At 46.8% G+C, this 134,692-nt stretch overlaps 2 protein-coding genes across 3 annotated transcripts; both read left to right on the top strand.

Annotated features, from left to right (window-relative positions):
- Positions 1-28,324: 28,324 nt before the first annotated feature.
- PIK3C3 (phosphatidylinositol 3-kinase catalytic subunit type 3) lies at positions 28,325-89,974 on the top strand. The gene is made up of 25 exons (XM_078617343.1): positions 28,325-28,738; positions 31,059-31,247; positions 32,938-33,081; positions 35,196-35,325; positions 45,023-45,109; positions 47,087-47,182; positions 49,788-49,859; positions 51,728-51,832; positions 54,082-54,174; positions 64,455-64,640; positions 70,688-70,845; positions 72,941-73,028; positions 73,819-73,886; positions 75,132-75,237; positions 78,917-79,033; positions 81,235-81,372; positions 82,592-82,720; positions 83,028-83,097; positions 83,576-83,640; positions 85,873-85,957; positions 86,254-86,328; positions 86,787-86,955; positions 87,353-87,443; positions 88,170-88,295; positions 89,424-89,974. Exons 1-25 carry the CDS (start codon positions 28,671-28,673, stop codon positions 89,436-89,438), a joined length of 2,670 nt encoding a protein of 889 aa, XP_078473469.1. The 5' UTR covers positions 28,325-28,670; the 3' UTR covers positions 89,439-89,974.
- Positions 89,975-92,704: 2,730 nt separating this feature from the next.
- On the top strand, positions 92,705-107,388 carry LOC144734904 (uncharacterized). Of its 2 annotated transcripts, XM_078617345.1 has the most exons (6): positions 92,705-92,884; positions 99,558-99,806; positions 102,222-102,410; positions 103,109-103,147; positions 104,475-104,553; positions 105,927-107,388. In XM_078617345.1, exons 1-6 carry the CDS (start codon positions 92,797-92,799, stop codon positions 105,994-105,996), a joined length of 714 nt encoding a protein of 237 aa, XP_078473471.1. In that variant the 5' UTR covers positions 92,705-92,796; the 3' UTR covers positions 105,997-107,388. The 2 variants fall into 2 exon arrangements, with proteins under 2 accessions (XP_078473471.1, XP_078473470.1); XM_078617344.1 differs by lacking the exons at positions 103,109-103,147; positions 104,475-104,553; positions 105,927-107,388 and having other exon boundaries at positions 102,222-102,712.
- The last annotated feature ends 27,304 nt before the right edge of the window (positions 107,389-134,692 follow it).

The following is a 134,692-nucleotide window of genomic DNA, read 5'->3' on the forward strand; positions in this document are numbered from 1 at the left end:
TTCTATGGATCCTCCGGTCTTTCCCTCCACATTTAGAATCAAGCGTTGAGAGTATTTAGCTGCTATACATTTCCACATGATAAGCCACTTTGTTGAGGTATTATCACGTGTGGCAAGGTCGCTTCTGGAAAACAGCTATGTAGTTCAATGAGCCATAATTTTAGATTTGAAGTTTTCGTGACTGCAAGGATTCATACGCTTTGGTATTTTCGGTAAAGTCACGTAGGTAAAAAAATTAATAAATGAAATAAAATGGAATGAAAACAATTTATTTTAGTTGTTTTCATTCCATTTTATTTCATTTATTAAATGTTTTACCTACGTATACATGGGCCTTACCTGGTAAAATAAAAAAATAGTTTAGTTTTATAATTTACTGGGTAATAGCTTTAATCATTATAATGTAATTAGTGCAATATAAAAAAATATATATAATAATGCCAGTGCAGTAGGTGAGTTGTGAAAATATTCTGAGCGAAAGTTACAAATATACTGTGAAAGTACGTAATTACCGATTCAGTCTTTCAATCATTTTTTTTGGCTGCCTATCATTTAACCTAATAATAGATCACTACAGTAATTACATACGTGTCTTTGAGGTAATTAAACACATTGCAACGATTGTGTAAATGTAGAACGATAACAATTTCGTGTGCAATTTTCATATTTTATTTCCAAGATGCCTTGGACATTCTGTCATCTGTGCATAACATTACGACAAGGAACAAAACAATGAGGACACGTAGGCTGCCCCTTGCAGCAGGTTTGTACTCAAAATCGGAATGCCTACGAGCAGGCCTTGTTACCGTGGCAACATTGACATTTCTTTAAAGGAGCAACGTTGTGGGCTTCGGTGCTTGTGATCCTGTATCACAAAAATCCATCAAAGGCGCGCTCGCTTGAGAGGTCTCCCTGAGAAATAAATTTGCCTTGTTATTGGCCCAAACGTTGACTTAATCAGAACCAGAATACTCTACCTCGTAGAAAGGGCATCATGAAAAGCTTCGCACTTCCAAGAGTGTTTGATGTCCGCCAAACGTGGCCTGCTATTTTCATTACCCGACACTAAAAATGTGAATTATACTTTTGCACAACGCCCCGAATACAGCGCAACCGATCATATTTCACGGGAAGCCAATTTTAGGTTTCAAAAAAAAAAATACACATTTGTCAGTAAAAGCTTGAGAGATCGAAGGTAATAAAAACCCTAGAACATAAACGTGTCATAAAACCCAAGAACGCCCACAAGGCCCTGCGGAAGACAGATTAGTCAGCAAATCCTCACTTTATGGGTCCTGTAGCCCTTCCGTCAATAAGACACGGTTCGCCAGCCAAGGCACAAAATCACTTAGCCGCTAATGTTAATGTTAATTTTGATGACTGCCGCATTTGCCTAAAAACCCCCTTTGCACCCCAGTTAAGTTTGAGCAGCAGATTGCCAATTAAAATTAATTTAGTTTCCCACCAACTTTTTCTATGGCACGCTCGGGACGCGCACACAGAGAGAGAGACGGGAAGAGTCGCGCGTGGCCGAGAGAGTGTGCGCGCATTAACGGTGTCTTATTGACCTTTCGGGAGAGGCGGGGTGGGGTGGGGGGCTTGGACAGGACACGTCTTTCGAAAGGATCACGGCCGGTGCTCTAACCTAAGGATGGAGTGACGGCCGAAGGAGATGATGCGCCCGAGAGAAAAATCCATCGCGTGGATAGAGACATAAAAAACATTAACCCGTAAAAGCAAAGTTTGTCACTATAAAAGTTTTATATGCGTGGCGGCTAGAGTCCTCTCGTCCTCTGGCTTGAGATGGCTGTCACTTATGGGTCAGATGATTGCCTGCCACCATTAAGCAATTGGTAATTAAATATCTTTTTTTTTTTCCTAAAAAGTGGAAAATTTAGGAAAAAAATTTTCACGAAAATAAATTGTCACGCACAACGAGTCTGTGTGCGAAATGTCAGCTCGATTGGATCACGGGAAGTGGGTTAAAAAACGACCGAAAGATTTGCACGGTCGTAAGCGCGCAAGCAAGTGAACTTAATATAAAGGATTTAACAAACCTCCTCTGGTGTGGGTGCAAGACGCATCGTAGCGTAGCGGCACTGCGAAAGGTGGCAGCTGCTTCGGGGAGGGCCTTCACCAGCAGTGGATCGATCATGACTGAGGATGATAATGATGATGTACCTGCATCTCACTTCGAATCAGACGACCTGGGTAACGATCGATGTAGCGTATTGCCCTGAGCTCAAAATGTCATCGTAGGACATCCATTTCCACCGCGTGTACAGAATGATCCAGCGTTAACGGATGTAAAAATGCTGTGCGGAGTCGATCACACTGATACAATTCTGTATATATAATAATACGAATTCCATTTGTTTACCGGGGAAAGCCTCACTGCTTAAGCTCGAAATTAATATTCAGGAGGATTCAGCATTGGGATGTCTGGCCGATTTCTTTCATGAGAGTTTTGCCATTTCTGTGGGTGGAATGATAGCACAGTGGTCGGTGAATGAGAATCTTCATTTAGACGGGAGGAATCAGATGAGCTATGAAGCTCTTTAATCACAGGTGTCCAGTATGGGCGGGTCAGCAGGTTACGACAGCGAACAATACTAAAATATGGCAGTGCACTGCCCTACGAACCCGGCGACCTGAGTTAGGGTTCCTCGCCAACGACAACATCAGCGGCGAGTGGCACGAATCCGAAGCGTGTCCTGGGTACCTCTTGCTCACGAACCTGCACCGACCAGCGCGGAGAAGTATGGTCAAACAACCCGCCACGGCCAACGCGTCTTGTGGAGGCCTAGCTGCGGTGCATTGACACGAACGCGCCGTAGATGATTACGAAATGCGTCGGCGAAACAGCATCGACCAGCGAGGCAAAACATCGGCAACGATCGACATGTCGCAGTGGGGTGCGTGGCAACGTCTATCCGTTTGCTTCGCACTTTTCTATCGGCGCTTTAATGAGGCCTTAATCCCTCTTTTTTATTTCGTTGCGCGCAAGAGCGATTTTCGTTTTATTGGCACAATGTTTATCCCGTTTCCCTGGGTCCAGGGTGCTTGCCCATGGCGAGGCATGTGGCCTAAACCCTCGTGTGAAACATTCTCCCCCCCCACCCCTAACAACAAAGGCACAGCAGAGGGCCGCTCGATTCTGTCAGGGTTACACACTCCTGCATGATCACAGCTCTGCTGGCAATACTTGCCCGAGCGCGCCGCAGACAATCCATCGGCTGCTTGAACAGACACATTATTGCAGACTGGTTTATTTTTTTTGGGAGGGGGGGGGGTTGCTCACTGTCCATTTATTAAGGACCCTGATGTAGTCAGTTTTCTGAAATGTTGATTTGCTGTTGTTGTGTTGTTGTTGTTGTTGTCGTATGCTGCTGTGCTCATACACCATCACGGATCTCCCACGTAGAATAGGCGGGCAACTGGCTGATCGGCTCAACCGAGTAACACATCAAATAAACTTAAAATGGGAAGGGGGGGGTTACTTAGGCTCGCGCTAGCAATATTACAATCCATAATTATGTTTTTGTTGTTAGATAACGTGAATAAAAATGGGATGCTTTTGTATTTCTCTAAATAAAGTATGGTTTAAAGCCAGCTTATTGCACAGTCAGGCGGTATGCATAGTAATATTATTATTATAATCGCATTTTTTATTTGTTCCATCAGTTGCGCTCGTCTCAAAGTACCAAGGCTAAATTCACATTGTCATTTCTGTCTGGCTTTGCATTTATAATTCATTAAGTGGTTCTCAAAATCTGCATCAACAAAGACAGACGAGGCCCTGCATAGGACACTGACTCACAGCTGTAAACAGATTTTCAGCGAAAATCTAGTTTTTATTTCGAATTCTCATTCTTGATTCTGTATTTGTTAAATATTCATTTTAAATCGTGCGTTCCTAAATATACGTAAATGTTTGTTGTTCTTGCGATTATTCACGAAATATCCAATTATCTCACTGCGCCCTCCAGTTGCCTGAGTGAAAAGTGCTGGAGCTATACGGGATCAGAATAGATATATTTATACTGGAGGAATTCAATGAGCTCTGAAGTTCTTTTTCACAGATTTCCTGTAGGACATACTCTTTGGTTCTTTCGGTAAAGTCACGTAGGTAAAAATAAAATAAAATAAATCACGACGTTTCGGGCGCAACACAAGCGTCCATCATCAGGTGGGAAAGCATGGTCTGCTGCTGACGCAGACTGTTGTAAAAGGTTTGAAATGGGTGTAGCTCAAGGGTTATAAAGAAGTGGCCGGGGCTAGTGATGTTAACGTGAGAAATTATTTACATGCTAATTTCTCACATTAACATCACTAGCCCCGGCCACTTCCCACCTGATGATGGACGCTTGTGTTGCGCCCGAAACGTCGTGATTTATTTTATTTTCTACCTACGTGACTTTACCGAAAGAACCAAAGAGTATGGATTCCTGCAGTCACGAAAGCTTCAAATCAAGATGTATTCCTGTAGGACATCTTAGCCAATCCTAGCCCAGCCTGGCTCAAACAGTCATGCGCACCACTCCACGTTCATTCGAGCAGGACACCATCCACGAATGGAGCAGAACACCACTTTGATTCCTCGTCGTCGTGATCGCATCGTTTGAGCAATGATGACAAGTTGTGATGGTCAGTCATGGCGTTGACATTGATTTTAAAGGTGAATGTTTACAATATTTTATGTACATATATGTATACAGAGACTCCTCTACTTACGAACGAGTTAGGTTCTAGAGGTCTGTTCGTAAGTCGATTTGTTTGTAAGTCCAACTTTACTCCCGTCGATTCCAAACATGTTGCACGTGCATGTACACTACATACGGGGAATTGCTTTAAAGTGTTTTATAATCTCCTGTAGATGTATGTGCCACTGGTTCTTCATGATCTGCAAACGTAGATGCCACTGGTTCTTCGTGTGGCATCTACATGACGTACGAACAGGTTTGTTCGTATCTCTGAAAGTTCGTAAATAGAAGCTTCGTAAGTAGATGAGTCCAAGTATATATATATACCGTTAAGAAAGGTATACGGGGTTTGGGCAAAATCACGTCGCCAGAAGAGACGACGTCCCGATGGTCAAAGATAGCGATGGAGCGACAGCCAAGCAATGTAAACATATTCTTAGGTTTTTTTTCGGTAAAGTCACGTAGGTAAAACATCAAAATTAATGAAAATAAAATAAAATAAAATAAAAAAACAAACAAAAAACAATTTTGATGTTTTACCTACGTGACTTTACCGAAAAAACCTAAGAATATGATTCCTTGCAGTCACGAAAGCTTCAAATCTAGAAGCAATGTAAAGCCGTCGGAGAGGGTATCCACCGGAGGAGGAGCGATTTAAAACCAAAAATCGCCACGTGTGGAAGGTTCTGGGTGGACCGTTACATCGCGGCGATCGCGGAAGATGGTTGGCGGCTTGGAGAGGCCTTCGTCCAGCAGTGGATTGACCAATGCTTCATGATCATGGCTCCATAATTGCTCAGATCACGGGCAACAGATGCCATCTTTTTACATTTTGCGTAAGGAAGGACTGTTTCATTTTAGTCACTGCTGCCATCTGTTGAACAAAATACACTGGTAGCATTTCGTGTGTACGGTATGGTATGTTCGTTGTCCCGATTTATGTCCGGAATATGAAACCGAAGCAGATCGTTCGAGAGGAGGGTCGACGGGTCACCCGAGGAAGGAGAAATCGTATCCGTATTAATTTGCACTGCCAGTCGTCTGGATATATATATTAAAATGCGTCCGTGCAAAATCAACGCTGCTGATGTGTTTCGCTTGAGTGTGAACTCTGGGGGAAATGCAGGAGGCCGAAGGTCATCCAGAAACGTTAGGGGGAATGTTTCGCCGCTCTAAGCCACGTGCATCGCAAGGATTTTTTAAATCTCAATTTGAAAAAAGCTAAAGTGTCGGCAACATGTTTACATCACGCATGGAATTGACAAGGAGCACTTCAACGCTCAAACATATAAATGGAACATTCCATCGGCCGTTCTTTCTGGCAAAATTTTCTATCGAAATACTGGGGGGGGGTGGGGAGAGATTTGAATCGTGACGAATCCTACAAATAAATCACCCCTAATTCACCCTGATCCCATTGTATTCTGGAAGCCAAAGTATGGTTGGGCCTGCTTAGTACTTGCACGGACGCATAGGCGGAGTTTGACTTCTATATTTGGGGGGAAGGGGCAGCCAGGGGTTCGCTTTGTCCTTCGCATTAGGAATCGCGGGTGCATAGAATTACGTTTGTTTTTATTTTAATTGTAAACAACAAAAATACATTATTAAAGGTGTCCAGTTTGGGAGGGGCTTTGCCCCCCCCCCCGCCGTGCGCCCCCGCCCCCGCGGCAAACGTCGCCCATTCATAGGCGACCACCGCCAGGGTTTGTCAGGTGTTATAGGCTCTGTCTCCACGGTGTCGCCCAGGAGATGGCAGTGCCGAGTGTCCTTGCCCCCCCCCCCCCCCGCCGCAACAGACGATTGTTTTTGCGTGGTGGGTTTTCTCCGGGCTCCTCTGTACCAGCGTGGACGGCACCCTCGTGTTCACCTTCTGAGGCGCTCGCTCGTCGCCGTGGCGTGCGCGATGACCACTACAACCACGTGACTTTTCTTTCGTATTGTGCGCGGTGCTTTTAGCGCCACAGCGCGTGGATTTGTAGCGTTTATTTTCACTTGTTTGCTGGTGACTTTGTGTATTTCATATCGAAACGCCTCCAGTGCTTTTGCTGCTGGCGGCAATAAAAGTTGTTTAAAAGTCAAGTCTCTCTCTCTCTCTGCTTTCCGGGCTCACCAAACTCTTCTCGTCGTCCAAATCGACCAAACATCCCAATGTGGCAGCAACCCTGATGTAGAAAAAACAAAAAGAGTCGTGGGTGACTCATTAATTACTCCCCTGACAAATGTAGCAAGCCTCAATTCTAGATTTGAAGTTTTCGTGACTGCAAGGATTCATACTCTTTGGTTTTTTCGGTGAAGTCACGTGGGTAAAAAATTAAATAAATTAAATAAAATGGAATGAAAACAATTTTATTTTAGTTGTTTTCATTCCATTTTATTTCATTTATTAAATGTTTTACCTACGTATAAATGGGCCTTACCTGGTAAAATAAAAAAAATAGTTTAGTTTTATAATTTACTGGGTAATAGCTTTAATCATTATAATGTAGGTAAAAAAAAAGTTTAAATAAATTAAATCACGACGTTTCGGAGGCAATACAAGCTTCCGTCTTCAGGTGGCTTGTGTTGCCTCCGAAACGTCGTAATTTAATTTATTTGAATTTTTTACCTACGTGACTTTACCGAAAAAACCAAAGAGTAGGAGTTAGCAAGCCTCGTTAACAATTCACTCCGGTGGTAGTAGAGTAATATGTCCTGCAACGTGAAGGCAAAGATTTTACGCAAAACAACGAATGATAACTTTCGCAGTAAAGTGGTTTTACAAAGCGATCATACGCTGATATAAGCTAGTGAAATGTACAAACGATCGAACCGAAATCAATCACAATCATTATTTCACGTCCGCAGCAACAAGGAACGAATACTTACATTTGAAAGCCACTTACAAGTTAATGTTTCAATCAGTGCGTGTACGTCATGACTTTTTATCAGCTCGGCCAAATATCGCATTCAAAACAAATGGTTCTGGTTTTTTTTTTGGCTCTCCATCTGCGATCCGCTGCCGTGGTTGTGTTTTCTTGTTCTTGTGCAGCAAAGATGGTTCTCCCACAGTCGCCGAAGCAACTAATGACCCCCTTTTTCTAAGAGGGCCTGGGCGTTCCACATTGTGAAATCACGGCGCCCGACTGACAAATCCTAAAAACTTCAGCCGCGTCTCTTCGCTCCAAAGCCGGCGCCAATTTTGAGCGACCAAAGGGCCTTGCAACTCACGCGGCTCTCTTAAGGCGCGGCTCCGGCTGGAGCACGCGTACCACACACATGCCGGTGATGTGCGCGTCTTCTTCGAACGCTGGGGAGCCGGACAAGCCCCTCTCTGTACCAGCGTGGACGGCAACCTCGTGTTCACCTTCTGAAGCGCTCGCTCGTCACCGTGGCGTGCGCGTTGTGCGCGCTGCATTTAGCGCCACAGCGCGTGGATTTATAGCGATTATTTATTTGTTTTCTGGTGACTTTGTGTATTTCATATCGGAATCGCCTCCAGTGCTGTTGCTGCTGGCGGCAATAAAAGTTGTTTAAAAGTCAAAGTCTCTCTCCGTGGCGGCGGCGGGCGACGTTTTTGTCTTCTCCTCGCACGCTCTGCCACGGCGACGGACACCGCTAGAGGCCTCGATGTGTCACCGCGCGTCAAAAGACACTCGCCCACCACGGCCGCCACCACGCGGAACGAACCTCCGTAAACGTGCGGACGTGTCGTTATCAATACCGTGGCGGTGTATTATTCACCGTTGCAACAACAACAAAAATACCGGTTTAATACATCGGCTTTTAGCGACCAATATTGTCCATAATAGAGGGTTGTTTTGGGGTTAGATCGCATGATTATAAATGTGTCGTTAAAAGCCGCCACCACAAGACACAGCCAATTAGTGAGGTTTGTCACGTAAACAGAACATGCCAACATCACACCGATGTATCAGAGGTCGCAATCGGGTACCCGATACCCGTACCCTACCCGATACCCGGCTACCCGTACCCGGCCGGGTACGGGTACGGGTACCCGTTTGCGACCCTGGTGCGGCCGGGTACGGGTAGGCCGTGAGTCACTGGTGAGTAACCGTTTGTCACTCATTTCCCAACGTCTTGTCTCTTCTCACAATTCAGGTTCCTAGAATCAACCCACCCGCGCCTGCAACATGGCTTCATCCCAGAGGTCGCAATCGGGTACCCGGCTACCCGTACCCGGCCGGGTATCGGGTAGGGTACGGGTACGGGTACCCATTTGCGACCCTGGTGCGGGCGGGTACGGGTACGGGTAAGGAATCAAAACCCGTTTGTGACCTCTGTGGTGTGTTGGGGAGTAAACCCACAACATTTACCACTCGACTATGCCTTTTTGCCGCTAATTACAACCACCCTCACGAGGCGACAGCCACAGTTGTGGAGAAATCCTCCTGTTTCGGTCTCAAATACTTCGCGCCATCTGCTTCACAGCGGACGTTAAATACCCCGTGACGTCATTCGCAAGAGGCGGCCGTTGTGTGCCAAGAGTGATGGTCCAAATTTGCCAAATTTGAAAAATTACACCACGGATTCTTCTTCTTCTTCGTTTTTTTTTCGTACGGCTGCTGATGTGGATGCAGAGCAGCAACTACAAATACATATTCAGGTGGTCAAGCCGAGATAACCGCATCAGGAGCACCGGAGTGTATCGCTAGCGATGTCTCTCTTTCGTATTTGTGGATTGGGCATTGCGTCGTTCTACGTTGTACGGTCTCTGTTCTGGATGACCGCAATCACACACTGGACAGTTTTTAAATTGTCCATTTGTGCATCAGGTATCCGCATCAACTGGCCATGGTTTGTGCAGTGAACGCGGCTTATGGTGAACCATGAACTTCGTGGAAGATCAAACCCCAGGAATCATCTGCGTTGAGTCTTTCACAACGAAGCGTTCGGTTGCGAGTTCTTTTGAACTCCAAGCGTCATCGGGGGGGTCGAACTCGCATTGTCCGAAGGCTAAAGCGCATGGGGTCAAAAAAGGGCTTTGCGTGACTTCAAGCGATGACGAGAGACGTTATCGAAGGTCCCGGTGAAATGCCACACGCACGTTGCAATCGTTGACAGCATTTACTGCCGACAACTTGGCGGGACCCTCCTGCAAAAAAAAGGGTCATGAGACTCGGTGAGGCTTTCCTGGGTAAACAAGTGTAGTAGTATCTTCTTGGTTCTTTCGGTAAAGTCACGTAGAAGGGAAATAATAAAATAATAAAAATAAAACATAATAAAATAATTCTCACGACGTTTCGGCCACAACGCAAGCAGCCGTCCTCAGGCGAAGAACAGGTCTTTCCGACAGACCTGAATGACGCTGTCTTTCCGACAGACCTATTCTCCACCTGAGGACGGCTGCTTGCGTTGTGGCCGAAACGTCGTGACAAATTATTTTGTTATGTTTTATTTTTATTATTTTATTATTTCCCTTCTACGTGACTTTACCGAAAGAACCAAGAAGCTGAATCCCTGCAGTCACGTCAGCTTTAAATCAAGTGTAGTAGTACATACTCTTTGTGTCTTTCAGTCAAGATTTAAGTGTACTAGTAATAATAATAAAATCATGTCGTACGGCGGTACGGTACAACTATAAAGAGCTGTGGAGCACAGCTGGAGAAACGTACGTTGACAACGCTCTCGTTAATTCGTGAGTGCGCACACAGCGGAGTGCCAATTAGGAATGTCAGCGATTGCATGTTCTTAGCGACGCTTAATGTGAACGTGGTGGCATTTTATGAGCTCCGAAGAGAAATGCAAAAGATGCACGCGTGCATTTGTCCGTATTTTAATTCTGATTTGGTTTCTGGGGACATATATATACATGGTAAATGTTCAATAACATTACACCTCGTGTGAACACAGTTCTAATAGCAGCAATACATGCATGTGTTGCATTGGGTGGCACGGTGGTAACCCAGCAAGAAGGACCTGGGTTAGATTCCGAACTAAGGCGTTTTTCCACGTTGAATTTAAATATTTTCCCCCTGTTCTGCATGGGGTTCCTCCGGGTTCTCTGATTTCCTCTCATAACAATTGAGTAATCACAGGTAAGAAAGGTTCTAGCGAAGAACATGTATGCTGATAATTAATATATTCATTTGCTCTCATTACAAAACAAAAATAACGTAAATTGTAACCAAACAAAAACTCAACACATGTCAATAACACGGCGGCTTTAAAATAATAAAAACAGAGACATCAGAGAGGCATCGGATGAACGTTGGATACTGCACTTAGCACCGTGGAGCATGATGAGAATACATTTTTGTAAGATTTCGAATTACCACCATTTTTTAATAGGCACATGAATAGGTGGTTCATTATTTTATTTATATTATTATTTCTATTATTTTTATTATTTATTTTCACCTACGTGACTTTACCGGAAAAAAACCTAAGAGTAAGAACATGAATAGGTACTTAATAGTAGCTATTCGGTCACAGACCAAACCTTTCAATGATCAAAAAGTATTTCAGACTGAAACCAAAAAAAAATTTGGTTAATTTTGAAATTTTACGAAATTTATCCAAATTGCTTTCGGAAAGAAAAAAAAGGAAGCTGGATTTGTTTTTTTTGTTGTTCCAAGTCGCCGTCTTGCGATTATCTGCGACGGGGAAGCGAGGAGCGAGTGTGCGGAGCGCGATGGTTAACGTCACGCTCCGATTTTTTGTTCACCCCCACCCCGCCGCCCTGCCCTGGTTGTTATCGTGAGTAGCGAGTGCGGCAGTTAACCCTGGAAACCCGGCTGTCTTGGCTCATTTCACGAGCCACTACGATAGGCCAACGCGCGCGACGGCTGACGCCACCGAGGGAGGGCCTGTCTGAGATAGCCGTGGCTCGCTCGAAGGCACGTGGGTTTGCTGACCTTGCCGTAGTCGCGATGAACGAAACTTTTTTAAAAAAAGTTTTGACCAGGTAAAGGCCGACTGGCACTATTTTGGACACACATATGTTGGTTGGACAACAACAGGAAATGAAACATTGTGTGTTTGTTTTGGGAAGTATGGAAGGAACCGGAAAGAGAGGAATACCTAACAGAGAATGGCTTGATGACGACGACATAAGAGTTTGGTGCCAGAAAGATATTTGCATGCACACTAAGTGAGCATATTGGCACAAGACAGATGAAAGTGGGAACAATTGACGAAATGTGCAGTGGACACCGACGGACTATCTGCACGCGGGTCGTGATGATGAAGGCCCACTGAGCTATAAAGCTATTTTGCAAAAGCGACCTGGCCACAAATGATAGCTCAACGAAGTGGGTTATCGTGTGCAAATGTATCACAGCCAAATACTGTAAACGCGTGTTTCTAAATGTGGAGGGGAAAACCGAAGGACCCGGAGAAAAATCCACGCGACCACGGAGAGAACATGCAAACTCCAAATGTAGAGCAGGCGTCAGGGTCAGGGTCGATCCTACTACCTCCTGTATAACAGGCGAGGTAGTTAACATCTCGCCACCGTAGCACCCCAAGGGGGTGGTGATCATCCATTGGGGGCCCAAAGGAGAATCTATACTTGGGCATGCACCCTTCTTTCAACGTATAAGCTCCGAGTGAGATAAGCAAGGAGATAATATCAAGAAAGAAGCAGAGATGTCGCGAGACCGCCGACAAAGTTAGATGAGAAAACAGAGTTTCCTAAAAATAATGATGACAGCCCAATTGGAATTTTAATTTGAGCTTGTTTGTTAGTGATTTCAATCCAAGTCGATATTTGATTCACCACGTTGTTTTTCATGAACCTAGGGCCCCTTTAGCTATTTTGGGCCCTATGCTTTTGCTTGATTTTCTTGGGTCTTGCACCACCACTACCTTGCTGCCTCCCCCAGGAAAAACCACACAGTTAATTTCACTGATACAAGACTGTGTATTGTCCGGGAGCAAAATGTCAATGATGCTGAGTTGACATTATTAAGAAAGAACCAAAGAGTTATTATAAAGTAAACTTTAAAATAAATAACACCCCTTTGTCAGCCTACTGCCAGATGAAGATAACGGCCTTCATAATATTGTGGTTGTCAAGGGTTTTGTTCTGTTTTTTTCTAACCGTACTTCACCACGCTGGGCAGTGTGGGTTTGTGAAGGGAGTAAGGGCCCCTGAACCGGTTGAGATATCGCTCGCCGCTAACCGCCGCAGACGTTTCTGCGGTTGTGCTGCTTGGCTCACCGTTGTGTTTTTATTATACGCTTTCATTTAACTCACTGTCTGTTGTTGTTGTTATCGTTGTTGTATCCTCAAATATTGTAACTAAATTTTAACCCATTTCCCAATGTGGTATCGACTGCAAACTTGGTATACTTATGTCATACTGATGACAATACTATATTGTATCATAAAAATAAATATTTTAAAACATTATTTCTTATATCTTCTGTTTCGGCTTGGGTCTAATTGTCCACATCAACTGACTTTGGCTGTAATTGTCCACTGTCCCTTACGTTGTGGCAAGCTTCGGAACCACTTCCTGGAGTCGTGTAGTTCTTCCATTACTAGTACGTTTCACAAAAGCGTGTTTAAAAAAACTTGTTTTAAATATTACTTATTTTGGGGTTGTGCCCGTACGTTGCGCCCTACCGCTTTTGCCGTTTGGCATCGAGTTGATTTAGTTCAACTGGGGGGTAAGAACTCAAGAGACCGGGATATGAGTCTCATTTTACAAGAGTGACTCTGGGACGTTAGTCTGCCGACAATAGGCGGTGGTGATTGGCACCGCTGCTGCTGCTGTGTGTGATCCCAATTGACAAAGAGGGAGCGGTAGTGTAGGGGTTAGCGCGCTGCATTACAGACCCGGCAACACGAGCTTGATTCCCGCTCATGGCCAACAACAGTGACGATTAGGTAAACCGGTATTGGGCCTCCCCGAGGTCGACTCAGCCTCAAATGAGTACCTGGTGCGGTGTGTAAACATTGCCACTGGGGAGACAAAGGCGGTCGGGCGTGGTGCTAGCCACCCATCTCCTCCTGTGCCGTGCCGGCCTTCATAGGTGCTCGCTAACAGCACTTGCCCCAACAGCCTGTTAAGGCTATACGGGGGATCTTTGTCTTCGATCCCAATTGAGTAATTTGCGGTGTAATTGTATAATTTGGCAAATTTGGTGCCTTGACACCGGCACACAATGGCACTGCTCCTGCGAATGACGCCAGGGAGATCTTTCGCGCTCACTGTGAAGTAGGTGGCGCGCATTTTATTACGGTCACTACACCGGCAGTAATTAGCGGGGTACGTACGTACACATATACAGTAAAACCTTGGATTGCGAGTAACTTGGTCTGCGAGTGTTTTGCAAGACGAGCAAATTTTTTTAATAAATATTAATTTGATAAACGAGCGAGGTCTTGCAATACGAGTAGTACGTGTATACGCTTTGTCTGCCGAGCGTCACGTGATCACAACTGATATACGAGTGCTTTGATATACGAGTGCTTTGATATACGAGTGCTTTGGACTACAAACACGTTTCCGGAACGAATTATGCTCGCAATCCAAGGTTTTACTGTATATTGTTGTTGCAACTTTCTGACGTCTGTGAAAAAGATTCCTCCAGCCTGAATAAAGATTTTGATCCTGATGTTCAACTTCTTTCGCACCGTACGTAGCCAACCTTGCTAATCGGAGGTGCCAGGGAAGGGCAACAAACGATGCACAGTTGTTGGCCGCTGTGTTCGAACCGTGGGCGTCTGTAACAAGTGGTGAACACGCCACTGCTAGGCCACGCCACTGCTTTGGTCATGATGTCCGACGTTTCTCGCCCAGCACGTGCTGAAAGAAGCTCTCGGCACGCGGAGTAAAAAGGTGGAGCAAAAGAGAGTCAATGCGACGATTAGTCACGCATGGGATCCAAACTCACGTTGCCAGGTTCATAGTGAATGGCGCTAATCACTTCATCGCCACTTCAACTTTATTTCACGATGTGGAATGGAAATTCCAGTGGCTCGGATTCACTTCTCCAAATTGCTCCCCGCCCCCCCCCCCGCCTAATTCAATTAACATTTTTTGTGAGGTACCTAACCTCAGAAGCGATGACACCCCCCCCACCCCCCCCCCAAATGAGTTTGTCAAACATTGCATAATTCGCCAGTTTGTTTTTATGGATCCATGACTTCGAGAGAACGTGCAATAAACAAAGCCCTCCAGTCAGTATCAGTCTATTTTCTCAAAAACCACACTCGCTGCAATTGCATTAAGAATTAACCACGTAGAGCTATTGTATCTATCGAGAATGCTCGTTAAAAAAAAAGAGTATTGCGTTTCGATTTAAAGCTTTCGTGACTGCAGGGATTCATATTCTTGGTTCTTTCGGTAAAGTCACATAGAAGGGAAATAATACAATAATAAAAATTAAACAATAAAATTCTCACGACGTTTAGATTGCAACACAAGTAATCATCATCAGCTGTGGTTTTCACACCTGATGATGATTGCTTGTGTTGCAATCGAAACACCGTGAGAATTTTATTGTTTTATTGTTTTATTTTTTCATTTCCCTTCTACGTGACTTTACCAAAAGAACCAACAGTATTGCGTTATTATTATTGCTCAGTGGTCGAAATGGGAATGTAGCAGCTGCCGTGTTGAAACGTATTCAAAGTCCAGCAGCAGCAGCATCCGCAGCATCACCCCATCCTCAATTCTGTCCCCTCTCTGCTGAAACTTCGCAGCATACGGAAGAGAAACTGACCTGAGAAGTATCGGGAATCTGCGCTGGGAGTTCTGAGAATTGCCGGCATGAAGGCCTCACGTCCTACACGGCCACGTTGGGACCACCTTTGTGACTCCTCCATCTTACCTTGACCAACACAGTCGATGTGCAGTTGGCGTAGCGAAGCACGCTAACCACTGTGCCACCGCTCTTCACCGTTGTACATATCATCGTCGTAAATGATCAACCATGATCAATACACGAGGGAAACAAAGGTGGACGGACGTGGTGCATGGCCACCCACTCCCTTTTTAGTGTTTACAGTCGTTTCTTGTCCTTTCCCCGATTAGCACGGTTGGCTATGTACGATGCGAAAGAAGTTCAACATACATACAAAATACTATACACTACACTATACACTACTACAACACTACACTACATTGAAAGCTCATTTCTTTAGAACTGCTTTTTGTGTTTAGTTTCTCGTCCTTCTCCCGCAGATCCGATTAGCACGATTGGATACGTAGGGTGCGAAAGAAGTTCAACATACGTACATACATATACGTACCATGCCGGCCTTCAATTGGTGCTCGCAAACAGAAATTGCCCCAAAGTCTGTTTAGCCTACACGGGGGATCTTTGTCTCTTTCGTTTTGTATGGATACACAATTCACTCTCAGTTGACAAAAAAAAATAAAAAGCACTGATGGAAACTGAGAAGCAAAATAATGAAAGGCACAACACGAGTTGCAGAAGGCTGCGTATCTAATCTTCCCCACCCGAGTGTAAGTGTTTCCATATCGATATGCTGGCATCTCGACAGGGGGCCTGATACCGCCTAAGAAAATACCCAGAGCCTTCTCAGGAAACACTTAAATGTCAGAGGTCCGTCACTGAGTGAAGGCTCATAATATAAAACCGTCTTGAGCCGTGCGCGCAGTGCCCTGGCAGTGACGCACTCAGCGCCGAAGAGAAATCGCCTCTTTTGGCAGACTCAATTGCCCGCGAGCAGAACATGAAACACGGCGGCCAAGTCGGTGGAATGGGTTGGGGCGGGCGGGGGGAGGGAAAGGCAAGTCTCTCCGGGCGGACGATGAGAATGCGAAACTCCGCATGAAAACGGAGAAGCCCTCCAGCTGCTTGAGCAAAGTGTTGCTCGCGAACGGTCTCAAATGAGTGCCTGATACGGTTTGTGTGTGTGTGTATAAACATAAGCACTGGGGAGACAAAGGCGGCCGGGCGGGCGTGGTGTATGGCCGCCCACACTCTCGTGTGCCGTGCAGGCCGTCATAGGTTTCTGCTCGATGACAGCACTTTTCCCACCAGGCTGTTAAGGCTATGCGGGGAATCTTTGTCTTTGTTTGTCTTTGTCGTTTGAAGCAAACGAAAAGTGAAGGGGTCTTGTCGAGACAAAACGGACCCTTACGCACTCTTCTGGATAAGCTTTCGCCGATTTATCGCTCTCTAATGTGTTTTCGGGTCGTACCATGCATTGGCTGAGTCCGGAATTGGGTGGAGGGGAGGGCATGTTTTGGCATCACGGCAAATATGTACGTATGTATGTTGAATTGTTTTCGCACCGTATGTAGCCAACCGTGTTCATTGGAGGTGCGGTGGAAGGACAACAAACTAAACACACAAAGCAGTTTCTGAATTAAAGAGTTTTCAATCGAGATTTTAATATGCGCAGCTCCTATGGCTTCCGAATATCGGAAGGGAAGAGCGTTCCAGACGGTCGTGAAAGCGCATCTGAAAGCGCGCGATGCGAGGACCGTCTTTGTTCGGTGGCCAGTCAAAAGCCGCTGCTGCTACAAGTGTAATAAACGACTGGACCACGATGTCTGGCTCAGTGTCCTTTATTATTCGGTTCGTGCTGTACACCCACACGGCTGTCTTTACTCTGTAGCTTCTCCACGGTGCTGACTCCAATGTCGGCCCGATCCACAACAGCAGCTCCGCTGCTGTTTCTCTCACACAGCCCCCCTTGGCTGTACTCGCTGCTGCTCTTCTCCCTCCGCAGCTCTCACAGCTTCTTGCTCTCTCTCTCTCTCTCCGCAGCTCCTCCTGGCAGCCACACCGCTGCCTCTAACAAGCAGCCCCCTCTCTCTCTCTCTCCGCAGCTCCTCCTGGCAGCCACACCGCTGCCTCTAACACGCAGCCCTCCTGGCTGTCTCCTCCGCAGCTGCACACCACTCCGCAGCTTCCTCTTATCTTCGGGGTTGGCTCCCGATGGCCGTCGGCGCCCCCCCCCTCTCCACACTTGCCCGCGTGGCCTCACTCTTTTCCGCTCACACCCCGACTGCCTTCCCCTTCCGGTTTACCCGCTTAAAGCCCCGAACCTTCCCCCCACGTCACATGACTCCACCCCCCGTGACGTCACCTCCGGAAGGTCGCTTACGCCCGCATTACACCACCCTCCCCCGTAGAAAAATCCCAGCCGACCTCGGCTGACTAATAGCAAATCGTAATGCGGCGAACCGAGCTTCCCCCCCTAAAGGACACTAAGCATACAATGTAACAGCAAGAACAACAACAACAACGCAATTAACATCCACGAGCGTACAAAAAGCATGCAATAAATACAACTGTAAGAAGAAAATAACAAGACAACAACACTCAACGAAACGTAAGCGATTTGGAACGTGTGCGGGTCGCCGGCCCGTCCCGGACGGTCGGCGGCCCACTCGCAGAACGGGAACGCGATGAAAGTCGAGGAACGACAGGGGGTAATCCCCCTGTCGCAGCTGGAAGTCCACCGCCGTCCCGTGTCTCTAAAGAGTTAGTCTTGGGCGTGTCCTGTGACCGTGCCCGCAGCTGGGTCGGAAGGGCTGCAGGGCTCGAAGGTCCCGCAGACCTGGCAGGCGTCCTCCGAGCAGGGCCCCTCGTCCCCCGCAATGTCACGGCCGGCCTGTCTGGAACAGGTACGACAGGCGCTCTAGCGAGATCAATGGACGCAGGCAGGGGAGAGTCAGCAGCAACAGACCCCGGCAAGGCAATATTGGGGGATGACGCATCATGTAAGGGAGCAACATATGGTTTCAAGCGCGACGTATGCACAACCCAGCGACGAGACCCAATCTGGACGCGTGCTGTCTGTGGGTTGGGAACCGCAATGAGGCGTACGGGACCATGCCAGGGTTTGTGCAATTTCGGCGAGGTCCCCGGACGTACCTGTGGACAATGAAGCCAGGCTAGGTCCCCAACCTTCCAAGGGCACTCCCCCTCAGACCGTCGCGCATATCGCTCGTTCCGGGCCTGGGCTTTGGCCGTAGCCACGCGGGCATTCTCCCGCGCCTCCGTGACTCGGCGAACCGTGTCCTGGATGTATTCAGGAAGTGGTTTCCGAGGTCCCTTCACCCCAGTTCCCAATTGCACATCCACCGGCGGCACGTTTTCCCGACCATACATAAGGTAAAACGGCGAATATCCTGTAGCCGCATGAGGCGTCATCCTGTACGCCGAAAGCACCCCGGGGATGTGCAGATCCCAATCTGATTGTTGTTCACTCACGGTATGGCAAAGCATGGCAGACAATGTCCTGTTCAGCCGTTCAACCATACCATCCGTCTGCGGATGGTATGGGGATGTCCGTACTTTCTTAGTCCCAAGGCCCGCGCACACTTCCGCCAATAATTTAGAAGAGAAATTCCTGCCCTGGTCCGTGAGGAGTCTCTCAGGCGCCCCCTTATCCATAATATACCCAAACAAAAAGGCGTCGGTAATGGCCGCGGCCGACTGATCGGGCAACGGCCAGGCCATCGGCCAACGGGAGAGGTACTCAACCCCTACCAGCAAATATTTATTACCCCTCGCCGATGGTGGAAAAGGTCCCAATATGTCCAGTGCCACCAATTCATTGACTCGAGACACCTGAATCGACTGGAGAGGCGGCACGTAAGGATGTTTCGGCGGCTTACGTTGTGCACACGCAGGGCACGCGCGCACGTGCCCTACGACATCTGTCGCCATGCCGTGCCAAAAATAATGACGTTGCAACGTCAACAAGGTCTTCTGCACCCCTAAATGTAAGAGAGTGTCACAATGGAGGGTTCTAATCAACTCGAACCGCAAGGACGTTGGTACCACCAGGCGCCAACGTTCCTGGAACCCCTCCCGCCACATAAGCAGACCATCTCGGAGAGCGGTTTGCGGCCCCACAGCCGTACTCGGACTCCCATTGTCCTTAGCAGACCGCTTCCGCAAGGACACCAATGACTCATCCATCATCTGTTCCCGGATCCAGACAGACCGCGGCAGATTCAAAACCCCGTCAGCCGGTCCCGGTTCCATCGGAGTGTCCGACTTCTCGACGGCCAACGTGAGCGGCTGAGGGGGGTTTGGAATCGGCGAACACCTATGCGTCCCCGACTCACATTTACAAGGGGCGCGCCGCGGTAATCTGGAAAGTGCGTCAGCGTTCGCATGGCGCACTCCCTTCCGATGTTGAATTTGGAAGGAAAATTCCTGTAGCGTGTCCAACCAACGTGCCAACTGTCCGGATGGCTGGTCAATTTTAAGGGCATATTGCAAGGCCGCATGATCCGTACGCACAATAAAAGAACGACCGTAGAGGTATGGTCGAAATTGCCGTAGGAAAAAAACAACCGCCAATAGTTCTCTGCGAGTGACACAGTAGCGGGTTTCCGCAGGAGACAAGACTCGGCTACCATACGCCACGACACGCTCTACACCCCCTTTAGACTGTGATAACACCGCCCCAATACCTGTGTCACTCGCGTCCGTATCAAGAATGAATGGGTGATCGAAATCGGGATAATCCAATGTTGGGGCCGTGGCCAATAGATCACGCAGACTCCGAAAGGCCGCCTCCTCCGGCTGTCCCCAAACAAACTTCCGTCCTTTACCCGTAAGGAGATGCAAAGGCCTCGCAATCGTCGCAAAACCCGGCACGAATCTTCGGTAATACGAGGCAAATCCCAAAAACCGCCGAACATCCCCCACGGTGGCCGGAGTCGGCCAATCCCGGACGCACGCCGTCTTTTCCGGATCCGTGGACACTCCCTCAGCGCTCACAATGTGCCCCAAATAGCGGACGGACCGTTGCAGTAGGTGACATTTCTTTGGTTTGAATTTCAATTTGGCAGAACGCATCCTCGTAAACACTGTCTCCAGCCGCGTCAAATGTTCATCGAATGTGCGGCTGAAGACAATGATATCGTCCAAATATATAAGACATGTCTCCCACTGCAACCCCGTCAAAACGAGCTCCATCAATCTTTGAAATGTAGCAGGGGCCGCATTCAATCCCATCGGGAGACAGTTGAATTGAAATAACCCCTGAGGCGTACGGAATGCGGTTTTCTCCCGTGAGGACTCGTCAAGGGGAAGCTGCCAAAATCCCGAAGAGAGGTCCAGTGTGGAAAAGAACTTAGCCCCCGACAATGCGTCGAGGGAGTCATCCATACGCGGCAGAGGGTACGCATCTGCCACCGATATCTTATTCAATTTGCGGAAATCAACACAAAATCGCAATTTGCCATCCTTCTTCTTAACCAAGACGACTGGAGCGCCCCATGGGCTGTTAGATGGCGATATAATGTCCGCAGCCAACATGTCTTCCACTGCCCCCCGTACGTGTTCTCGCTCCGCAGGACTCATCCGATGCGAATTTAATCGAATAGGGGCAGCATCGCCCGTCTCAATGTGATGGTAAAGCAAGGAAGTGCGGCCCAAATCCAAATCATCGGAGCTGAACACATCGGAATATGTCAACAACAATTTACGCAGCGCACCACGTTGCTCCATGGACAGGGAAGAATTTTCGTCACATAATTGAGCAACCCAACGATCATCCGAACTCCTTGGCTCGGAAACCCCAGCAACAACTCCCCGGCTATGTGGACAATCATGGGTCGCAAACGCCGTAGTGGCATGTGCCACAACCGTACCGGCCGGGACACGGACGTTTTCTCCCCCCGCATTAAGCACCTGTAAAAACGGTAATTGATCCGGCCGGACGATGGTCTGTGCCCCCACTAACGCCAACCCGGTTGTTATCGTGGCGGACGGTGACAACAAGACCCCTACTGCTCCTAGCCGATCAGGCAGGGGCTTCCGATACCGCAAGGGTATAAGCATCTGTGTACCAGGTGGGATGTCCACAGATGCGACGGACAGCGCCTGTACTTGTACGGCCGAAGCAGGTCGCCCCCAGGGCGACGGCAGAAACGAGATTTGACGGCCCCCCGGCAGTTCAATACAATTCTCATTGATTTTGATCAAAATGGGCATCTTAGCCAAAAAATCGGTGCCTAACAAACAAGGAACCGCCAAAGATCTCGATATCAACACAACACCCGAGGCCGACACATCCCCAATAGATATCTTAGCATCCACCTGACCCACGATGCCCATGCTACCCCCGTTCGCAGCGACGCACGACCCATAAACCGGACGCACAGCCCCCGACGGAATGCCCAACAGATGGAAAATGACATCCGATATAATAGTCGCAGACGCCCCCGAGTCGACCAAAATGCGCACGTCCACACCTTGTATGGACCCCGGTACAGTGGACGAACCCGTAGCGGCCGCGACAACTCTCCGTGCCAATTTGCGCCACTGCGTAACTGAATGACAAGGCCCCGTCGATGGCCTTTCTTTAACAACAACAATAGGATCGCGCAACACAGGTGGTGGGTGAGGTGGAAAGCCTTGCCGAGTGTCTGGTGCGTGCCGACATGCCTGTTTCGGAGGATCTTTAGCCGACTTGACCGGTGCCGAGGCCTCCTGCTGCGGCGGAGCCGGGAAGCGGGCCCAGCAGTCTCTGGCGTAGTGGCCCCTACGCCCGCAGCGGAACCATTCGGCCTCGTTGCGCCGAAGCGCAGGCCTCGCCTCCTGACGGCCCCGTTCTGGTAGCACCGCGCGCGGTCTCGGCCCGCCGCGTCCCGTCCATGGAGCGGAGGCGGCCGTCAGTTGTTGAGGGCCCCGGTCATCCGGAACATAGACGGCCTGCGCAGGGTTCCATCCCAGCGCATCCCCATCTTTGACGGGCCCCCCCGTCCACGCCGTCACTTGTTTCCAGCGACGGAGGTTGAATTGCGCATCGAGACACTTAGCAGCCATCCGGGAAGTTAGCTTCTCATGCCCACACACAGGCATGGGGATCCCTAGATCCCGAGACAGCTCCAACATTTTCCCTAATATGAGAGGCTCAAGCAGGTCCTGTGGCGTCTCAGGATAAGCTGCCATGGCCAGCTCCAGCACCGCACCCCTGAACGCCACGGGCGACTCCTCTGGTGCTCGTTGTCGTTGAGCGAATCGCCGATGCGCATCATCTGGTGGCTCATAAGCATCGGCCATTTCTTGAAAAACACCACATAAAGTTGCCTTCTTATCGGTCGCTATGGAACGGAAGAATCGGACAGATTCGTCGTCCAGGAGAGTCGGCAACACCTCCAAAGCCTCCGCATCGGTCCATCTTGCTGTGCGTACCGCCGCCAAGAAGCGGCAGGCGAACGCGCTCCAGTCCCCACCGACGGAAAATTCTTTAACCGTTGTAAGGTGGCGACTCCGACTCCTCTTCCCGCCGTCTTCCAATGGTGGTGGTTGTGATGGCAAATTCAAAATGGCGTCGGCCCGCGGCGTGGCCAAGATGGCGGTTTGGCGCCACGGAGCGCGCAAAATGGCGGCCTCTTGCCGCGTGGGCAATGGCGGCGGCAGGACAGGCAACGTGGCGGCCCGCGGAGCACCACTTGCATCATCCATCGTCCCTGGCGCGACGAGATGGCATAGATGCGCCAGGACGTCCTTAAGTGCCTCCAGTTGTACCGCCATCGCTTGCCATCGTTGATCCGCGTCTGATGATGTCGACGGACCCGCCACCGCGCCAACATCCTCCACTCCCGTTCCCGTGGTCGCCTCAGCCTGGCTCTCCTCCACCACCCCAACAGGATCCGTGGTTGGAGGGAGTTCGTCGTCGTCGGACGAAGAAGCCGATGCAGGCGCCGGATTAACTTTCTTCCTCACTTGTTTCGACATGCCGTTGCACTTCCGACACCAGTGTAATAAACGACTGGACCACGATGTCTGGCTCAGTGTCCTTTATTATTCGGTTCGTGCTGTACACCCACACGGCTGTCTTTACTCTGTAGCTTCTCCACGGTGCTGACTCCAATGTCGGCCCGATCCACAACAGCAGCTCCGCTGCTGTTTCTCTCACACAGCCCCCCTTGGCTGTACTCGCTGCTGCTCTTCTCCCTCCGCAGCTCTCACAGCTTCTTGCTCTCTCTCTCTCTCTCTGCAGCTCCTCCTGGCAGCCACACCGCTGCCTCTAACAAGCAGCCCCCTCTCTCTCTCTCTCCGCAGCTCCTCCTGGCAGCCACACCGCTGCCTCTAACACGCAGCCCTCCTGGCTGTCTCCTCCGCAGCTGCACACCACTCCGCAGCTTCCTCTTATCTTCGGGGTTGGCTCCCGATGGCCGTCGGCGCCCCCCCCCTCTCCACACTTGCCCGCGTGGCCTCACTCTTTTCCGCTCACACCCCGACTGCCTTCCCCTTCCGGTTTACCCGCTTAAAGCCCCGAACCTTCCCCCCACGTCACATGACTCCACCCCCCGTGACGTCACCTCCGGAAGGTCGCTTACGCCCGCATTACACAAGGATGACCGCAGTTCACGTGATTTTTTATGATGCTTGACATTATCAGTGGGGAATTGTGGTTCATTCCAAGTGTTGCATCCCACTGGGATTTTTGCACAGCGTTGGTGTACGGTGCTTTTTTTCTGGAAGACTTTGCAGTTTTTTCCTGGATTTTTCTGTTTGCGCATAGTCACTTTAAGATGTTTTCTTGTTCATGTTTTTGTTTTTTGTTTGTTGCGGTTGCACCCGATTCAAGAGCCGAATGGCTCACAGGACTATACCTAATAAATGAAACTGAAACTGAAAACTGTGTTGTGGTTCATTTGTGGCAAGCACTTTGCGTGGCGCAGGCCAAACACTCATTGGAGACCTTGTCTGAGCGCACCTATTCAGACCCTGAACCCTGGTTCATGAACACGGTCGAAACCCAGGGTCACTTGGAATGGTCCGCATGTAATGGACAGGATCTTTATCACAGTGGAGTGGTGAATTATCCATCACTTTGTAAAACTGTAACACACCATATAGATGCAACAGTCATTAGCTAACTGAACATTTGACTAACCTTCGTAAAATGCCCAGCAACAAACAACTCTACCACAATTATCAGTGGCATTTATCCTAAACAGACACGAGCCTGATTTCAGTACAGACTAAAGTGAAATATCTCTGCCCCTGCAATACAACAAAGGACTTACGAGAAGGCGCACTTCATCATAATTTGCTCCGAAGAGCGATCGCTTCATCGTCAGAGGCGATGCAAGGGCATTATTTCGGTCTTCAACCAAGCGAGTTCATTAAATAAACATCGTTGTTTTTTAAAATCATAATTATTGTACTTCCGCATATTGTTCGGCGTAATGTTTTCCCTTCCAAGAGAGAGCTCCCAGCACCGTGGCGAGAAAATCCGGACATCTCGTCGAACGAGCCGTTAACAACACCCCCCCCCGCCCGTAATACAGGGTGCTTCAAAAAAAAGTTAACACTTCCGAGAATTGGCAACAACACCACAATAAATGTGCCTCCGGGCTCTGGAGACCACCTGGAGAAGATTCCAGGCATGTGTTGGCAAGGATGGCGAAACAAGTGGAGACTTTTTGAAGCTACTAACATACATTTGTTATCATGTTACAGTGAATTATCCGCTCTCTTTCCATTAAAAACAATAGTCCCATATATTAGTGTTAACATTTTTTTGAAGCAACTTGTATATGACCGCCCCGGGCACCGCGCTTGGGGGGGGGGGGGTCTCACGCCTCGACGTCACGGTGTTAGATGTAACACTTTCGCTTTGTCTTCTTGGTTCTTTCGGTAAAGTCACGTAGAAGGGAATTAATAAAATAATAAAAATAAAACATAATAAAATAATTCTCACGACGTTTCGGCCACAATGCAAGCAGCCGTCCTCAGGTGAAGACCAGGTCTGTCGGGGACGTTTCGCTGGTCTGTCGGGGACCTGGTCTTCACCTGAGGACGGCTGCTTGCGTTGTGGCCGAAAGGTCGTGAGAATTATTTTATTATGTTTTATTTGTATTATTTTATTATTTCCCTTCTACGTGACTTTACCGAAAGAACCAAGAAGATGAATCCCTGCAGTCACGAAAGCTTTAAATCGAAACTTTCGCTTTATTTATAATCAACGTTTTTGGGTTAGATCGATTTATTTATAAATGTGTCGTAACCCTCCACCACCCGACACGGCCAATCAGCAAAAAAAGTGTCACGTTGACAAAAGACAAATAGTTCACTGCTTTAGCCCACCGGTGTGTTGAACCGTGAAACCACAACATTTACAATTTTTGAGTAGTACGACGTTCCGCTGGTAATTGCATCCAGCATCATCGGGCAATTCGCCAGAATGGTGAGGCTCTGCTCTTGCTCCCGGTCTCAAATAGAGCAGCAGAATTTATAAATAACGCGATCTAACCCAAAAACGTTGATTATGAATAATATTGGTCGCGAAAGCCTACGTGTTAAACTGACTTTCGCTTTAGTTTGAAGGCGTCGTGATGGGGGAGAGGGGGGGGGGTCCCACACACGTTGGGGGTTTGCCCCGGGCCCCGCATCTCCCTCCCCCCCCATATGGACGGCCCTGCCTACAGGTGTCGCAAACGCCTTCATATCATGAAGTATTCCCTCGAATGTGAGCGGGAAGCAACAAAGAGTCGAATCGAACGGACACGAGCCATTTTCATCTTGACAAATTATGGATTTCCAGTGCGTTGACAAAAAGCTTTCACAGCACAAGGCCAAGCAAAGATGTGGTAAGACTCGAGGAAAAGTTGCTGAAGCAATTACAGAAGAATGCACAATTTCAAACAATGTCGCTATATTCTATGGTTCTTTCGGTAAAGTCGCGTAGATAGAAGAAAGAGTAAAAATAAATAAAAAATAAAGTGATTAAAAATATCACGACGTTTCGATCGCAACACAAGCGACCATAGAATATGAATTCCTGCGGTCATGAAAAGTTTTAAATCAAAATGTAATGTGGCTATATACACGTGCGCGTATGCAGCTCACTCTCCCACTGTCGCAACACAAGCGGTCGTCTGTGGTGTACGGTGTGTTCGCACAACGCATTAAAATTAGATGTACTCTTTGGTTCTTTCGGTAAAGTCACGTAGGAAAAAAATAAAAAATAAAAAAAATAGAAATAAAAAATAAATTAAAGTAAATTTAATCACGACGGTTCGATTGCAACACAAGAAATCATCATCAGGTGTGAAAATCACAGCTATAATTTTTTTTACTAAAGTGGGAGAAATGCCAGGGTTAAGGAGTTTATATATAAGTGTGGACGTCAGGAACTGGGGTCTCACGTCTCAGTCCCTGGGGTCTCACGTCCCAGTCCCTGACGTCCACACTTGTATAAACTCCTTAACCCCGGCATTTCTCCCACTTTAGTAAAACAACTCCTAGCTGTGATTTTCACACCTGATGATGATTGCTTGTGTTGCAATCGAAACGTCGTGATTGAATTTACTTCTATTTATTTTTTATTTCTATTTTTTATTTTCTACCTACGTGACTTTACCGAAAGAACCAAAGAGTATGGATCCTTGCAGTCACGAAATCTTCAAATCTAGAATAAAATCAGATGCGCAAGGAATATTGATTTGCGCGCTAAATATTTTGCAATTGCAGTCCGTGCCATAGAAATGCGATACGGGAAGCACAACTTTGTTCCGTACGATTGCCACATTTTAATGAGAATTGTAATTGACGGTTAGGCGTATTTTGTGACACTTGCGAATTCAGTGGGGGGTAACAATTTCAATACACAATGATAAGTGAAAGAATTATAAGAAACACAACGTCACAAAGCTCTGCCCTCCCCCCAAAACCATATTTTCATTTTGAAAATAAAACATGCTTCAAATCGCTTTAAACTATTGTCATTGTAGTGCGTAATTAATGTGGCGCTGCACTCTGATGTATGAGAAAACATTTATTTAAAAGTCTATTTCATTAAATAGAACGTGTTGTCTATATTTATTTAAAGTTGCGCATTTTGATGTGACATCACATTTCTCACCCTCCCCTGGTCACACATCGTCACAAATGTCTGACCCCCCCCCCCAGGTGCGTGACGTCATTTATGGACGGACCCTAAACATAAAGACAAGAAATACTAATTGCCCGTATTTAAACGGCTGTACGCCGTATTGACCTGAAAACTCAATTTCCCCATACGAGAAAAAAACAATTAAACCGTGTGGGTTGACAGGTATGGAGTGGTCTTCTTGGTTCTTTCGGTAAAGTCACGTAGAAGGAAATAATAAAATAATAAAAATAAAACATAATCAAATAATTCTCACGACGTTTCGGCCACAACGCAAGCAGCCGTCTTCAGGTGGAGAACAGGTCTGTCGAGAAGGCAGAGTCTGAATTGTGATGTCGAGAAGACTCTGCCTTTTGCCTTCTCGACAGACCTGTTCTCCACCTGCAGACGGCTGTTTGCGTTGTGGCCGAAACGTCGTGAGAATTATTTTATTATGTTAAATTTTTATTATTTTATTATTTCCTTCTACGTGACTTTACCGAAAGAACCAAGAAGATGAATCCCTGCAGTCACGAAAGCTTTAAATCGAAAGGTATGGAGTGTTCATGGACAAACTCACACTTGCCCTAAGAAATCACGAAAATTGAACGGATGAACAGAATTCGCGTCCGCTGCTTTGCCGTCAATCTTCCTAAACATGCCCCTCCCCCTCCCTCCCCCCACCCGTTACGTAACGACGTCATCACGTGGCCCCGAAGCGTCGTGCGCGATGACGTCGGCCTGGCGGGGGGGGGGGCGCCTCGGCCAATCGGCGGCGCGCTCGTGGGAGCACGTGCTCCATCCGCGCTTCCGCGTCACGTGCACCGCCGGCCCCCCCCCCTTCGCGAGAGTGGTAAACAGTCGAGCGCTAAAAGTGTGTCTCCTGCCGCCGCACTCCCCTCACGGACTTCGTCTACACGACGAGACGTCTTGTTTAAACTCACCTCGAATGGACATTTACGATTAGCAAGCATCCGCGAGTGTTCGGCGAAGCCCCCTCCGTTTCGTAGGTCGCGATAATGTTTGCATGCAGCTGCCGCTCGGCTTTCTGTGTTCGCTGTCGGGCAGCCGAGGCCGTCCGGCCTCTCGCGACCCCGAGACATCGGCGTTGATTCCCCCCCCCCCCCCTTTGTTTTTTTAAACAAATAAACATTTAAATAGTTTTTACGTCGCGCGAAGCTACAGTCATGGGCGACGCGGACAAGTTTTTCTACATCTACAGTTGCGACCTGGAGTTGAACGTTCAACTCAAAATGTAAGACGACCAAATCCGCCTCCGTCGATGTTTGGGATACGTCTGTACACTCACTGTACGTTGAACTTCTTTCGCGCCGTACGTAGCCAACCGCGCTCGACGGAGGTGCGTTGGTGGGGAATGACAGCAAACTAAACACACCCAGAAGCAGTTCAAGAGAAAATGTGTTTTCAATCGAGATTACCTTCACGCGCGTAGTTCCCACTGGGCTTCCTAATATCGGAAGGGGAGAGCGTTCCAGACGGCCGCAGAAGCGCATCTGAAAGTGCGCGATCCGGGTGTCCGGTCTGTGTTCGATGGCCAGCGTACAAAGCGGCTGCGACACCTGTGTTGTGTCTTAATCAAGTGCCGCGGTATGTATATATTTCATTAGGAATTATAGGAAATCAAAGAGCCTCAACGTTATCAAGCTAGGGCAGACGAACTCTCCGTGCCGTTCAGTGGCCGATCCCCCCCCTCCACCCATCTAACGGACCTCCTTGACCCCCCCCCCTCTCTCCAGACAGCACCCGGTCAGCCACCGCCCCCGGTCCTCAACTCTCACGGCCGCGCTTGATGCGCAGTTTGGCATTTTATGTTTCGGTGAGCCGCGCAGATGGAGGCAGCTCGAATGCGCTGTGCCGTGTGGAACTTTAAAACAAGTTTGAGAAGCACTGCGACTTGACCGCTTTGGGATTTAACGTGGTCAAATTAATGGTGGCCATTTGCATACTTCTGTCTTTGCACGGCGTATTCGAAAGAATTATTTCCCGGAATGCCAGGGCCGTTACCCGAAACGTTGCCTATGATATATATATTTTTTAAAGCCAGAGTGTTATTGACGAGAGTGTTGTTTTGTTCATTGTGCCTGTGCGCCACTGCCAACGCAGTTTAATGTGTCAGATCTAGCAGTCTTAGCAGGATTTTTGAGCCTAGAGAGTGATTGCATCGGTGACCACAATGCACAACAGGTGTTATAGGCTGCAGGAGCTACGTGGAGGGCCGCAAAGAATAGTGCAGCAAAGACTATCGTCCTGCAGTTATAAGCTCCCACGTCTATGTTCAACCTGCATTGACCAGCATGGTGAAGTATGGTCAAATAAGACCCACGACCCACGCGGTGTGGGGAGGCACCAATCCAGCAATGGATTGGCAAAGAGCTGTATACGTGCATGTATTCAGATGAATGTGTCAGAAGGAGAGATGCGGGTTCAAATCACTGATTGGTGGATTCAACGCTTCATCTCTTTGTGGGCGATCAAATGAGCGACCCATTGTGCGAAGTGAACATGATGTCCTACAGATGGACAGGTCCCCTGCCATATGAATGTGGAATTTAATTTACGCCACTTACTCAAGGCTGTGAACAGATGTGCTCCCCAATACTCATTTGAATGGGAAACCACTTTGACTTGAGGTTTTATTCAAAATAACAGTTGATCTGATCCTTTATTTGAGTGAAATAGGAAATTGCGGCATAGTGGTTTGTGCCACTGCACTATGTGGCAGAGTATTTTGAGAAAAAAGTATTTTGATTTCTCACAGAGCAATGCATTTGTTTTGGCTTTAGAGAATAGCCTATAGAAGATTCTATCAAAGAGCTACTTCTGACATCCCTTCAAGTGACCTTTTCCAAAAATTAGAGGCTTAAGACTTTCCCACTTGGTCTGCTATATTAGGGTAATGTCCGTCACATGGCAGCCACACCGATATTTTAACTCTCAGAGCTCGAATTCAGTCCCAATTAAGGGGAGAGCCAAATTTAATTTAAAAAATTTGTGCAGTACTTGGTGAGTGACCTGGTTAAGACAATCAACTCACTGTGGCTTGCGAACCCGGATTTATCACAGGCGGCTGAAGCCCGAAATTGAACCCATGATCTCAGCGGTGCCGGCTCACCTCTCTGACCAAAGAGCCATCTGGCCACCGCTAAAAAGGATGTTATTATTAGTAACTTACCATTTTTATTTAAAGCTTTCGTGACTGCAGGGATTCATATTCTTGGTTCTTTCGGTAAAGTCACGTAGAAGGGAAATAATAAAATAATATTAATATAAAACAATAAAAATTCTCACGACGTTTCGACTGCAACACAAGCAATCATCATCAGGTGTGAAATCCACAGCAAGAAAATTAGCACTTTTGGTATTCAAGATAATTTTCTTGCTGTGGATTTCACACCTGATGATGATTGCTTGTGTTGCAGTCGAAACGTGAGAATTTTTATTGTTTTATATTTATATTATTGTATTATTTCCCTTCTACGTGACTTTACCGAAAGAACCACGAATGTAACTTACCATTGCTAATTATTTTGTCTCCTTGTGGGGTTACTTCTCAGAGGTAGCCTGGAGGGCAAGCGGGAGCAGAAGAGCTACAAAGACCTACTGGATGACCCCATGCTCAAGTTCTCCGGGCTGAACCAGGAGTCATGTTCACACCTGTACGTCACAAGCCAGGTGTTGGGAGACGGAAGGCCGCTGGCTCTGCCCACACGCACCGCCTACAAGCCCTTCAGCACGCGCTGGAAGTACGTGTAGAACCTGCAGCCCTGGAATCAATGCAAATCAATTGCACTTTTGGTATTCGCGCAATTCTTTGGAGTGCAAGGTTATCGCCGAGGCGCTATGTTTTACAGATGAACATATTGACGGTAGGGGACCAGGTTGATATGTGGGTTTACCCAATTAAGTAATTTGCAAGCGATTCTAATTTTTTTTATTGGACCAAAATCATTGAACCCACATTATCAACCCCCGCTTGGTTTGAATTGTGAACCAATACATTAACTCGCAAGAGTGCTACCGTTTGGCTGGCCGTATTACTATTACTATCCCAAAACCCATGTTTTACTCGTTTGAGTTGTGAATCCTCCCAGCCATGGTTAAAATTTTCATTGAATAATTCCTGTATCGATGCTAGACCAGGGTAGGCAAGTGGCTAGCAGCCACAGCCATACTGGATGTGGTGTGAAATCCACCATCCATTTCAGTTTAAAAGTTTGTCCAATACAGATATAGGGCAATTAAATTACAAGAATTAATCTTGTACAGCAGGTACATAAATTTCGGCACCAAAGGAGAAATGGTAATGGTTTGTGGAGGCCTTCATCCCGCAGTGGATTGGATGATATTGATGAACATCAAGGTGAAGTTAAATCACAGTTGAATGTATGTACGTTGAACTCCTTTTGCACCGTACTTAGCCAACTGTGCGAATCGGAGGTGCTAATCTGGAGTTGTCATATGCTTGCAATGTAGTGAGCCACACAATCACGAGCTTCGTTCCCATTAAAGCAGCCTGAAATTAGTGGTTGTTACACTTCTGTAAAAATACAGACTCGCTTGATGCATGCGGAACATTCAGTGTAACATGGAGGCACATGACAGGGCAATGGGGTTACTCTCCGTGAGTCATGCCATTTATTAAACAAGCGCACTCAATTGTTCATATTCTAACCAGGGCCATTGGTGCATTTGGCTATTGCCAATCGCCCTTTTTATTCTGGTTGTCTTGAATGTTTTGTATGAGATGGTTTATTTTAGCCATTGTCATGTAAGGATAATGTAATTATAAGTTCATCATCTTTTTATAAATGTATTGCTAAAATGTGAGGAATTTAATGGCAGTAGAGGGTAAGCATATGTATGTATGTACGCTGAACTTCTTTCGCACCGTACGTAGCCTAGTGTACTAATCGGAGTTTCCCGAAATTGCTTGTAAATCTTTGAACATATTCACACGTGTCAGTGGGTTGCCATTAGTTTATGCCCATAAAATTAGATTCTAAAGCATTATAACAACATTGTATGAATCTTGATTTGAAGCTTTCGTGACTGCAGGAATCCATACTCTTTGGTTCTTTTGGTAAAGTCACGTAGGTCGACAAAATAATAGATCACGACGTTTCGATCGCAACGCAAGCGACCGTCTTCAGTGAGAGTTCACAACGGTCGCTTGTGTTGCGGCCTCAACGTCGTGATCTATTATTTTGTCTACCTACGTAACTTTACCGAAAGAACCAAAGAGTAATTCCTGCAGTCATGAATGCTTCGAATCTAGTTTCTATTCTATACAATGTTTCTGTAAATTGACTGTTTGGCATGACATCGACATGCCATAAATTACTCTGGAAAAGCATTTCAGGTTTGTTGTTTGTCCTTGCCCTACCTAACCCATGACCCTCGCGCGTGTCCTGTGCGCGTGTGTTGTGGCGCAAGTTGGAACCAGTGGCTGCAGCTGCCCGTGAAGTTTGCTGATCTTCCGAGGAACGCGGTGCTTGCACTCACCGTGTGGGACATGTACGGACCGGGCCGCGCCGTGCCGGTTGGAGGAACCACGGTGTCGCTGTTCGGCAAGCACGGGTACCGCCCCTTAATTGATGCGTGCAGTCGGTTTCGTCGCGATATGGCACTGCGACATGGCACTGCGACAGTACTGCTTATGAATGTGTCATCCGTTTTCATTGTTTCTTGATGTTGTACCGGCTGACGTACCGACGAGATCATCGTCAAGTGGCTGCTGAGTCGCCGACCCGCGACAAGTACGGAGCTACAAATAAATAAATGTTTTCACGAGCTGGATAATCCACCAAACGAGTGTTAACTTTACTCACATTTACAGGTGCGGCCCCTTTTGTGAATCCACCACTCGGCTTTTCCGTGCTGTGCAGGTTGTAGGGGGTATCTTGACAATGCTTTACCACTCTGGTCAATGCAAGGTTGGTGAAGGCGGGGGGAGGATGTTAGATGTGGGAGCATAGAAAGTACAGCACAACAGTGGATTTTGCCGCACTTCCCTTTGCTACCAACATAGCTCTACAGCGGCCTACAACACCTGTTTTATGCATGGTGGTCAACCTATTGATTAATACTGGTAGGAACCACCTGGTTCCACCAGCCCACAGGGGATTATTGTGTCCATCCGTCCGTCGTGAATCCAAAAATGGGAGGGTTGGGGCTGGGTGGGGAGGGGCTGGGTGGGGAAGGGCTGGGTGGGGAAGGACTGGGTGGGGAGGGGCTGAGTGGGGAGGGGCTGGTCACCCAGTGGTGCCCTTATAAAACTCAACGTTTAACCTACTCACGCCGGCTTTTGCCCCCCCTCACAGTCGGCCATATTTGCGGAATACACCACGCCGCCGTTGACCCTGGCCATTGACCGAGCAACCCAACGTTCCTACCAGCTCCCTCCGCAGCAGGAATGGGTTTATCCATATCCAGGCTCAACCCTGCTTGACTTCCGTAGACCTGACAAGAGTGGACTCTAATGAGGGCACTAATTGTCAGAAAACCAGCATCAGTGAAAGCCCATGGAATATTAAGATAAAATGTTTTCCAGCATTATTTATTCAAGCAGCCAAACTTTGGACTGGTTTTTGTGTTTTTGTGTTTTTTTACTTGAGTGTGGTGTAATGAAAAAAAACGCTGCTGGGTTGCCAGATGTTATAGTTTTGTCATAATAACGATGACAGAATGTGTTTGTATTGAAACACGTCTAACATATATTCCCTGTGTGCATTCGTGACGTTATTAAGCCAATAGTACATAAAATATCAGTGGGCTTTGCAGATATGAAATTACACGAAATTGCTTGTAAATATTTGAACATATTCACACGTGTCAGTGGGTTGCCATTGGTTTATGCCCATAAAATTAGATTCTACAGCGTCATAACAACATTGAATCTTGAGTTGAAGCTTTCGTGACTGCAGGAATCCATACTCTTTGGTTCTTTCGGTAAAGCCACGTAGGTCGACAAAATAATAGATCACGACGTTTCGATCGCAACGCAAGCGACCGTTTTCAGGTGAGAGTTCACGACAGTCGCTTGCGTTGAGATCGAAACGTCGTGATCTATTAATTTGTCTACCTACGTCACTTTACCGAAAGAACCAAAGAGTAAACATTGTATGCTGTTATGATAACAAATTGAAATGTACGGTTACTCTGACAGGTTGTCAAGGCATGGTATGTGTAAAGGTCAGAGTAATATATACTGAGCAAAAATAAGATGAAAAGAATATTAAAATACATTTGACACACTGCATACGTTGGATGAAGCGTTGCCGCTTGGCTCTTCTAAACCAAAGTGAGTACTCGTAATAAGAATAATACAGGCAAAAGGTGATTTTTCGACCACAAAAGGTGCCATTTTAACCATAAGAGTTGTCCTTCCATCATGCTTTGCAATTCGACAGGAGGGCATGAAAGTCTTTTTGTGGAAGGGGGTTGGTGGGAGGAGGCTGCGGTATGGATAACGTGCTAGAGAAATGTTGGAACGTACGCAGTCATCGTTAGTGCCACGTTCCGGCGGCAAACCATGCACGTGCACAACGTGGCGATTAGTGGTCTTAACTGGGGGTGGGGGGGGGAGGGGGGCAGCGTGCCACCCTACCGAAAGTTAGACAACCACTCGTTTAAAGTGAGTACTGTACTGGGGTGCTCCGTAAATGACTCGCTTAACGCCGTCGCGACGGCAGGCTGTTCCGACAGGGCATGCACGACCTGCGTGTGTGGCCAGGAGTGGAGGCAGATGGTTCTAATCCGTCCACAACTCCTGGCAAGGCGGGCAGCTCGCAAGGGGACGATCAAATGAGTCGGCTCGCTAAGGTACACACAACCGAACCGAGTTCGTGCTCAGTGACAAGTTTTTTCTTTTTTTCTTCTGCAGCTGCAGGCCAATGTTGTCAACTTGACAGCTGAAATCGCCTGAGCTTTTAAAATCAGTAATAAGGAGAAAGGGAGGTGGGGGTGTGGGGTGGGGAGGGGTTGCAGATGAGATTAAGCTGAGAAGGGAAAATGTGTTGTTCATCCCGTTGTGTCTACACAGGCAATTATCGAGCGCCGCGTAACATTTCCATTATGCAGCGCGGAAAGATTGAACCATTTTAATTCGGGGAAATACTCGAGCAAACATCAAACAGCAAATGCAACAGAACATTGTAGCATTTTGCAGACAACTCAATTGACATTTGCAGTTTTTTTGTTAAACCCATATCATTATTTATTTGCACAAAGAGACAGAACTTTATTTGCCAGGTGCATAATAATAACAGTCAGCTGTGGCTTGCCCATAGTAGTGGTAAAATTGCTCCTTGGCAGACCTTTTCCTTTGCACATGTGGATGTAGCTTTCCTGTTTTGTACGCGGCCCTGTACTCTCGGCTTGCGCGCAATATAGCGTGCGATTATGAGACGTCTCTGCTCATATAGAAGGACATGCGCGTTCGATGCACACATGCAACTTATTACGGGTGTGTTTCTATACTCGCTGCTCATATTCTTCGATTTAGCAATGTTTCGAGTGTGCTGACTTAACCGGTTTGGAATACGTTGGCCACAGTAACTATTGGCATGCATTATAAAGGGAACGTGCTAGTGCATAGATTATTATAAATGTGCAGTATTGGTGAATCCTGAAATCTTTTGTCTAACTCTATATATGCACACACACACACGTTGTATTTATGATATTTTATTTACACATTTTTACACGCATGAAGAGTTTTAATTCAACTATTGGCATGATGAGTTTCAGTCCACCTGTGCTGTGTCGGTAATGAGGTTTTTTTTTAACCATACTTCACCACACTGGTCAGTGCGGGTTAATGTAAGCGGTGGCCAGGAGCAGGTAAGATATTACTCACCACTGATATTAGCCGTGGTAATCAAACGCGGGTATCCCAAGCTCAGCACAGTGCTCTGACCGTTTGTGAAAACCCCCACCTTAAGTTAATCAGAATCAGAATATTGATTCAAACTGGAGAAATCCGATGACCTATGAAGTTCTTATTCACAGATGCTACAGTCTCCTTAACCTAGCTTCGTTTCAAATGGCTCACAGCAGTCAATATCTGATCCTTCCTCTAGGTTGAGTCAGACTAAAATTATATCCCGTTTTAAATATGAGGCATGAGCACTGGTAAGACAAAGGCAAAGAGACCCGTTATTGTCTGTCTTTCCATTTAGATATGCCTCGCTTAGCCTGTAATTTGTAAATATTTTCCAACTGCCTGTTGGCTCACCAAAATACGTTTCGATGTATGCCACATAGGCCTCGGCAAGGTAAGGTAAAAGGTAAAAACAACGAGCCTACCTTTACCCTACCTTTTACCCTAACCCAATACAAAATACCCGATTACAGGGTAATTACTGGGGTACTACACATGAAAAGGTTTATAACAGGTAAATGCTAGGTAGAGCGCTTTATTCATATCGAATACTCTCGATGATTCCAATTTTACATGGAGGCCACAGACTGCGCCACGGAGCTTTTAGTGAGCGGTAAACAGGGTATTTACCGGGTAATACTTCGCTACCTTTACCCTACCGGCTAATTCTTCCGCGCTACCTTTACCCTACCCTTTACCTTACCCCTTGGCATGTCGACACCTTTACCCTTTTACCCGGCAAAAAGGGTAAATTACCTTACCTTGCCGAGGCCTAATACCACATTTTTCTGTGCAGGCAATTGAATGCAAATCCCATATTCCTGTGACCATAACTACGGTACAACGTCGCATATCTGACTAGCCATGGACTGAGGTACAGGCGGACACGTGAAAATGTTGTATATGTGAATATCTATGTTGAATGACAGTTACATCGTGCAAAAAATACTGCACTGGGGTGGGCGGTTAATTGGTCAGGGCGGATATGTGACTGATGGTCGGATGTGTGACGCAGTACTGCACCGTGTGTGTTTGTTCTACTTCAATCCACACGTGTGTGTGAACACTACCAGGAATAACCCTGTAACAACTTTTTGATCAAATCTGGTTGTAAAATTCGATTCTGTATTTCATATATATGTATATGTCAACTTGAAATGGCCAATTGTTTTCTTAACTCAGGAGGAAGAGAGAATGATGGAAGTAAGTGATATATACAACTGGCATTTTTCTTCATTTCACGTCGCTAACAGCATTGTGAAATACAGAACTGCGTGAAACACTTGAGGTTCTTGCATCATTAACAGGTCTGCGTCATACTAACTGCTATGCAACGAATGCGATATGTCTATAGCCGAGTGCACTCGTTAATTTGTTTAGATTTTATTGATTACTAAATGAGTTTCAAATTGTTTAAAGTAAAGAATCCCGTGTATTGCTTGTCAAACGATTTTAAAGACTAACATATTGCAATTGGCACAAGAAACTAATTAGAATAATTAAAATGTATGGGAGGTAACAATCACTTTTAAATGCTGCTATTAATAGTCGGCATTTAATGATCCAGTGATTAAAAGGTGTATTCTCAGACTCCTAGTACCTGTGTTGCATTGTAGATAAGGGAATGCATTATTTTCCGATTATGCACATTTCATCCAAATGATTCCTTAAGGAATGTACGTGACAGAACAAATACTACATTTCAAACAAAGTGACAGACTACGAACAGGATGGTCGAGATGAGATGGGACTATCCAAACAAGAAAGACGATACAAATAGAACAACGGGACAGAAAGAACAACAGACAATACAAAGTTGACGGTACGGACGGCACAGGCAACACAAACAAGGCGGTGCATCTGAGGCGTACCATACAAGCGGGAGAATACAAATGAGATGACAAAATATTGCTTTCATCTCGAGTTTATTTGATTTGTTACACGGATGGTGGTCCCGTTTGGACAGTTTCCCGGCTATTTTGCACGGGAGATCCGTGCCGCTCCGTGAGCGCATCGGCAAAACAAAGACAACGGCATTAACGTTGCAGAGAGAACGGCCGCAGCGTCTTAAGGAATGTCGCACGACGAAAAAATTAGGCCGAATCAAATCGTGACACCAAATAACGACGGATGAAGCGGAGATCTGTGCTTTCATCGCGCTCGGCGCATACAGTGCACGCGCATTTTTGCCGCGGTCACAATACGCCGTTGTGTGATTGTCTTGGTGTTCGCCGCGCCAAAAGAAAGGTGTGAGCCAAAGAATACAAAGCAAAGATAGATGTGTGTGGAATGGGAACCAGGAGCTCCTCTCATCAAGGAGCATAAACCATCAAGCAAACTCCGGTCATCCTTGCAGCAGCGGCTTTTGGCTAACCCTCGATCAAAGATGGTCACTGCATCGCCGCGCTTTCAGATGCGATTTTGTGGCCGTCTGGAACGCTCTTCCTTCTCATTAAGAAGCCACTGCAGCTATGCACTTTTAAATCATCGAGATTGAACACTCATTTCTTTCGAACCGCTTTTTGTGCTTAGTTTGTTGTCCTTTCTCCGTACTTCCGATTAGCACGGTTGCCTATATACGGTGCGAAAGAAGTTCAACGTACATACATACATCCGCTTTTAATTTAAGAGAGCTTTTTAAGCTGAAGTCGAGCACTGTAATGTGCCCATTAAATAAAATGCTGTTGAGGTTCACCCGTCGAGGGATATAGTAACAAGTCTTTTTGTGAACTTTATAATTATCCAAACCTTTGCAGAGGATAAAGCATATGCGCGCGCTTACATGTAATCACGGCTCTTGATCATAATTTCGCGAAAGATTTTTCTTGTTTCAAAGGAAATTATGCAATTAAATTCCACGCAAATGACATCAAATGAATACACGCGTATGCTAATGACTGTTCTTACCCCTCAAGTGTGTGTGCTACTCACAATGGCTGTGTAATTAATTTTCAGCTCAGGTGATATTTTGTTCTCATCTACATTTCAAAGGAATTTTGATTGTGGCCTTCACGACATCGTTTGCTTCCCCATTAACAGAACTCTTGAATTAAAGGCCTTCACAGTGGCAGTCACAAATCAAGAGAGAAATTATCAACAGTAGTTTTGACATCACTAATCGGCACTCTAACTGAATACCGCAATTTTTGCAAAAAAAAGTGTGTTTTTCACAGCGTGAGATAACATCGGCTGTCCACTTTGTGCTGCCATTTGCGGTTGTGAAAATTGATTTTTTTTGTAACAAAAGTGGTCGACATTTTACGCCGCACTCATTCCTTCTATTTGCCTTGAAGAACTGGAAGATGAGAGCCGTTTATTATTTAATTATTTAAGCTCCCACAATCTTGGCATCAAATTAAAGTTGAAACTGTTCTCTAGAACCACGTAATTGTTTTCACTTGAAAATCCTATTGCTAACTTCCAAAGCAGTGAACCATCTTGCCCCAGCCTACATCATTAACATGCTGCACCCATATGTCCCCTCAAGGTCCCGAAGATGTGGGGATGCAGATCTTCTCTGCATTCCCAGGTCGAGGTTTCAGTGACCGAGATTTTCCCCCTGTAGACCCCAGGCTATGGAACACTGAACCGCGAGATATAAGGATCCCTCTGAGTCTGTGGGCATTTTTAAAATGCGTCTTAAAACCTATTTATACGCATCCGCTTTTTAAATTGTAGTAAAAAAAAATTAGGTATTTATAATATACTTTTTAATGCTGAGTTGCTGCCGCTGTGATTCTTGATGAAAAGCGCTATATAAATGGAATTATTATTTACTTTCAAACGTTTGTAGTTTTTTTTATTCTCCCATAAAACAATTAAAAAATACGTCTGCTGAAGAGATGGTAACACAAACATTTTCTCGTAAATTAATCGTTAAACCTCACGAAGCGTAAATTTTACGTACCGTATTCTCCAAGGCTATGACACGCTCCAGAAATTACGACGCACACAGAACTTGTGCCCGGTGCCAAGTAAGTTATACATATGTGGTCACGCACGTATGTATGTATGTGTGGGGAGAGGTAGTGTAGCTGTTAGTGCACTGCGCTACGAACCTGGCGTCCCGGGTTCGATTCCTGCTCATGGCCAACACCAGTGACAATTATGTGAACCGCTCCTGGGCCTCCCCTAGGTCGAATCGGCCTCAAATGAGTACCTGTTGCGATGTGTAAACATCGCCCCCTCATGTGCCGTACCGTCCTACATAGGTGCTTACTAACAGCACTTGCCCCAACAGTCTGTTAAGGCTATACGGAGGATCTTTGTCTCGTGTTGAACTTCTTTCACATTGTACATCGTCAACCATGTTTTTGGCATGGCACGCAACATGCTGGATTATGAGAGGCGCTTCCAAATTCTTCTTTGAAATACTGGGGAAAGAGTGTGTCTTGTACCACAGAGAATACGGTAACGTTCACCCTTACGCCCCACAACCCCTTTGCAAAGCCGGAGCAGGTGGAGTTCACGTATGTTGTACACTTTTGAGAGAGTATATACTGAAAGATGTGTTTTTTTATTTTAACTTGTACGCATATGGGCATGTACCGTCTATTTGATTTGAGTGTGTACGTGTGTGTGTGTATGATTCAACGTGTGTATTGTGTATGCGTATATGAACGGATTGGTGGTACACGGGTGTGCGGTATAAAACATTTACAAATTTTGCAATAATTTTTTATTTTCTCGCGATTCGCAACCACCGGTCAGAACATCTTGTGGTGTGGTGGTGCGTCAAAATCACTTCTCGCGATGTCAAAGCAGTCGGAAGGCGATTGTCCATTCAAATTTTGATTGTAGGCTGTTGATGAGGACCGCTGTGTTATGCTGCACCGGTGTACCACCAATATATCCATTAATTGTGTGCGTATATATGTGAATATGCATTTAACTAAAGTGCTAATGTACTTCATGTGTCAACTATGTCTATATATATTTATTCTTGTATAATTGGTAACTTTGCTGAAAGTGTGTCTCCTTAAATCTCCTTCTGACATAAAATTGGCTACTTCCTGCAATCTCAGTGCAGCTGTTCCATGTTTGTAAAATATATTGTAAAGAATTTCGTTGATGTAGGCCTTGGTTTGTGAGAGCTTGGATGACCTGCACTGCCATCGTCTGCACATGTTAGGCCACGGAGGCGAGATGTTCACTTCCTCGCCTGGTATACAGGAGGTCCTGGGTTCGATCCCGACCCTGACGCCTGCTGTATATTTGGAGTTTGCGTGTCTCTCTCCCCGTGATCGTATTGATTTTTCTCCGGTTCCTACGGTTTTCCCGCCACATTTAGAATTATGCGTTTGGAATGTTTGGCTGCAATACATTTCAATCATGATAGGCCACTTCGTTGAGCTATTTTTTGTGTCCAGGTCACTTTTGAAAAATAGCTATATTACTCAGGGGGCCTTATCTGGTAAAAAAAGTTCATAGTTTATTTGACAGTCATTCTTCGTTTGAGCATGTAAACACTTTTTGATTTAATGCTTTGTGACTGCAGGGATTCATATTCTTGGTTCTTTCGGTACGTGACTTTACCGAATGAACCAAGAACATGTAAACACTGCGTATTTTTATTTATCGTATGTGTGTGTATTATGTATCTAAACTCTGTTCATATAAAAAAGAAAACTGTCCTGTGTATATATGTATAATAAATGCAGTAATAATGTATAACATCACATGCAGCCCGGGTACACCCACTGATATAGGGCAGGTGACTTAATTAGAATGCAGCGGAGCCCGGACGCAGTCGCGTAATATCAATCAAAGGCAGCTTGGCTTCTAAACGATGGAAATAACCATGGCTCCCAAGCACGATCCGCTACATAGAGAGGAGGGCAGGGAAATGTTTACACCTTTTTTTATTTAAAGCTTTCGTGACTGCAGGGATTCATCTTCTTGGTTCTTTCGGTAAAGTCACGTAGAAGGGAAATAATAAATAAAATAAATTAAACATAATAAAATACAATTTGCATTTGTCAAGGCGCCCTTCCTCCCCTAACCCAGCTTAAATATACACTGCCAAGCTTGGTGGTGTTCATTCAGACGCTGTCTTTCCGACAGACCTGTTCTTCACCTGAGGACGGCTGCTTGCGTTGTGGCCGAAACGTCGTGAGAATTGTATTTTATTATGTTTTATTTTTATTATTTTATTATTTCCCTTCTACGTGACTTTACCGAAAGAACCAAGAAGAGATTTACAACTTTGTTGATGTTTACAGCCTTTTGTCAATCCACTGCTAGATTAAGGCGTTCACGGGGGATGGCGGGGGGGCATACTTCTCAATGCTGATCAGTGTGGGTTGGTCCACATGACTCCGATATCAGGATCGGTTTTTCCGATACCACCCGCCACTGATGTTGGTCGTGGTCAAGAATCGCTGCGAGTTGCCTAAGTCAAACCAGACCGTGTTAAAAATGTACGCTTCAATGTCATTTCCCTTGGCATTTACATCAAGTCTGCCAAAGTAAAGAAACTCGTCGAATATCCTGCAAGCATGGGGAGAAACATATCAAGCCGTGCTACGCGGTGGCCCTTGTTTTAAGATGGCACGGTGTTCATTCGAATGCATGGGCTTTTGCACTGTTGGCATAAAAAATGAGGTCTTGTGTTTTTCAATGTGTAAATGGTTTCCCCCCCCCCCCCCCCAGAAACTAATTCAATTTGCTTTCGAATGTGTGCTCGAGTTTGGCAAAAAGAAAACATGCAAGGAGGTGAATTGTGTTGCTGTGGTTATTACAATTCTTATGGTATCTGGTTACATTACATAATGAGCACACGTGGAACACTGTAATCAAAACTACACCCGTCGCACTTCCCCCAAAATATTTAATTACATCTGAGAATAACATTAATTTTGGCCGTTTAAAATCAATAACAAGATTCATGTTTAAATAGTTAAAGGTTTTGCAAGTTTTATTGTAAGTGACATTTTATATGCATAGATGAAAAAACATTTTCATTGCGATGTGCATCAGTGCTTGTAACAAAAAACGAATGTTTCTGATTCAAGACAGGCAGTTGAATATGATATATTTGACATTTATGATGATGATGATTGCTTGTGTTGCAATCGAAACGTCGTATTCTATTATTTAATTTAATTTATTATTTTATCTTTAGATGTGACTTAACCGAAAGAACCAAATAATGACATTTATTATTTTGTTTAATTTGTAGTCATATCACAAAATCTGAACCAAGCACTACATTTTTCAAACGTGAAGTAATCTTGAAATCAAATCATACAGCTCGTATAATTGAAGTCAAGAGACTTAGGTAAACCCAAAAAACTTTTCAAGGACATCTGCAAGTGTGATCTCAAATGCTTTAAAAACCATCGTCGATGAGTGGGAATCTCTGGCAAGACACAGTGGAAACTAGCCGCAGCAGACTCTGGGTATGCGGTTGGAACTGCGACGTGAGATGGTCTCAGTGGCTTCTGGACAAGGGCCGCCCACGTACACAGCAGGACAACACCAGCCTTGGCAGTCGGAACGTCGGCCATGACAGTACCAGAGTCACGAGTACAGATCAGTTATCGGAATCTTTATTTTCCTGGAGGAATGTGATGAGCTATAAAGCTCTTTTTGACATGTCGAGTAGGGGCTGGTCAGAATGTTACAACGATAAACAGTGCAAAAATTAAATACAAGTTCAAAGTATAGGAAATGTAAGAAAATCACTAAAATAATATACAAATAAAACGAAAATTTTATTTTACCAGGTTCAGCTCACTGAGCTATTAGCTTCTTTTTCAGAAAAGACCTGACCACAAATGATAGCTCAATGAAGTGGCTTATCGTGTGGAAATTTATAGCGGCAAAGTTCCAGGATCGTCGTTTTCACTCATTGCAGGAAATTTTCAAATAATGTAAACAATTTTCTAAAAAATTTACACTGAAAACTCATTGTCTTCCCTGGACGACGGAGAAAAGGACGATGCCATAGCAACCAGAGTCAATGATTAGCCAGTGTGTGGAATTAATAATGGCTTGCATGCGATCATACTGACTGCTGTTTTTAGGTACAGCTCTATGTCATTTCACTGCTAGACAAGGTCTTGCCCGTGCCCTGTGAGTGTGTGGCGGTTATTCTACCATTCTTAAAAGGGAAGGCCCAGGACTGGTTCAGATATAACTCTTCATTGGTCTTGGTCAAGAGATGTAATGATACTCAAATTAATGGGATGACCTCCCCACCTCACAATATACAATACAGTACTTAATATCTCGCGTCGTTTTTGGTTATTTCCGCAGGGTTTGCTGATAACCATAGCGGTTAGCTCTGAAAATGACACTGATGAGTGTAGTAATACTGTGTTATGTTACCATTACAATGACATGGTGTGAAGACAGTCATTGTTCTGAATCAGGCAAGTTATGCTCATCCATGTGCAGTCTGCATGCTGAACCATATCATGCTACGCAGAATATGAAATGTGTTTAACTTTAACGAGGACTGACATTTTAAACCAGTTAAGCTTTTAATGCGATGCCGTATGCCAAGATGATCAGTCTGTTAAATTTACAATTTAATTAAAATGACGGTTTAGGCGAAAATACCATTACAAAATTACACACGTCCTCCGGCTCGAGACGTTACTTATTCTGTCTTCCTGCTGTGTCCTCTTGCAGCTGACCAAAGCTCATCGGCAGGGACACATGGTCAAGGTGGACTGGCTGGACCGCCTTACTTTTCGTGAAATTGAGATGATTAATGAGGTATTTTATCACCACCCCAATATCGTTGTTGTCATCGGTCTCATTTTCGTTGTTGTCATGACTTTCATTTTCAGCGCCACCGTTACTCATCTCGTCGGTCACCTTCGCCGAGGTGGCCAGATGGCTCGGGTCAAGGAGCAGAGCCGGCACTGCAGATGTACAGTGATCCCTCATTTATCGCGGTTAATGGGGACCGGAACCCCTCGCGATAGGTGAAAATCCGCGAAGTAGGATTGGCCCCCTAGGAATTTCCGTATATGTGTGTGTGGGTACCAGAATGTTTAAAATATGTATATTTATACTTTATATATATATATATTTTACTTAAATCTATTTAATTATAAAACCTTAATATTATACATTCACGCTCTCTCTCTCTCTCATACGATACGTATTATGGTGTTCTACACTCACCAATGACAGTAGTATCTTGAGACTTGACTCCAGTAATGACGACGACGACGATGACAATGACGACGATGACAGACCTGTGCAGTTCGATGAATGTGATGATGAATGATGATGATGATGGTGTTACTGCACAGGTATAATGAGGCCTTTAAATCAGTTCGAAAAATACGCGATGCACTGAGGCCGCGAAACTTGAACCGCGAAGTGGCGAGGGATTACTGTACTGGGTTCTTATCTGGCTTTAAACCAGCCCAGTTGACGATTAAACCGGGTTCTCAAGTGTAGCGAGTTGACTGCAGATTCCAGCTCATGAGAATAATTTCGTTTACCAGTTTTACTGCCATGTAACCAACGTATCTCGATGTTTGTGTCATGTGGGACGGAGCTTGCGAATGGAGATCACGAAGGTCACTTGAAGGGCTCTGCGATAAGTCGTTCTGCTATCTACTGGCATGGACCATACCCTACCATGGGTGATGCGCTGCTATGCAAGAGTTCTGAATGGATGCTTTGTCCTACGACATGACGCGGATAGCATAAATGGAATAGAATTGGGAAAACAACATTAAAGACAAATCACCTCCTAGAATTCTGCGGTTGTCGATCAGGCTTGTTCTTAATTGTTCTTGTGCACCACTGCCAAAGCAGAGTATCACCAAAGAGCGCTCTTCTTAAGTTCTCTACCCAACCTCTCTCCATCCCACGGGACCCCTGCTTATGAACCTTCACCCTCACCTCGCAACACCGCACTCCACACTAGGTTCCTGAGCCAAGATGATGGGAGGTTGAGGTGGTTGAGGGGGTTTAATGCGGTGTCCCCACCTGAGCTGTGACGATGGGATGTTGAGGTGGCTGAGATGCTGTCCCCTCCTGAGCCATGACGATGGGAGGTTAAGGTGGCTGAGGTGCAGTCCCCTCCTGAGCTGTGACGATGGAAGGTTGTAGTGGTTGAAGTGGTCTTCCCCTCTGAGCCATGTATTTATTTTTAGGTGACACCATCGCTGGGATTCGGTTTAACGTCACACAAGGATCACATCGGTTCTCGCCATCATTGTTCATTTCATCGGCATCCTCATGACTCTCTTGCCACAACCCTTTGCTGGAGATGCCAAGGTGGTGCTAATCTTAAGACGTTGAGCCATGTTTAACAGGATCTCACAACCACGCAACTATGTACATGTCCAGCCCATTTTGTCAATCCACTGCTGGATGAGGGCCTCCCCATGCCGTGCGGGTCGTACAGGTTATTTGACCATGCCAAGGTGCTGGCCAGCGCTGGTTTGGGAACTTTGATATGGGAGCCATAGCAAGTCGAGCGCAACAGTTGATTTGGCTGCCCTTGCCTTTGTTGCCCACAATGTAGATCCATAGCCTATACTACCTGTTATGCACGTTGGTCTCCCACATCCGAGCTCTACCGAGGCTCAGTCGTGCTTCGCTTCTCAGATCATCGGCTGTCCAGCCGTACCCTGTAATTATTTGCTATTGTTTCCGCCATCCACTATAGCATGGCATTGTAGTGCATGTGACCTGATTACGTTTCTGATGTGCATTGTTCATCGGCAGAAGGAGAAAAGGAACTCGAACTTCATGTACCTGATGGTGGAGTTTCCTCGAGTGGTGTTCGAAGACACGGAGTACGCTGTTGTGTACTACGAGAAGGTGAGATGGCTAATTCCGGCCTCCTGTCACAGAGAGATGGGGGGAGCGGCAGTGGTGGGGGGTGGTGGGGCTGGGCCCTGTCACCTTGTTAAATACAGCAAATTGAGAGGCTGATTGATGAGAGCTTTCAACGGTGACAATAGCTGCATTGCCTGTTCCTGTGAAATAGAACTGCTGAGGGTTAATGAAAACTGTAATTGCGAGTCACAGCAATCAGTTGTGAAGTGAGTCATTGGTTTTGCATCAATCATCAGGTGGTTCGGTCGGAAAGTGACAACGGTACTTGGCACCCGTATGAATTGAGTGGGTCAGCGAGTCAATTGGTCCACGGGGGGAATGTGCGAGGCTGTGAAATGTGCTCGAGTGTTAAGTGTCTGAATGTCAGTTGTAGAAATTTAACATCGAGGGTAACAGGAAGGAATGTAACTTTTTTTTGTACATTTCAAAATGTGTTTAAATTTAGGAGTAATACTTTAAACATGATTTCTAAATCATGGCACTAAACAAGAAATATAAGCCAGTGGTATGCTCTGAACCACATGAGCTCGGAGGGAATTTTGACATTCTTTTTTTGACTGGATTTTTTTTGTAACGTGATCTTGCATGAGTTCACAAGAGATTTTTTAAGACAGCATTGCACCCACGCAGCTAATACCATGGATTGTTTATTCCGAACTCATTAGCATTAGATGGGCACATTCTTGGTCTGCAGTAGATTTACACAAATCAGTCTGCATTGCAATACGAAAAAGGCTATGTATGTTGAACTTCTTTCGCACCGCACATAAGCCAACTGCCCTAATCGGAGGTGCGGGGAAAGGACAATAAACTAAACACAAAAAGCAGTTCTAAAGAAATTAGTTTTCAGCATAGATTTAAAAGTGCATAGCTCCAGTGGCTACCTAACATTGAAAGGAAGAGCGTTCCAGACGGCCACAGAAGCGCATTTGAAAGCACGCGATGCAGTGACCATCTTTATTTGACGGCCAGCTAAAAGCCGCTGCTAATGCCAGGATGACCGGAGTTCGCGTGACGGTTTATGCTCCTTGGCAAGATCAGCGAGGTATCGTGGTTATCCATGCGATGTCATCCTCCTTGTAGCTAAGAGTAATGTGTCGATCAGGTCAATAACAGAAAACCAGATTTGGTCCACAGAGTCAGACACAGTCACGATTCACTGCGCTTGAGTGGACACTCGGTTGGCTTTTTACCAATGCCCGTTCTTTTTTAGATGGCGTACAACTTTGTACTTAATTATTTCAAGCAAATAGCGGATAGATCTCCGGATGTGCGCGCATTTAATTTAGAAGAAAACTAATTTTGGGAGGTAGTATTGTTTAATTTCTAAATTGGCAATTGTGGAGAAAAGTTTGCACAGTGTAGATTTTGCTCGCGATCAACTATGTAAAATTAAATAAATTGACCTTCATTTTGTACCTTTCTTTTAGAATTAAATATTGTTCATCTCTTGACCTATTCGCCTTCTTGATTTGAATTAACCAGCATAATTTACTTAACACTCATGAATAAACATGTTCAGATGTTTAATATCGTTTCTTAGCAATTATATACATTCTTATACATATATGGCAATAAGGTCAGGAGCTAAATTCCATTAAATAATATATACACCGCAGTGGATATGGTGCTTGAGAGAGTTATGCAAACTGGGCTGGTGTCGACTTCTGGGTCTCATCAGTAGAGTGTGGTATGTTAAACAAATACACCTGGTTTGCCACATATTATACGGAGGAACACTCCCATTAAACCGTGAATGTTTCCCAACATTTTTGGACCCACAAACCACCGCCAAACCCTCATTCTCACGCACCTTCGATTAGCACGGTTGGCTACGTACGGTGCGAAAGAAGTTCAACATTACATACATACAATAATGTACACTTCGAAATTTAAACAATTCTGCAACAGTTCCATGGACCACTTCCAACGGCGTTGAACATCGCCAGTGGTTCGGGGACTACTACTCTACTTTTAAATTTCGATTTAAAGCTTTCGTGACTGCAGGGATTCATCTTCTTGGTTCTTTCGGTAAAGTCACGTAGAATGGACTTTACTACTCTACTGTCGAATCAATAACATACATTGTACAAAAAAAAACGTCCTCCGAACTGTTGTGGAGCATTAGGAACAGTAAATAAATAGCTGAGAATGATTTATATATTTCAACAATCTGGAATACTCCATAACAGTGGCTAATTCGTCTATATTTTTTTTGTTAATACGTTCAAATTTCCGACAACGGTTAGCGCTCTGGTAATATCCAAAGTAATTTTCCGGGCGGCAGCAGGGGGTCGTCCATCTAACTCGGGGGTCGGCAACATGCTACTCTGGAGCCACACACGGCTCTTCAAGGCCCTCTTCGTGAAGTTATTTATTAGAGACCACCACCGTCGCATCATCTCGTGCATTGCGGCTCTTGCAATATTGAGGGTTTTTTTTACTGAATTTGTAAAAAATGCCTCTACTTGTTATTTTGGTTGCTGACCTCCCTGATTGGACTTAGCTGGCTGTTTGTTTGATAACCCATTTTATTGTTCGGCTCCAGCTGGCTTCAAACGTGTCCTTTGTTTTCTGTTAAATGTAGGAGGGTGACGAGGTGGACGAGGTTTTGCTGAACCCGGAGATTGTCAAAGTTCCTGATCCGCAGATGTCTCTGGTAAGCAACCTAAGCATGCTGTGCATCCTCATTGTGGAGTGCTTGGAGGTCTTCGTCTGTCATTGCAGCTTCAGGAAGCTGCCTGGTGAATCTCTGAAACGCAGCCGCCGAATGATGGAAGCGGGCAGCGACGATGTACTCTGCAGTCCATGGTTCGGGGTATCGACTTGCAATGGAGACTCATAGACGGACATAGTGACCCGAGTTTATACATCGACATTTTTTTTATACACATGTCGAGGTTGGTCAGCCAGCGGACGGCTTCAGCAGTAGCCAGGTGATTATACTCTTTGGTTCTTTCGGTAAAGTCACGTAGATAAAAATAATAAAATGAAAATAACGAAATTTTGTATTTTTCATCTACGTGACTTTACCTAAAGAACCAAAGAATATGGATCCTTGCAGTCACGAAAACTTCAAATCTAGAACCAGGTGAATATCTTAAATGTTCTTCGGTGTAGTTGATGGCCAGGTCCACCACACAATGTGCTGATGCGATTCAGGACAAGAACGTTGGTTACGGGGTCAATTGACACCGGGGAGGTTTCTTTTGTTCTTCCGCACCTCCAATTAGCACAATTGGCTGCATACGGTGCGAAAGAAGTTCAACATACATACACAGATACTGTGCGGTCAGTGATTAAAGTGCCCCGTTTTGAGGTGATGCCTATAAAACATTTGAAACATGCTTCATTTCGCCCCCCTCCGTCCAATTCCGCTCTGTCTACGCACGTGCGTCCCACTCACCCGCTAGCCATAGAGTTTGCCCTCTGCCTGCATCTTGCACCCCTACCGCAACACTTCCCATCATTAGAGCACCCTACCCAATCCACCCAGTCGCACACACACACTCAAAAGATTTGCACTCGACGCGAGCCAAAGCAAACCCCCCACTCTTAACTCGTACACCTGCTGTGTCACATGTTCTACCGAATAATGAAAGTTTAAAAAAACGCGTTAAAAACGTTCGTCTTTGTTTTATGTAATTCAGCAGAGTTAATTACATTGCAAATATAACATGTAAGTTTTTCGAGACCAATATTATGATTGTGTCTCACATTTTAACTCGCGCCATCTGACACAAAAATCTATCCTGAATCTTAATTACATTGTACTCTGGCCAATTATGCTAATACAGACATGAAGCCTGGTTCGGGCTGAGTGCCTTTGGGTGCGATTGCTTGGCCCCCTAAGTAGCCTCGTTGTTTGTGCTGACTTTTGAATTGGCTTTGACTTTCAATTTCTTTGGCCTCATCCTTTCCACAGTAAGAAGGCCCCACCAGATTGGCCCTGAACATGTGGTGGAATTTGCTGATTTCTAGACGATGTTTAGGAAAACGTAGTTGATAGTGTGTTCTTCTGGGTAGAATTTATTTGATCCACAAACAACTGTGTTGCTGGTGATAGTGGTGCCGATGTCATTGCTGGTGGTGCTTTTGGTGGGGGTGCTGCTGGTGGTGGTGATGGTGCTAATGATGGTTCGATTCCCGCTCATGGCCAACACCAATGACGTATATCTGAACTTGTCCTAGGCCTCCCCTAAGTCGACTCAGCTTAAAATTAGTACCTGGTGCAATGTCTAAAACATCTCCACTCGGGAGACAAAGGTGGTCAGTTATGGAGCTGACCAACCACCCCCTCGTGTACAGTGCCGGCCTTCATAGGTGCTCGCTAACAGCACTTGCCCCATCAGTATGGGGGATCTTTGTCTTTAGTGTTGGGTGATGGTGGTGGTATTGGTGCAGTTTGATGCGGCTGCTCTTCACGCTGCTGTTGGAGGCAATGGAGATGTATATATGTGTGTTGAACTTCTTTCACACCGTGCGGAGCCAACCGTGCTAACCGGTGGTTATTTTGTGATTCTGCAGGAGAACTTGGTGGAGAGCAAGCACCACAAGCTGGCGCGCAGCCTCCGCTCCGGTCCATCCGACCGTGACCTCAAACCAAACGCTGCCACACGAGACCAACTCAACGTGAGAACACCTTGTCCTTCCCCCGCACCTCCGATTAGCACGGTTGGCTACGTACGGTGCGAGAGAAGTTCAACATTCATACATATGTTGCGGCGCTAGTTACGACTCAGAGGCAGGTTCTGTTAGGGGCTCATGCCGAGTTTATTAAGGGCTTACGCCTAACCAAACCACCCTAGCCTATAACTCCCCAGGGGACAGGGAACTGTGAATCCTACAACCCGGCTAACTCGGCTCTCCTCCCTGCCTTGGCCCGGGACTACCCCAACCTCGGCCGGTCGGGCGGAGTTGCCTCCCGTAGCCTCGTGTGAGGATCGCCTACCCCGAGTCCCCACTCCTACCCCCGACGAAACCCCGGTTACATCCCGGGTCGCTCTTTAAATACCCCCCGGGGGACATGACGTCACCATCCCCCAAGGTCCGCCTGACGTCACGTTCTGCGACACCACTCTCTCCGAGGGCGAGCATGACGTGACGTCACCTACTACTCCTCTACACATTCAACACCTTTCCAGCAGGGTACAGCGCTTCTTAAATATGTATTTAATTTGTCCTCACTCATCAAACGAAAACAAACGTCTCGCCGCTCTTCTAATGTGCACGTATGCAAGGGTGACGCTCGATTTGTTGCCGAGATACGTCTGCCACCTGGTGGATTAAATTGAAAGAAAATTACGGCACAATTGCACTGAAATAATTTAGTTCACAGAATAATCTTCGAAGTTCCTTTACTTCTTGAAACGTCATCTTACACACTGTTTTAGTAGAATGTGCATTATAAATGCCTGTCACCTATGATCACTTACAGCCAATGCAGTAATTTGGTTGAAGATGCCTACGATCAATCACCCAGAGTATGCCCAACCACATCAGATCACGCTATCCAAGCAGGGTCAACAGCACTTGTATCGGTCTGTTGTACTATACTTCTATGCTCCTTTGTATGTTTTCACATACCCAAGGCTGTGCGACCCAAGCTGCATGATAAAAGTTTTAAGCGTCAGCAGAGTCGGACATTGAGTTTTATGGCTTTAGTACCATCGCTCGATTGATGTTTCAGTAAAACGTATTGGGAGTGGAAATTTCTGCTCTGCCGTAATGATGTGCTTGACAAATTATAAAATGTTATTTGTTTCATTAACAAAAAAAACACATTTGGAAAACCGGTACGTTGAGCCTGTGTGTGCTGTCTTACGAGATAAGAGACATTTGTTGTTTCGTGCTGTGAAAAACAAACGGCATTTGGGGGAATAGGCTGACATTGTGAAACATATTGATGGAGTGGTTATGTTCAAGAAAGATTAGGGAAGGCATTGACTTGGGGCTTTAGGAAGAGGAGTCAGGAGTGTTGCTAATGTGGGTTTTTAGCCTCACAAGTTCTGTGTGGCCACATTCGATAACTTCAAAGAGGGTGTGTTTATAAACACAGTCCCAATGTGTATCGCAGCTAAAAAAGCACAGATTGCCAATAGCTCTTTGAAGTTCAGGAGTAAACAATTAAAACAATAAAGAAATTAAAATTGCTGCTTCAAGCAGGCGGCCACTTAAACAAACAGTTACGTGAGCGTGTGTGTTTTACTGTTAAAAATGTAGATGACGTAAGCAAGGTTGCTATGATACCTGCTACAATTTAACACACACCACATCTGCCTACCCCCCATGTGTTTTGGCACATAATTGCAGCAACTTGTCAGAGACCTATTATTAAATGGGGAGTACGTTGCTCGCTTTATTTCCAATTAGGACAAACTGTTGAAATTAAACATTTCTCTCCTACATTGCTCGTGTCGCGTTAATTATAAGATAGTTACAGGGACTCCTCTACTTACGAACGAGTTAGGTTCTAGAGGTCTATTCGTAAGTCGATTTGTTCGTAAGTCCAACATTACGCCTTTCGATTCCAAACATGCTGTACGGCATGTATGCTAAACACGAGAAATGGCTTTAAAAGTTGTAGAATATTCGGTAGTTATAGATGGCACTGGTTCCTAATGTTCTTGCAGATGTAGATGCCACCACCTCCATCGATTGCGCGGCGGTTGAACTTACGACTCTCGGTCAGAACAGGCAACCGGACGTACGGACAGGTTTGTATTTCTGAAGTTCGTAAGTCGAGATGTTTGTAAGTAGAGGAGTTCCTGTAATTTAGAATAGCTGCGTTACAAACCTGCCTGCCTGATACCCTCCCCCCCGACTGTCAGGTGATCAAAATGCCTGTGAAATTTTTCAAACAAAAACATTTCTCGCCTCAGATCATCGTGGGCTACCCACCGACCAAACAGCTGACCTCCGAGGAACAAGACTTGGTGTGGAAATTCCGCTACTATCTGACCAATCAGGAGAAAGTAAGTATGGGTTGCGTTACGTGCCATGCCACAGGGTGTTCTCATAAGTGCAGCAGTGTCCTCCAAAGAACTATAAAAACTATAAACTATTTTTTTCCAGGTAAGGCCCACTGAACTATATATAGCTCTTTTTCAGAAGCGACCTGACCACGGATGATAGCTCAACAAAGTGGCTTGTCAAGTGAAAATGTATAGCAGCCCAATACTCTAAACGCACGTTTCTAAATGTGGAGGGGAATCCCGGAGGACCCGGAGAAAAATCCATTCGACCACAGGGAGAGATACATGCAAACTCCAAATAATACAGCAGACGTCTAGAGTCGAGATTGAATCCACGACCTCCTGTATACCAGGACGAGGTGGTTAACATCTCGCCACCGTGGTGGGTATATGGCTTCCTACATAAAACGGAGGATTTTTTTGGACCCCACCCCACTCCCTGACGCCCTATTGAAACACTTGGAAATAGCAAAACGCAACTTTATTGCCAACTGCAAAGAGCACGCCCCCCCCCCATCACTGCAAGTCTGGGTCAATAAATTGTCAAAAAAGAACTGCTGTAAAACATCTAAGTGCCAAAATCAAGGGACAGAGAAGAAGCATACATCACCAACTTTTGAGGACCCCTTTACAGCCTCTTCTCCAGTGGGCATTGATTTTTAAGATCATTCATTCGGGCATTTACGCCCCCCCCCACCACCTACCCCTCTCCTTCACACCCCTTCCCTTTTCTCTTATCTTCTCCTCCCCCTCTAGCCCCATCCCGTCCTTGCCCAAGAGGGTTATCCGAGCTAAGGAAGTGGACACCAGGGATGTAGAGTTTATTGAAAGACGTTGACGGGTTCACCATATAAAATGTTGGTAATAATCATCGTACGTCGCACCGTGTGTCCACACTGGTAGCAATTCCTATACACGTGCCCTCTGTGTGTACTGCGAATCGCTTGTCCAATGCAAGAAAAAAACACCACTGGGGAAATGTTTGAGAGAAAAAATTGATAGTCGCAACGCGCAAGGCCGTGTGTGGACTCATCGTTCGGTCAAATGCCACGTTGATCTTGTTTGACGCAGTGAGGAGACGAAGAGAGCTGCATCGTTAAAAATACAAGACATTGCTAATAATTCACTATGTAACACAATTTTTGTTCCTGGTTAGCTGGTGTTATTTCGTAATTGCTTTTGCGTAAGAAGTAGAGAAAATGGCTATTATTTCCCACAAACGTTTTTTTTTAATGTAACTATTTTCATTGAGAAAACGGGATAATTTGTGTCTTTTCGTTTATACTAAAGTAATACAAAAAGTACTACAAAAGATTTAGAAGTGAGTAGTTTTTCGAGGCTTACGATTATACTGTAAATCAGCCCCCAAATGTAGTCTCCCATCATGTTCTCGTTATACTGTCCTTGGTAGCGGCGTTCAAAGTCCAGTATATCCTGGTGGAAGCGCTCGCCTTGCTCCTCCGAGTACGCTCCCATGTTCTCCTTGAATTTATCAAGGATATGGACTTTGAGGGACATCCTACAGCCCATTGTGCCGTAGTTCTTCACCAGAGTCTCAACCAGCTCCACATAGTTTTCGACCTTGTGATTGCCCAGGAAGCCACGAAGCACTGCGACAAAGCTGTTCCAAGCTGAAATCTCCTTGCTAGTGAGCTTCTTCGGGAATTCATTGCACTCCATGATCTTCTTTATCTGTGGTCCGACGAAGACACCGGCTTTGACCTTTGCCTCAGACAGCTTAGGGAAGATGTCTTGAAAGTACTTGAAGGCTGCTGACTCCTTATCTACAGCTCTGACAAGTTGTTTCATAAGGCCCAATCTAATGTGTAGTGGTGGCATCAGCACCTTCCGGGGGTCTACCAGTGGCTCTCCCACTTGACGTTGTTCCTCCCCACAGAGAACTCGGGCCGCTGTGACAGCTTTCTTTTGAGCCTCGTCTCAAAAGGTGTTAGATGAGGCTCAAAATAAAGCTGTCTCTGGTGTGGACCAATCAGCTTCAAGGACAATGCATAAATTATCAGAGTATGTTTTTTGTTTGCATTCTGACCACAAGCATTGTGGTTATTGCAGACATGATTCCTTGTAAAAGGTTTCAGTTTGGTGTTTTAACATCTTAACACCTGTTTTGTTGCCAGAAAAAAAGGGAAAAACCTATTATCATTGTGTCTACTGGTGTCAATTCCCATACACTTGCCCTTTGTGTTTGTACTGTGAATCGTTTGTTGAGTACAATACTTTTGGGAAGAAAAAGAAAACCGCTGCAAGATATTGGAGACAAATTTTTGTTTCGAAAGTCGCAACGCGCAAAGCCATGTGGACTTTACCTCGTTTGACGCGGTGAGAACTCCTTGAGGAGTGCTTTATCGTTCTCCACCCCGAGCAGGAGTTTCGTGCGCCACGCAGGCCAAATCTAGTACCAGACTGCATAGCATTTCCATTGGGCTGTTCTTGAATTTTCTTCTGATTCTCGTTGGGTGCAATGGGTGCAACGGTGGGTGGGTGGGGTGGGGGGGTTGTTTTTTTTTTACCACTTTTATATTGCTTTTAGGATCCGGGTTAATATAACGGGTTTTGTAGGCTTTTGCAGGGCTGCCTTGCCAGCCACAAATTTGAGCTATCATTTGTGGACAGGTCACTTCTGAAAACATATCTATATAGCTTTGTGGACCTTTCCTACTAAAAGAAAACGTTCAGTTTAGTTTTTTTTATTAAATGGGAAATGTAAATGCAAATGTTAAAGGACACCTCGTAAACCCACTACTCCCCCATCGCCCGCTCAGCCCACGGTGCCCTCGTATGAGAGTGTTTATCCGACGCGTGCAACATTGAATATGTAATCCGGATCCCCCTGTCTGGTCAGCGTTCCCTTGAGGATGTAAATATTCCACTTGTTGTGACCGCGAAGCTTTGCGCAGGACATTGCGTGCATTCCTGCAGTGTTAGCCGTGTCCAGCATCAAAGAGGAACGTAAGAGAGAAGGGAGGGGAAAGAAGGATATAGGATTCGTTGTGTTTTCGTTCTGACCAAGTTTGCTGATTTTTGTCAACTTTAATTTGTTTTAGTTTTTTTCTCTGTCTCGCTTTTATGTTGTTATCTTTTTCTCTAAAATCAAAAGATTGATGAGATTTTAGCGACGCTATTTAAAAAATCTAACACTCGCCACTGTCGTTGCGAATTTTGCTAAATGAAAAATACGTGGATTTTTATTTTCTCCCGTCATTTCGATAAATTCTTTTTTTGCATTCTACGTTACTTTTAGAAGAAGAAAAAAATCCCAATTATGTCACGGACTTTTGCGGTGTAAATCACACCTGCATAATAACTACATCATACTTTTCACCATCATCTTCATCATTCATGGTCAATCCACTGCTGGATGACGGGGCCTCCCCAGGCCTCCGCTACCTCTCACCATCTCACCGTGCAACGGTCCACCCAGCACCTGCGTGCGAACCAACCTTCTCACTCGGTCTCCCTGGTGGGACGTGCTCTCGACGTATTTAGACGTTGGGCTTTCCCGCGAGGCCCTTGGCGCAAACAGCCCACACACTTCGCTCGTGTTTGACAAAGGTGATGGCGGCGGTTGTGGCAGCTTGTCGTCTTGCGGGCTGGGTGGCCAGTGCTCCCGTCTTCAAAACAAAGATGGGCAGTTTGGATGACTGGTATGCGGATGCAGTGTCTTTGCTGTCTTTGTGTCTGTGTTTGCTTTGGTATCCTGTTATAGCGAGAGAGAGACAGAAAAAAACCTTTCTTGTGGTGGCGTCCTGCTTACGGAGATGGCCTTCCTTTCCTTCCCGACTTCCTCATGCTCTCCTGTTTGTTTTCCTTTACCCCTCTTGGTGGCGTTGTCATCCAACAATAACAAGCCGGGGGGGGGGGGGGCGGGGGGGAACCATTTCGGTTTTAAGTGGGTCTGGCCGAATGGATTAATAATTTATACCCAAACGAATATCGCAATCTGAAAGTTGCGCTAGTTTGAGACGACATTGAACACGGGCGCGTGTGCGTTTACGTACGGACAGCGGTTGCCAAGCGGTTAATCTGCGGCAAATCCACTTAGCTACGAAACGCGGAGGCCCGAGTTTGATTCTCGGACCCCCAGCTAACGTCGGTGGCGAATATCGCAACGGGGTCAGCAAACAAAATAACATTTAAGAGCCAATTTTTTTTCGAATTTGATTTTTAAAAAACTCAACATTTCAAGATTGGCAATGCATGTGCGTACGAGATGGTGGTCCTTAATAAATAACATCACGAAGCAGTTCCTTGAAAGAGCCGCATGCGGCTCCGGAGCAGCAGGTTTGCCGACCCCTGGTTTAGATGTTCCCACTTCTTTCAAGACGCCTGGCCAGCATGAAGAGTATGAACAAATATTCTCATTCTGATTCCCATGCGTCTACTCGGCCTTAGGCATTGTGCCTCTGCGCGGTGCGTAAAGCATCCGCACGACGGAGACAAAGGCGGCCGAGCGCGGTTCTGGCGACGCCACCCCCCTCGTGTGCCATTGCAGGCTTCGTAGGTGCTCTCCAACTGCACTTAGCCCTACAGCTTATGTAGGCCTTAATGTGGATCTTTGTATATTTCTGTATAAGCCCCTGCCCAAATTAGCAATGCAGCGGTGCTTGATCTCTATTTTCAGCCCTTAGCCAACGGTTTGAAATTCCACATTACCATGGCGTCCGCCCATGGAATGCGGATGACGATCCACTTTGTTCCGCTTTGTTGGCTGTCTTTTGAGTATTTCTACTCGCACGCTTTAAATTCATCCCCTTGAAAATATCTCTCCATTTGAAACAAAAAAAACGGGACGTGGAAAAGGTGGCATTTTCGCACTCGGCACCATGTGTTTCCATTTAAACAAAAGCTGGGAAAAGGTTGCCCGACATTTCACTGCACGGCCGTTCATGCCACGCGAAGGACATTCTGTACGCGTGTGTCCCTGCGGGGCCGAAGGTCGTGTTGATTTCCTCTCTTTCCAAGTTGCTCGCGAGAGTCCGCACCTCGGCGCTATTTGTTAATGCTCATTCATGAGTAATGCTCAGAATGCCACCCGGCTTTTTTATGGCTTTCGATCGGCGAACACTGGAACCAAAATGCTTGCCTGTGTAAATAGGGGGGGAGCGTCACCTGTCCAACGTTGGTGCTTGAATTCATACGAGTGAGTTGCGATTGTACGTGCGGCCAGAATTAAATTCGAAACGGTTGCTGATTTGTGATAAATTACCATCAGATTCCATAAGCTAAGCAGGTTTTAGCCTGGCCATTGTTTTGATGGGTGACAACCATGCATAACAGGTGCTATGGGCTGCTGGGCTATCTGGTGGGTAGCAGAAGGCAGTGCAGCATAATCCACTGTTGTACTATATTTCTCCATCCACATGTGTCATGCTGCCCACCTTCATTAACCCACACTCATGAGTGTGACGTATGGCAAAATTACCTCCACGTTATGTCCGAACAGTTACACGCTAGGCCTACGTGGAGTCATCTGTTGAAATCGATTGTTAAGCTCATGCGTGTAAGAGTCGGTCTCATTAATATTTATATGATTGTAGTTGGTTCATGTGACAAATGTAATGCACCACAGGATTTTAAATAACTAAATAAATCTATTTTCAAATCAATTCTCAACCGTGCATTTTTGATAATTTGTCAAATTTTAAGGGTGGCAAATCATTCTGGCCCAATTATATACACCGTGTGTATTTGAATTGTGCAGATAAATACTATTAGCAGTGGACTGAATTTTAAGTTTTAGAAATTAACCGTTCATCTTTCATGTCAACTTTGTACTTGAACTTGACTCTTTTGCCTTTAACCTTGTGAATTATTCATAACGATCGCTCTTAGAAGAGAAGACTAAAAAACGGAAGGCGAAATTTTATTGTGCAGTTATCCAAATTGAACTTTTCATCAGCATTTCTCAGCACCCTTGATATTTCCTGAGTGCCGCTCAGATCAAGGCTCTGATATTTCCCGCACCCCCGCAACTCTGCATACATTGAAACCACCACTTAAGTTTGGGTGCTTGGCTTTTTAACGTAGTTACATTTTAATGCGACGTTTTGTTTCAACCGCGCGTCTCCCGCGATTGGTTTGTCAATCAAGTCGCCCATTAATTTGATAAAACGTTGAAGGTTTCCTTTCTTGTGATTTCTGCTTCAAGGAGTTATCTCATTTGCATGTGTGTGGCAGTGCCACTATCTATTTGTGCATGCAATATGAATAAGTTATGATTTTCGGGCAGGCGCTTGGGGGGGGGCGTGTGGGAGGCGGGTGAAGAGGGTAATATCAAAGGTAGAAGTTTGGTAGATCAAAGCCCAATCGCAGTCCCCTATGACGGGTTATAGGCAGCAGCTTCTTGGGGTTTTGGGGAGATGGGCTGCCATCATTAAGCTCCGAGGCCCATTTGCTCTCAAACTTTAAAAGTCCCCGGCACGTCAACCCCCTGCATGGGATTAGGGCCACTGTGTTAATGTCATGGCCAGTTTAATCTCATTAATCTGAGAGTAAAGCAATTTCCTTCCGTTGTGTATGCATCCAAGTGGCACAAAATTTGTGGATTAAAAATTAAAAAATATGGCCACTCGCCGATGGTACCGTCGGAATAATTTCACTGCGGAAAGTTGAAACGAGGTCTTAATGACCTATTTTGGGGGATTTTGTTCGAATGGTGGCGGTGCTAATGTGAAATGTAAAAAATGTTGCGGTTGTTCCTCAAGTACCCATTTTTAAATCCATTCAAAGGACAAATGCAATATTTTCTAACAAATTTTGATTATTATATTATTATTTCCCTTCTACGTGACTTTACCGAAAGAACCAAGAATATGAATTTGGGTTCTCCTTTACAATGAGTGTTTGTTCCCACTTACCCGGTCTTCCCTGCAACAACTGCTTGGGAACATTGAGTGCATCCACACTTCAACGATGTTCTTTTTCACCTCATCCGAATGTTTTTATTTTTTTCCTCTGTTCATTTCGTTCACCTCTGGTAGTTGTCGTGAATTTAAAATTTTCAGGGATCCTTCATTATATATGTAAGTGTCCTGTTGTGTGATTCCTTTTTCATTCCTGCATTTTCCTTTTATTTCCCAGGCATCACCTCGAACAAAAACTGATGTGTCGTCAAAAAGGCCTCTGTCACCTCGTTGGAAAGAAAAATTTAAACCCAGTCCAAAAATATATAGGCGTTGTCCAAAAACAAGCCTCCTTTTCTCCACAATCCTTTATGATACTTTATGCCACTCTTGTCAAATCCCATGTGGTATTCGTACAGGCTTAATGAGAGCACATGTGGCAGGCAGAACAACGGCAAACGGATTTACAGCGGATTTCCTGAACCAAATCAAAATGTGATAGGACAGAGTGCGACCTATATGAAAGAAAAAAAAAATTACCAAGTGGCTTACACCGAGGTGCAGTGGACCCAAGCAAAACGTCAAGGGCCACACGTGGCCCTATTTGGCACCATTGGTGGAATAAAAAAATATAACGCATTAAACGAAGCGGGCAGGCGGAAAACACAAAAAACAAAACACTCACAACCTGTGCGTCGATTGTTTAGAAACCCCTCAACGCAAAAATGCCCGTGGAAATTTTTCACCGATTTTTCTTTTTTGTCTGCAGCAGCGGCAGTCTTGGCATTTTTTTTTTTCCCCCTACCGCTGATTACACAAGAGATCACGCATGAATGTATGCGTACATCAAACTCTTATTTTGAGTTTGTAACGATCTCCCCCCCCCACCACCACAGTCGAAACACGCATTAAATACCGTAAAAAAGGTCCCCATTAAATAACCCACGTTTGTTTCGCCGCAGTTGGCAGCTATCGACCGCTCGTAGAAACGAAACGCTCTGCACAAAGCGAAATCAACACAGGCACGGTGCCTTGCATTTAAATGCCACGCTTTCAATTTGAAAGTCGCTTCGTTGGCAATTTCGGCTCCGTCGATGCCACCTCGCGGACGTATCGGCGGCCGCGGGCCCGTCCATCGTCCGCCGCGTTGGGACGGATGGCGAATGGTTGTGCGATCCCCACTATCTCTTGCTCTCTTCACCTTGTCCAGAACGTGCGGTGTTGCTCACCGTTGCATGGTATTACCGAGGCAGAGTTTCGCCAAAGTTGTTCCACGAAATTGAATGCACCCCCTCCACGCTGTCCAGGTCAGGTGATGCCTTCTCGACGAGAGCACTTTTGGAAAGGTGATTTCTTTTGGCTGATTTTTGGTACATTGGTCTTTCCACTGCACTGTTTGCTTTTTTATTATAGATGTATAAGTGGATTCAGAGACATATTTTATTGGCTGAATATGAGCATTATAACCACAGATAATGTGTTCATGGACGAGACAATGAGACTTGTGATATTTTATTTATTTCCTGTTTTATTGCCGAAACCACTTACATCAATGTATTATTGTAAAGTACAATTACAAGGCGCATTCAAATTCGGCACACAACTGCAGATGCCCCTATGGAATGGAACACAACACAACCATCACTAATAATAATTTTAAATGGTTCATGTTGTCACCGTCGTGCCTTGTGCCAAGTTTCGTGCACAGCAAGTCACTCTGAAGTGGAAAAAGCTTCATAACATTTTAGTGGTCATGGGGGGTTTGAGCAAAATGACAAGGAATGGCCAGAAACAGAATCCATTGCTACCACGCCACCAAAGTTATTTGCTTTGTTACATAACACGGGACATTCCACAGTGTTATGATTGTCATAGAAGGGACATTCATAGCCACATTATTAAGCTAGATTTGAAGCTTTCGTGACTGCAAGGATTCATACTCTTAGGTTTTTTTGGTAAAGCCACGTAGGTAAAAATAAATAAATAAATATTTATAATCATAGAAATCAAATAATGAATCACGACGTTTCGGAGGCAACACAAGCTTCCTTCATCAGGTGTAAAAAGGCACGGCAAAATAACTGTAGATTAGTTATAACTGTAGATTCGTTATTTTGCTGTGCCTTTTTACACCTGATGAAGGAAGCTTGTGTTGCCTCCGAAACGTCGTGATTCATTATTTTATTTCTATTATCAATATAATTTATTTATTTCCCCCCTATGTAACTTTACTGAAAATACCTAAGAGTACATTATTAAGCCCTACTGCATTTACTTTTAATGCAGTGTTCATCATTATGAACACTTATTAACAAACAAGTTCAGAATCAGAATCTTTATTTAGACTGTACGAATCCGATAAGCTATGAAGCTCTTTTTCACAAATGTCCAGTATGGGCGGGTCAGCAAAGTTTACAGGTGGAGCGGCGTTGCGGTGGGGTAAGCTACCGCTGCTTTGTGAACCCGACAGCCTGAGTTCGATTCCCGGCCATGGCTAACATTGGTGAGAAAGTAATATCTGAACCGGCCCTGAGCTCCAACCTGAAGTATGAGCCAAAAACCCTTTTGTGGCCGTCTGTTAACACTCATCCTTCCGATGTTTTGAAGCCACTGGAGCTGCTCACTTTTCAATATACAGTGGTACCCCGGAGATCGAACTTAATTCATTCCAGAAGGCCATTCGAACACCGATTTGTTCGAACACCGAATTAATTTTCCCCATAAGAATTAATGTAATAGACATTAATTGGTTTCAGACACAAGACATCTCTCATTATAAAGCATTTTTACACGAAGTTTACAGTAATTACATGCATAAAATCATACAAAAAAACAAGAAACAATAAATAAATAGAATAAATGTCTGGAATAAATGGAATAAATTAACATTGAACTTCACTTTACCTGTAGTAAGGAGAGTTGATTGCTTGATTGGAAGGTGGTGAGGAGGAGGAGGTGGTGGTGTTATTGTTTGGAAGGGGAGTCCCCTTTGTCTGGGCATGCCTCATGCACGCTGGCCATACGCGTCTCAGCCATACAGGTTCTTTCAATACGCGATTGCCCGTTCGATCTCCGAATTTCGTTTGGTTTCTGGGGCAAAAAGTGTTCGGAAATATCGTTCAAACCGATTTGTTCGAGTTCTGGTGTGTTCGATCTCCGAGGTTCTACTGTAGCTTGAAACGAATTTTTTTGAGTTTTAGAACTGCTTTTTGCCTTTTAGTTTGTCCCTCTCCCCGCACATCCGATTAGCACAGTTGGCAACGTACGGGTGCGAAAGAAGTTCAACATACGTACATACATGACGTCCACAGCTTTGGGAGAATCTCATCCAGCAGCGGATCGGTAAAGAGCAGCGATATCGCTGTGACGGCGCTCGTGACTGCATCCCTTTGCCCCCCCGCCCCCTCCTCCCGCCAACAGGCGTTGACCAAGTTCCTCAAGTGCGTCAACTGGTCCCTGGCGCAGGAAGCCAAGCAGGCGCTGGAGTTGCTCGGGCGCTGGAAGCCAATGGATGTGGAGGATTCGCTGGAGCTGCTCTCGCCGCAGTTCACCAATCCCACCGTGCGCCGCTACTCCGTCACCCGCCTGCAGCAGGCCGACGACGAGGTGACCCCACCGTCCGTGTGTCGCCCGCCGTGCCCGGCTTGGTGCCGCGGAGAGTTGACGATGATGACGACGGGGGGGGGGGAGGGGGGGGTTGCAGGGGTGGGGTGAGGGGCTGCTATAAATCTCCACGTGATAGGCCGCTCCGTCGAGCTGTCACGGGGGTCGGCAGCTTGCGGCGTGCGGCTCATTCAAGACTGCTTCGTGACGCGTTGTTTATGGAGGACCACCATCTCGTGTTAACGTGCATTGCACCTGTTAAATAATTTTGGGGGTTTTTTTTACCGAATTTAAACAAATATGGCTCTTCTTGTTGTTTTGGTTGCTAACCCATGAGCTATCATTTGTGGCCAGGTCACTTCTGAAGTAGCTGAGTGGGCTTTACCTAGAGAGACAAAAATTGTTTAGCTGTATTTGTCTATTTTTAGTGATTTTGCTTGCCTTTCCTATACTTTTCATTCCGATCGTGTTTTTGCGTTGTTGTTGTAACGTTCTGACCCAGTGCCCCCTTACTGGACATCTGTGAAAAAGAGCTTCATAGCTCATCGGATTCCTCCAGTATGAATGAATATTCTGATTTTGATGAGGGAATGCCGGGGGGGAAAGAGGGAACGCCGCCTGACGCACGAGGGCTTGCGCGCCAGTTCAGAGGTCACTCGACGCCAGTGTCGCTCGTTGCCCGGAACCAAATTCGACTCGCCGGGTTCATAGTCGTGGAGCGCTAACTACGGTATAATTTCAATAATAGAGATTTTCTTTGGTTAGATCGCATTGAATATAAATGTGCCGCTAAACCCGCCACCACCCGACACGGCCAATTCGTACGGTTTGTCACTTAAACATGCTCGGGTGAAAAACCTTTACTGATTGGCTGTCGGGTGGTGGCAGGTTTCACGACACATTCATATTTACGCGAGCTCACCCAAAAAACTTCTATTATGGATAGGATTGGTCGCGAAAGCCTACGTGTTATAAACTACTGTACACTAGGCGATACTTTGGGCCCTTATTCTTTCATGTGCTGTGAAGAAGGGCCATTGGCCCGACACGTTGCCTATTACGTACATATATATTTATATTTTATGTTGCCCTGTAAGGCCACACACGGTGTTATTGACCAAGGTGTTGAGTTTGTCGTTACCGCGCCACTGCTCCTCGTACAGTACGTTGCGCGCAATTGGCAATCGGTTCGCGTGACGGCACCCCCCCCCCGTCTCCCACGCAGCCACCAGAGGCGCTAAAGTCACCGTAATGGAGAAAACAAAAAATGGAAGAATCGTATCATGACCCCCCCCTTCCCCCGATCTTGGCACTCTGGAATTGTGAGGCGATGGGTTGTGGATGTTGGGGGGGGAAGGTTGTGGGAGGGTGAGAGTTTGTGAATCATTACAGGACTGCTGAGCAAGTAACCTGCACAAACACCTTGAGGCACCTTGGCCTGGGCAGTTGTTTCCATATGCGCAGGCGTCTGAGCTTTTTAAAGTGTCTACTGTTTATTATAGCCCAGTTGTGTGTGGGGGGGGGGGGGGGTTTGGTTCCACGAGGCAAGCATGGGGGGGGCGGCTCCGTACCGACCGCGTGGCTCACCGTGCCTCCGCACGTGGCCCCCCTGACGGAAGGGCTTTGTGCACCGCCCTTCCATTCGCGATGGCCGCTGGTAGTGCCCGGTTCATAGAAGGGGGCCCCCTAAGTAGGAGGTTTGTTTTCATTTATCGTTGGGGGGAGGGGGGGCAGCTCTCTTTTCAACTTAGAAACTTCTATTGGGATGACATAAGAGATTTAAAATATTATTGGTTCTTTCAGTAAAGTCGTGTAGAATGGAAATAATAAAATAATACAAATAAAACAATAAAATACTCACGACGTTTCGATTGCAACACAGGCAATCATCATCCGGTGTGAAAACCACAGTAAGCAAGAAAAAACCACAGCAAGCAAGAAAGTTGCTGTGGTTTTCGCACCTGATGATGATTGCTTGTGTTGCAATCGAAACGTCTTGGAAAGAACCAAGAATATGAATCCCTGCAGTCGCGAAAGCTTTAAATCGAGATTTAGAATAGTGATAGAGATGTATTGAGATGAGAGGCGAGAGATACAGATGAGGCAGAGATGTGACGTAAGCGATATAGAGATGTATTGAGATGAGAGAAGAGATAGGCAGATGAGAGGGTTATGTAGTGCAGACTTTTCAAATGGCTGATAGCGAGCAACAATTAGATGTTCTATTTGAGCTTGGTGAGTTATGTCATGAAACGAGAATGACAAAAAATATGAAGAGCAAGATTTAAAAAACAGATGCAGACAGGATACGAGAGATTAATTGGATTTGTATGTTATATTCACGAGGATCTGAATTCGGGCTGATATTCGGTTATTCGCTTGTTTTTTCCACTAATCTGGGACCTTCTGAGCTGTTTGGATCCCTGAGATTTTGTTTAATTTGTTCGTGCCTCGCGCCACCTATGACGACCGCACCTGCCTGATGTGCACTGCGCTATTTCCTCCCCACCCACCCACCCCGCCCCCCCTTTTTCGACAAAGCAAAACGCGGAACGTTTTAAAACGCACTTGCGTTGAGTAACCGAGGCTTTCTGTCCGTCTGGCCACCGCTGTTGACTGTTCCGACTGTGGTTTTCATTGCTCAGAAGAAAGCGAGTGGAAGAAAAATAGTTTTTTTTTAATCTTCGGCGGCGCAAGTCACGAAGGAGCTCCGTGCATAGATCGAGATCGGTTTTGACTGGACAGCGAGTAGGAATGTTCAAAATATTTGAAAAGATTTCAACAGTTTTCCACATCTGCTGAAACTCCTTTTTTTTGCTTCGGGGCGGGGGCGCGAGGGGGGGGAAAGTTGGGATCGCGAGGACATGCCTGAATTTCAAACGACGCAGCATGGAGTAAATTAAACGCGCATTCCCATCTCCACCGACACATTTTTTGAATTCTCGCGACATCCCTACAGCTGCCTCTCGGTATGACTGCCCACATTGAGTGGATTTGCTCTGGGTGTTGGGGAGTCACAAGTTGAGAGATTCACCGGAAAAAAAAATTTCTCTGATGAATTCAAAGAAATGTATTTCACCCCCATTTTCATTTTTTTCACAGACATATGTACGCGTAATGATGCAGTATCGTTGCCCAATTATAGTCTCTGGCTAAGGAACTCCATACATGGTGGTTGTTTGACCATATTTCACCACACTGGTCAATGTGGGTTGGTGGAAGGGAGGCCAGGAGCGTTTCAGATTCCACTCGCCACCCCTGTTGACCATAGCTGAGAATCGAACTCGGGTTGGTGGCCTACAAACTCCGTGCGCTCCCTGCCGCGTCAAACCTACAACCCTTCCTTTGCATGTTGCACTCACGAATAAATAATTAATAAGTGTGTGCACAACACAATGTCATCAATATAAATCCTGAATACTGGATTAATAAATGTATAGTAACAATATTTTTATTGATGCATAGTTTACAAATATCTTCTTGGTTCTTTCGGTAAAGTCACGTAGAAGTGAAATAATAAAATAATAAAAATTTAACATAATAAAATAATTATCTGTCTTCCCGACAGACCTGTTCTTCACCTGAGGACGGCTGCTTGCGTTGTGGCCGAAACGTCGTGAGAATTATTTTATTATGTTTTATTTTTATTATTTTATTATTTCCCTTCTACGTGACTTTACCGAAAGAACAAAGAAGATGAATCCCTGCAGTCATGAAAGCTTTAAATCGAAGGTTTACAAATACTTGCATAAGAACTTCTTTATTGTTAGATTAACCTATTCAATTGTTTCCATAAATGCTCAGTAAAATAGCTAAATGGTGGGTTGTTAAAATGAGTACCAACGTATTACTAATGCACACCTCTACACACAGTATTCAGTGTTAACAAATGCAATAGAGTGATTAAATACGAATTTATCTACACAAGATTCCAAATTATCGAAGTGAAGGAACATTGTTTAATTAAAGTGCGCAAATGAGCGAACGGAGCTCACACAATTATCCCTTATTAAAGGCAGGATTCAAACTAAGAAAAAAATAACCTCCACCAAACAGACAGATGGTAAATTTGGAAAGGGCTCCATGTGATGTTGGCTTGCTGTGTCCTGGCAATCTCCTTGCTCGCAACGCTTATGTTGAGCTTGCTTGTACAAAGCGTTGAGTTTTATTCATTGCGACCTCGTCCAATTCTACGCGAGAAGCGTGCACATTGTACCTGAGATATTTCCTTTAGGGTATTGAGACGGCGGAAATGAAAGAGAACAAGGCAGATGCAAACAAGATACCGTACAAATGAAATTAAAAAAACTTCACTTCTTGAATCATGTCAACGCATCGAATTGTGATGGGGGGGGGGGGTGTGACATGCCTACTTTTTACAGCTTAATCTACTGCTGGATGAGGGCCTCCCTACGCCTCTCGGTCACGGGGGAATGTTTGTTACCACGCTGGCCGGTTGCAGGCCAGTGAAGCGTTTGCCCAGAACTAGTCCAGATATCGCTCACCGCTGATGTGTTGTTAGCTGTGGCCAGGAATTGAACTCGGGTCACCAGGTCTATGACGCAGGTTGCCGACCGCTGCAAACTCGTTAGGTTTGCTTCGGAGAATTAAAGGTCAATGTTGATTTGAAGTTTTCGTGACTGCAGGAATCCATAGTCTTTGGTTCTTTCGGTAAAGTCACGTAGGTAGAAAAAATAATAAATCACGACGTTTCGATCGCAATACAAGTGTAATAACAGCTATAGTGGGTTCACGTGGGGGATTGGCTTGCCGGTCCTGCTTGTAGCCAATAAGGGTCGAGATAGGGAGCGTGGGGCCGGCGTGATCACGGCATGTCATCAGGGGTGATTGGCCCAGCCATTGGGGCCCCAGCTAATGGGGATCCGGATAAGAGGCGTGGTCCCGGGAGTGACAGGGAACCATCGAGAACGGTCGAGATTGCCCATGGAGGATTGGCTGGGGGGACCACGTGACGAAGGGATTAAGAGGGAGGAGAGAGGGATGATCGAGAGGAGACGGGGAACTGAACGGGGTGAGAGCCACGCGCGAACGGGGCTCCGGGTGCCACGTGCGCGGTGGGAGTTGTGGGAGTCTGCCGCTCTCCGTTGTCTGCCAGCAACGGAGCGTGTGGGAACAAGTGTACCATGAAGTGAAAATAAAGAAGACCGATTCCGAATCCGTCTCCGGAGAATTATTACACAAGCATTCGTCATCAGGTAGAAAGATACAGCAGCAGAACTGCAGAACAAGTTCAGACACTCTGCGCCTTTTGGCGTCTTCTGGTCTAACACCGTTTTGAGACTAGGCTCAAAAGAAAGCTGTCTCTGGTGTGGTCCAATCAGTTTCAAAGACAATGCATATCTTATCAGAGTATTTTTTAGTTTGCATTCTGACCACAAGTATTGTGGTTAATGCAGGCATGATTCCTTGTAAAAGGTTTTCAGCTTGGTGTATTAACATCTTAACACCTGTTTTGTTGCCAGAAAAATGGGGAAAACCTATTCTCAAATGTATTTATTGTTTATTTACATTTATTGACTTGCTTACTATTTTCTCTATTTTGCACTCCTATTGGGGTTTTCTTGTATTGTTTGCTGACCCGCCCCTACTGACCATCTGTAAAAAGAGGTGCATGGCTCATCGGATTCCTGTCGTCTAAATCAGATGCTGCTTCAAATATATTGTGAGTTCGATAAAAAACTAAACTTTTATTTCACCAAGTAAGGCCCACTGAGCTATGTAGCTCTTCTTCAGAAGCGATCTGGCCACAAATTATAGCTCAACGAAGTGGCTTATCACGTGGGAATTTATTAGCAGCCAAAAACCGGAGGGCCCGGAGAAAACAATCCACGTGACCACGGGAAGAACATGCAAACTCCAAATATACAGGCATAGTCAAGGTCAGGATCGAACCCACGACATCCTGCATACCAGGCGAGGTCGTGAACATCTCCTAGCCACCGTGATGATGATGGCGCCCACAGAGAGACTACACCGCCGGAACGCAACGTGCCCAGCTGACCGTACGCTTGTTGTGGCTGCGTGTGCAGGACCTGCTGATGTACCTCCTGCAGCTCGTGCAGGCCCTCAAATACGAGAACTTTGAGGAGATAAAGGCCGGCTTGGAGCCCAGCAAGAAGGAGACCGGGCAGATGGTGATGTCCGAAAGCACCCTGGCCCCTCCAGCCAAGGAAACGGAGCCGGACGGGTGAGCCCAGCACCCTCTCGTATTTCTGTGCTTACACGGCCATTACAAATCGGGCTCAAGCCATACCGGGCGATATTTTTGGTTTTGAACTCTCGCACTTTTTCAAGAATGTACGCGCCGTTGCCTCGTGGATCGCTTGCTGTGCCCATATTGACCAAATTCATGATTTCATAATGTAAGAAGCCAATATTAAATGATGTAACCGTTAAAATCTAGTACATTGCGACGCATCGACGCGATTAAGGGAATTTTCAACGATTATAGGAATAAAAAATATACACTTTTGTTACGTGAGCCTTCCTTGGAGTTTGGAGATCAGCGTCATTGTGATTTGTAGCGCGTGTTAAAGAACTGCCGTGGGCACACGCACACATCATACTGTCACCGGCTAACGGTAAGCTTGTAAGTGCCGCATGCTGTTTATTCCAAAAGGCTTGTAAATAACTGCTGGTGTAACCTAAAGCGCCGATGCCTAAGTAGTTCTCAACGCCGCTTTAATTTAGAATGGATATTTGAGCAATAAATCGCGCTCCCACTTAAGAGCGCTCTCTCCAGATAATTGCAACAGCCGAGACAGTCATTGTTGCGATGCTTTAGTGCGGTGTAAATGAACACGTGCATTATTTAACGTTTCAGAGATGATTCCACGGCAGGGCTCAACATTTTTCTGATAAATCATTAAATACCAAATTGTGTGTATGTGCGTTTTATTTTTTTCAATGTTGCAATATTTAACGCATCGAGCGACAGAGACGTTCGCCTCGTCGTGATTGTCATAATTTTTAAGGCATTGTACACGGGCCGCGGTGTAGTGGTTAGCAGCACAGCTGAACTTGCAATCTGGAGGTGGGCGGGTTCGATTCCATCTCCTGGTGTGGCACTTGAAACGATGGGGGGGGGGGGGTGGGGGGCGAGTTTCTCAAAGCCCTCCGCCTCTGTACAGCCGGTGGTGTAAATGGGTTCGCCAGGGCAAGTCGATCAGCAGGTCGTGTGTGTTGGGGCAGTGGTGCGTGGGTACGGCCACCGTTTCCAACCGCACCTGGTCCACGTGGAAGAGTAGGCCACATACACTCTTAAGAGTCTGCTCTCTTGGAGGCCCTTCGACCAGCAGTGGTGTGAGCAAGAATACAATGCAGGGCTGATCCTTTTAATCAGTGGAAGAGGCTTATTTGATTTGGTGGACATTGTATTTACAGCTGGATATTGTAATTTTGATGTAGAGGGGCTCCCCTAGTGGAAGCCCTCTGTCACAGCAATGTAAGCAAGCAATTGCAGGACTGCACCTTTACCTAGTTATGCACGCAGAACCAAATTAAATCTCTGGATGCACCCAGCTGAGCGTTGACCCACTTTCATTGGTTTGGAGAAGAAAAAAGCATTTCTAATTATGTTTATATTGAGGCGTTAAATCAAAGAGCAAAAGCCCCTTTCCTTTAATCAAGTCAATTGCATCTGAAATGTTATCATGTTTACATTGAGGGGGGTGGGTGGGTGGGTTTCACTCTTTCATATTGTCAAGTCAACAGTGTCCTTTCTCTCATCAAACCGTAGTGACACACCGGCAGTGTTGGTTCAAATTAAAGCACTTATGTTTTTTTCTTCTTGGTTCTTTCGGTAAAGTCACGTAGAAGGGAAATAATAAAATGATAAAAATAAAAATAATAAAATAACTCTCACGACGTTTTGGCCACAACGCAAGCAGCCGTCCTCAGGTGAAGACCAGGTTTGTCGGGGAGACAGCGTCTGAATGAACACCACCAAGCTTGGCAGCGTATATTCCTTTGTCAAGGTGCCCTTCCTCCTCTAACCCAGCCTAAATATACGCTGCCAAGCTTGGTGGTGCTCATTCAGACGCTGTCTTTCCGACAGACCTGTTCTTCACCTGAGGACGGCTGCTTGCGTTGTGGCCGAAACGTCGTGAGAATTATTTTATTATGTTTTATTTTTATTATTGTATTATTTCCCTTCTACGTGACTTTACCGAAAGAACCGAGAAGATGAATCCCTGCAGTCACGAAAGCTTTAAATCGACACTTGTGTTTTCTCGCTTCTTCCCCCGCGCTGACGTCGTCTTCGCTCTGCGTGTGGCTCGCAGTTCACAGCCCGCTGCGGGCCAGCCGCCTTCCGGCTCTTCGCTGTCATCGACGAAAAGCAAAGACGCGCCTGACAGTGAAAACCTGGAGGTGTGCCCCGGCTGTGTTAGCCATGTTGAACACCGCTGTAATTTAGCAATTTTACGCTCGGAGATTTTTACGAAGGAAAAAAGAAAAGCGCAATTTTCTCGGCTGTTTTAGGGTAACGGAGGTGAACCAGAAGGAGCTTGCTTACCCTCGCTCTCGGCTTGTTTCCTAAGCTTATCGTCGCAAAGTACCGCCTTGCCTGCTGAAATTTTGCTGATAAAGGATTCCTCCGCGTACACAGGGCTTTCGCGCCGGGCGCCTTCGCTCGGCACAAGGGAGAAGTCGTGAACACTCAGTCGGAGATGGACTTTACAAGGGAGTTTTTGCTGTAAAATCCATGTACGATTTAGCGGTAGTCTAAAATGCATTAGCAAGCGTGCGCCCCGTGACATAACGAACTAAAAATAGGGGCTGCCTTTGTGACAAGCCGTAAACGTGCAAACAGTGTTACGTTATATTGTAACACGTTCACATTAACGGGCACGCAGTTATAATTGGCGCACAGTGATTATCATTTCTGGGCTGCCATTGATATAGCAGTAACGATCCCAATTATGGAATGGATGAATTCGAATCCTGGCCATAGTTTTCTCGACCAATCCTCTGCAGTCCATAACATGAGCGCCAGCTAGTGGACATTACTGCTGGTGATGTGGTTGTACTATGGACTGACCGTTCCCGGCCAGAGAAATGTAGCATTTGCATCTGTGGCTCATGGTTATCATCAGCAGTGAGCACTGCTCAATGACACTTTTACTTTTTGACTGTGAACAGATTTTTTTTTTTTTTCCAGTGTGATCTCTGCACCTTTCTGGTGTCACGGGCATGCAGAAACGGCATGCTCGCCAACTACCTGTACTGGTAAGTACCTGCGGTACACGTGGCCACATCTGCTCGTCGACCTCTGCAGCGAGGGCCACTGGCTGGACATTCACAGCCAATGGTCAACTCTGCAGAACGGGCGTCTTGAAATCCCTTTCACTCGACGCTGCAGAGAGAATCATTTGTGACTTGTGTGCGGCTCATCTGTTTGGGAGAAGTTGACTGTTCACGAGTGCTCTTTCAAGGAATGAATAAGAATGACCGTTAATTAAAGCGGTTATCACCAAGCGAAGTGGCTTAACTGGAGCTCCTGGGTACCAGTGAGATGATTGTTGGCAGTCCTCCAGTACTTGTGAGCTTCTGCTCGTTAATCGAGTCGCAGTGTAAATAACCTGTTCCTGTACACAGCCTCTAGAGGGGTCGACGTATATTTGTTTTGGGACATTGATTTTTTTTAATGAGACAACTGGGAGTGGTGGAAAAGAGGACTTTAATTATTTCAACGCTGTGCATTGTTTAAAAAATATTGCACAGAATGTATTTTGTTTTTTTTCGTAAATAAAGTCACTCGTTTGTCCCCATTGGATTTCCACTCGGCAGAAATTCAATAAAACATGTCTGCAGCCAGCTGGTGCGATTAATTGTTTGATTGATGAGGCCTCAACCTGCTTTTTGTTTTGTTTTTTCCTCAATTAAAGTTGTCCAATTGAAACAAATCATGCGAGGAATACATTTCCATTTGTAGTGGTGGCCGGGTGTCTTCAAGTCAGAAGCTTTGAGCCGACAGCTACTGAGAAAACCCAGGTTCAATTCCAGTCAGCCACCCGTGGTTAAAGCCTATTCTCAAGTGTAGCTAGTTTATGGGTCCATCGCGGGTCTCCCACGATTGCACAGGGAGAGAGACCCGATTTCATCACAGGCGGCTCAAACTTGGATTTGAATCCAGGATGTCGGTAGTGCTGGCTCGGTGCTCTGGCGTGATGTGAGCTCTGGGCCACCCGACAACTTCTGAATTCACCAATTGGTCCCATTGGATTTGCTCTTGGTAGCAGTTCAATTAATATAATATTCCTCAAACCAGCCGGTGGATTGATTTGTTGTGCCAGCCTGGACTTGGATGACCTCTGCACGTGACTAACTTGCCGACCCACCCCTACTGGACATCTTTGAAACATACATTAATAGCTCCTCGGATTCCTCCTCCTGGAGTCTAAATAAAGATTCTGACCGACGTGGCTGCCCCCAAACCCGGTGGGTTAATAATGTACCATGGCTGCCCCACAGGTACCTGATTGTGGAATGCGAGGACCAGGACACAATACAGAGAGACCCGAAGACGCACGACATGTACATCAGCGTCATGCGCCGGTTCAGCCAGGCCCTGCTGAAGGTCAGAGCCATTTTGGGGGTTGGAATGGCCGCCACTCTTTTCTTTGTCTGTCTCACAATTGTTTTTGCTTCTTTCGCCAATCTCCTCCCGCTTGCGCCTTCGGTACCACATCACGAGACGAAGAATCCCGTCATCAACCCTTCCCCCTTGTTAGAGAATGGCTCTTGGAAACGGATATTGGTGAACCTTTAAGGAGATACTTTCAAGTAACTTCTGGTCCACGTGATAGGGCGGGGCAGCACTTAACCCACCCACACGCCTACAGAGACTGCACATAGCAACATCGCTCCCTGCTTGCACAACTTGGCAGGACCCTCTTGAAAAGAGTTTTGAGACACTCCGGCTATATTTTGTAGAAAAAAAGCGTAACATTTAAAAAAACGTTTTTGAAAACACGCTTTAATGAAATGTACCGTACTAGTAATGGCAGAACTCCACGACTCCAGGAAGTGGCTCCGAAGCTTGCCATAACCTAAGGGACCGTGGTGATTTACAGCCAACGTCAGTTGAGTATGGACAATTTGACGCAAGCCGAAACATAACATAAAAAATAATGTTTAAAATATATAAATTTTTTATGATAGAATATAGTATTTCCATCAGTATGACATAAGTATACCAAGTTTGCAGTCGATACCACATTGGGAAGTGGGTACAAATTTAGTTACAAGATATGAGGTTACGAAAACGACAACAACAACGACGACAACAACAACAGTGAGTTAAATAATAGCGTGTAAAAATGACGAGCATAAATCCACTTGTTTGAATTTGCATTCTAGTGCAGTAAGTGCACATTTTGTATAAATATTCAAATATTAAATAGCGGGAGTGAAATTGGGAGATAAAAAGGGCAATTGCTGAAATCTATTTCTGGATTTTCCACACGCGAAACTCAAGGTAGAACTAATAAGAGTGAAATAAAGTTTCACAATCTGTCCCGACGAACACGATACCGCCATGGTTGACAATAACGAACATAACCTCTGCACTGTTCTTACGTAAATTTCAACACTTCTAGTAGAACGCCTGATGACCTTGGCTGTAATCACCAGCGAAACGTCATACTTGGTTGTAAATATTTTGGGTTTGCTCTCTTAACACACACACAAGCGGTGGTGCTTTAATTCTTTAATTAGTCAAACATTGGCACATTTTGTTCACGAGACAAACCTTACTCATTGGCTGTGTCGGGTCAAGGTGGGTGTACGACATAGTTACATTAACCCATAAAAAACTCTATCTTGAGTAAATTCCATCTTGTTCTGGGAGCACATGAATATACGAAGGAAATGTTGCACCTTCACGGAATGTCTTGCGGTGGGAGATTGAGCAAAATGCTTTATTGCCATTGACAGTTCAATGTAGACGGTGCATCCTCTACATTTTCAGCTACACTGACACGGTGGTTTATATTTTATTTTTCGATCAAAAAAATACTGGCCCATTGCTTTATCTGAAAGAAGAAAAATCGAAATTCTCCAAACAATTGTAATGTTCAATTTCGATTGAAAGCTTTCGTGACTGCAGGGATTCATATTCTTGGTTCTTTCAGTAAAGTCACGTAGAAGGGAAATAATAAAATAATAAAAATAAAACAATAAAATTCTCACGACGTTTCGACAATTGTAATATTTCCCAAACGTTATTATTTGACTTCGAAAACATTTGGTGCAATTGAGGTAAAAGGTAATTGGAGATAGGGAAAATCAGGCTTTGTGCGATTGTCTGCACATGTTCACTTTGATTGTGTCCCATTACTCTGGGTTCAACTATAATCCGTCAGGATCTTTTTAGAATTGCCAGAATTTGTGTTGATGCGCCTGCAATCAATTGCATTTGCTTGTGATCGATACGCGCAATCATTTGCCATCGATTTAAGACTATATGCAGGCTTTAAAAAAAACCTGCAGAGTGTTTGCTGGCTCATCTGAAATTGAGGTCCGCATAGGGTAGGAGTGTTTAACTTCGCTGTCACACAGGGACAATGGTGCTCAAGTAACAACACATTTTTCGACAAAAGAAAATAAGTGTATAACATTTTTGGAGATAGTCAGAGAGTACAAACAGTTGCAGATTAATAAAAGCCACCCTCGCATTCAGAATTTTAATCGTGACAGAAGACGTACACACTTGTAGGGAGAGAGACCTTTGTAAGGATTCGCGATCCTTTTGTGTGCAGGCTTCGGTATTTATGGAAATTCCTTATTCCCGTAACAGAAGCCAATCTCTCTGTATAGGGTGTGGCCACATTTTCCTTCCCACAATGTGATACCAATTTTATCAATCCTGGAGCAGTGATGGGCTGAGCCAACCCCTGACCAGAATTTGAATCTTCAGCTTTTAACATTTCTAATACAGCACTTTGGACACAGGTTCGCTTGGCCTGGTATTTTGCGATTCATTCTTCCATGCCGAAGGGCAGGTTCATGGCTCTCCAGTTCCCTCCACACTCTCCGACATTGTGCCTCTAGCATCTTCCTGTGCGTACCACCCCCAGCGCCTTCTCGTTTTCTACCTCTTGCGCTTCACCCCAACTTCCTTCTGGAGCAGTGCTCTTCACTGCAAGGCTCGTGGGGGCACTGGTGGCACCTGATGTGTGGCCCCCGACAATACACAAATATGACAAGACTCCTTGCAGGGTGGTTTGGTGGCCCTCACACCGATGTCTTATTGGCGAAAGTGACCCCTCTCTGAAAATTAGTGAAGAAACACTGATCTAGAGCTTCCTTCAGCACAAGACCGTCCTTCTGATGATGATAATAATATGCCTAACTCGAATATTTTATCCTATCCAGAGTTGTTCCAATGAAACTTATCTCATCCTGAACCCATTCTAGCCACTTCCTTATGACTATTTTTTTCTCCCGTCCAGTTTATTTTCACCTTTCGATCGCGCCCGCACATTCCAAACGTTCTATTGATACATTTCAAGCATATTTTAATACTAGGAAAATGTTGCTTTCGCATTAATTGTGTAATGCTTTTCAACATGTGTTTGTCTTAGAAATAATGACAAACACGGCAGGTAGCTAATGGCGCAAGATACACATGCCTGTTTGCAAAGAGTCCATTCGAGTGCTTTTGCAGGTGTCGCCACAATTTATGCAACAACCCTTTGATCAATGTGGCCAGTCTTCAATCGGGGGATTCCCAAATAGGAATGCAACTTTACGCTAAAGTTTCATTCACGCTAGATGATCATTATGAACGCTACATTTCTCCCCGCCGCTACATACGTACGTACAGACCGACAGACAGCGCTAATGCATAAAGCGTCAACAAGCGCCCCTCGGCCTAGGTTGGAAAGCGTCAACAAATAAACCAAAAAAGTCAACTGTGAATTTTTCGATTTTAAGCTTTCGTGACTGCAGGGATTCATCTTCTTGGTTCTTTCGGTAAAGTCACGTAGAATGGAAATAATAAAAATAAAACATAATAAAATAATTATCACGACGTTTCGGCCACAACGCAAGCAGCCGTCCTCAGGTGAAGCATAGGTCTGTCGAGAAGACAGCGTTGTGGCCGAAACGTCGTGAGAATTATTTTATTATATTTTATTTTTATTATTTTATCATTTCCCTTCTACGTGACTTTACTGAAAGAACCAATAAGATCAGCTGTGAATGTCGCTTGGCGGTGGCGAAAACGCTGTGCTGTCGTTGTTGTTGTTCCACAGGGTGGGAAAGACGCACGCACCCGGCGTACGCTGCTGGCCGCTCAGCAGACGTTCGTGGACCGCATGGTGCAGCTCATGAAGGCCGTGCAGCGCGAGAGCGGCAATCGCAAGAAGAAGGTTTGCTCGTGGCGCGGGGGGGCATTTGTGGAAAAGAGCTTCATAGCTCATCGGATTTCTCAAGAATAAAAAAAAGATTATGATTCTATGGCGGGGAGAGGGGGGGGGGGGCATAGCTCCTTGGCTTCGCGTACTTGTTGGGAGCAAGTGATAGACCCCTACCTGCCACCAAAAACCCTTTTGGATCCTGGTGGGGGAGCGGGGGGTAGACCTGCAGCCCTGTAATTGCTTGCTCACGTGTGACTGCTGGCAAATAGGCCTCCACTCAAAGGGAGTTACGAAGAGCGCCGCTAGATGCTATGTTTCGCCTACTCTTCCAGCGCTGGCCAGATGTCTCGTAAAGAGGCTGGAAACACATCACACTTTTCCATCCTTCCCCGCCTCTCCAAATTCCTTCTTAGCAAGCCGGGCGACACCTGAGCCGCCTGGGCCGCCGTAGCCCCGGTTCAGTTGCACCGCCGGCGCACTTGGTAGCCGCCGTCATCGTCGTCACCGCTCACGTGAAGCGACCACGTGCGCTAGCAAAGCCGCGCGGCCAGATGGCCGTTGACCGCAAGGTGTGGCCGATGCCTTGCCGGCCTTCATAGGTGCTCGTTAACAGCACCAGCCCCAACAGTCTCTTGAAGGCTAAATGATGGGGGGCGGTGATCTTTGTCTTTGGAGCAGAGGGCAGGGTCCCGAGAGCGAATTCCGTCTTTTTTTAATCGCGAAGGTGTCAGAAAAACTCTTCTGGGATCGACGCGCGCTGCTTCTCAAAATCGAGTGATTGGTGTCTGAGGCTCGCCGGTTCGGATTTTATCCCCGTTAGGAATTGCTCCATAACAGCTATTTCTAAGAATAACGATCAAAAGTGTTTCAAGCTTAAATTTGTTTAAACTGATCTATAATGTGCACCGTTATCGTCTTTGAAACCCTTGTCTTGTTATTGAAGTTTGTTTTTGTTAATATGTGTGTCTTATGTCACATATAAGATATTTATAACCAGGTGAGAGTCCATCTCTTTTACAAGGGAGTCATTTGTTGCAAAAGCAAATAGAAAAGCAGATCCTGAAAAACATGCATGCGGGAGAGTGCAACATGTCACAAATTAATTTCTAAATTAAACGAGACAGAAGTTAAACATTTTATAAGTAAACAATTTTAACTCATCGACAATCGGAGCAAGACGCATCCTTTGGTGAGCAGAAGGCAATGATCAGAAGCATGTGTTTGTATGTGTGGTGGGGAGCGGTGGCGCAGTGGTTAGCGTACTGTACTACAAATCCGGTGACCCGAGTTCGATTCCGATTCACGGAATATACCAGGAACGATTATCTGAACCGGTCCTGGGCCTCTCCTTGTTTGACTCGGCCTTTGATAAGTTACTGGTGCGATGTGTAAACATCACCTATGGGGAGACAAAGGCAGCTGGGCTTAGCGCTGGCCACCCACCCCCTCGTGCGCTGTGCTGATTTGAATAGGTGTTCGCTAACAGCACTTGCCTGAACAGTCTGTTAAAGCTGTGCGTGCGGTGGTGTGTTGATTCACACACTACATTACGAATCCTGCAACCTGGGTGTTATTCGCAGTCATGGATAACATTCGTAGCAAGTGGTGCCTCAAACTTTCGTGAGTCTCACTTAGATTGACTCAGCCTTCAAAAAGTTCCTCGTACAGCCTATAAACATCAGCACTGGAGAAATAAAAGCACATGTGTGCATGTTTGCGTGTGCACGTATATGTTTCAGTGGCATAGGGTAATTCTACTCATATTGGGAATCTCCTAGGTCGAGTTGGCTGCGAAATGAATGCCTGGTACAAGGTGTAAGCATCGGCACTGGGGAGACAAAGGCCACAACCGCTGGTCATGGTGCTGGCCCACACCACCCCTTTCATGTGCCGTGTCGGTCTTAGTAGCCGCTTGCCAACGACGCTCGCAAATCCTTATTCACAAGGCTGCTGAAGGCATTCAAATCGCGAATTGGGCACAGGCGTCGCTCCAAAATGTAACATTCACTTTTTTTTCGTATCCTTCCGCGGTATCAAATTACGTTTGCAAAAAAAAGGGGGGGGGGGCAGGAAAACTATCCGTGCGTGCGTTCATTCGCGTGGCGCGTGCACATGTGTCTGTGTGCGTGTGTATGCATGCCTACATACACATGTTCGTGTGCGCGTGTTTGGGTGTGCGTGCGATTGTGCGCGTGTTTGCGTCGTGACTTCAGATCGAGCGGCTGCAGTCCCTGCTGGGCGAAGCCGAGGCCGGAAGGGGCAGCTTCCTCACCTTTGACCCCATCCCTCTACCCCTGGAGCCGGAGGTCAAAACCAATGGCGTCATCCCGGAGAAAGCCACGCTCTTCAAGGTGCGGCGCTGGGGAGCTCACGCTGAGACCGCACGGCAGTTCCCCTCCGGGTGCTCTCACTCGGCCACAAATGTCTCGGCGCGCGAATTAAAATTTAATGAAAAATTTTGGGTTGTTCTCCGTCTACCTACCCTCGAGTGAGTGTGTGTGTTGAGAGAGAGAAATGTTTTCCAATCTCCGCTCAGTGAATTCGTCGTCGGCTGGGTATCCCCTTCTGCCTTGACACAGCCCCTTGTTGCTTTTCTCGTGCCGTGGCATTCTTAGTGAACTCCCGTTGAACAACTTTGAGCACTTTTGCGCCTGGTGCCACCCGTTTTGTTTCTGTAGCCATGTTCACATCGTGGCACTCGTTATGCCCTTAGACCCTTGTGCTTTCGTAATGAACGTGGTGTTGCAAAGGACCCCTGCATGGTTTATTGATTTCTTTAAGCCATTCATTTCTGAAAACATCTAACAGCTCCGTTGTCAACATAGTTGAATGCTTCGTCCCAAAGCGGAACGCAAAGATGGGGATTTAATTTGTGCACGCAACATGCGAATCGACAGGAGTAAAACGTACTGTCCAGCAAAAAAATTACACGAATTATATACACCATGCAAATGTTTACCTTGTGTCAAAGTAAACAGCTTTGACTGGAACATTGTGTTTGCAGTCAAATTTATCCAAAGTAGGTCCGTAGATTAATTGACCACATTGCTGTTAGATTTTTTTTCATATTTTGAAATGGACGCGTGTGTGTTTACTAGTAAGGTTTGTCACGTTAACAAAACATACCAATGAGTTACTAAATTTCGATTTAAAGCTTTCGTGACTGCAGGGATTCATATTCTTGGTTCTTTCGGAGGGAAATAATAAAATAAAATGAGTTACTAGTTCAGCACACCGGTGTGTTTGAGAGTAAACCCACAACATTCACAATTCGAGTATGACGTTTCGCCGGTAATTACAACCAGCCTCATCAGTCGACAGCCTAGAATTGTGGATTAAAACCTATTTCAGTCTTAAATAGAGGGGGCGGGTAAATGTGATGTCATCACTTTGAGCCACTCAGCTGCGAATACCAGAGGGTCGGGGGTTAATGCCGTCCCATAAATTACAATGGATGTCTATTATTAGTTGGGTTATTCACAGTTAATCAACGTACATAACGTCTGAAAATGACGTTCCAGTATCTTGTGACCTGTGCCCTCCTCCCCATCCCGTCGGGCACCCGTGAAGAGCGCGCTGATGCCCGCCAAGCTCATCTTCCGCACGACCGATGGCGCCGAGTACCCCGTGATCTTCAAGCACGGAGACGACCTGCGGCAGGATCAGCTCATCCTGCAGATCATCTCTCTCATGGACAAGGTACCCATCCCCGTTCTCTTTCCGTTCCTCACCTCCTCATCTTCCTCCCTTCTTTCTCAGCTTCCTTGAAATTATTATCCTTTGCTCCTTCCCTCCCTCACCCTTTCCCCCCCTCTTGTTCTCTTCCCGTCATTCGTTACCGCCTCCTTCCTTTGCTCACCCTAACTTTCTTCCTTTGTTGTCACTCCTCTCTTCCCCCTGCCACCTTTCCACTTTTACACTCTTCTCTGAGCCTCCCTCACTCCCTCCCCCGTGTGATGTTACGCGCGTAACGGCAATGCGATCTTCACCCACGCGTCGCCAACAGCTCCTGCGTAAAGAGAACCTGGACCTGAAGCTGACGCCATACAAGGTCCTTGCCAGCAGCACCAAACACGGTAAACGCTTAGCGGCATCGCAACACTTCAAAACTCTTGTTGAACTGGCATCCGTATACACACCTCGTCGCCACGAATCGTGTTCCGTTTTACACGTACAGCCTTCTGTGAATCCACTGCTGGATGAGGGCCTCCCCCACACCCAGCGGGTCGTGGCTGGGATGCTTGACCCCTATCCGGTCGTTCCGTGCGGATTTGCAAACGCGGAGGGCATAGACACGGGAGCATAGACGTACCGCGTACAAAATATAAAATTACTGCACTTACCTGCGCTGTCTAACGTGTGTTGCCGTATCAAATTGTGAAAACATACGACGTGCGTGGCGCGATTGCAGCGTTCCTCGCGTAAACGAGCAACGAGTGAAAATATAAAACGAGCGACAGGTGAAAAGCGCCACCGCCTTCGTGACCGCCAACGTCATCCGGGCCCTCGCGAGTGTCGTCACCGATTCTGCCGACGTTTCATTCCCCCGGGCAGGTTTCATGCAGTTCGTGGAGTCGGTCGCAGTGGCAGAGGTCCTGGCTTCAGAAGGATGCATTCAGGTTTGTTCACGGCACCCAGGTAGTTTCGCATCGAGTGGTGCCAATCGGCGCGTACCTTCACCCCCCCCACCCCTCCTCCTGGGTCGCGCGCAGGCTGCGGCGTGGATACCGTCTAGGAGGAGTTACGATTAAGGGCTTGGTAGCCCAAGTTTTCAAGGGCGCCACTGTGTTGAGACAGTGGTGCCATCGTAGCTAGGAGATGTTAACAACCTCGCCTGGTATACAAAAGGACGTGGGTTCGATCCCGACCCTGACGACTGCTGTATATTTGGAGTTTGCATGTCTCTCCCCATGGTCGCGTGAATTTTTCTCCGGGTAGTCCGGTTTTTCCCCTCCGCATTTAGAATCAACATGCGTTTTGAGTATTTGAACCTCATGGCGGGACCCCCGGGGTCCCATTAGCCCCCCGGCTCTCGCATAAACTGCGTTGCGACATCATTTTATGTCCGTCTCGACGAGCTCTACACGATGTGCTAATAAAAGTTTGTGACTACGGCATGACAACGACTCCGACATGACAACAGAATAATCCGCGCCCGGTGGGTCGCGGCGTTTATGTGCGCGGCGGGACGGAGTCGCCAAAAATAAATTAATTACCATTTTGACTTCCGTTTATTCGGGACCCCGGGGTCCCGCCATATGGTTAATTTGTCTGCTATAGATTTCCACGTGATGATAACCCACTTGGACGAGCTATAATTTGTGGCCAGGTCGCTTCTGATAAACAGCTCTTCAGCTCAGTGGACCTTACGTTGTAAAAAAAAAAAAAGAGTTAAACTTAGGAAGAAAAATAAGTGGGCTTCGGGTAGGAGGACCATGTTGCCCGAAGGGATGGGTGATGGCCAGTGGTCAGGACAAGCAACGGAGCGGTAACCAAATTTTGGAACGCGCCCAAAGAGAATGCCCACCCCCTCCGAGATTGCTGTGTTCGAGCAACTCGCGCACACCAATCGAAAATGTTTAATTGACATCAGTGGGGGGCTTGAAGGGGTAGTTGAGGGTGGGATGGGGGGCACAGGGACGAGTTGTCTGGATTGGGGGGCTGTGCCGCCATACTGAAAAGGTTGAGAGCCACTGCGCTTAAGCAGGAACGTATCAGAATGCCGCGCGCAGCGGTGTTTTCGACAGAACGTTGCTGTCAATCGCTGCGACCGATGTTTTTTGTAGAGCCCCAGATGTTGCACTCAGTGGGCAATTAAGTGAGCAATTCATATGCATCGCTTTGACGTAGAGCTGTTCATTAGTTACAGTTTCAACTAAGGAATGCTTGTTTGTTCGTTTCTCAATCAGCTTGTCCTGGTGAGGGTCGCTGGAGCAGCGTGTTGAGTAGGGTAGTCCAGACCTCCCTTTCCCTGGCGACAGACTCTAGCTCTACTACACTATACACTACTACACACTACTATACACTACACTACTATATACTACACCACTATACACTACACCACTATACACTACACTATACACCACTATACAGTACACTACTATATACTACACTACTATATACTACACTATACTGTACACTACACTAGTATACACAGACTTCAGCTCTTCCCGAGCGCCGTAGTCTCACCAGCTTGTCCTGGATCGGCCCCCCGGGGTCTTTGCCCAGTGGGACGTGCCCGGTAGAGTTCCAGGGTGAGTCTATTGGGAGGCATCTTTACCAGGTGCCCGAACCACCTGAACTGCATAAGGACGCATTTACGGTGGCTACGACTTGCATCGACGTGTCCGCTGGAGAGCGCTTATTGAATTGCGCCGCATTTTTTTTGCTTTAATTATGATTACCGAGGTTTTTTTTTTATTAATTTCTAACTGTGGCCATTTTGTCATTAAAAGCGTAGGTTGATATCCATTTTCAGGCGTGCTCCAAAGTGACCCGAAGCATATGCCTGGTCGTAAATTGTGCCCTAAAGACGGGCACGAGGGTAAGCACAAACCCTGAGGCTTGAACTCGCAAATTATTGCTGTACAGTCTTCTTGTTCGCCAAAGGGACAGAAGCCCCCATCGGTCTCCAGTGCTTTTTCCGAGTCGCGCCGCGTGTTGTTCGGCGTTTCGAACCGAAACGTCGGACATCGTGCCGAGCGACACGTGCTACGCAAACGCACAGGGGCACCTACACGGCGCAGCCGTGAAAATCTACGCAATAGTACTAGCACCTCGATCGCTCACGTTCGTTCCTTTACACTCCCTCCCACCCACCCGCAACCCCCCCCACGTTGACTCCCCTGCAGAATTTCTTCAGGAAGCACGCTCCGAGTGAGAAGGGCCCTTACGGGATCAGTGCCGAAGTGATGGATACGTACGTGAAGAGCTGCGGTAGGTTCTTGCTCTTGCATTCAACCAAAGCGCGTGGGAAGGCCACTTTTTTTCTGTTTCTGTGAAATGCCTTTTGTTGCCGTGTCGACGGCCACTGGAAGTCATCCGTGTCATTGCTGACAGCCATAGTGGCACATTTTCAGTTTTATTTAGGATAGTTTTTTTGTAGGGTTATACTTTAGGAAACCTTTCAAACTCGTTCGTAGAACAGCTTGTTACGTATAAAAGTGAATCATCGTACCAAGTGAACGTTGTGTTAATGGGGTATTTTACGACGTTTGTTCTTCCCTCGACAGCTGGCTATTGTGTCATAACTTACATACTTGGCGTTGGCGACAGACACCTGGATAATTTGCTACTCACCAAAACAGGTAATGTAAACTCTGTTGAAACCTTGAAATATTTGATTCCAACGTTGACATTCAGTCACAAAGTCACCCACTACCTGTCATTTTCACGCTCAAGTGGCAAAATGTCCGCCCCAAAAAATAATCCCCAACGTGTTCCATACTCGATACCATTAGGGCATTTAAATCTAATCAGCGGTGGCAGCAGCCGCATTACAAATTGCACTTCGGCGCATTTGCTCTGCTCGCACGCTCACTCTGATCCCTCGTGATCCAAGCTCCATCCTAAACCAAACTTAACCATTTTTTTCATTTTACCAGACAAGTCAAATCCTCTTTGTAAATACAGCCGATGGCGCTGATGGCGCAGCATCATCGTGCGTTGTCAGGAGTTGAAAGAGCTTGCTTCGTTGATTGATGGGAGCCCACCCGGGGCCCAAAGCAACGGGCTCATCGGAGCCGTGCGTGCGTCGCGCGTGCAGGAAAGCTTTTTCACATCGACTTCGGCTACATCCTGGGCCGCGACCCCAAGCCGCTGCCGCCCCCGATGAAGCTCAGCAAGGAGATGGTGGAGGGAATGGGAGGCATGCAGAGCGAGCAGTACCAGGAGTTTCGCAAGCAGTGCTACACGGCTTTCCTGCACCTGCGCAGGTACGCCGTTCCCACAGTCATCCCCCACCTGCTGCCCCCCCCCTGCCCTGCCCCCCTACCAAACACCGTGCAGTGTCATCATCATCAACCCCCCCCCCCCCCCTCCGTACCAAGTACATTCAGGGGTGGAGTGCCCCGGAATCAACCTGAATCCTTGACAAAATGTTGTTTTCCAGGAAGACCAAATGTAGCCCATTCGTATGTACGTAAGTGTAACTTCTTTCGCACCTTCCGCAGCCAACCATGCTCATCAGAGGTGGGGCCGAGGTGGAAGGACAACAAACGAAACACAATCAGTTTCCTGCTTTGCTTTTTTTTTTCACATTTTAACAGATCTCTACGTTGCGGAAAAGTGAATGTTTCACGCCCCTCCGCTGCGGTGTTGTTTGTCGCGCAGGTACGCAAACTTGATTCTGAACCTCTTCACGCTCATGGTGGACGCCAACATCCCCGACATCGCCCTGGAGCCCGACAAGACCGTGAAGAAGGTGAGGTGACCGACGTGCCGCCGAGAGCTCCGCACGTCGGTCGCGCAACACAACACGAACCAGGGCGCCACGGTCGCGAGGAAACGTTAACTACCTCGCTCGGTATACAGGAGGTCGTGGGTTCGATCCCAACCCTGACGCCTGCTGTATATTTGGAGTTTGCATGCCTCTCTCTCATCATCATCATTACGGTGGCTAAGAGATGTTAATTACATCGCGTGGTGTACAGAAGGTCGTGGGTTCGATTCCGACCCTGCTGTATATTTGGATTTTGCGTGTGTCTTCCTGTGGTCGCGTGGATTTTTCTCCGGGTCATCCGGTTTTTCCCTCCACATTTAGAATCGCCATGCGTTTAGAGTATCTCGCTGTTCTAAGCCACTTCGTTGAGCTATCATTTGTGGCTGGGTCGCTTCTGAAAAAGAGCTACATAGCCCACCCACTTCTAAAATGCGACTGCATCTCACGACGTCGTACAGAAGCAGTGGCGTGCTATGTCGGTATGCGGTGTGAGACTGCTGACCCGCGGTCGCTCCGTGGCCCATTCCTAATTTGTGCGATGTTCTGATACGGTTCAACACAGGTGGCTGTTTGTGAGATGGATCAAAACCGGGAAGTTCTTCTGTGTGGTCGGCAATCGTCTTAACTCAATTTTGGTGATGGAAAAGTAAAAAAATATCACACCAATCTGCCCCTTGGCGTGACTACGTGTGGCGCTCGTGCGTGCAGGTGCAAGACAAGTTCCGTCTGGACCTCTCTGACGAGGAGGCCGTCCACTACATGCAGAGTCTGATCGACGAGAGTGTTGGGGCTCTGTTTGCTGCTGTTGTCGAGCAAATTCACAAGTTTGCTCAGGTGAGAACCCACCCCGCCCCACCCCCAATCCCCCATCGTCCCGCAACCCCCCCACCCGTCCCTCCCCCACCGACACCCCCCCCCCCCCCCACTGTGGGCTCACGTCCACCCTGGCAAACACTCCAGGGGCGCTGCGGTGGCGAGATGTTAACCATCTCGCCTGGAATACAGGAGGTCATGGGTTTGATCTTGACCCTGACATCTGTAGCTTTGGGGTTTGCATGCTGTTCCCATGGTCAAGTGGATTCTCACCGGATCCTCTGGTTTTTCCATCCACATTTAGAGAAATGCATTGAGATAATGTGGCTGCTATAAATTTCCACGTGATAAGCCACTTCGTTGAGCTATCATTTGTGGCCAGGTCACTTCTGAAAAAGAGACAAAAGCTCAGTGGGGCCTTATTTGGTAAAATAAAAATCGATAATTTGTTTCATACCCTTCTATCTGGCAACAAAACTGACACCTTTTTTTACAAGGAGTCATGTTTGCATAGACCACAATACCTGCAGCCATAATGCAAACAAAAAACATAACTATGATAATATATGCACTGTCCTTGAAGTTGATTGGTCCACACCAATCAGTTTTGTTGCCAGATAGAAGGGTAAAAAACCAATTATCATATTTTTTACTGGCAAATGAGGTTCCAATGGTGTAAATGCTTACCCCGAGCTCTCATACTCTGATGGTGCATTGTCTTTGAGTTGTGCGCCTTTTGGCGTCATCTGGTCCAACCCATGTGAGACTAGGTTCTAAGGAAAGCTGTCTTGGGTGTGGACCAATCAACTTCAAGGACAGTGCATATATTATCATAGTTATGTGTTTTGTTTGCATTATGGCTGCAGGTATTGTGGTCTATGCAAACATGACTCCTTGTAAAAAAAGGTGTCAGTTTTGTTGCCAGATAGAAGGGTAAAAAACCAATTATATTTTTTACTGGCAAATGAGGTTCCAATGGTGTAAAATAAAAATCGTTTAACAGTTAGGTTTTTGTTGTTGCAGTAGCTGTGTTGACGATCACAATGTCACTTGGATTGTTAATCCGCAGTAGCAGCTGTATGTGACATTAATTACGAAAACCCAGTGTCTGCTAATTCCTTGTCTTTATCTCCTTTAACTTTTTCGCAGTATTGGCGGAGGTAAAACGTTACCTGGAACAACGCTGTCTTCGCGGGACACATCCACGCTGCATTTCCAGGCCAATTTAATAATCACACCCCTTGCTGATTTAAAAAGTACTTCGCCGGTTCGCTTTAATTTACTCCAAGCCATGCCACTCGGACCCACGGGAGCGTGAAATTGCTCTACAATTTTTCCACGCTGGGAAAATGGTTTGAAAGTTAGCATGTTAAACTGGCAGGAATTGCATCCGATGACTCGCTGTACATTTGCCATTCGATGTTTGTTTTTATATTGTCATTTTTTATGTTCAAGAGTGTTTGAATTAACTCCCGTATCTACGATAGGTACTCTCAAGTTATTCATATAGTCGTCACCGACGCGCTCTGGAGGTCGACATTGGAATACCGTTCCAGTGGCCAGCACGCAGGAAACTCAGCTCATGCATCTTTATTTACTTTGCATATTGATTTTATCATCACCACTTAAGTCCTCGTTTTAATGCACTAGATGCATTCCTGAAAAGTGCTGCATTAAACGAAAAATGCATTCAGCGAAAACTATTTCTCCATGAACAATGTCATGGTAGAGTTTGGCGAGATAGCGACGTACGACGGCAGGACGAATAACTGAGGGTACGCCGCCGCGTTACTGTATGATTCCGCGTACTGTATCACTGTACCGCTCGGCCGCACCGCTCAAGAAAGTTCGTCGTCGACCGCTCAGAAACTGCGTTGTAACGGTGCACATTCCGTATGATCACAACGGCGTGTTCCTTGTTATAACGGTGCGCTTTCTGCGTTACAACAGCGGGCGCTTTCCGAGTTGTGCGAAAAGTGATCCCTTATGGAAGAGCCACGTTATGGAGAAAACGCGTTGCGTGAATGTGACGCATTAAGCGAGGACTTACCGTACTTTAGGGGTAGCAGCTGCCCTCACCCAACCCCCGTGCCCCCTCACCCCCACCCATGTGACCTCCCCGTGGCCAAGTTCTTCGGTGTTTTAAGATCACTGCTCAATGCGACGGGAACTTTTTGTCAGCTCAGCGAAATGCATTTGCAAAAAAAAATTCTGGCATTAGTTGAGGTCCCCATGGTGCCGGCCACTGGAATGGTGTTCTAATGTGTACGTCCCGCGGGTGTTTGGCAACCACTTATTAAAAACAGCATAGTTAACGTGAAGTATTAAAATCTTAGTTTTAGTTAATTTCATGTAAACATAGTATTATCTTTATCAGAGATTACACGTGGCCAAACTTGTCATTATGTAGCGTTTAAATGACACATTGCCACATCGAGTGCAATTGTTACCGCGGCTGGACTACAGTGGTAAACAGTGCGCATGCCCGTAAAGAATGGTTTGCGTGTGTTCCAGACATCGGGGGGAAAGTCGTTAGTAATTATCTCGAGTGGCTCTTTTATATTTTGCATCAATAAGACGCTACTGCGGTTGCAATGGTTCACGCTCTGGACTTGAAACCCAAAGGTCCACTGGTTCGATTCCATCTCCCGGCTTGGCAGTTGAAATGACGGGGCAAGCTTCTTAAATCCCTCCACTGCCTCCGTCCACCCGGCAGTGTTAATGGGTGCAACCACAGTTAGTCGATCCACGGGGCGCGTGTGGTGGGGTAAAGCGTGGATACTCCCCATCTCTTTGAACTTCTTTCGTACCGTACATCGCCAACCGTGATAATCTGCGACGTCTGGCCAGCGTGGTAGAGTAGGCCAAAAATACTCTTCGACAGCGGGGGGGGGGGGGGGGTAGCCCTCTGGAGATTCATCTAGCGCTTCTGCCAGCAGTGGCATGAGCGAGCAAATGGAGGGTCACTCCTTTGAACCCTTTCCCGTTCCGATGACATACGTATGCGTACGTGTACGTCATGAAAACGAAGAGAAAAAAAAATATTAAAACTACCGGTATCGAGGCGCTCCTACAAGGCAATGCGGGAGGGCGAGTGGCGTAGTTTAGCACCAGTTGTGAAAAGTGCGGTCGTGTTGCAACAGTTATCTGTGGTGAGTACAATGTCTTTACAAACAGCGGCGCTTTGCCTCTAAAAAATTATAATGTTGAGTCGCTTGTGTGTTCCGAGATTTGTAGGTGAACGGGACCCACCCTGCAACCTTCATGTCGGTGGACATCGTATTTTCAGCAAGCGGAAATCGACATTTTGCTAAAGTTAACTTACATATTACGTGGTTTTAAAATATAAATACTGTACAGCTATGTGAACGCTTTCATATAACGATTTCATCATTCAGATTGCGAATTTGAGATCTGCTAATCACTAAATAGGTCCAACATAATTGAATTATGAAGCATCATTTAATTCGTAATTTCCAGCAAGGTCATCCCACAGCTGACATCTGCCACATGTGTGCGCGTGCGTGCTTGCGCGTGTGTAAGTTACATCCTTATTTGTCCAGCATCAATAAAGGGCCTTGATGCCGCTTAAGCAATGCTGTCATTGTGAACACGGTGTCCTAGCAAGGTACGCAAACATTCAAATTGGTTGTGCCTTTTCTTCGCCTCTGTGGGGGGGGTGGGGGAGACTCTGCCCCCTGCGATAAAAACTTCGTGTTTTATTGTGCCGTCTCCAAAGTAGCGGCGATCCAACGTGTTTCCATGGCAGGTTCCGTTTGAACAGGCGGTTTTTACTGCCTCCTTGTCTCTTGATTCTTCGTCTTCTCGCTTGCTTGCTTGGTTTTAAAGTGTTTGTCTCAGCTCCGTTGAGACTTTTTTTTTCTTTGTTACTTTTTGAGTCGCGTAGCGCGAACCAATTGGTTCACGCGGGGCCTGCGGAAACTCGCCTAATGCGGTTGTTAAAAAAATATCCACCCGTGAGAATTTCTTCATATTCTCGAAGCCGGCTATTTTAAAGGCGTTGAATACAGCTGGCCCAGAAAGGGGGGAAAAAAAGGAACTTCTTAATTGAGTGGTTAAAAAAAACTCAAGTGAGAACAAAGTTGGTAGTTGTAAGTACATGCCACTAAATTAGATGTCTTACCAACTGCGCTAATAAAATACAAATACCTTTGCCCTGACCCAGTGGACTTTTGCCAATAGCTGCGGTACTTGGGCCGCAATAAAATAATGGCTACTGTCAACTTGTGCCATAAATGCGCGTGCGCATAACATGTGCAAACGAGTAGCTAAAATTTAACCTGCGATTTCATATGGGGTGGGGAGGTAATTATTCCTTTATTATCGTAAAGTGCTTGGGGTGGGCGGAGGAGGGTTTTTGGCGATGACTTTACCAACTCTCCTGTTCTGCGCCCTTCTTATAACGCCTCGCGTTTAACCGTTGTAATTTTATCTTCGCACAATAATCACTCTTTGCGAGCAATTCTTAAGACCGTTTTTATTTTTTTTGGGGGGGGAGGGGATGATGCCACACAACGTGGCGTGGTGTTGGCGTGTGTTTCTCTGGGCACTGTGCTGCTGCGTGACACCTATCGGGGGACAAGATGCGAGTGAGTACTGGCGCACGTATCTAGCTTGTGCGTTTCTTACGTTGTATGCAAGTCAAAGCTCTTGCGTTACCGTTTGTGTCAGTCGTCTGCAGGCGACTGTCATTCGTTGTTGCCTAAATGGACCGGCGCCCAGGGTCACCTTTGAAATTTCAAATCGAGGGCCGATGTATATTTCATGGTCCGCCGACTCTCAATCTGCGTTGTCGGCTATTGTCATATTGTTATATATGTGATGGCACGGGGCTTCATGTGACACGTTGCAAGTCTGCTCCGACGCGCAACGTGTAAGCCTGAGAGGGTCTCCTCTATCTCTCTCCAGCCTCGACTGAGTCGTGTCGGTATTTCTCTCGCCACATGTGCGTGATGATCGTGGGTTTTTTGGAAGGAGGGGGGGATAAGTAGATCGACTGGCTTTGTTTTGACGCACGCGCGCACGCTGCGTTTCAGTAATTTCTGCTTTTAGTTTTCCAGTTTAAAACATTTATATATCGGCCGGCTTAGCGTTACGCTGGTGTTATTGTCAAGGTGTAGCCCTGAAATTGCTTGTCCATGCCACCGCTGGCAGAAGGGCCTCCACACTAGAGGGAGCTCTAGAGGGTAGTTGGCCTACTCTTCCACACTCGCCAGACATCGTAGAGTAGGAGTACCCACACTTTTCCGCACTCGCACACGATCCGCCGCCGATCGATTTAACTTGACTATTTATAGAAGCCCAAGAACATCGACTTTTTATTTTAGAATTACCCATAAAGAAAAAAAAATGACGCGAGTTTACTGTTGAAGTATTCTCCGCAGAAGCGTTCGTGTACAAAAAAAAACTCCGCAACGAATTTCCACCCACAAAGCGCTTTACGACCGCTAAATTCTTACCGAAGTAGGATTATGAGGGGGGGGGGGGCATGGTAATAAGCTGTGAAAGTGGTGGACACGGTTCTGTGCGACCAAGTCATCATCATCATCCCACTGTCGACACGCTCATTTAGAGCCTCCGCGGCTCCTTAAACTCTCCCCCTCCGGGCGCCTTCCCTTGGCCCCGTGGTGCCTCCAGCCGTCTGCCATCTGTGTTCAATCCAGAGCCGCACCGCTCGCAAGGAAATGCATATGTCCAGTCTGACGGCAATCTGTAACTGTGGTTTCATTATTACACATTACCTCCTTTATTTTGACTCCTGACCACATGAATGTTGCTGCCCTCTGATGTTCGCTGCCATTGAAGTGCCCTTGCGTTTGTGGTCTTTATTTGTAGTTTCTCTCGCAGAGGAATGCTGATTATATATCCCGTTCGGGCATTACATTACAATATATATCTGTATCCCCAATCTTCATTCCTTACATTGTCTTGGAGGAGGGGGGGTGTGTAACGTTTATATCAAATAGTGGCATGTAAGAACGTCAATTCGTTAGTCTGTTTTCTTTTAGAAAATAAAAAAAATATTTCGATGTAACAAAAATCCACTCCCTCCCCCCGTCCCCATCAGTAGAAAAAAAATTCTGCCAATCTGCCGTAGAGCTGGACTTATGTGATTATTTTAAATAGTCGCTCACCCTACCGAGTATTATCGGTTCGATTATTTGTCGTAATTTGGATAACTCGAAAATATTTGGAAAATAAAGCCTCCGCTTGAATGTACTGTACGTTTAACTTATTTCGCACCACCGTACGAGGGTGAAGGACAACAAACTAAACACAAAAAGCATTTCTAAGGAAATTAGCTCTAAATGTAGTACAGTGGTGTAGTGTGTAATAGTGTAGTGTGTGTGTAATGTATAGTGTACTATCTATGTTGAACTTTCACACCACCGTACGTAGCCAAACCGTGCTAATCGGAGGTGCGGGGGAAGGACAACGAAACGCCAAAAAGCAGTTCTCAAAAGAAATGAGTTTTCAATCTAGATTATTTAAAAGTGCATAGCTCCAATGGCTTCGTAACATCTGAAGGAAGACCGTTTTACCCTTCCCGAGGGATGTCTCCGACATCGCCAATCTCATGCCTAACGGATCCTCCCCACAGATCCCAACAGTGAGAGGTTTAGTGGCTGGATGATAGAGGCAATGATTTTCACTCTTCCAGCGATTTGATGAATCGTCTTGGAATTGATTTGAATCAAAAAGTCAATTCCAGTCGGGGTCTTTTTTTTCTTCTGTCTGGATTTGTTTTGTTTTTGCGTCCCATTTTCTTCTCTCGTTGATACAGCGTTGTTGCCTCTACAGGGACTCCTCTGCTCACGAATTAGTTCGGTTCCAGAGGTCTGTTAGCAAGTAGATTTGTTCATAAGTCCAACTTTACTCCTGTCGATTCCAAACTTTGTACGGCGTGTACGCTAAACACGGGGAATGGCTTTAAAATGTGTATGTATAATCTGCAGATGTAGATGGCACTGGTTCTTCATGTTCTACAGATTCAGATCCCACCACAGCGATCTATTGCACGGCGGTTGAACTTACGACGCTTGGATCCGAATGGGGAACTAGAAATGGACAGGTTTGTTCGTATCTCTGGAAGTTCGTAATTCGAATGTTCGTAAGCAGAGGAGTTCCTGTATCACTCGACTGATAATACGACGTTTAAAGAAAACCAATCCAAGAAATACCTTCAAATCCAGCGTATCGAAGTGCGACTGTTGGGTCGATGAGAGTTGCTCAACTCGAAGCAGACGACGTCTTACAATTGGGAGTGTAAATGGCAAGAAAAATGTTCCCCAGCAGCCAAACTACACTAAATGCAACTCATCAAAGATTCCAGTGGGAGAAGTGGTCCAACGAAGCCGTTCCGCGTGGCTGCCCTTGTTTTAATTGATTTCTGAGTTTGCGCCACGCTCGTGCGCAAGGAATGTGCGTGCTGCCACGGGGGGGGGGGGGGGGGGGTTCACAATCACGGCGACGCAAGGGAGGTGCACATACGAGGAACTTAAAGCGTAACATTTTCACACGTTTAAACTTTGCACTCGCCTGATAATCATATTCATGATGTGCTGGCGCGTTGTTGTCTGTGGCTTGTCCTTGAACAGTTGCTGCGCGCGTGTTTTTTGCACGCTTTCGTGATCTCTTGGATTATTAAACGCATTATTTGGCGACACTGCTGTTGTGCTGGCAGCGGTGCACACGCACAATTAACCATCGTTCTATTTTTTTTACTGCTTGTTTTTTTTGTAACTTTCTCACCCCGTGCCCCTACTTGGACAACTGTGAAAACGAGCTTCATAGCTCATCGGATTCCTCCCGCATGAACATTCTGATTCTGCATTATGGGATCTCCTTTGCCAGTACCAAAATATGATAATAGGGTTTTCCCCTTTTTTCTGGCAACAAAACAGGTGTTTGGTGTTTTCACATCTTAACACCTGTTTTGTGGCCAGAAAAAAAGGGAAAAACCTATTATCAATCTGATTCGGATCAGCTCAACACATTGGTCAAGAACTTTGGCCTTAATAGGAACACATAATAGGCGACGTTTCGGGCAATGGCCCTTGTTCATAACATATTTGTGTGCTTTGAAGACATTTCGGCCGATGTGATGTTAAAACACTTGCCAATGGCACTGCCCTCTGCAGTACCCACTTGACAGGGTGGTCTCGTGACCCCCTCCGGCCCCCAATTAATTGACCCGAATTTTTTTTCTTTGTATAATTATTCATATTCTTTGGGTCTTTCAGTAAAGCCACGTAGATAGAAAAAGAATCAAAAAAATATCACGACGTTTCGATCGCAACACAAGCAATCGTCATATTTTTTTCACCTGAAGACGATTACTTGTGTTGCGATCGAAACATCGTAATATTTTTATTGTTTTTCTATCTACGTGGCTTTACCGAAAGACCCAAAGAATATGAATTCCTGCAGTCACGAAAGCTTTGTGAAGATTTGACTTTGTGCCAATTGCGTACACATCTGCCGTACAACACTGCCACCTCTTGGCTCAACACTGTCATGACACTTTTGAATGTTGAGTTTAAAATCTTATTCAGAATCAGAATTATTTCTAACTGGAGGAATCCGATGAGCTATGCAGCTCATCTTCACAGATGTTCACTATTTTTCACAGATGTCCAGTAGTTTCGCAAATGTCGAGTAGATGTCCTATCCGAGATGTCTTATTTGATTTATTACAGTTACAGGGATGATCTGGTTTTAGCTCGCTTCCCAGCTATATGTTGCACGGGAGATCCGTGGGAACGTGAGCACAGCGCCAGCAGCAACACAAACAAAAGGCGACGAAAAAAACGATAAACAGTCCCCAAGTCCAGTACAAGGTCCGAAGGAACATTGCACAATACTAACAAACGGCGAACAATTCTCACGTGGCTTTGACTTCCGCTTTAACAGCAAAGACATTCACACTTCAGAGTGGGCCGATTCGCCCCCCCCCCCCCACAGCTTTGGCGATTCCAAGAATTATCACGATTCACGGTCGTGATTTTGTTCCAAGAACCGGTTTCACTGTTTTTTTTTTTACAGAGGCAGGAACGAAAATGTGTGTATGTTGAACTTCTTTCGCACCGTACTTGGCCAACCGTGCTAATCTGAGGTGCGGGGGAAGGACAACAAACTAACACACACCAAAGCATTTCTAAATAAATTAGTTTACAATCTAGATCAGGGGTCTGCAACCTTTAAGACATAAAGCGCCACTTGGACCCGTTTCCGAAGGAAAAAATAAACTGGGAGCCGCAAAACCATTGCAACTATTAAAACAAATATAACACTGCATATATTGTTTCTTACCTTATTGCTATATACAGGATCGTGCAGTCAGCTGTCAATCTGAATAAAAAAAGGACTTTTTCACTTAACAATGTAAAATATATTTTTGCAAATTAATAGCTAAATTACCTGGTTAATGGGATTTTTGCTCCTGAACCTCAGTGCACAGTGTCTGCACATCAGGGCTGTAAGACGTCACCTTCATTTTCACACAGGCTTGCAAGCTGTCATCTGTGAGGCGTGATCGACGTTTGTTTTTAATATAGTTCATGTTGGAGAAGACCTGCTCACATACATATGTGGAGCCGAAGATCGACAGGACTCCAAATGCATACTTTTTCATGTTTATATAAGTGTTGGGGATGGCATTCCATGTTTCGAATACAAGTTTGTCCTGTTTGGGAAGGTTTTCAATATCACTCCATTTATGATTCTGAGCCAGAATGGCCTTCTGACGGGCAACATCCTCAAGAGTAGCGGTCAAGCATTTGAACTTGGACACCCATATATCTTTGTCGGCTATATCGGCCAGTTCCATCTCAAGATCAGGTTGACTTACACCTGCAAATGCAGTCATATTCAATAGGGATGGATCGATCGCCAGGGGAGTGACAGGGAAGGATAATGTCGTTTTTTCCTCTCTGAACTCACAGAATCGTTTCCCAAACGAACTTTGCATTGTGGTGATTGCAGACTTGAAATATTCCAAATTTATCGTATCATGACTTTGTTTGAACTCTCTCAAAGAGGGAAAGTGAGACAGTGTACCTCTCTGTAAATCTTTGACAAACACTGTCAACTTGCGCTCGAATGCCAAAACCTCCTCCAGCATGTGCAGGGCTGTGCCTCCTTTCCCCTGAAGGGTTGTATTTAGCGTGTTTAGATGTGCTGTCATGTCTACCATAAAATGTAATTTTTCCAGCCACTCTGGCTGTTCCAGCTCAGCAAAGGTGAGCTCTTTGCTGCCCAGGAAGGTTTTTACTTCTTCCAAACATGTGACAAAGCAACGGCAACGTTATTGCCTGTCACCGGGCGGGCAGTGTGGAGCTGAGCGGCGACCTGTCAGCAGCGGCAACGCCAGAGCAGGTGTCACAGTGCGCCTCCTCCCCTCGCTAGCATCCGCCCCGGAGCCGCGGTCAAGGTTCAAAAGAGCCGCATGCGGCTCCGGAGCCGCAGGTTGCCGACCCCTGATCTAGATGATTTAAAAGTGCACGGCTCCAATGGGCCTCGTAATATCTGAAGGAAGAGCGTTCCAGACGGCCGCAGAAGCGCACCTGAAAGCGCTCAATGGCTTTCAGCGAAAAGCCGTTGCGAGGATGAAAAAATCTCGCCACCCCTCCACTCCATCCCGTCCCTCCCCTACCCTTTCGTGACCCCTAAGTACCCTCCATAGCGGTCACTCATTGCTCGACACTTGCACGCCCCTTACCATCTAAATCATTCTGTCACCATTCGTTCTATGTAAAGCACCTTGAGCGTGAGCGTTCTATAAATATAAAATTAGATCACGTGATATATTTTCATCTGGAAACAATAGAATTGCAGTTTAACACGTAGCAGGCTTTCGCGACCAAAAGTATTCATAATAAAGGTTTTTGGGTTAGATCGCGTAAGTACAAATGTGTCGTAACCCTCCACCACCCGACACAGCCAGGAAGGTTTGTCACCTAAACAACGCGCCAATTAGTTACGACTTCAGCTCACCGGTGTGCTGGCGAGTAAATCCACAACACTTTACAAGCATCGCTGGCTGCGTCGGGTGGTGGAGGGTTACGGACACATTTATACTTACACGCTCTAACCGAAACACCTTTATTTATTAATAGAATTGCAAACCAACAATCGCCGTTGGTCGGTCGCGCGCGCGCGTGGCACCGCAGTTGTGTTGGGCGAGTAAATCCACAACGTTTACAAGCCTCGCTGGCTGGTGTCGGGTGGTGGAGGGTTACGGACACATTTATACGTACACAGGAGTCGCCGAGTGCAGGCTGCCCCGCGAGCAGCACCCCCGTGGGACGGACGGCGCGAGGAGCTCCCTGCGTTTCGCCTACGACGGCTCAAGAGACTCGTGCACGCTCGTGTGGGTCGCGGCGAAGGCGACGTTGACGACGTTGACCACCGCCTCCGCTCCGCCGCGGGACAACGCGTCTCTCTTCACGTCGGACCGCGCGTGCATGCGCAGCTGCTCGCGCAAGGGCTCCGTTCTCTACCCGACGGGAGGTGAGGACCCCGGGGGTCAGTGCCCGATCGTATTATTGGAGGAGCAAAAAGTCGCTAAGTATGTTGCTACGGGCCCCGCACTTTCAAGGGGCCGCCGCGCTCAATGCTTTCAAGCTATCAATTCCGGTTCAGTGATTCTGCACTTGCTCTATTACTATAGTACTATACTGCCTTCAACTTTTACGAAAGAGTGGGTGTTTAAGGTTCGCGATTGATCGTATTACCTGGCTGTATGTCAAATGAAAAAAAAAATTACTATGCAAGTAATTTTTTTTATATTTAAGTGTTTTTTTATTTATTTAGCGCCCCTTTATAACAAATGCTGCAGGCCCCGCACTAGCTTAATTGGGCACTGCCCGTGGGTGGTGGTTGGCCTGCCCGAACGCCTGATCCGGCACCCGATCCTGGTGTCCGTGTCGCGTGTGGCCTGCCCTGCCGGGTGGAAGAGTCTTGCGTGTGTTGAGCCAATCCTGCTGAGGGTATACACTCCCAGAAGGCCGTGCGGCTCATGGGATGTGTTCAACAACTTTTTTAAAGCGTAGGAGACGTGTGTGAAGGAGGCGTATTATCTCCCTATTTATGTTGTTGCTTGTACGCTGTTGTCTCCATCTCTATTCTCGCCACACGTGATGTTATTGTACGATATATGTTTTAAGTTTTGCTGGCTGCGCGGCTAGAGGAATGGATGGATGGACGGCCACGTCCAACGCACGTGCGGGCTTGCTCGTCTCACGAACAAATATTGCTCCTTAGTCTTGTACCGCCGCTGGGTAGACGAGAAGGACTGACTCCGAGTGCCCATAGTTCCTACTGCGCCGTTGCTTCATGGGTCAATTCTGGAGGCACGTTAAGGTGCACACGCTAAAGGTGCAGCCCTGCAATTTCTCACTCGCGCCACTGCTCAGCTGGAGGGAGCTCTAAAGAGCCCTTCTAGATGGTATTTTGGCCTACGGGGCCGTCCATAAATGACGTCACGCACCTAGCGGGGGGGGGGGGGGGGGGTCAGACATTTGTGACGATGTGTGACGAAGTGGGGGGGGGGGGTTGGAGAAATGTGACGTCACATCAAAATGCGCAACTTTAAATAAATATAGAATTGTTATAACAACACTATCTAACTCAGGTTACTGGGGATCAGCGGACAGAGAGCTCACCACCGCATAACTGGTTTTGATTGCTAAGAACCATCACGGTTAGGCGTATAATGTGAAGTGTTCTATCACTCCTCGTGCACATTTTGTACCAAATTAGTCTTTTCTTCGTGTCGAACATTTGTAAAGAGGAGATTTGTGACGTAAAGGGACAGGAGTTGAGTCTGGTAAAGAGGGTGCAGGGCCATTTAGTGTCTTATGAGTAGAAAACAAACAGGGCGTTAAAATATACGCACTTGAAACAGAACTGACAGCCAATATAATGAGCCCAGAATTGGAAGAGTGTGGACGGATTTCTGAGATTTCATAAAAGCTCTGACAAGCAGTGGCACTCGGTGCAGTGTATCACCAGGGATACAATGCCCCCTCACATATTGCAGTAGGAGAGGACCGGCGTTGCCGGCAGTCAGCTCGAGATGAACTGCAGAGTTGAAACTTTTTTTGGCATCAGAAATTTCGACTGGAGATATGAGTATTGGCAGTATTTTTTTTTTCTTTGATCGGAAGGTTGGCGGTGGCGGGGGTGGGAAGCGGAGACCTCGGTCACGGAGATATGGACCTGAAGGAGAAGGCGTGGGATGAAAAAAAATAACTCCACGGCTTTACTAACTTCTATTTTTGTTCGTACGACAACGGTAGTCGATGACGAAAACTTTGAGAAAGTTTCAGGTTGTGAAGTTTCATGTCTGGAGCCCGGTATAATTGCATTTTTCTCTTCTTCTGAGTTTAACTCGTCCGCAAGTTTGAAATCTGTGTTGCTGACAAAAATAGACTTCACAATGAAGTTCTAGTGTGCCTCAATTGCACTCCAGTGGTATCACTGCATTGGCATTGCATTGCAACGTATGGTTAATGATTTCACAGTGATGTCACTAGACAACTATGATTTACCTGAGACGTCTGCAAGTTGCAAGGTGGGTGTCCCGTTTACCGCTGAATCTCGGAACGCACAAGCGGTTCACGCAAATTTTATTTAGAGAGGCGTAGCACCGATGTTTTAAAGACATTATACTCACCGCAGAGAACCGTAGCGACACGACCGCACTCTATGATAGCTAGCAGCAAACTGCCGCACTGCCACCCGCATGGCATTGTGGGAGCCTCGGTACCGATCAAGTTATTTTAGTTTTTCTTCTGATTCCGTTTCGATGACGTCATCGGAATGCAATGGGAGGAAAAACTGCTGACGTGCGGGTACGTCATCGGAACGGGATGGCTTCGTAGGCGCTCGCTAACAGTGCGTCGTCTCTCTGTGTGTGCATAGCCGAGGTGTGCTTGCTGCCCAAGGACACGGGTTCCTGCAGGGCCCACTTCCGCCTGTGGTTCTTCAACGTGGAGCGGCGGCGCTGCGAGAACTTCACCTACGGTGGCTGCCGGGGCAACGGCAATCGATTCGTCGAGCAGAAGACGTGCGCCAACGTCTGCCAGCACCTCGTCGACCCTGAGATCCAAGGTTGTGCACGCGCGCCGGCCCGCCTCTTCGCTCGCTCCTACGGCAGCGGCGATGGCTGCGATGCGGAGACTCGGCTCTCTTTTTCCTGCGGGCACAACAGAGCCGCGCGCCAGGGCCAGTGCCGAGCCAACCCGGCGTGGCGCGCCACTGGCAGGTGCCATGGTTCGTTTTATTTTCCTCCACTGCCGAAGCCGAGCTGAGCCGTACCGAGCCGCTGACGTCACCCACAAAATGTGAACGTTTCCAAACGTCTGTAGATGATGCGGTGTGTCAGTAGGCGACCGATGTCACGCGCAACAAACGCATCCATCGCCGGGCCCATAGCTCTGCTTGGTCCCGGGCCACGTTCACATATCTCGTGAGGCCAGCGTGGGGTGGTTATGTTTTGGCTCGGCATGGCATATCGGCAGTGGAAAATCACCCGTGCCAGAAGGGCCCTGCACTGGCTCGGCTTGGATGTGCCAATGGAAAAGGGCCGACGGGCCACCCTGGGGCTTTGTTGTCATTGGAGGTCAATGCAGTAAAATCTGCCGTTGTACTGTACCATGCTCCAATGTATTGCGCCCAGCCTGAACCCGAACGAACGCCAAATAACGGGACAATCCTGATATAGAGTTTTAAGACTCTCCGTGGCTTTCATTAATGAAAAAAAAAATTATCACTGCTCTTCAACCGCGTGTGGCGTTTGTTGTTCACAGACAGAGCTGTTGGAGATCGTGATGACCATTTCAGAGAAGGTAAGGGAACAACACCGACCCGAAAGCCGTCCCAATTTTCAGCACGCATTTGCCGCATCGGTTTCGTCAGCTCCTCAATTTTGCAAAGCACCATCAGAGCCTATGGAGGTGGCTCGGTGACTCAGGAATCCTGGCACTGGGCCAGCGCCACTGAGACTCGTGAGTTGGAACACGACCAAACAACCATCACTCGTTCAGAATCAGAATATTACTGGTAAGAACCTCCTGGTTACACCAGCCCACAGGGGATTATTGTGTCCGTCCGTCGTGCAGGGAGGGGCTGGGTGGGGAGGGAGGGGCTGGGTGGGGAGGGTGGTGAGGGGCTGGGTGGGGAGGGTGGTGCTGGGTGGGGAGGGGAGGGTGGGGAGGGGCTGGGTGGGGAGGGTGGGTAGGGCTGGGTGGGAGGGGTGGGGCTGGGTGGGGAGGGGCTGGTCACCCCGTGGTGCTCTTATAAAACTCAATGTTTAACCTACTCACGCCGGCTTTTGCCCGCCCTCACAGTCGGGCATATTTGTGGAATACACCACGCCGCCGTTGACCCTGGCCATTGACCGAGCAACCCAACGTTCCTACCAGCTCCCTCCGCAGGAATGTGTTTATTTATACTGGAAGAATCCGAAGAGCTATGAAGCTCTTTTTCACAGATGTCCAGTAGGGGCTCGTCAGAACGTTACAGCAACAAACAATTTGAAAAAAAAAACACGATAGAAGTGCAAAGTATAGGAAAGGTAAAAAAATCACTTTTTTTAAATATATAGATAGAACTAAACTATTCGTATCTTGCCAGGTAAGGCCCACTGAACTATCAGCTTCTTTTTCAGAACCGACCTGAGCACAAATGACAGCTCAGCGAAGTGGCTTATCACGTGGAAATTTCGAGCAGCTAAATCATGTAAACGCACGTCTATTCTAAATGCCGGGGGAAACACCGGAGGACGCGGAGAAAAAATAATCCACGAGACCACAGGGAGAACACGAAAACTCCAAATATACAGCAGCAGGTGTCAGGGTCGTGATCGAACCCACGACCTCCTGTATACTCGGCGAGGGAGTTAACATCCCCTAGCCACCGTGGCGTCACTTCGTCAAACCCAAGCCCACGCTGACTTTTTTCTCGCCACCGTTCAACCCCTAGCCTTACTTTTAACCCGAACCTTCGATCGTATCACTAACCATAACCCTATCACCGTATCACGAGCTCTCACATTATCTTTAACATCCACCACGAAGCAGACGGCGCGCAGTTCATCGCGCCGCATTAACCAGGGCGTCCGCTGGGTTGGAACCGCGAACCGCCTCGTCACCACCGCTTGTCCTTCCGGCCCAGGTGCGGTAGCTGCGGCCGTGTTCGGAGCTCTGTTTGGCGTCACCGTCACCGTCATCTTGGTCGTGTTTGCCATAAAAAGGTGAGGTCCCCCCCCCCCCTCAACGTCTCCTACAGATGGAAATAATTTTTTAATGATGCTGGATGCAATTACCAGCGAAACGTCGTACTCAAAAATTGTAAATGTTGTGGTTTCACACTTCAACACACCGGTGGGCTAAAGCAGTGAACTATTTGTCTTTGATCAACGCGACACTTTTTTACTGATTGGCCGTGTCGGGTGGTGGAGGGTTACGACACATTTATAAATAACGTGATCTAAACCCAAAAACGTTGATTATGAAATTTTTTATATTTTTTTATTTTACGAGACAAGGCCCACTTAGCTGTTTCGCTCTTTTTCAGACGCGACCTGGCTATCACAACTGATAGCTACACGAAGTGGCTTATCATCGTGTGGAAATGGAAATGCAGTCCAATACTCTAAACGTGTGATGTTGATTCTAAATGTTGGGGGGGGGGGGGGCCAGAGGACCCGAAGAACAATCCACGCACCCATAAGGAGGACACGCGAACTCCAAATATACAACAGGATCGGGATCGGGATCGAACCCACGACCTCCTGTATACCAGGCGAGGTAGTTAACATCTCCTAGCCACCGTGATGATGATGATGATGAGAGAGATACGAAAACTCCAAATATACGGCAGGCGTCATGGTCGGGATCGAACCCACGACCTCCTGTATACCAGGCGAGGTAGTTAACATCTCCTAGCCACCGTGATGATGATGAGAGAGAGATACGAAAACTCCAAATATACGGCAGGCGTCATGGTCGGGATCGAACCCATGACCTCCTGTATACCAGGCGAGGTAGTCAACATATCCTAGCCACCGTGGCACCCTAGCACCTAGCCTCGCCACGGCCGGGTTTTAGCCGAACAGAATGACACATTGCCCTTCTGACATCCCTCGGCGTCTGTCTGGAACAAAACTGACACCAGCGCCAGCTAAAGAACAAAAAGTGCACTCGTACGAGCGAAGGAGTTGAGAGCGAGGGAGAAAGAGAGAGGAGTGATATTGCTGGCGCTGATGGTATCGTTCTTTTAATATTGGAGTTGGGCGCACGTATCGTGATGCGTGCGAGCGTGTGACCTATTTCAATTGCCGACCATGGCTACCAACTCCGCCTTAAGTGAGCACCCGGTGCGGTGCGTACACATCGCTACTGGGGATACAAAAGGGGCTGGAAGTGGCGTTTGCCACCCACCCTCTCGTATGCCTTGCCGACCTCACTGCACTTGCTTCTACAGCCTATATATGTATATATGTTGAAGTTCTTGCACACGGTGCGTAGCCAACCGTGCTACACAGAGGATCTTTGTCTTTGCGTGTCTGCGGTTGGAGGATTTGCAAGTAATGGAATTGATTGTGTTTTGCTGTGTTATTTTCAGAAAACGTAACACCAAAACCAAGGTGTACTCAAGCCCTCACGACTATGGACTCAAGGAGGAATCGTTTTAAAGATGAAACAATATACACGAATTGTATTCCTAAAATGACGTACATGATGTATGGGGTTATATCGAGTGATTGTCGCTGTAATCGCAACGGATCGATGGGTTGCTAAACTGCACTTGAGGAAGTTGGCATGAAAATTGTCCCCGAGGTGTTGAATAAGCGTTAAAACATGGAACGTGCGCAGTCAGTTTCGAGCCGGGAAGATGAATCGATTAAGCTCATTCATCGACGAATGATTAAAACCGACTGCTTTATTTGCGGTGGATTACCCGGGATATTTTGTACATGACGGCCACCCAGACTTCCTGCCTGCCGAAGGCTGGAAACCCCAGTCAAGCCACGGTCAGCGTGACATGGCCAGTGATGCCGATACGGTCACTAAGCCACGCCCGTCCCATCACCTCCCATTCCGGGAACATGCGTGGGAACAGAGGTGAGACTTTTCTTACGCGAAATATGTTCGTGTGATCAGATTCGCCACTTAATCAAACCGATAATTGGTATAGAGTGTTTTAGACTCTGAGGCTTTCCTGGATTAAGGGCGTCATTATTATGCAGTAATTTAATTCACGTTGTGGGCACAATATTGCCAATGTTCTTCTCTTTATTGTCGCTGTACATTCTACCTATGAATTGTCCCATTAGCTTTGCCAAGGTGGGGCACTTCATCATCATCATCATCAACATTGTCGTCAGCCATGATCAATCCACTGCTGGATGAAGGCTTCTCCTTGTTGTCTCCATCTCTCTCGGTCCTGCAAAGCACAAATCCATCCAGCACCTCCACGCGAGCTGAGTTAAATGCCGAGCAAATGGCACCCGTGTTTTAAAATAACTTTGGTTTTAATCATCAGAAGTCATGGTCAATCCACTGCCGGATGAAGGCCTCGAAGCTGCCGCCATCTCTCCAACAGAAGTGCTCGGGCAACTGAATATCCCAGCCTAAATAATAAATAGCATTCGGGGAAAGATAGCGATGGATTTTCTGAGACAATCTTCATCTTCTGTACAGTGCTGTACTCCATCGATTGTTGAATCTGTTTCAGGCGGTGAATGCAACGTTTAAAATTGCCACGTTCTTTCGTCTCGAACTCTTAAGGGTTTGCCCGTATTTTTCAAAATAACCAATGCAATTGTCATTGTTTTACGTGCAGTCAAATGTTGTCATGAAAGTCAGCAGGGAGACTGATTTTTTTTTACAATAACAAAACGTATTGTGACGTGTGTGTGTGACGTATGTGTGACGTGCATGTGTGACGTGCGCGCGTGTGCCCGCTCTCTCCGTGTAATGATGTAAAACATTTTAAGTCGGTTGAAATCTGAGTCGCAAATTAGATTGTTTTGTTTGTTGCCGCTGGTGGTTCGTAATAAACCGAAGAAGGCGCATCCCTGCAATTGCCTTCACACGCCACGGGACCCCCACCCCCACCACCACCCTCCTCTAAGCGTCGGCCCTGTTGTAATGAAGCATGGCCACAAAATCCGCAGCACTGCTGCTGCAACAGAAACAAACTTGCGCACTTCGCTCCCCAAAGCCTCCCTTCACTGGCTGGGCTATTCGCAAGGCAGACAGCAGAGGTCGGTAGCACCGCACGATACGGAACACCACCTTTGGGGCTCCAACACTCGCGAATAGATGGCGGCCCTGCGATTGAAACTAAAAACTAAAGATTTTTGTTTTTAAATTACCAGGTAAGGCTCTTTGTTTTTCGAGAAGCGACCTGGCCACAAATTATAGCCCATTGAATTGGCTTATCGTCGCGTGGAAATTCAAAGCAACCAAATGCGCTAAACGCACGTTTCTAAACGTGGAGGGGGGAAAACGGAGAATCCGGAGACAAAAATCCACGCGACCACGGGGAGAGATGCAAACTCCAAATATACAGCAGCAGGCGTCAGGGTCGGGATCGAACCCACGATCTCCTTTATACCAGGCGAGGTAGTTAACATCTCCTAGCCACCGTGATGATGATGATGAGAGAGAGACACACAAACTCCAAATATACAGCAGCAGGCGTCAGGGTTGGGGATCGAACCCACGACCATCCTGTAGATCAGCCGAGGTAGTTAACATCTCTTAGCCACCGTGATGATGATGAGTGAGACACAAACTCCAAATATACAGCAGGCGTTCAGGGTTAGGAATCGAACCCACAACCTCCTGTATACCAGGCGAGGTAGTTGACATCTAGCCACTGTGATGATGAGAGAGACACACAAACTCCAAATATACAGCAGGCGTCAGGGTCGGGATCGAACCCACGACCATCCTGTAGATAAGCCGAGGTAGTTAACATCTCCTAGCCACCGTGATGATGAGTGAGACACAAACTCCAAATATACAGCAGGCGTTCAGTGTTAGGAATCGAACCCACAACCTCCTGTATACCAGGCGAGGTAGTTGACATATCCTAGCCACCGTGGTGATGAGAGAGACACACAAACTCCAAATATACAGCAGCAGGCGTCAGGGTCGGGATCGAACCCACGACCATCCTGTATACCAGGCGAGGTAGTTAACATCTCGCCACTGCGGCGCCCTAGGAGCTCAATGCCGATGTCTGCTGGCCGCGAGAGGGGGCTTTAGGAGCGAGAGAGTTCGCGTAGTTTTTGCTGCCTGTGAAAAATCGCACATTGACGTTGAACTGTCGATACACGGGTAAAGAAGACAGTTACAAATCACATTGGCAAATGCAGTTGTACCCAGCACTAATCGTCTGTCTGTGTTGTCATATAAACTCGGGCAGTGGTGGAGTGCGAGGTGAGTGTCTGACGACGGTCAGGTGTGCGCCACGTGTCACATCACACCGTCCGCATAAATGACTCGTACAATCACAAATGCCTGAACACATTGTACAATTCAAAACTATTTGGATCAAATATTTGTGTCATCGGACTGAGGTCACTTAAACGTCAGACAATGTAGTTTAACTATTAAATTATGTCTCGTTTCTTACTTAGCCCGGGATCTCAGTGGGCTGGCTTGGCTACTTTAACACGTCAATTATGACCCCCCCCCCTTCCACTCTACAATCCACACAGCCACCTCTGAGAATAAATGATGCTCTCCTTGGGGGCATGGGAGAAATTACACCCAGGCTAAGTGAGAGCCACGGAATTTGCCCGGGCGCTGATTAAGTGTTCAGCGGAAGCACAGAATTACATGCGGACCGGTACATTCGCTGATCGTGGGGCGGGTAACTTAATTAGAATGCAAGCGGAACCTCTACGCGCACAGAAACAGCTCAATCAAAGGTAGATGTTGGCTTCGAAATCATGGATATAACCCTGGCTCTCGCGCACGATCCACTTAATAAAGTGGGAGGCAGGCGAATGTTTACCCTCGTATGTTTGCCGATCTCCCCGGCTCGAATACATTAACTAAATAACAATCATTATCAGCTGTCTAGATGAGGTAGGCGGAGATGCTCAAGGTGGACAGGTGGTTGTGTGAATTTCATTGGGAGCACAGTCGACGAAAGACACGTTTGTCGCGAAGGCCTCCCTCCATCACCTCCAAATACAGTAAAACCTTGGATTGCGAGTAACTTGCTCTGCGAGTGTTTTGCAAGACGAGCAATTTTTTTAAATAAATATTAATTTAATAAACGAGCGAGGTCTTGCAATACGAGTAGTACGTGTATACGCTGTGTCTGCCGCGCGTCACGTGATCACAACTGATATACGAGTGCTTTGATATACGAGTGCTTTGGATTACAAACACGTTTCCGGAACGAATTATGCTCGCAATCCAAGGTTGTACTGTACACGTTTGTTCGTGCGATTCGGGAGGTTGCTTTGGTCAACGTGGGACACGCAGACCCGGTTGGGATACAATCACTTTGCGAGCCGATGCGAGCCGCAATCGGGAGTCGTAACTCTGGTGGGCTCAGATGGGCCGGGTTCATAGCGCAATGCGAGGACCACCGTTACCCAACGCTCGAGACTTTCACCACACCGTTGTTTGTTTTACGGAATTAGTATTCGTGAAAAAACAAATCGACTGATGGCATTTTTGAGTCACAGGGACGATGTGAAATCAACAAGAGGCCAGATCGGCTCGGAACTTTTTGACCTCTCCTTGCTGCACGCTTGTCACCTGTACGTAGCAGACCCCCCCCCCCCCCCCACAAACACGGGACTGCTCTTTTACCCCCCCCCCCCCCCTCATGTATGGACGGCCCCAAAATCGCATTCGTGGTGACGGGGGGGAGGCATGAATTGAATGTGTGAACGTTCCACCATTGTTGTCACGTCATTATTATCACGAAGGACAACATGACGTGGTGTTCAGACCGTCACTGCGACACGGTCAGAGATCGAACTCGTTGGTCGTAACGTGGCGTTATGGTGAGACCTCGCAAACTTAATTGGTGACCTCAACTATAATTGGGCACATATTCTTGGTTCTTTCGTAAAGTCACGTAGAAGGGAAACAATAAAATAATAAAAATACAAAACAATAAAATTCTCACGACGTTTCGACTGCAACACAAGCTATCATCATCAGGTGTTGATGATCATGATTATTAACACACGCAATTATCATCAGGTGTTGATGATTGCTTGTGTTGCAGTCGAAACGTCGTGAGAATTTTATTGTTTTCTATTTTTATTATTTTATTGTTTCCCTTCTACGTGACTTTACCGAAAGAACCAAGAATATGAATCCCTGCAGTCACGAAAGCTTTAAATCAAAATTTAATGGGGCACGTTGCCATCGAGGCCACAGGTTCAATGCCAATTGCAGAATGTGGCATTTGGAAATCCGCCAGAGCGTGCCACCTACCAACGAATGGGAGACAGAGACTCTGTTTGAGTTGATTCGAAATTGATGTGTTTACGTTCCAAACGTGTTCAATATTCTTCTTGGTTCTTTCGGTAAAGTCACGTAGAAGGGAAATAATAAAATAAAATAATAAAATAATGAAATATTTCTCACGACGTTTCGGCCACAACGCAAGCAGCCGTCCTCAGGTGAAGACCAGACGCTGTCTTCCCGACAGACCTGGTCTTCACCTGAGGACGGCTGCTTGCGTTGTGGCCGAAACGTCGTGAGAATTTTATTTTTATTTTATTATTTCCCTTCTACGTGACTTTACCGAAAAACCAAGAAGATGAATCCCTGCAGTCACGTGTTCAATATTTTTTGATTGCTCGCCCACTTACCGGTGCGCTGAAGCAATTATAAACGTGCACGTTTGCTTTGCCTGACGGCTTCGTTTTTTCTTGGCTGCTTCGGGTGGAGGAGGGCGCTTTCGACACACATTGGCATTGCACGCGCGTGTTCTCACTCGTAAAATCAATTGCGAATCATGAGATTGAATCGCGTCGAGTCCCGTCATTGTGGAGAGGAGATCATTGTGTGTCGGTGTCTGGGACCACAACAGCTGAGTTGCCCAGGGGTCGGAGATAACTGAGCCTGGGTTCCAATGTTGGGTTTCAGGCTCCCGTGTTTACGTTTGATTCCCAAGTGTAGTGCGTTGATGATGGATTCAACCCGCTCACCAATAACTGCAAAGACAAAGATCCCCCGTATGGCCTTAATATATTATTGGGGCAAGTGCTGCTATTGAGTACATTTGAAGTCCAGAACGGCACACGAGGGGGTGGGTCGTTAGCACCACACCCGTCCGCCTTTGTCTCCCTATTAGCGATGTTTACACATCACACCAGGTACTCACTTGAGGCTGAGTCGACCTAGGGGAGGCCCAGGACCGGTTGAGATAATCGTCACTGGTGTTGGCCGGGTTCGGAGCGATATGCGCTAACCGCTATGCTCGCGTTCCCCACGTCAATAACCACACACATATACACAAAACGCATTGTTTTAAATTCGATTTTGACTTAATTGGGTGAATTTACAGAAATGAAATACACGTATCAGTTTGGGCATACGCATGACTGCAAGATATGACTGATTGCCTCTCCATATAAAACCTAGACATGCCTTCTGCTTCTCGACAGCGTCTTGAGATTTGGAGTTTGCATATATCTCTCTCCCCGTAGTCGCGCGGATTTTTCTTATTATTCCCTCGACTTTTAGAATCAACATTGCGCGTTTCGAGTATTTGACTGCTCCTATAAATTGTCCACGCGATGAGAAGTCCACACTTCGTCGAGCTCTCATTTGTGATTTGCCAGGAGCGTTACCTGGTAAAGATTTTAAACAAAAAAGAGTAGATGCGGTGGTATTTGAACGCTGTGTAAATCCGCGCTGTGGTGTTGCGTTTGCAATCAATATTAATGCGGCGTTTTGCCAGCGGTCCGGAGCCTTAGCCCGATGGGAGATGGACACGGAGCCATTCACAACAGCGCGCACTCTCCCGAGTTTGTAAAGTCGATACCACTTTTCAATTACTGAAAATACAGCGGCGCACAATCAAACGAGGCTCACAAACAACGTTTATTATTTTTATTTTATTTTTTTAAGCGGGCGGACGTCCGTGACTTCCTTTGACAAGGACGTCTTTTGGGATCGATTTGTTTCTGCAACAATTATCACGGTCTTGTAATTGCCTTTGTAATCAATCATCTATTCATCATCACCGTGGGCTTGACAATGTGTTTCAGCAGAAAAGCAAATGTGTGATTATTTTGCTGCGATAGAAATGTTTAAGACGTAGTAAGCCACTTCGTTGAGTTATCATGTGTGGCCAGATTGCTTCTGATGAAAAAAAAAGCAAATGGCTCAGTGGGCTTTACCTGGTAAGATACAAACTAATTTAGTTTTTTTTGTATTCTCTATTTTTTATATGATGTGTTTACCGATAATACAGTTTGTTTTGGGTTAGATCTCGTAAATTTATAAATGTGTCGTTAAACCCGCCACCACCCGCCACAGCCAACTAGTAAGGGTTGTCACGTAAACAGAACGTGGCCAATACGGTGCGAAAGAAGTTCAACAAACATAGAGACCAATAGACTCACACAGAACCCCGTAAACTCATCACACAGAGACCCATAGACTCACACAACGCATCGCGCTCTTTTAGATGCGCTTCGGCGGCCGTCTGGAACGCTCTTCCTTCCGATATTAGGAAACCACCGAAAGTATGCACTTTTAAAGCATCTAGATTGAAAACGTATTTCTTGAAAAACTGTTTTTTATGTTTAGTTTGTTGTCCTTCCCCAACACCTCCGATAAGCACAGTTTGGCTACATATGGTGCAAACGAGATTCAACGTACATTTTCGCGTACAGGGGAATTCACGATGGACAAATGCGAATCGTCATTCTAGGGGTTTTAACATTTGTTTAAAGCGTGTTTAACATTGACAGCGACCCCCCCTCCCCCCTGAGATTCCGTACGGCCCCACTGATGCAGGCCAACAACAGGGCCACACCCTGACAGCGCATCGCGTGACCCTCTCTGAGTCAACTCAAATCTCAGGTGAATTGGCCGATCCAACTGTTGCATGACGTCATTTCAATAGACAACCAACTACGATGTTGCAGTCGGATATTTCAACCCCAGCTCATTGCTGCTTGGGTAAATACTAATCACAGCAAATGCCTTATTCAATCAAATATTGATTCAGAATCTTTATCCAGACTGGAGGGATCCGATGCGCTACGATGCTGTTTTTTAATCAGATGTCCAGTTAGTGAAAGATGTGTTCCTGGTTGGTGCTTGGATGGGTAACCACCAGGGCCTGCCTGCCAGGTGCTGTGGGCATGGTTCGAGCACTGCGGCCCTCAGGTTGATTCCAGGCCACAGCTAACATCGATGGTGAGTAACATCTCGATCAGTTCTGCAAGCCGCAATCCCCCAAGAAGCCTTTCATAAACCTCCACCGACCCATGCCTGGCAGGGCGTGCTTTAGAGGCCTCCACACGTATCGAGGCGAATTGACAAAGGGCTGGGAACATCCGAATTGTGTTTTTTTTATTCAACTAAAAAGAAGGAAACCTTGCGAGGTGAAAACTCGTTTGTGCTATGGCTCTGGCAGCATCGTTTAATACCATGTGTAGGCTTGACGATGCGTGCATTGGAAGCCCTTCCCATTGATAACCTTTTTCTTCCTTTTGTTGTTTACCCAAGGCATCGTCTTCTCTACCCTCCCTCCCTCTCGGCTTGCCCACTCTGTTCTATAACTCGAAACTTCCCCCCTACCGCCTCTGAAAATCTCACAAACCCCACTTTGTACATTCAATACTTTCATCATAGAATTGATATTTTCACTCTGATATGTTTAAATCCCTTGTTACGACCCCAAAGGAATGTACCTCTGGGCGATAAGAGTTGCAATCAATGCAAAGTGAATGTTTTTTTTTCAATTGAAAATTTTGTAACAATGTGTGCATGGTTTTAATGTGTTGTCATTTAGCTCCTGGCACATTTGTTATTCCACTGAACTCCTGTATCGATGTGCGGGTTACTGAGTATTAAGAACACGATCTCCTTTTTAGCCAAATAGATGATATCAATGAAAACAAAAACGTCAAGTAAAACCCACTGAGCTATTAGCTCTTTATCAAATGCGACCTGGCCATACCTGATAACTCATCGAAGTGACTGATATCGTCGCACGGGGGAATTTCTAAATTGCAGCCAAATCGTCTAAACGCGCGTTGATTTTAAACGTAGAGGGCAAAACCCCAGAGAGACCCGGAGAAAAATCCATGCGAGCACCACGGAGAGAGAGAGAGAAAGAGAGCACGCAGACTCCAAATGTACAATAACAGACATCGCCACGGTCCGGGAACGAACCCACGGGTCTCCTGCATACCAGGCCGTGAGCATGAATTGTGGTGTAGCGGCCATCACCGTGCCCAGTTTCGCCTTAGACAGCCCCAGTGCTGATATTTACACGCAGAATTAGGTACTTATCTACAGCTGAGTCGACCTAGGGGAGGCCCAGGACCGGTTCAAAAGCGGGAATCGAACTCTGCCCTCCGGGGTTCATGGTGCAGCGCGCTAACCACTGAACTACCGCTCCCCCCTACACTACAACAAACAAAGATCCCCCATGTAGCCTTTAACAGACTGTTGGGGCAAGCGCTGTTAGCAAGCACCTATAAAGGCCGGCACGGCAGGCAAGGGGTTGGGTGGCCAGCACCATGCCCGGCCGCCTTTGTCTCCCTCGTGGCGATGTTTACACATCACCTGAGTCGACCTAGGGGAGGCCATGAACCAGTTCAGATATTCGTTACAGGTGTTGACCGTGAGCGAGAATCGAACCCGGGTCTCTGGTGTTCATAGCGCAGCGCGCTCACCGTTGAACCTCAGCTTGACCGCCCCCGCACACAGACGCACAGGCACACTGACAGTCACGCATGCGTACAGACACGCACGGAAGACCACTTTACAAACAGGCGACTTTAAAAACATATCCACAGGGCGCCCATTTTATTTGTACGTGATCGGCAGCTTAGACACGGGTGGCTGGGATCCTGTTTAAAAGAGCAGGGGGGGAAGGCCCCTTTACAATACATTCACCGTGTGTGTGTGTGGGGGGGGGTGTTTTTCTATCTTTCATTAACTCAAGATGCGATTTGAAGAAAACCGCGCTCCTTTGACCACGGCGTATCTCTCACGGCCACCGTAAAACGCAATTTCGATTGCACAGGCGCCGCTCGTTGCAAAACGTCTGTGGACGGTGGAAGAATTCAGTTTGGCGAAATCTGCCCGACCAGCGCCCTATTAACCAGATTCAGAACAAGAGAGAGAGAGAGGGGAGGGGAGATGCAGAGTGTGAGAGTATGTGTGAGAGAGAGAGAGAAAATATGCAACGAAGGAGAAAAAAAAGAGAGAATAGTAATTTCTTGCTCCGGGAACGTCGAAGGTGCCCTTAATTCTCTTGAGTTAGGGACACGAATGAAATCAAGGAGGCAATTATCGCCAACATGACTGCCTTGAATGCAGGTGTTGGCAAGGATACGGCCACGTTTCTGCTGAGCGTGGCATTCGTCAGCTGTGTGCCCGTGCATCACAATTCTTCACGTGGCTGTAGACAATTGCGGTGGCGGCGATGGAGATCCGTGCGACACACGCGAAGCGTTGAATCCGTGCGCAACACTCTCCGCTGCCTTTCCAGGTTGTGCCACCGCGTGTTGTTCGGTGTGACGTCCGACGTTTTGCGCCCCCCCCCCCCCGCCGTGGTAACCTCGGGCAGTAGCGGTGAGGGTTGATGGAGCACAGATAGACGTTGCGGAAAAATATCTTCCGCGTAGGCGTCGAGGAAGTCCTTTTACTCTGCGTGGCGCGCAAGGGGAATGCAGTTCTGCAAATGGACTCATCACCGTCTGTTTCCATCTATACGGGGATACAGCGACGTTTCCACCTCGGGCGCGTGGATTTTCCCCGGGTGCCCCGGTTTCTTCCCGCGTGTAATAATAACGTTAATTGGTTAAAAAGACATCTTTAAAAAAAAAAAAAGCTACGTATGTATGTTGAACTTCTTTTGCACCGTACGTAGCCAAGCACGCGAGTCGAATGTGCGATTAACTTCTTTCGCACCGTACCTCGCCAAATGCAATGGGGCAGGACCCTCCTGAAAAAGCGTCACACGGCTCAGCATGGCTCTGGATGAATTAAGCAGCAGCAGCAGTCTACCTACAGCTAGTAGGTAGACTGCTGCTGCTACTGCTGGTTCCTAGCTCACATTGGGTTCCGCTGCCTTGACGTACTAAGGGCCAGTCCATAAATGACGTCACGCGATTTTGGACGAATTTTGACACCCACCCCCCTTCTCTTCGTCACACGGCGTCACAAAAAGTCAGACCCCCCCTCAAATATGACGTCACAAAGCTCTGCCCCCCCCCCAAATTTTTTTTTTAAATGCTTCAAATCGCTTTAAACTATTTTCATTGTAGCGCGTATTTAATGTGGCGCTGCACTCTGATGTTGTAGGAGAAAACATTTATTAAAAAGTCGATTTCATTAAGTAGAACGTGTTGTTTATGTTTATTTAAAGTTGCGCATTTTGATGTGACGTCACGTTTCTGAAACCCCTCCCCCCCCATCGTCACACATCGTCACAAATGTCTGACCCCCCCCCCTAGGTGCGTGACGTCATTTATGGACGGCCCCTAAGAACCGATAACACCGCCACCAGCATCGGCAGCATCGGCAGCATCAGTAGCAGCTAGCAACGCTGTGTAGTCGAGTGAGAAATTCAGACGCTCCATTCAATTCCTCAATAAGCTCCCAGCACGTGGAACGAAACGTCGGACGTCAAATCAAACAACGCGCGGCACAACTCCAACAACACATACAGCACAATCGCGATCACCTACACAGTTGTGTAAACCACCTGAATACCCCTCCCCACACCCACTAGCAACATGCACGTGACCGTCCGTCCAGTCAGCCAGCCAGCCGGCAAAACTTTGTTGTTGTTGTATAATCTAGCGAAAGTGCCCCGTCAATGAACGACGGTCCTCCTCCAGCCTCCAACGTCCCCACCTGCCGACACCCACCCGCATATCCTCCCCCAGTCGCCCCCACTAACCCTCCATCCCCACGCGATGTTAGTTGAAGGGAGGAGGCGGGGCAGTGCAGTGCCATTTCTTCAACGATGAAAAACAAAGCTCACAGGTGTTTGTTTTTTAATCTTCACAAATGGAAAGTAACAAGTGTCCGCATCATTATGCGGGGGGCACTGGGACCCTTGCTTCGCAATTATCCTACGCCGAAGATGTTCATTAAAGAGGTGCACGTACTTGCACACAGATTTTCCACAAAGAATAACAATCATCAAGGGACACAGCGAAATTGCTAAGACCCTCCACTATTCAAGAAGATCTACCCACTCGTTTAGGCGTAATTGCAATTGCAGGCAGGTGTTATAAATAAATTGCCCCCCCAAAAACGCGCCCGTCGTATTTTAAACGAACAGGTCCCCGGAATAAATATAAAAACTAAACTATTAAAAGTCCTATCGGTGCATGAAATTATTAATGAGCATTTGCAACAGGGCTGGCAGATGGAGGTTATTTCACGCATGGTCAGGCAGTTGCAACAGGCAAGGGAACGAGGATACAATATAGAGAGAGGGAGATGAGAGTCGCTAAGCTAAGACGTCAAGGCTTTCGCCACCCCAACATCACAACAACGCTGTGTCGTAAACCCGCCTCCACCCAACACGGACAATTGACACCGCCGTCACGTGACGACAAAGCGCGGCCAATTGTACGCCGCCTCAAGCAGCACCGCGGGGGGCGGCGTTGGGGAGCTACGTCCAAGTTCAAGTTCATTTATTAGGCATAGCCCTGTGAGCCATTCGGCTCTTGAATCGGGTGCAACCGCAACAAACAAAAACCAAAAACATGAACAAGAAAACTTCTTAAAGTGACTATGCGCAAACAGAAAAATCCAGGAAAAGACAGCAAAAAATTGCAGAAAAAGCACCGTACACCAACACTACACAACGTATTACAACCAATGGGTGCGACGTGTCGCCCATGGTTACAACCAGGGCAGGATTAAGATTGTGTAGGCCCCCTGGGGCTTCAGGCACTGTGAGGGCCCCCAGTAATATTTTCAAAAGTTGAAGAAAATTTTTAATTTATTTTTGCAAGGCTAACAACAAATAAAATTCAGCATTCACGAATGAAATAACTTTTCAATTAATCTCTGGAGGCACTCCAGCTGGGCGGAGGCCCCTGGGCTGCAGCCCCTAAAGCCCTGTGCCTTGATCCGGCCTTGGTTACAACCAGCATCGTCAGGCAGATTGCCAGAATTGGTCGCTTAATAAATCATCAGATGACTCATTAACCCCCATCCCCCACTTTGCGCAAGAGCGCAAAAGTGTGGTCACCACATCTACGCGTCTATATAAGGAACGAAACAGGTGGACTTCTCCACAAATCTGGCTGTCGCCTGATGAAGCTAGTTGTAATTACTGGCGAAACGTCGTACTCAGATTGTAAATCTTGTGGCTTGGCTCTCCAATACACTGGCGTGCTGTACTAGTGACGCATTGGCCACGTTCTGTTTAAGTGACAAACCTTACTAGTTGGCTGTGTCGGGTGGTGGCGGGTTTTAACGACACATATATTTACGCGATCTAACCCAAAAAAAACACTCTTATAGATGGAAAGCCCCCTGCAAAAAAAAAAAACATGGTGCGCAGTTGCTACTGATTGCAAATGTGGCGTTTACTCTGAACGATGACCTCCAGAGGCCAGATGATCTCTGTCCTGCACAAACCGGGCGCGCTCGCCAGATCCGGAAGGCTCTCATGAGCCCCTGGTCACTTGCCGAGATGACCATTGCTCCTACCAAGGTTAGATACCGGGGCCTCAAACCACTACAGACGGTTGCTATCGCCTTGGGGATATGCAGGGACAGGCGTGTCTCCTACCTTCACTATCCGTTGTACATAGACAACAAAATAACCCCCCCCCCCCCCCTTTTCATTCACGATGGAAGGCACAGGGGCTAACTGGCCCAGCCTGAATCTACCGAACGTGCGGCGATTTTAGCTTTGCAGACTGACTCGAGTCGTTATCAACGGGCAGCGATTTCTCCTCTGGTGGCACTGAGGACCGTCCCAGGACCATCGCCATCCCTCATCACTGCACAAGTAAAGCCACCGCGTAACGTGGCTAAACTCCAGCTCTGAGAATTACGAGCATTGTCAGTTTGACGATCATCATAATAATATTGATGCAATTTTGTAACGCGCGCAAATTTGCCAACAGAGCGGCCGCCACTCAGAGGCGCGGAGCCAAGCTCAGAGTCACTCGAAAGTCAGGTCGTAGAGGTGGGTTTTTAAAGTGTCTCTTGAAGGAGACGACGGAGGCGACGCTGCGAATGCGCCGAGGGGATGGCGTTCCAGACCGTGCGGGGGCAGCCACCGAGAAGTGGCGCGTGGCCGTGACCGTCCTGGAACTTGGTGTCGAGAGGAGGTCCGTGAGTCGCACTGCGAAGGCATCTGCCGTGCGCCGTGCTGCAAGTCGTCAATGGTGAAGAGAGGTACGGGGGGCTGGCAGGTTGTGAAGGAGCCGGTGGCAAAGGCAGGCGATGTTGTATGTGACCTTGCTGACAATGGGGAGCCAGTGGAGGGCGCGGAGAGAGGCGAGTGAGTCGAGACAGGGATGAGTGCGGCCAATGACGAAAGCGTGCGAGGTTGTTTTGAAGTCTTTGAAGTGTTTTGAGGTTGCCAGAGGAGGACCGGGCTAGGCGATAGTCGAGGCGAGACCCAACTATGCAACATGCCAATGTGTTGGCAGTTTCAGTGGAGATGGGAGGACGTAGGTGTCCGAGAGCCTTCAGGTGAAAGTTACAGGAACTGATGACTTGATTGGTTTGGCGGTCGAAGGATAAAGTTGAATCAAGGATGACACCGATGTAGCTGAAGTGATTGGTCAACCTGATGCTGTAACCAGCGATTGATATGTGTGTTGGGAGCGCGGATGAGTTGAGACGTTGCCTGGTACCTAACATGATGGCCACTGACTTTGACGGATTAAGGGCAAGGTAGTGTGCGGAGAACCACTGTTGCACGGCAGTGGCGCATTTCGAGAGCCTCTCAAATCCAGACGCATTGGGAGAATTGATGGCAGTGAAGAAAATGGTGTCATCCGCATATGCGTGGTCACGTGATTTCTGTAGCGGGCAGGGAAAGTCCTGTGGATAAGAGGTCACTTGAGATTTCAGAATAAGTTCTGTGATATCTGCTTTCACGGACTGCTCCCTAAGATTGGGAGTGTTCCACCAATGTGCCAGGGTTCCTAAATAGTTATAATTTTTAAGCTCATGATGTATGACGCGGACAACAGGCATGCTCAGATTATATTAGTGGAAAAAGACGAAGAAAATGGAATTATTTGATCGTTTTGTGTGAGGAAACCGGAGTATTGCACCTGCAGAGAAACCCCGACGCGTAATGTGGTGGCTCGAAGTTCCACACGGATGGATTCAATAAATGTCTGGTGCTGACAACTCCTGGCCACCTGGTAGCCCCGTCACGTCACGCGACGTCTCCGAGGCCCAGAATACCCATGCCAGCACGAACTTGACAAAATATATACGATTAAATCCAACACATTATATGGTGATCTTGATGGATTATGCTGTTGGCGAATGTGTTGGGGTTTTCTTTATTTCATTATTATTATTATTAAATCCAGTGCGTGTAATGCAATTTAGTCACGAGCCTGCCAATACGCTGCACACTAATGATATATTTTAGCATTCATAATTTAGCTAAATCGAATTCAATGGGAGTGGGGGGAAACTAAATTACACAAATGTGTTGCATATTCAGCTAGGACGAAGCAGAAGGGACGCCGTTGTTGTTGTTGTTGTGGTTGTTGGTGGTGGTGGTGGTGATGGTTGTACACTCACGGTGCAAAATAAGTGCTCCACATTTCATAACTGACGCGACCTCGTAATACAAACAAAAAAAGTCTACGCCATCTTCTTGGTTCTTTCGGTAAAGTCACGTAAAATGGAAATAATAAAATAATAAAAATAAAACATAATTAAAAAAATGTATGTAAAGTCACGTAGAATGGAAATAATAAAATAATAAAAATAAAACATCATAAAACATTTTATTATGTTTTATTATAAAAATAAAACATAATAAAAACAAATTATGATGTTTTCTTTTTATTATTTTATTATTTCCATTCTACGTGACTTTACCGAAAGAACCAAGAAGATGAATACCTGCAGTCACGAAAGCTTTAAATCGAAAGTCTACGCCAGTTTCGTGTTTCGGAGAAATAACTTTGGAGGGATGGCTACTGTTCAAAACAGCATCTCGCTATACATGGTTATCTTAGAAGACAGTTACAATGATGAGGGGTATTGAGGTGAGGTTGTATATATATAATGTGTTGTACCATGTTTTGCCGCAATCGCCTATAGCCAGGCTGAGGCAATCAATCTACTGAGCGACAGTCCACCGGCTACTGAATGTGGCCGCGTGAGCTGGGGGGTCTCCTATCATGCCACAGCTTCCGGCTGCCACCGTTCGGATCCCTGGTTTGAAATGATGGGTTTCAGCCGCCCATCACAGCGATACGGCGGCATTATTCAATAGCGCTGCCCTCAAGAGAGAGAGAGAGATAAATAAAAACCATATTTAAAAAATATGGATCTCTCCGTCGCAATAAAGAAGTTACAAAATAAATAGACAGTGCGCATCCTTCCTATATCGCGTCCCTCCACGTAAAAAATAAACTATATCGATATAATTGACGCAAATACCATCAGTGGCACTGTCTTCCTGGGAGTGCAGAATATCAGCAGCATTGGATCAACGCAAGCAAATCCCTTATGACATTCGTCTTGTTTTTAAACCAATGCATGTGAACTGCCAGATATTCATAGGCGAAGACTGTCGTCGGTAGATAATGGGGTCTTAGTTTTACATCTACCTGGCATCTCACCGGCATTGGTTCACGTCAGCTCGGCTGGCTCGATGTGAAGGTCGTGATGAGTCGTGACTGACACGTCTCACGGAAGCCGATATCCACCAGGTGATTGACAAAGGGCGGTCCATGAGTTTTATTATTATGACCACGATACAATGGGACCTTTTTTCTAGATTTGAAGCTTTCGTAACTGCAAGGATTCATACTCTTAGTTCTTTCGGTAAATTCACGTGGGTAAAAAATGAAATTAAAATTAATAAAAATAAAATAAAAATCACGACGTTTCGGAGGCAACACAAGTCTCCGTCATCAGGTGAGACCGATGCAGCAAATCTGGCTGTGACGGTCCCACCTGATGACGGAGACTTGTGTTGCCTCCGAAACGTCGTGATTCTTATTTTATTTTTATTTTTATTAATTTTAATTTCATTTTCTACCTACGTGACTTTACCGAAAGAACTAAGAGTATGGGACCCTTTTGGCAGGATCAAAGTATGAAACATGAGAATAGGTGTTCGCCCTTTGTAGTGTAAGCCAATCAGTTTCAAAGACAGTGCATATATTATCAGAGTTTATATCATGGGACGTCTTTTTGCCAATATCAATGCATGGAAAATAATAATAGATTCTACCCTTTCTGGCAATACAAAAGGTGTCAAGTCAAGGAATCAAGTCAACATTAACCACACGTACTTTTTCGTGTAAATGCAAACCAACATGTTCTGGTAATATATGCAATATCTTTAAAACTGATTGGCCTACATCAGAGACAGCTTTATTTATTGCTTTGTCTCACCAGTGTCAGACCAGAGAAGACAAGGCAATATCAGAAGCTATATCATTGGACTTTTTAATCAGAATTTGTTTGCATGTTCAGCACAAGTACGTGTGGTTGATGCAGGTTTCTATTCGGTCTTTGAACATCTTAACACCTGTTTTATTGCCAGAAAGGGTAAAACATAATCTTATTTTCATAATCGTATTACCACATTCACCGCACGCGTGCGTATGCAAAGAAGCGGTAAGAAACGAATGGTTGACATTAACACACGTGGTTGAGTGTTACGAAAAAATATTTTAGAATACTTTTTTTAAAATCACGCTTTAATGAAATGTCCTGTCCGAGCTGCCCCTCCCCCTGCCCCCTTCCCCCATCGCCCCTCCCCTCCTTCCACATCCCCCGCCCCTGGGCGTGGCTCCCCGTGGCTTGCCGTGACGTCAGGGACCACGTGGTGATTTACAGGCAACGTGAGTTGAGCGTGGACAATTAGAGCCGTTAAACAGATTGTTTAAAAATATTTATTTTATTTTTAATGATAGAATATCGTGTTGTCATCAGTATGACACAGCTATACCAAGTTTACAGTCGATACGACATTGGGAAGTGTGTAAAAATTGAGTTGCAAGATTTCTTTTTGGAGGATACAACAGACGAAGTGAGTTAAATAAAAAGCGTGTAAAAAATCAAAATAATTGGGCTTGGGGCAAGACAGGGGGGGGGGGGGTGACGGCCGATGGTCGAGATTGATGATGGTCTAGCAGCCGCAAGAGGGACACGCGCCACATAGGACGTCCGTGGCAGAGATGTTAACTACCTCGCCTGGTATACAGGAAGCCGCGGCTTCCATCCCGACCCTGACCCCTGTATATTTGAAATGTGCATGTCTCTCTCTCCCCACGGTCGCCTGGATTTTTCTCCGGGTCCTCCGGTTTTCCCCTCCACATTAAGAAACATGCTTTTAGGATATGTGGCTGCTTAAAATTTCCACGTGATAAGCCACTTTCATTGAGCTGTCATTTGTGGCCATCATTGCTTCTGAGAAAGAGCTGCATAGCTCAGCGGGCCTTACCTGGTAAAATAAAAAGTAAAATAGTTTTAAATAGGAAGGGTGGCATCAAAACTGCTGGGGATAGTGACATCTTGCGGGAGGCTTTGATGCAGCGGTGATTAATTAGGTCGTAGATTGTGGCCCGCGACGATCGTGATGCGTGGGTGCAAGCGTGCGTGGGGCTTTAAAAGGGAGGGAGAAAAATCAACAGGTGCGCACCATCGCTGTCCGTCGTTCCTTCCTCGCCGAAACTCGAACTTTGAAGATGAATGGACGCGCTCGGTACGCGCTCTCTTTAATGTCCACTTATCGGCGCATTCCGCCCTCATTCTCCGAAGCGACGCTGTGGCCCCCTCCCCCCTCCCCCCGTTTGATGAACCGCCACGTTCCACGAGGCGACGATGCCATTAAGCAATTCGCCATCAATCGCCGCGTCGAAAGGGGACGCGGCGCAATGGCGGCGGCTTCAAAGCCTCGTTGGCTGCACGCGGAGTGCCTCCGAAATTAGGAGGATGGCGAGCGAGTGTGGCGCGCCGCGTTGGCTAGGAGATGTTAACTACCTCGCATGGTATACAGGTTGGTCGCGTGTGTATTTACCAGAGGTGGGACAAAGTCATTGTTATGCAAGTCCAAGTCGAGTCGCAAGTCATCAAATTCATGACTCGAGTCTGACTCGAGTCCAAGTCACATGACTCGAGTCCACATCTCATAGGTGGGACAAAGTCATTGTTATGCAAGTCCAAGTCGAGTCGCAAGTCATCAAATTCATGACTCGAGTCTGACTCGAGTCCAAGTCACATGACTCGAGTCCACACCTCTGGTATTTACTAATCAACGTGCGTTCGGAGTGTTTGGCTGCCATAAATGCATTTCCACGTGATGATAAGCCACTTGGCTGAGCTCTCATTTGTGGCCAGGTCGCTTATGAAAAATAGCTATATCGCTCAGTGGTCCTTACCATGCAAATAACAAAACATATATAATAGTTTATAGGTCGTCGGTTCGATCCCAACCCTGACGCCTGCAAACTATATTTTGAGTTTGCGAGTCTCTTTCTCTCCCCGTGGTCACGTGCATTTCTCTCCGGGTCCTGAGTTTTTTTTTCTTCCGCACAGCATTTAGAATGAATGGCCACTATACATTTCCACAAGATAAGCCAGTTCGCTGAGGCTATCCGTTGTAATAGTCAGGGCTCTTCTGACACGAAAAAAAGAACGCCATATCTCAGTCGGCGCTAACCGGGTGAAAAAAAGGGTTTTAATTTAACTGCTGGCACATTCAGAGGGTGAAAAAAAATCGTGAAGATGCAGCCCCTGAAATTGCTCGCTCCGGCTGCAACGGACGGAGGCCCCTCCGGAGACTCGGCGGAAACTCTGGACAACCCCCCCCCCCCTAAATGCATGCCAAAACAGGTCACCATACTTCAATAAAGATTGCCATATAAATAACGCAAACGGCAATGGATCTATGCATTCATTAATCCCCCCCTCCCCCACTTCTCGCCTCTATTTAAGGAACGAAACGGGTGGACTTCTCCACAAATCTGGCTGTCGCCTGATGATGCTAGTTGTAATTACTGGCGACACATCGAAACTCAGATTATAAATGTTGTGGCTTGGCTCTCCAACACACCAGTTGTACTGCACTAGTGTAGTGGCATAGCGCTGGCTGCTGGCGAAAAGGGGTATCAGCGGTATACATCAGTACTGACGTCAGCAGGCCATGAGAGACACGAGACGGGGACATCTGAAGGGGAAAGGTCACAGAGGGGGCCCATCGGGAAGCCGCTAGTAGGTTCCAGAAAGGGGGTGTGGCAGGGGGCGGAGCGAGGCCACGCTGGGAGTGTGAGAGGGGCCCCTGTGGGGGACCACGTGGCCGTCGGTGGAAGTGGGATCCCCGTCGTGCTGCTCAGGATCGTCGTCGTTGTCATCTCGTCGCCATCGTTGCTGCTGTCGTCTTTGCTCGATATTGCGCTGCTAGATGGTCGTTGGCTGTCTCCAAGGCCGTAGCTATGGAGTCAACATTGGGGGGGACCAAATCTTCCAGGGGGTCTGGGGGTCCCCCCGACAGAAAAAAAAATCTAAATTTGAAAACGAATTTCCTGCCATTTCTTGCCTAAAATATAAAAAAAAATCACTAACACATAGGATGGACTTTTTATTTATTTTCTACAATAATGTCTAATAGTTTATTGTATTACATTACTTTTTCTTTTTTTACCTTTTCTTGTTTCATTGTATGTAATGGCAGAGATTAGGGATTAAGAAAGTACAAACATAACCACAATAATATGAACAGAAGTCTATTTATAGCAATATATTGGGGGGGGCTTTTTGAGCATATTTGAATATTGGGAAGGATTTGTGTCCCCCAATATATATTATAATTACGGCCTTGGCTGTCTCCGTCAACGCCGTCGGGGTTAGACGGTTCGAGTTGTGTAGAGGCGAGCGACTGGAGAGTGTGCACCCACGTGGGGTATTATCCCGATGGTGCTCGTTAAATGACAGAAGTGACTCCAAGTCTTACTCTCTCCGAGGTAGTCACTACACTAGTGACGAGTTGGCACGTTCTGTTTACGTGACAAACCTCACTAATTGGCTGTGTCGGGTGGTGGCGGGTTTAACGACAGATTTATATTATTACGCGATCTAACACAAAAAAAACCTGTATTATAGATATTGGTCGCGAAAGCCAACGTGTTAAATCCTCTAAAGGAGTTCAGCATACATACGTCGAGGGTAATTTAGCACATTTGCACTGTAATTGGGAGGAAAGTTTTTATTAAAAACACTTTATTTAAAATGGTGTTTCCCCTCGGTTGCTAATCCGTGGGTGCCATTTAAATACCAGAAATGTGACTTACGTTGGATCAATTTGTTCGCATCTGAATAATGGTGACATTGTGAGAGATGAGAAAAACGTGAGAAGACTTCTTGGCCCTTCGTTAGTCGTGAACACTCTGCGGCTCATTCTCAGCCATCTATCACACACACACACACACCACCACCACATATCATCCATCCATCTCCTTACGAGCCATTCCCCTCCCATAATTACCCACCATCATTCACTCCCTCGACGATAGCTTCCCCGACGCAATTCTCAATGTCACCACCGTGGGATAAGGGATGAGGATATGCTTAACTACATTTCACCACGCCAGTCAGTATGGGTCGGTGAAGGGGGAGACAGAGCCGGTCCACTCGCTACTGATAACACTGGTCAACACACTTGTTCTGGCATAAGGTATTCCAACGGGTTTAAGGTAATTTTGGGGTGCTGATTCCAAATCTGGCATCAGTTTTTGTCTATCACATCAGGTTTTTGAGATATCAAATATTGCATTTTCAATAAAAAACTGCAGAAGAAAAATATTAAATAAATGTGGATATCTACATAAAATGATATTATAAACACACTATCCTAAAAATACAGCACCATATTTTAACATTAAAGCAGTCACTGACTCGCAACAACTTGCAATCATAAGTGACAGAGTTAATTTCGGGTAAAATCAATGAAAATGGGGTATGCCGATAGCATAAAAATGAGATGTGATAGAGCAAAATCTGAGATCAGATTTGGAATCAGCTCCCTGAAATTAGTCTAAAACAGCTGCAAAGTCCAGGCCAGAAAAAAATGTTTTTTTTGTTGACCAGTGTAATAGCCGTAGCTGGAAATCAGTGCAGAACAGAAGGCTGTCCACGGGTATGAATGTTGAACTTGTTGATTTGAAGCTTTCGTGACTGCAGGAATCCATACTCTTTGGTTCTTTCGGTAAAGTCACGTAGGTATATAATAAAGTCACGTAGGTATAAAATACAAACGTGACTTTACTGAAAGAACCAAAGAGTATGTTGAACTTCTTTTGCACCGTATGCAACCAACCGTGCTAATCGGAGGCGCGGAGGGAAGGACAACAAACTAAAAACAAAAAAGCAGTCCTAATGAAATGGGCTTTCAATCTACATGAATTAAAAGTGCCAAGCTCCAGTGGGCTTCCGAATATCGGAAGGAAGAGCGTTCCAGACGGTTGCATCGCTCGTCTGAAAGCACCGCGCGATGCGGTGTCCATCTGCATGCCTGAGCAGCAACTCAAAGCACCGTGCATGTCTAATCTCATCTCAATTATTCCAACGCCCTTGCTGCAAGGAAACGCCCCCCAGACCCCCCACCCCCCCGTGGCAGCTATCTCTTAAACCGCACAAGGTGTACACTGCATCTGCCTGCAGGATGTGACTTTAGTTCGCCAGCAGGGGAGGGGGGCGATGTTACGAAGTGGTTTTGAAATTCAAGTAAATTCGCGAACAATTCATCACATTTGGACCACGATGGCCGGCGCGAAAATACGTTTGCCCGCGTTGGGTTTCTGACAGCGAGGACATTGCTACGCGTGAATTGAAGCGGTGCAAAGAAACGAAAGACATTTGGGGTTGTGGGTAATGGAACAATCCCGCTTTGAAGCACCAATTATATGAACATACTTTATCGCGCGCGTGCACGCGCCGCGCCTCGTGCCCGAAGAGACATTAAAAATGTGGCAAAGGTGCATCTCGCACTGGTCACCTGCACGGGCTGACCCAGAGACGGTCCAGCAATTCCCAGCCGCGTTCCGGTGTCAGGAATTCGTTTGTTTACCGAGATCCGGGAGCGGCTTCGGCGCGACCGGCAAGTGCGCAGCTGTCGACAGACCGAGGTTGAAGTGAGAAAACGTTGCCGTGGTCGGATTGGTCTGCGTCAGCTCGGCGCAGCCCTGCAAAAATTGCGAGCCCACGCTATCTCCTGGTATGAGAGCCTCCGTTTGAGGGAGCTCAACACGAGCCGTTTGGCCTTCGCTTTCGCACAGGCCAGGCGTGTTGGAAGAGGCGAGAGTGCCCACACTTTACTCCACCGCGCGTGAGCTGCCGATGGAATGAATAACCGTGGTGTAACCATTAACACCGCCGGATGGATAGCGGGTGGTGGGTTATAAAATATAAAAAAAACTTGCACCATCGCTTCAACTGCCATGCCCGGAGACCGAATCGAACTGACGAACCGTTTGGACGACAAGCTCAGTGTTGTCCTTCCCCCCAAACACATCCTCCGATTAGCACGCAACGTGCGAAAGCAGTTCAACATACATACGAGCACACACACACAAACAGTGTGCTGACAATTACACCACAGCAGCTTCCCCGAAGCCGCTGACTCTGCCCGGGCTGGTTTGGGGTCGCCTTTGGAAAATGCGTGACCCCCATCACTGCACCCTCGGCATTCGCGGGTAGAGCAGGCAACGCGATCACGCCGCGAGTGCGGGCACTGTTTGTAAAATCGATCCGCCGACACGGATTTGATTTGATGTTATATTGGAGGTGCCGCAAAAATTTGATTGCGTGCTGTAGCCAATGTTATTTTTTTTTATTATCAGACGAGCAGCCTTCTTTGGAAGTAACCGTCCCTCCGTCCCTCCAACCAGCCAGCTAGCATTGTTGTTTTCAAATGTAGTATCACATCTTTTTACGGAACGTTGATGTTACAAAGCAAGGTTGTGTAACCGTCGTTTCGCAATCATCCGGGGCGAATCGGGGGAGGTGTGTGGCGGATTATAAAAAATTAACCCGTAAAAACTCTAAATCCTTTATATGCGTGGCGGCTAGAGTCCTCTCGTCCTCTGGCTTGAGATGGCTGCCACCTATGGGTCAGATGATTGTCTGCCAGCATTATGCAATTGGTAATTAAATATTTAAAAAAAAAACATTCCCTAAACAGTGTAACATTTTGGACATTTTTTTCTCACAAAAATTAATTGTCACGCACAACGAGTCTGTGTGGAAAATGTCAGCTCGATTGGATCACGGGAAGTGGGTTAAAAAACGACCGAAAGATTTGCACGGTCGTAAGCAAGCAAGCAAGCACGCAAGCACGCAAGCAAGCAAGCAAGCGAACTTAATATAAAGGATTTAAAAAGACACACACACAAAGGCACGGTATCAAAGCCTATTCAAGTTGTAGGCGATCATACACGAGTCATTGTTACACAGCTGTACAGTTCAATGTGCCGCCTGTTCTTATTGCCTCTCTGGGGCCGGCCTGCCCACGTGCGGTGCCCCCACGCGAGTCGATGAACCCCCGCGGCGAGTGAGGAGCGGCCTATCCACGAAAAAACCGGGAGCGCCGTGAAATACGCAACCCGAATCATCCGCACGCGGGATGATCGAGAGCAAAATTGTAATCTTGATTCAAGAGTTTCACTCCGACGATGTCCAATGGTCAAGGCGTCATCGCGGCCAATGCCACTGATGCCGTCCATGCAGCGCCATCGCTTCCTGCCCCCTGCCAGATCCCGTTGCCGCTGTACCCGTCGGCGTTCGGCCCTCAACGCGTCCTTTCTCGCAGTCTGAATCGCCATTGGATTCTGGCGTCAGGCGGTTGTTTTCCTTTCTTGTTTGTCTTCGTTACGATCGAGATGGGGTGGTCGCGCAGTGGTCACGTGCGCAGCGCTCAACGACCCCCCCCCCCCCGAACCTGAGATAATCGGCCATGGGTCGATTTGGTGGCGAGTGCGCTCCCGTGACAGCTGAACGAGTCCTGACCTCTCCCACCAACCCCCTCAACCCCCCCCTACCCGCTATTCCTTCACCAACAGACAACACGGAATGGCCTTAGTTGGCACCTACTTTGGGAATTCCTTCTGCATCCAGCAGTGGATTGATGAAGGGTCGTACATGAATGTTACACAAGCGATGCAACCTTCAAGGGCCAGTCGTATAGTCTCATCGCCTCCAGTATACGGGCTTGTGCTTTCTTTGGTCACGCGCCAGTGTATTCCACTGTGGTGTCATCATTGTCATCATCAGCAGAAGCAGCAGCGGCAGAACCAGCCATGATCAATCCACCGCTGGATGACCGCCTGCCCGAGTTCTCGCCAACTCGTGGTATTGCGGTGTAACAATACAACCGCCATAGCACGTGCGGCAAATAATGTATGATTTCGTCGCTCCATCTCCACAGGGGCGGTGCCCTCCGGCGCATTCCCTCCCTTGGGATGGCGCTCCATCATTGGTTTCGAGTCAGAGCCACCAACGATCGCCTCTTCGAGCGGCGTGTCCTGCTGAAATACCTCCCAGAATCAGTCAACGAGGATATCTTTGACCCCCCTTTGCTTCTTCATCTCGAATCCACACGTGCTTCTCTCTCTCGATCTCCGTCTCTCAACGAGCAATTCCCAGCAAGCGCCCCGCCCAAGCTTTCGCGACACTCGTCGACGCGCCGTTCATCGCCTTCACTCGTTTGACGATGCCACCCAGTTGCGTTCTCTTCCCATTGCGCATTTAACCACCCCACCCCCCACCACCAACCAAAGTTGGTCTCCACACACGCCGGTGCAGTTAATTCCAAATCAGCCTCACGGTGTGGTGGCAACATCTGGCGACTGTCGAATGCCCACCCCGGCGTGCAGTCGACGTCAACGAAGCGGACGGTGCTCGGGCTTCAACGCGCAATGCAAACATTCAGACGGCCTTCTAGTATTATCCGTGAATAATGCACTAATCAGTATTTAAATTATCACGCTGTCTCTCCACCGCGTTTTAAGTCGACTGCATCTCTCTCCTGTCCTCTTTTCCACGAGGAAAGGGCAAAATTAGCCTCTACATTTAAGCCCGGAGTTAAAGCCCTAATGTGGACTGAAAGGAGCTTAAATTGCATCGCGCGAGGCGTGGGGACGCTTGCACGAAGATCAATGCGCGATGTTTGATCACGCCAATTAAAACCCCACCGCGTTGCATTGAACGAGCGCAGCTTTGACATACAGGAGGCCTAATGGTCTGCTGACTGGATGCCTGCGTTGCATGTGTGCTGGACGGGCTGCTAGGGAGTGTAATGGGTGAGTGGGTGCATGAGTGGCTGAGTGATTGACTGGCTGGGTGGCTGAGTAACCGACTGACTGGATGGCTCGGTGGTGGGTGAGTTACCTGAGTGGATGGGTTGGTGGCTGAGTGGCTGGATGATTGGGTGGTTGTCTGAGTGGGTGGTTGTTTGGTTGCCTACATGTATGAATGACTAGCTGGCTGGGTGGTTAACTGGCTTGGTAAATAGGTGGCTGTCTGGATGGCTGAGTGGGTGGGTGGCTCATTGAATAAGCATCTGAATAGCTCACTGAGTGGTGGGTTGGGTAATTTCTGGCTGGCTAGGTGGCTGGTTGGATGGGTGGCAAGGTTCTTGTCTAGGTGGCCATGTGTCTAGATAACTGCCTGGCTGACTGGCTGGGGTGGTTATCTGGCTGAGTAGCCAATCGACTCGCTATCCACGGCTTAATGGCTGGATCACCAACTGGTTCCACGTCGAGAGACGGGAACACGGAGCGATCATTTGGCAATTTGTGCCGACGCAGTCCTTCTGTCTAGTGAGCTTGAGCAAAAGCTTCTCTTGAAAAAGAACATCACATTTTCCTCCCGTCAAAAAGCACCACGGGGCACCCGTGAAACAGGCCTGGCGGCTGCCCAGGCACAACTCTTCCTTCACCGTTCAATGTATAATTCCCTGGGGCATGACCCCTATTTTATAAAGTTAAAATGTCAAAGTGAAATGTTCTCATCCGGACGATTGTCCATTCTCTTCCGATTTTTTTTCGTCTCTCGCATCGGGGGTGGGGAACAAATCGCAAACTTACAGCTGGGCAAATCAGATAATGTAAGCAATCGATGACTCGATAGATTATTGGGTTGATTACTCCAATAATAGCACAAAAAAGAGTTGCGGGCAGTAAACAAAGTCTCCACCTCTGTTCCCCACGTGTGTGTGCCTCTGGGCAGTGACTTGGCGTAGTTTTATCGGGTTCTGTCTGAGTCGACGACTCGGACGATACTTCTACACCCGGCACACCACGTACAGTATGCATCTCACTGTGACCGTGGCTCTTGGTCACGAGCCTACGCCAGTCAATCGGCAACCCGACACAGATTTCTGCACCGGGAACACCATCAACTCGGTATCTCTGTAGGATCCTGTCACGACACATCGTGTGAGAGACTAAAGTGTTTCTCATTTAGAAATGTTGCAGCTGCCAGTGCACCACCCTGTGTCTGTACATTTATAGGCATCTGCGCTCTATGACAGACTTGTAGAGGCAGGGCACACGAGGGGGGTGGGTGGCCGGGCATCACGCCCGGCCGCCTTTGTCTCCCACGTGGCGATGCTTACACACCGCACCAGGCACTCATTTGAGGCTGAGTCGACCTCGGGGAGGCCCAGGACCGGTTCAGATAATTGTCACGGGTATTGGTGGCCGAGAGCGGGAATCGAACTCGGGTCGCCGGGTTCGTGGCGCAGCGCGCCAACCACTGTGCCACCGCTCCCCACGTGCTCCCCACGTGCACACACGTGTATGCATCGCGTGCGATCTTCATCTCGACATTTTATCAGCGCTGGATAGATTCAGAGAAAATAACAAAAAAAACTACGACGTTTCGATCGCAACACAAGCGGTCGTCATCGTTTTTCCTGATGACGACCGCTTGTGTTGCGATCGAAACGTCGTAGTTTTTTTGTTATTTTCTTCGAACCTATCTACGTGACCTTACCGAAAGACCCAAAGAATATGAATTCCTGCAGTCACGAAAGCTTTAAGTCACGTGGAGGGAGTTCAGCAATCGTTATGCGCGTTGCAGCGTGTAACGACTCGTAATGTGTACTCAGACAGAGAACACAATAAAATTAACACATTCGTCAATAAAAACTTGTTGGCCTCAAAAGGCAGGAAGGGGGAGGGGGGTACATAGGCGACTACGTTTCGGGAAATGGCCCTTTTTCATAGCAGAAGAGAGACTCTTAACGAATCGGCGCTGACGATCGGTGCATATGTATGATGAAATTATTTTGCATAATACTAGCCAAACGTGCTCAACATTCGACTATTTGTTTTTTAGATTAAACTATGTTTTTTTTACAGGTAAGGCCCACTGAGCTATACAGCTCTTTTTCAAAAGCCACCTGGCCACAAATGATAGTTCAACGAAGTGGCTTATCGTGTGGAAATGTATTGCAGCCAAATATCCTACACACATGTTTCTCAATGTTGGAGGGAAAACCCGGAGGACCCGGAGAAAAATACACGCGACTACGGGGCGAACATCCAAATATACGGGCGTCACGGTCGAGATCGAACCCTACGACTTTCTGCATACCATGCGAGGTAGTTAACATCCTAGCTACCGCGGTGCGGTCCACACGTGTGAATGGACGTGGGGGGGGGGGGGGGGTAGGGCTGCGTGGCATTGCGAGGACTTTAATTGGAAAAGAGGGGGGGTTGGCAGAAATTCCCCCCCCCACTCTCCTCCCATGCGCTCGGCGAGTTAGAATATAGAGCAGCGCTTGAACTCTCTCATTAACATTGCACGCGTGCGCGTCGCACTGCGCCACACACACACACACCAGGGCGAGGCAGCTGGCTGAGTGACCGCCGAGCTTTCAAACGAGCGCAGGGCAGGGCCTGGGGTGGGGGAGGCGAGTCATTTCTGCGTCGAAAACACAATCAGCATGCAGTCAAATAA

This window comes from Lampetra planeri, chromosome 53 (genome assembly GCF_965212315.1).
Source record: "Lampetra planeri chromosome 53, kcLamPlan1.2.h2, whole genome shotgun sequence".
Lineage (NCBI taxonomy): Eukaryota > Metazoa > Chordata > Hyperoartia > Petromyzontiformes > Petromyzontidae > Lampetra > Lampetra planeri.

Excerpts from the sequence above, each read along its gene's own strand:
- PIK3C3 (XM_078617343.1), top strand. The coding sequence starts at position 28,671 with ATGGGCGACGCGGACAAGTTTTTCTACATCTACAGTTGCGACCTGGAG. Across the intron at positions 54,175-64,454 it reads ATCTGACCAATCAGGAGAAA|GCGTTGACCAAGTTCCTCAA; the intron begins GTAAGTATGGGT and ends TCCCGCCAACAG. Across the intron at positions 83,641-85,872 it reads CTTCAGAAGGATGCATTCAG|AATTTCTTCAGGAAGCACGC; the intron begins GTTTGTTCACGG and ends ACTCCCCTGCAG.
- LOC144734904 (XM_078617344.1), top strand. The coding sequence starts at position 92,797 with ATGATGCCACACAACGTGGCGTGGTGTTGGCGTGTGTTTCTCTGGGCA. Across the intron at positions 92,885-99,557 it reads TATCGGGGGACAAGATGCGA|GAGTCGCCGAGTGCAGGCTG; the intron begins GTGAGTACTGGC and ends ATACGTACACAG. Across the intron at positions 99,807-102,221 it reads CGTTCTCTACCCGACGGGAG|CCGAGGTGTGCTTGCTGCCC; the intron begins GTGAGGACCCCG and ends GTGTGTGCATAG.